General features: G+C 46.7%; 4 protein-coding genes and 1 long non-coding RNA gene across 6 annotated transcripts; 3 read left to right on the top strand and 2 right to left on the bottom strand.

Moving 5' to 3' along the window:
- Window positions 1-3,350: 3,350 nt before the first annotated feature.
- Window positions 3,351-10,656, bottom strand: LOC143299652 (uncharacterized). The gene is made up of 2 exons (XM_076612962.1): window positions 10,249-10,656; window positions 3,351-7,374 (listed from the first exon to the last, which is right to left on the bottom strand). The coding sequence occupies exon 2, from the start codon at window positions 7,362-7,364 to the stop codon at window positions 6,639-6,641; it is 726 nt and encodes a 241-aa protein (XP_076469077.1). The 5' UTR covers window positions 7,365-7,374; window positions 10,249-10,656; the 3' UTR covers window positions 3,351-6,638.
- Window positions 10,657-14,852: 4,196 nt separating this feature from the next.
- Window positions 14,853-29,625, top strand: LOC143299951 (uncharacterized). The gene is made up of 6 exons (XM_076613494.1): window positions 14,853-14,981; window positions 16,830-17,698; window positions 18,317-18,555; window positions 20,492-20,575; window positions 22,699-22,775; window positions 29,289-29,625. Exons 2-6 carry the CDS (start codon window positions 16,846-16,848, stop codon window positions 29,344-29,346), a joined length of 1,311 nt encoding a protein of 436 aa, XP_076469609.1. The 5' UTR covers window positions 14,853-14,981; window positions 16,830-16,845; the 3' UTR covers window positions 29,347-29,625.
- A 9,081-nt stretch (window positions 29,626-38,706) lies between these two features.
- On the top strand, window positions 38,707-60,249 carry LOC143299803 (uncharacterized). 2 transcript variants are annotated; one of them, XM_076613251.1, is made up of 2 exons: window positions 38,707-38,768; window positions 54,690-60,249. In XM_076613251.1, the coding sequence occupies exons 1-2, from the start codon at window positions 38,735-38,737 to the stop codon at window positions 57,128-57,130; spliced, it is 2,475 nt and encodes an 824-aa protein (XP_076469366.1). In that variant the 5' UTR covers window positions 38,707-38,734; the 3' UTR covers window positions 57,131-60,249. The 2 variants fall into 2 exon arrangements, with proteins under 2 accessions (XP_076469366.1, XP_076469365.1); XM_076613250.1 differs by lacking the exon at window positions 38,707-38,768 and adding an exon at window positions 50,545-51,041.
- A 13,885-nt stretch (window positions 60,250-74,134) lies between these two features.
- Window positions 74,135-117,415, bottom strand: LOC143299434 (threonine synthase-like 1). Its single transcript, XM_076612630.1, has 12 exons — window positions 117,248-117,415; window positions 115,342-115,482; window positions 108,854-109,195; window positions 107,482-107,945; window positions 105,814-105,884; window positions 99,747-99,851; window positions 99,139-99,241; window positions 96,140-96,305; window positions 91,247-91,498; window positions 82,956-83,046; window positions 78,600-78,952; window positions 74,135-75,092 (listed from the first exon to the last, which is right to left on the bottom strand). Exons 1-11 carry the CDS (start codon window positions 117,386-117,388, stop codon window positions 78,630-78,632), a joined length of 2,199 nt encoding a protein of 732 aa, XP_076468745.1. The 5' UTR covers window positions 117,389-117,415; the 3' UTR covers window positions 74,135-75,092; window positions 78,600-78,629.
- Window positions 117,416-129,867: 12,452 nt separating this feature from the next.
- Window positions 129,868-143,898, top strand: LOC143299787 (uncharacterized). Its single transcript, XR_013057566.1, has 3 exons — window positions 129,868-130,005; window positions 133,532-133,622; window positions 143,762-143,898. It is a non-coding gene; the product is annotated as an uncharacterized LOC143299787 (long non-coding RNA).
- Window positions 143,899-144,179: the final 281 nt, after the last annotated feature.

The raw sequence follows: 144,179 nt of genomic DNA, 5'->3' as shown, positions 1-144,179 counted from the left end.
AATACCTGAGCGGTGACAAGTGTGGTAACACGACCCTTGTCTTATCGACTCTGTGTTAATTAAGGTGTGGGCAGATGCCAGCCGGATACAACAAGAGCGTTGTAACCTCGTGCTGTCTTCCCCCTCCCTCCCTCCCTGCCCCCCACCCCCAGCCCCCCTAATGTCAATTCCACCATATGCCGCTCACAAAACATGACCAATGTTGTCAACCACCTATAACCGTACTATACCCTGTCGTGACGAGACAATCAAAGATAGAATGATTCAAGATACCGTTGTACGTAAAAAAGAAACTGTTGACATGTTTGCTGATTAAAAAGGGGGTCCAAGAATGATTTAGTATCGTAAAAGAAACACACAAACTGATATGTATTAAAAAAAATAATAATAATAAAATAAAATAAAATAAAATAACATCATGGGCACTTCGTCAACGGAAAAACGCAAGGTTTTACCGTGCAACACCATAAAATTTTCTGTAAAACACACAGATTTTTAAAGAGAAAGCTTTAGACCCTTCTTTGTTGCATTTGCCAACAGATCAGAGGGCAGACCATGGTGACAAAAGGGAAAGGGGAGCACTGTACTGTTTTTGACTTTCTTCTGAAGAGTTTTGTGACTGGCAGTCCGATGTGAACTGTGTGACGTTTTTTTTGTTTTTTGTTTTTGTTTGTTTGTTTTTTTGTTTGTTTTTTGTTTTTGTTGGTTTTTGTTGTTGTTGTTGTTTTATGTTTTTTTTATAATTAACTAAATGCACTTGTCGGTCGTTTTGGTCTTTTAGATTTGCAGTGTTTTAGTAAAGCACATCCTGTTTGAAGACGATGGTGCAAGCACTCTCGCTCTCCTCGTAAGTCAACACGTTTAAGTTCGCGATGTGGGTGCGGGTGCATTGTTCGGTGTACATTTTAGTCTTCTTGGAAATGTTTTCTTCAAGAACTGAAAGAATTTGAAGTGGACGATGTTTTGTTCAAGAACTGAAAGAATTAGAAGTGGACGATGTTTTGTTCAAGAACTGAAAGAATTTGAAGTGGACGATGTTTTGTTCAAGAACTGAAAGAATTTGAAGTGGACGATGTTTTGTTCAAGAACTGAAAGAATTAGAAGTGGACGATGTTTTGTTCAAGAACTGAAAGAATTTGAAGTGGACGATGTTTTGTTCAAGAACTGAAAGAATTTGAAGTGGACGATGTTTTCTTCAAGAACTGAAAGAATTTGAAGTGGACGATGTTTTGTTCAAGCGGTAACTTGCTTCGGTAGCATTGTGCGCAAGAGAGTGTGTGTGTGTGTGTGTGTGTGTGTGTGTGTGTGTGTGTGTGTGTGTGTGTGTGTGTATGTGTGTGTATGTGTGTGTGTGTGGAGGGGGGGGGTGCAAGTACATGGATGATGATGATATATTTTAGCGCCTGTCCTTGGTTGACCTAAGCGAGTGTGCTGTGTGTATATTCAAAAGGGGTGTATGTGTGGAGGGGGCGGGGGAGGTGGGGGGGGGGGGTGCAGAGGGCACACGCGTGTATGTCCTCGTGCTTGTATTTTGTGTTGTGTTTTTACCTACTTGCAAGGAGATGTCCATTATTTTATGAGGACATAGTAAAGTGTGAATTATTATCACAAGGAATGTGAAGGGCATAACCAAATCAATCCGTTCTTAGCGACGGCAGTTGGGTTGGAAGTTGTTGAACACTCGGGTAGTTAGGACCAGTTGGGTTGGAAGTTGTTGAACACTCGGGTAGTTAGGACCGGTTGGGTTGGAAGTGGTTGAACACTCAGGCAGTTAGGACCGGTTGGGTTGGAAGTGGTTGAACACTCGGGAAGTTAGGACCGGTTGGGTTGGAAGTGGTTGAACACTCGGGAAGTTAGGACCGGTTGGGTTGGAAGTGGTTGAACACTCAGGCAGTTAGGACCGGTTGGGTTGGAAGTGGTTGAACACTCAGGTAGGACCGGTTGGGTTGTAAGTGGTTGAAAACTCGGGTAGTTAGGACCGGTTGGGTTGTAAGTGGTTGAAAACTCGGGTAGTTAGGACCGGTTGGGTTGTAAGTGGTTGAAAACTCGGGTAGTTAGGACTGGTTGGGTTGTAAGTGGTTGAAAACTCGGGTAGTTAGGACCGGTTGGGTTGGAAGTGGTTGAAAACTCAGGTAGTTAGGACCGGTTGGGTTGTAAGTGGTTGAAAACTCGGGTAGTTAGGACTGGTTGGGTTGGAAGTGGTTGAAAACTCGGGTAGTTAGGACTGGTTGGGTTGGAAGTGGTTGAAATCGGGTAACTAGGACCGGTTGGGTTGGAAGTAGTTGAACACTCGGGTAGTTAGGACCGGTTGGGTTGGAAGTAGTTGAACACTCGGGTAACTAGGACCGGTTGGGTTGTAAGTGGTTGAACACTCGGGTAGTTAGGACCGGTTGGGTTGGAAGTAGTTGAACACTCGGGTAGTTAGGACCGGTTGGGTTGGAAGTAGTTGAACACTCGGGTAGTTAGGACCGGTTGGGTTGTAAGTGGTTGAACACTCGGGTAGTTAGGACCGGTTGGGTTGGAAGTGGTTGAACACTCAGTAGATAATTTGACAGGAGGGGAGGAGGGGGAAGAGAGTGTGGAGAGATGGACGCACAGCACGTGATATTTCGGTTTCAGTTTGAAGGTGTCAGAGCGTGCAGACTTATCCATGTACCTACACCACATGTGCTGAAAAAAAGCAGATACCTGACAATGGCATTAACCTAGTGCGCTCATCAGGCCTGGAGAACCTACCCTAGGTTTGTGGAGAAAAAACAACAACAAACAAACAAACAAACAAAAAAACCCATAAATCTGAAACAAACGAAAAAACAGAAACAAACAAAAGAACAGAAAAAAACAGCAACAACAACAATGATAGTGATAAAAACGCATGCACCCACACATGCGTGCACACTGACACCTGTGCCATGTGAATCTACACCCCCCCCCCCCCTCTCTCTCTCTCTCACACACACACTTATATATAAAGGCGAGCCCACAAATACATTACATGCTTACATATGTGCAGTTACATTCGCACATAGCTACCACACTCACACAGTTCCATTCCCTCCAAACACAAACACGCGCACACGAACACACACACACACACACACACACACACACACACACACACACACACGCATGCACGCATATGCACACACGCACACTCGTGTGCGCGCACAAGAAACAAAGCTTCTGTATGTAATACTGTCTTGTTCAGTTGGCATTCTGTGTGAACTGCTTCAGTGTTGGCACAGAAAATCAGCTTGTATAAAACCGTTCCCAAAATAGTTGAATTCATTGACATGTCCCACTTTCACGCCATCAGTAAACAGATCACACGAAAGCCAATAACCATTTCTTTAGTTTGTTTATTAGTCAGATCTAGTAAATCATTTTGCCCAGGCGGTGAATTTGTCAATCCCCTGTGGACAAACAGAGTCAGATTAAGAAAGATGTTGAAGAGCAGTGTCGACTGGGAATTTATGACAGGAACAGACTGAGTGAAGAACAGTGGCTGGCACAGAGTGTGAACAAATGAGCAGACAGAAGAGTGTCTTGAGGTGAACCAGTCAATGTTGCCCGTCAGTCAGAAACAGCCCGATTCGAACAGACTGTGACCTGTTCAAAGGGAGAAGAGTGTCTTGAGGTGAACCAGTCAATGTTGCCCGTCAGTCAGAAACAGCCCGATTCGAACAGACTGTGACCTGTTCAAAGGGAGAAGAGTGTCTTGAGGTGAACCAGTCAATGTTGCCCGTCAGTCAGAAACAGCCCGATTCGAACAGACTGTGACCTGTTCAAAGGGAGAAGAGTGTCTTGAGGTGAACCAGTCAATGTTGCCCGTCAGTCAGAAACAGCTCGATTCGAACAGACTGTGACCTGTTCAAAGGGAGAAGAGTGTCTTGAGGTGAACCAGTCAATGTTGCCCGTCAGTCAGAAACAGCCCGATTCGAACAGACTGTGACCTGTTCAAAGGGAGAAGAGTGTCTTGAGGTGAACCAGTCAATGTTGCCCGTCAGTCAGAAACAGCCCGATTCGAACAGACTGTGACCTGTTCAAAGGGCGAAGAGTGTCTTGAGGTGAACCAGTCAATGTTGCCCGTCAGTCAGAAACAGCCCGATTTGAACAGACTGTGACCTGTTCAAAGGGAGAAGAGTGTCTTGAGGTGAACCAGTCAATGTTGCCCGTCAGTCAGAAACATCCCGATTCGAACAGACTGTGACCTGTTCAAAGGGAGCTGACGATCCACAGTGAAGTTCGGACTGACAGCAAACCCTGAAAGCTCCAGAATCATCAGCTGCGCTTGAACGGTGCCAAAAGCGTGGAAAAGGTCATTAAACAGGACGCACTCACTGTGACTGATCATGAAATAAGGACCAATCAGATGTTCTCACTGTGACTGACCATGAAGTGAGGGTCACAAACTCAAAGCAGCCGCTTGAAGTTTGAAAGACTTTGACATTTAGTGATGAGACTGATTCCCAAGAACAACGTGAGATGTACATACTGAGACCATGCGATACTTCTACACCTTCCTGTACTGTCATCATCACACAAGTTAGAACAGGTTAAAGCCTATTTCAATGCACTGAAAACCATAGAACGTGGAAAATCGTGGATATGACGAGCACAAAACATCATACAGCTTTCGTGCCAGTACTGGATCTGAAACAGACCAAACAATGGGATAAATACTCCGAACACTTCAAACACTTCAGGGACAGTTATATCACCCGGTCAGTTTTGGAAGACATTGTCTGAAATGGCCAGAGAGTAGAATATTTACAGAAGTGACACTACACACGGACAAAATACAGACAAAAAAGACATTATCATAATCATATGCAGATGGTTCAGTTACCCGAGATCAGTTAGTTTAGGAGATACAGGATACCACACCATAAGCCGCAAGATTTTACTGGATAATCCATCGATACATATAATCTCTCTCTCTCTCTCTCTCTCTCTCTCTATATATATATATATATATATATAGAGAGAGAGAGAGAGAGAGAGAGAGAGAGAGATACATATGTGTGTGTGTGTGTGTGTGTGTGTGTGTGTGTGTGTGTGTGCAAAGCGGCGTTGAGCCAAGGACGATACACATGGAGGCACAACCAAATGCTAAAAGAAATTGACACGTGCTGAGCACTGTCTAAGGAGCACCAACCCCACCAGAAGTTCCAGTAGAGTTCCGCTCGGCAGAAGGCAATAAAGTCTGGCCAGGAACAGCATCCAAAGTTTCCAAAGCATGGAAACGTGGGCTGTTTGATGGTGCCGAAGATTGGGAATGCACAGTTGAACTACCAGAGAAGAAGAAACGCCTGGAAATCATCAGCAAGAGCGGCATGAGACCTGACATGGTACTCCACTCCAAGGCAACGAAACAAGCAATTCTGATTGAGCTCACTGTGCCATATGAAAGCAGAGTGGAGGAAGCCCACATCTACAAGACCGAGAAATATGCTAGTCTAGCCAGCAGCCTGAGAGAATCTGGCTTCCAAGCCAAAGTCCTTGCCACAGAGACTGGTGCAAGAGGGTTTGTGGGCGCATCTGCCTACAGCCTCAAGAAACAGCTGTCGATTTCTGGCAGAGAGAGGACATGGGCTCTCAAGGCAATGGCAGAAGCAACAGAAAAGAGTTCCAACTGGATCTGGTCGAGGAAGAATGAAAGTAAACTTCATAAGGATTAAATTTTCTCTACTCAAACTAGGCGTATGATGGCTCAGTGGTTAAAACGTCTGCCAGAAAAGGTGACTCAGTCCTGAAGTGGCGACCACCCTGGAGGAGCGGGTTCGAGCCTGCTGAGGACCAGGAAAAAAAAGATTAGGCGGCAGTACAAGGGCACCCAGGAGTCATGACCTGGGTGCGGCCCAGCCCCCATGGAGAGTACGGAGTTAAGGGCTGAAACACTTGACTGAGGGGGGCTTCTCCTCTGAAGACCTTGTACCGTCCAGCTCTCCCTGGAGTTTATCACTGTAGTCCTCAGGACAAGACCCGTTTAGTTCACTTCAAAAGATCCTTTTATCCATTTCCTGGGCAGGAAGGGATAGAGGTCTGTAGTCCTCAGTAGAATATCTGTTTATCCACCATAGAGTATCTGTTTATCCACTATATAATATCTGTTTATCCACTATAGAAGATCCGTTTATCTACAATATAATATCTGTTTATCCAATATAGAAGATCCGTTTATCCACTATATAATATCTGTTTATCCACTATAGAAGATCCGTTTATCCACTATATAATTTCTGTTTATCCACTATAGAAGATCGCTTTCCCTCCAACCGTCCTCAGTCCAGCAGAGAAGGGTTAAGGAAGAAGGCAGCAGTTCCCGTGCTGGTGACCGGCACAGCCATTCCTTCTCCACTCACTGAGGTCAGTGCACGCACACACACACACACACACACACACACACACGTACGCGCGCACACACACGCACGCACACACGCATACACACACACGTACGCGCACGCACACACGCACGCGCGCACACACACACGCATACACACACATACATGTACGAACACACACACACGCACGCGCGCGCGCGCGCACACACACGTACGCACGCGCGCGCGCGCGCACACACACACACACACACACACACACACACACCGAGGGACGGTAACAGGAGTGACGGGCGGCTAGTCATCATCATAGAGGTCCAGGGGATCCACCTTGCCCTCGTACATCTGCTGGTAGAGCACGAACATCTCGCGCCGCCTCTTGAGGGCCGAGAACACCCTTCCCGGGTCGTTGAAGGCCCGGTACGTGGCGCTGGGCACCAGGGCGATGGCGCTGACCTTCTGCCGCTGCTGCACCAGGTGCGCGTACCAGACCATGAAGTCGTCGGGCGTGAGGGCGGGGTTCCGGAGCTGGATACGGTAGGACCTGGTCAGGCGGGTCAGCCTTTGCCAGCCCACTGCCGCCTTCTTGTGGCCCTCACAGCGCTTGCACAGCGAGGGCAGCAGGCTGGAGCTGCCCTTGGACCCGAACTCCAGCAGCGACGCCAGCACCACTCCCAGCGCGCCCAGAGCGCCGGCACGTGACGCGGACGGGCAGGTGCCCGAGGAGCCGCACCACTTGACGAGGAAGGCGCCGATGCCCGACACGGAGGCGGCGCCCAGCAGAGCGGCCATCACCTCCAGGTAGTAGCAGCGGCGGCTGTAGCGGTTGGCTTCGTGGTAGTGCATCATGGCGGCCCGCTGGCTTCGGAACTCCAGCTCCTCCAGCAGGTCGTCGTAGTGCTCCATGGCGTACTTCCGGTACTGCGCACTGGCCACATGGGGGTCAGCCCCGGGGTCAGGGTCAGGGTCACCGGGATCACGCCGCACGGGCGTCAGTCGGACTGGGAGGGTGGCGGTGGTCATGGCAACGGGTCTGTAAGGGGACAGCATTCCTTCATCATCATCTGCACCCTCCTCGCCCCCCTCCCCAAACTTTTTGAAATGACCTCCCTTTGACAGACAAACCTGTGAGGCCTGTGTACTGATGGCAATGGGGATTCCGTCCTTTGTTTCATTCTCTCTCTCTATATATATATATATAGAGAGAGAGAGAGAGAGAGAGAGAGAGAGAGAGTTGACGTAAAGTATTTCTTATGGGAATGGGAGGGGGACATCATTATCAAAGTCTTCTTCAATCAAAGCTTCTTCAGATCGCAGACATGGTTTCCCAGGCTGCCCTGAGGGCAGTATCGTGACGTGCTTTTTCAGATCACAGACATGGTTTCCTGTCCTGGTGGCAGTACCGTGACGTGCTTTTTCAGATCACAGACATGGTTTCCAGTCCTGGTGGCAGTACCGTGACGTGCTTTTTCAGATCACAGACATGGTTTCCAGTCCTGGTGGCAGTACCGTGACGTGCTTTTTCAGATCACAGACATGACTTCCTGTCCTGGGAGCAGCACGTGCTTCTTCGTATCACAGACACACTATCATGTGTCCCGGACTTTTAGTGGCTGTAATTATGGTAAAATGTTGACTTGAAGAACGAAACAATAAAGACAATTCACTTTGCCAGTGTTGGATAAATAACTGCTTGATTTTAAAAGTAACTTAATTCCCTTTGATGAAACAGACGACACAGTTTGCGCCTTGTCAGAAAACATCGGAGCGCCGTGTGACCGTCTGTGGGTCATTTTCACAGATACTGCACCAATGGCGACACTCTGATCTGAATATTTACTAACTGGTAACTGCGGATGGGGTCAGAGCTGGTCAAAGAGTTACCTCTCTTACCCCCTAGCCCCTCCCCCTTCCGACCCCTGACCCCTCGTTAATATCAACTTCCATGTTTCCGTTAAGTTCAGTGTCAAGGTGTCAGAGCGTGAGTACTGATCCATATTCGCTACGCCCTTAATCACCTAAGCAGCAGATGCCTGGCTTCGCATAAACCTCTTTTCCACGACTCGTTCGTATTCAACACTGAAGCAGTTGGGCTTGTTACACGTTTTTCACCTCAGCCACCACTATAATTAAAGTGATAGTTTGCAAGCGCCTGTCAGCTAAGGTTGTGATCGACAGACCCACTGACTATGATTATTGAAGTCCGTGCCTCCCCCCCCCCCTCCCTACCCTCCACCCCCCCACCCACCCACCCCTTTCCCCCTCCAGAACTCGCTGGCTGGACATTCCTCCTCCCCCTCCCATCCAAACAACCACCACGACCCCCCCCCCCCCCCGCCCCCCCCCCCCCCCCCTCCACCCTCCCTCCAACAACGACAACTTTAAGTCTGAATAAACTTCGCGCAAAACGAGCCGCGTGCCGGGTCCAGCTGAACTGATCCGCTTCACCCGGTGTGCACACATTCCTTCGTTTGCTTCACTGTGGCCAGCTCTGTTCAACTGTTGCACACGTTACTTCACTGTGGCCAGCTCTGTTCAACTGCTGCACACATAATCACACTTGCCATATCTCTCACCTTTGAAAAAAAAAAAAAAAGGAGAAAAAAGACTGGAATTGATCAAGCTTGCTGCTGCCAATCTGTTGTGACAATAGCAGCTGCCGCTAATGTTTTATTTGTGTATATTATTGTAACACTAAACAGACAGCTGGTGAATGTTAGAGAAGAGTTGTTTTGATGTTTTTTGTTTGTTTGTTTGTTTTATGTGTTTGTTGTTTTTTTTGTTTTTGTTTTTTCAAGTTCTGCACTTGTCACTTTAAGTGCTCTGACTGATGTATGTGTGTAGGTCTGTGTTGTGTACACTGCTCTGACTGATGTATGTGTTAGGCCTGTGTTGTGTACACTGCTGTGACTGATGTATGTGTAGGCCTGTGTTGCGTACACTGCTCTCTGACTGATATATGTGTTAGGCCTGTGTTGTATACACTGCTGTGACTGATGTATGTGTTAGGTCTGTGTTGTGTACACTGCTCTGACTGATGTGTGTTAGGCCTGTGTTGTGTACACTGCTCTGACTGATATATGTGTTATCCCTGTGTTGTGTACACTGCTGTGACTGATGTATGTGTTAGGCCTGTGTTGTGTACACTGCTCTGACTGATATATGTGTTAGCCCTGTGTTGTGTACACTGCTCTGACTGATGTATGTGTTAGGCCTGTGTTGTGTACACTGCTGTGACTGATGTATGTGTTAGGTCTGTGTTGTGTACACTGCTGTGACTGATGTATGTGTTAGCCCTGTGTTGTGTACACTGCTGTGACTGATGTATGTGTTAGCCCTGTGTTGTGTACACTGCTGTGACTGATGTAAGTGTTAGGCCTGTGTTGTGTACACTGCTCTGACTGATGTATGTGTTAGGCCTGTGTTGTGTACACTGCTGTGACTGATGTATGTGTTAGGCCTGTGTTGTGTACACTGCTGTGACTGATGTATGTGTTAGACCTGTGTTGTGTACACGGCTGCTCTGATATATGTGTTAGCCCTGTGTTGTGTACACGGCTGCTCTGACTGATATATGTGTTAGGCCTGTGTTGTGTACACTGCTCTGACTGATGTATGTGTGTAGCCCTGTGTTGTGTACACTGCTCTGACTGATATATGTGTTAGGCTTGTGTTGTGTACGCATCAGGGAAATTTTTGATATTTCATTCCTTGGCTTTCTGCCGTCTGTCTGCAGAGAGACAGAGCGAACACAGGCACTGGACCCGGCGACACAGACTGACGATGCAGAGACAGGGACTGTACGATGCCGCTCAGAGACTGAATGATTAAATCCTCTTTTAAACAAGTGCGCACGCGCAAACATTCTCTCTCTCTCTCTCTCTCTCTCTCTCTCAAGCAGGCCCACCTGATGCTGTGTACAACTGATGTCGGGGCAGATCGAATGGCAACTCTACACTGAATGTAGTCAGCTGTGAACAGGGTTAAGTATTGAGGTCAATTGCTACAGCCAGCCATTCACCTGACTACACCTGTATGCCAGTGAACAGTGCAGCACTCAGCAGTCACCACGGACCAGACACGTCGCTCATATGTACCAATGCCGTCGGCTGCCGTCTGGCCCACTGATCAACAAATCTCTCCCACCTCTTCAGGGCAACACTCTGCCCACCCACTACTGTAGGTCAATGTGCACAACCCGTATGACACACCCTGAATGACACACCCCGTATGACACACCCTGAATGACACACCCCGTACAGCAACACCTTCAAACCAGCACTGCAGGTCAATGTGTAATCATGCACACCGGTCCTAACTGGCGCGAGCCAGTCTTTCTTCCCGGACCACCACTTCTTTCACTGTTTACTTGGCGGTGGGGAAAAACACAGGCACATGACCGAGACAGTTTCTTTGATAAGTGAAACCCCGTACCGGCCTGGCTGTAGTATTTTGCAGCTAAAAGCAAACGAATTGTTTCTGAAACTTGAACGGCAGAATGCCATATCATAAAGCACACAAATATGCCTCAGAATGAATAAATGTATAAACATATTAACAAACAGATCAATAAATTATCACTGAAACACACGCCCGCCGGCCGGCACACACACTGACTGACTGACTGACACACACACACACACACACACACACACACACACACAGACTGAGACTCAGATAAATTGACACAGAGGCACAGAGAGAGAGAGAGTGCTGACACAATCAATCACGCAGTCAGTTACAGACTGGATTCTTATTCATAGTGTCTATCTTCGGTCGGAGTCGAAGCTCTCTCTCTCTCTAATCTTATATATGTATATATATATATATATATATATGTGTGTGTGTGTGTGTGTGTGTGTGTGTGTGTGTGTGTGTGTGTGTGTGACTGTGGCTGTGTCTTTGGGGTTGTGTCTGTGTGTGTGTGTGTGTGTGAGAGAGAGAGAGAGAGAGAGGGAGAGAGAGAGTTTCGAACACGGCCATAAGTCATTTGCATAGAGGCTACCGACCTGGGCAGAGCCAACTGACAGCTGCCGTCGGTCATTTGCCTGAGAGCCAATGTGGATTCCGGAAAGAGCGCGGAACAACCGACATGGTGTTTGCTGCAAGGCAGCTGCAAGAGAAATATCAGGAGCAAAATGCTGATCTGTTTTCCACCTATGTCGACCTCACTAAGGCCTTCGACACCGTGAGTAGAGAGGGACTGTGGAAGATCATGGCCAAGTACGGATGCCCTCGAAAATTTATTTCCTTGGTCAGCCAATTCCATGAAGGCATGCAGGCTCGAGTCCAGGACAATGGCGAAACATCTTCTCCTTTTCCTGTCACAAATGGTGTCAAGCAAGGCTGCGTCCTGGCTCCAACACTGTTCAGCCTCATGTTCTCTGCAATGCTTACTGATGCCTTCAGAGATGGCGATGTTGGAATCGGCCTAAAGTACCGAACAGATGGCAAGCTGTTTAACCTCAGAAGGCTTCAAGCAAAAACGAAGGTCATGACAGACATCATCAGAGACTTTTTGTTTGCTGATGATTGTGCCCTCAACGCTGGATCTGAAGCTGACATGCAACTCAGCGTCGACAAGTTTGCCACTGCCAGCAGGAACTTCGGCCTTACCATCAGCACGAGGAAAACTGAAGTTCTCCATCAGCCAGCCCCAGGGAAACCCTACGTTGAGCCCAACATCACAGTCAACGGTCAGAGACTCAGTGCGGTGGAGCGGTTCACATACCTTGGCAGCACACTGTCACGAAATGCGATCATCGACGATGAAGTGAACGTCAGGATTGCAAGAGCAAGCGCAACTTTTGGTAGACTCAGTGCAAATGTCTGGAACAGAAGAGGCATTGGCCTTGAGACCAAGCTAAAGGTCTACAGAGCAGTAGTTATCCCCACACTACTGTACGCCTGCGAAACTTGGACAGTGTACCAACGACATGCCAAGAAGCTGAACCACTTCCACACAACATGCCTCAGGAAGCTACTGAACATCAAGTGGCAAGACAGGACCCCAGACACGGAGGTGCTTGCAAAAGCCACCCTTCCCAGCATCTTCACCATCCTGATGCAGTCCCAGCTTCGCTGGGCTGGACACGTGGCGCGCATGCCAGACCATCGGCTGCCCAAAAGGATCTTCTATGGCGAGCTGCAACAAGGGAAGAGATCACACGGAGGTCAGAAGAAGCGCTTCAGAGATACTCTGAAAGTCTCTCTGAAAGCGTTTGATATCAACCCTGACTCCTGGGAGAAATCTGCAGTGGACCGTGACAAATGGCGCGCTGCTGTGCACAAAGGCGCCAAGTTGTGCGAGGCCAACAGGACTGCTGCAGCTGTTCAGAAGAGGCAGGCCAGAAAGTCACGGGCAAATAAGCTCCCTGACAATGATATGCCTGTCTTTGTCTGCCCCAACTGTCAGCGAACATTTCGTGCGCAGATGGGACTATTCAGCCATCTGCGCATTCACAGATAGATTCATGAGCATCCTCCCCCCCCCCCACCCCACCACCACCCTCCCCCCATCCCCCAGCTGGATGACAACGATGGTCATCATCGATCTCGCTGGACACACACCACCACAGTATTTTTTTTTATGTATTTATCTATTTTTTTTAAATTAACTTATTTATTTTATTTTATTTTAAGTTTTTATTTTATCTTATTTTATTTTTATTATCTTTATTTATTTATTATTTTTATTTATCTTTTTTTTATTTTTGTTATTTTTGTTATTATCTTATTTTGTTTTATTATATTATTATTTTTATTATTTGTTTTTTTTCTCAAGGCCTGACTAAGCGCGTTAGGTTACGCTGCTGGTCAGGCATCTGCTTGGCAGATGTGGTGTAGCGTATATGGATTTGACAGAACGTAGAGACGCCTCCTAATGATCAGCAAGGGTCCGAAGACTTTTAAGGTTCTTGTGTGGCAGCGCTTTTTTATGATATTTTTTTCTTATGTGTGCTTCTTTTGCGCTGTTCTTTAAAAAAAAAAGATTTTTTAAACTCACAGATACGAAAATAGTAAGACACAAGATGACTTATTACACAACAATCAAGAATGTTAGTTTTGTGAAGGCACATGACTGGTTTGGAAACGTATGTTAGTTTTGTTAAGACACATGACTGGTTTGGAAACGTATGTTAGTTTTGTGAAGGCACATGACTGGTTTGGAAACGTATGTTAGTTTTGTGAAGGCACATGACTGGTTTGGAAACGTATGTTAGTTTTGTGAATAAAATGGTTGGGATTCTGTGTCATGAACTGTGCTTTGTGGGTTTGTGTTGGCTTTTCGTATTGTCTTTAGATGTAACACTTTTGTGCCAGTTAACGCGGTTGAGCATTTGTATGGTTTGACAGTCCTGATATGGCCCTGTGCAGTCAGCTGGACTATAAGCAACAAGAATAAGAATTTAGTAGAATGTCAATAATATTCAACTATTGACTGACCGTTCTGACTGAGCGTCACACTGATAAACACTGTGGGCTGACCAGGTGTTCAGTTCTGACTGAGCGTCACACTGATAAACACTGTGGGCTGACCCATATACAGCACACTGGACCTGCTGTTTTATGGTGGTGTTCAGTTCTGACTGAGCGTCACACTGATAAACACTGTGGGCTGACCCACATGATATACAGCACACTGGACCTGCTGTTTTATGGTGGTGTTCAGTTCTGACTGAGCGTCACACTGATAAACACTGTGGGCTGACCCACATGATATACAGCACACTGGACCTGCTGTTTTATGGTGGTGTTCAGTTCTGACTGAGCGTCACACTGATAAACACTGTGGGCTGACCCACATGATATACAGCACACTGGACCTGCTGTTTTATGGTGGTGTTCAATTCTGACTGAGCGTCACACTGATAAACACTGTGGGCTGACCCATATACAGCACACTGGACCTGCTGTTTTACTGATGGTGTTGTTCAGGTGTTTTTTTTAGGGAAAGGTGATGGAGGGAGAGTCAACTGAACGTCCTAGTCAGGCCTGAAGAGCCTGCAAAACTTCTGCAGAAAAGCCGGATACTGAGAAATTGGCCGGTGAGAGGGTGGGGACGGACTCGAAATAGACTGAGAAGCGGCCGAAGGAAATTGGGTATGTATAGAATTAAGACAAATTTCAGTAAGATAAATAAACCAAACAGATAACAAATGTATTAAGTACGATAGAATAAAGATTAATATAAAAGACGGGGAATGAATTAAGGTGTCTTCCAAACGAGAGGCAACCATGGTACGAACAGTGACCGTGACTACTCAGTCGGCGGCTGAAGTGGTGTGTTTTTGTTCAAGTTCCATACTATCTGTTGTGTGCGTTCATTTGTTTTTCTGCTCTTAATCTGTATGTATCACAGACTTCATCATTCGTAATTTCTTTAATTGAGATGAGATGATACAGTCATTCTGATTGGAAATCTGACCTTTCTTATCCAGGGGGATACTTTAGATGGGGGCTATAGTCTGGACTGGAAGACCGGATCACATGACCATCGTGTGAAAAGAGACGGAAGTGTGAAGCACGCATGTCCAAGTTGACTTCCTACCTAGTCAGACGACACTGTCCCGTGATGTCCAGACAATAACAAGAAGCTGATTTGAATGGCCACTTGTTCCAACAGTGAATACATGTCCGGTAAGACTCTCGTTTATTGTCGTCACATTATGGTAAAAACAGCGTTGATATTAAAACTTGTTTTTGTCAATCGATCACCAGCCAAAATTCCGCAAATATCGCCAGGGATAGTACTGGTCAGTTGTGACACAAAACCAGTTCCAGATTTTCAGAATCATGACGTCGAAAATATTTGTGTTTATCCATATATATATATATATATATATATATATATATATATATATATGAGAAGGAAGAAAAACAGCAATATGAGGGAACCATCACTTATAAGTTATTATGCAGATGCTCTGTACAACATATTTATCAAGCCTAAAGTAAATCGTGCAGATGACAAGTTTGGTTAATCAGTTATTCTTAATTAATTCTTAATTCTTAATTATTGAACATCATCCTAATCAACTTATTTATCAGTTGATAAACCCAGTAAACGACAAACCTTCAGATACCAACTTTGCCTTCTACTACTTATTACTAATAACTGTACATCTTGCGTAACTTTCGCTAATCTTATTACTAATATTAGATAACTGTACATTTTGCATAACTTTCACATAGTATTGAGGAATAAAGCACGCCACTGCACAAGCGCGCGTGCGCGCACACACACACACACACACACACACACACACACACATGCATGATTAAATGTGAAGGAGGAGGAATTTTTGTTTAATGTCCCGTCACATATCGGTGATTGAAGACATTTTGTTAAAGTATTTATGAATACATCTGAGTATTAACGGTTAGAAGGGGTGGGAGATGTGGATGAATGGAGGGTTGGGAGAAACTGGGCAAATGAGGGTAAAAATGTGGGTAAAATTTGGAAGAAAAAACAAAACAAAAAAAACTCTAAATACAGTTACAGGAAATTACTTAAAGGACTTTGTAAAAGAGAAGTCGTTAAACTGACAAGCGAAACAACTGATAATGAATGCAAAAAGTCAAAAACATCAATGTGAATCACATAAGATGATACCTCTAATATTACTGTCAAGTGTTACTGTTAAAAAAAAAAAATCACCAATGGTATTGTTTGACACCTGAATCTGTTGCTACTTCTGCTGTATTCTGGATGAAATTAAATGAAGCTGATGTGTGCGAGTACACACACGTGTGTGTGTGTGTGTGTGACATTGTGTGTGTGTGTGTGTGATTGTGTGTGTGACATTGTGTGTGTGTGTGTGTGTGTGATCAGATACTCATTTAATTAATCTTTCCATTCTGTGTGTGTGTATGTTTGTGTGTGTGACATTGTGTGTTTGTGTGTGTGTGTAACTGTAAGCCTTTGTCTTAAGATACTCCTTTAACTAATCTTATTTCACAGAAGAATGATCAAAATCAATTTATTTGAAAATAAGTAATTAAACTTTCAATTAAGAAAGATAACTGAAGTTGAATAGTTTTCATGGATGTTCATTGAACAATTTTAGCGAATGGTGAAGTTAAAAGTTTTAGTGTATGTTGAAGTTACTTGTAAACATGTATTGATTATATATTTGATATATCAAGGTACAGACCAACAAAACCAGAAATTGGCAGCCTTGGATTTAAAAGATGTTTGTTCAGATGACAGGTTACACTTACAGTTCTTGTTGGAAGACATTGACATGAAGCTAAGCACAGTAGCAGACATATATATATATATGTATATGTATATATATATATGTATATAATGATAAAATTATCACTGGTATCAGAAAGTTCTTTGAGTACTGGTGTTTTTGGTGATCACTGAGGTTTAGTCATTGTGGGGTGAAGTAGTGTGTGGCTATGAGTATGAGGTGCATTGTAAGCCATGTAAAACTGCATGAACAGGGATGGGTTCTACTGACGTCTTCCTGTTGGCAGGTGCAGCAGAAACAGCATGGACATCAAGGTGGGACCTGAGCAGTGCGGACACAGTGTAGGGGGGGACAGAGAGGGGGGCAAGGACCAGCCCCTTAAGACACAGCTGGACAGCAGTGAGGCTGTGGGTTACCACGGCAACATTGTGGACTCGGGCATTGCGGGGGACGAGAAGGGGGAGTGGGGGTGTGGGGAGAGGGGGGCGAACTGTCAGCAAGACGAGGGCCAGCTGAATGGAGACATCTTCTCTCCAGACTCGGCGGATATGGTCACCGTCATCTGTGCGTCGGAGGAGGGGCGTGTGGGGAGGGAGGAGGAGCGGGACAGGGATGGATGGGAGGGGTCAGACACTCACTCGGACTCCATCGAGACTCTGGAGGAGGAGAGTCCCCAGGACACCTCGCAGGACAGCATCGGCCACAGCGCAGTGCCCCACATGTGTCTCGCCTCAGGGGAGGGGCAGGAGATCGTGCCGCCACCCTCTTTGGGGACGGGTCAGGCTGGCGAGGATTCCCTGTCCATGGACAGCCACGAAGTCATCCCGGATGTGGCTGCCACTGTGGCCGCTACCCGGCCGGAGAGCCTGCCTTTAGCACGGCCTCTCCAGGGTCCGGAGAGGACCCGGAGCAGCAGTGAGCCCCAGCAGGGGGTGAGCCGGGCCCAGGCAGTGCGGGCAGAGGGACATCAGCGAACACGCAGCGAGGCCTTGGACATTCAGGCCGTCAGGGTGCGGGGAGATCTCAGCTACGGTGATGACATCATGTCCCGCAGTCTGCCCCATGGAACACTCACCCGCAAGGGGGCGCTGGTGGAGTTTGTGGCCGATGACCTGACAGAGAAGATCCGCAGGAGCAGTCCTATGTCTGGGGCAGGTGGGTGACTTCCCCTGAGTCATGACCTATGACCTTGTCCCAGTCTATGTTGTGTGTTGACTCCCTCTACATTTCTGGTGCAGTTCTTGTGGTTCAGTTTAGTGATTATGATAGAGATTTACAACTATTTTATATTCAGAGCCTGTGCCTCTTCCAAGAAAAAGCATACATGATTACATCTTTACATGTATGCATGTGTGTTTGACTGTTGTAAAGTATTTCCATTGATGTGTTGCTGTTGAAAAAAGAAAGTATGGTCTGATACATATGTTTGTTCGCCGCAAGAAAGTAGATGGAAGTATGAGTGTGTGTGTGTGTGTGTGTGTGTTTGTGTGCATGCTTGCATGCATGGATAGGTGTGTGTATGTGTGATGTGTGTAGTGTATTTGTTCGATGTGTATGTGGTGTGTAACAGTGTATACATGTCTGTGTGTGTATGTGTAGTGTGTGTATACATGTTTGTGTATGCATGTGTGTAGTGTGTCTGTGGAATGTATACATCTGTGTGCATCACTGTGTGTATGTTTTGTGTGTGTGTGTGTGTGGTGTGTGTATCTGGTTTGAATATGTAAGTCTGTATGTGTGTGTGTGTACACTGTGTACGTGTGTATGTCCCAGACTCAGGCAGCATGGGCAGTCGGCGGTCCAGTCAGCGCAGTCTGGCCAGCACGTCCAGCGCCACATCAGCGGCTACCTCTAGCGGTGTGTCTCGCTCCCCGAGCAGTCTTCTGACCCAGAGTCCGGACGCCGCCCCCCCCATTGACCCCGCCGCCATCATGGAACTGGAAATGGCCGCCCGCCATGTGGCCGACAATGTGGACCACATGATGGGCAACCTCAGGAACAACCTGCACAAGGTGACTGCATTATAGTGAAGAGTTCTGTTAACAACCTGCAGAGGGTGACTGTTATAGTGTAAAGTTCTGTTAACAACCTGCACAAGGTGACTGTTATAGTGTAGAGTTCTGTTAACAACCTGCACATGGTGACTTATAGTGTAGAGTTCTGTTAACAACCTGCACAAGGTGACTGTTATAGTGTAGAGTTCTGTTAACAACCTGCACAAGGTGACTGTTATAGTGTAGAGTTCTGTTAACAACCTGCACAAGGTGACTGTTATAGTGTAGAGTTCTGTTAACAACCTGCACAGGGTGACTGTTATAGTGTAGAGTTCTGTTAACAACCTGCACAAGGTGACTGTTATAGTGTAGAGTTCTGTTAACAACCTGCACAAGATGACTGCATTATAGTGTAGAGTTCTGTTAACAACCTGCACAAGGTGACTGTTATAGTGAAGAGTTCTGTAAACAACCTGCACAGGGTGACTGTTATAGTGTAGAGTTCTGTTAACAACCTGCACAGAGTGACTGTTATAGTGTAGAGTTCTGTTAACAACCTGAACATGGTGACTGTTATAGTGTAGAGTTCTGTTAACAACCTGCACAAGATGACTGCATTATAGTGTAGAGTTCTGTTAACAACCTGCACATGGTTACTGTTATAGTGTAAAGTTCTGTTAACAACCTGAACATGGTGACTGTTATAGTGTAGAGTTCTGTTAACAACCTGCACAAGGTGACTGTTATAGTGTAGAGTTCTGTTAACCTGCACAAGGTGACTGTTATAGTGTAGAGTTCTGTTAACAACCTGCACAGGGTGACTGTTATAGTGTAGAGTTCTGTTAACAACCTGCACAAGGTGACTGTTATAATGTAGAGTTCTGTTAACAACCTGAACAGGGTGACTGTTATAGTGTAGAGTTCTGTTAACAACCTGAACAGGGTGACTGTTATAGTGTAGAGTTCTGTTAACAACGTGCACAGGGTGACTGTTATACTGTAGAGTTCTGTTAACAACCTGAACATGGTGACTGTTATAGTGTAGAGTTCTGTTAACAACCTGAACATGGTGACTGTTATAGTGTAGAGTTCTGTTAACAACCTGCACAAGGTGACTGCATTACAGTGTAGAGTTCTGTTCTCTTTTATTGGCATTATCATGACAACATGATGGGCAGCTTGAGGAACACCTGCACAAGGTGACTGTCATTTCCCACCTCTTTTTCTGAGTCACTGTCATCATGCACAAGGTGCCTGTCTCTCCATCTCCTTTCTGTTCACTTGTGATTCCCTGTCATAGAATGATCACCATGGTGATGATGACAAGGTCCTGTCTCTTCCCTCTCCTTCCTTGTTCACTTGTGATTCCATCAGACCCTGTCATAGAATGATCACCATGGTGATGACAAAGTCCTGTCTCTTCATCTCTCTCCTTTCTGTTCACTTGTGATTCGCTGTCATAGAATGATCACCATGGTGATGACAAGGTCCTGTCTCTTCATCTCTCTCCTTCCTGTTCACTTGTGATTCCCTGTCATAGAATGATCACCATGGTGATGACAAGGTCCTGTCTCTTCATCTCTCTCCTTCCTGTTCACTTGTGATTCGCTGTCATAGAATGATCAGCATGGTGATGACAAGGTCCTGTCTCTTCATCTCTCTCCTTTCTGTTCACTTGTGATTCGCTGTCATAGAATGATCACCATGGTGATGACAAGGTCCTGTCTCTTCATCTCTCTCCTTCCTGTTCACTTGTGATTTGCTGCCATAGAATGATCACCATGGTGATGACAAGGTCCTGTCTCTTCCCTCTCCTTTCTGTATTTGTATCACTGTGTGTGTGTGCATGTGTGTGTGTGTGTGTGTGTGTGTGTGTGAATTGTTTTATTCTCTGTGTGTATGTGTATGTGTGACTGTGTGTGTGATTGTCTGTGACTGTGTGTGTTTGTGTTAGATGTCAGCGATCACGGTGGGGTGCTCAGAGGCGTACAAAACGTCAGTGGACATCACCTGTGAGTCAGTGGACTCCAGCATCAAGGTATGTGGCTGGGGTTGGGATCTGTCCACACACTGCTTTGTTCTGGGTTTCTTGGCTTGTCTTGGGGTTGGGGGGTGTGTCCTGTCTTGTCTTGTGTATTGGTGTATGTGTGTGTGTGTGTGTGTGTATTTGCTTTTGTCCATAGTGCCATGATGGTCTGTGTATTTACAGTTGTTGTACATACAGTCTGAATCATGTGTTGACAGTCGGTGTATTTAATGAACAGTCTCTGTGTTGACAGTTGGCGTATTTACAGTCTGAATTATGTGTTGACAGTCAGTATATTTAATTAACAGTATCTGTGTTGACAGTTGATATATTTACAGTCTGAATCATGTGTTGACAGTCAGTGTATTTAATTAACTGTATCTGTGTTGACAGTTGATGTATTTACAGTCTGTATCATGTGTTGACAGTCAGTGTATTTGATTAACAGTCTCTCTGTGTTGACAGTTGATGTATTTACAGTCTGTATCGTGTGTTGACAGTCATTGTATTTGATTAACAGTCTCTGTGTGTTGACAGTTTATGTATTTACAGTCTCTGTCATGTGTTGACAGCCATTGTATTTGATTAACAGTCTCTATGTGTTGACAGTTGATGTATTTATAGTCTGTATCATGTGTTCACAGTCATTGTATTTGATTAACAGTTAACAGTCTCTGTGTTTTGACAGTTGATGTATTTACAGTCTGTATCATGTGTTGACAGTCAGTGTATTTAATTAACAGTCTCTCTGTGTTGACAGTTGATGTATTTATAGTCTGTATCGTGTGTTGACAGTCAGTGTATTTGATTAACAGTCTCTCTGTGTTGACAGTTGATATATTTACAGTCTCTATCGTGTGTTGACAGTCAGTGCTATTAATTTACAGTGTCTATGTTGACAGTTGATGTATTTACAGTCTGTATCATGTGTTGACAGTTTATTTAATTAACAATCTCTGTGTTGACAATTGATGTATTTACAGTCTGAATCATGTGTTGACAGTCAGTGTATTTAATTAACGGTCTCTGTGTTGGCATTTGATGTATTTATAGTCTGTATCATGTGTTGACAGTCAGTGTAATTAAGTTGCAGTCTCTGTGTGTTGACCATTAAGAGCCTGTATGTGTTGATAGTGAAATTACTTTACAGTTTGTATGTAGACAGTTGACAGTTTCTATGTGTTGACAGTGTATTTACCGAGTCTCTATCATGTGTTGACAATTGATGTATAAGTTTACAATCCCTGTGTTGACAGTCAGTGTATTTACAGTCTCTATCATGTGTTTACAGTTGGTGTATACATTTACAGTCCCTACGTATTGGCAATCAGTGTATTTACAGTCTATATCATGTGTTTACAGTTGGTGTATACATTTACAGTCCCTGTGTATTGGCAGTCAGTGTATTTACAGTCTATATCATGTGTTTACAGTTGGTGTATACATTTACAGTCCCTGTGTATTGGCAGTCAGTGTATTTACAGTCTATATCATGTGTTTACAGTTGGTGTATAATTTACAGTCCCTGTGTATTGGCAGTCACTGAGTTAATGTATTTACACTCTCCATCATGTGTTTACAGTTGATATATATCTCTGTGTGTTGAACTTGACAATGTATTTATAGTCTCTATTATGTGTTTACAGTCAATGTATTCGTTGATATATATCTCTGTGTGTTGAACTTGAAAATGTATTTATAGTCTCTATTAAAAAGTATTATGTGTTTACAGTCAATGTATTCATAGCCCCTGTCATGTGTTTACAGTCGATGAATTTACAGTCTGTATGTGTTTAGTGTTGATGTATATACAGTCTCTGTCTTGTGTTTATGGTAAATGTATTTACAGACTCATTCATGTGTTTACAGTTGATGTATTTACAGTCTCTATCATATGTTTACAGTTGATGTATTTACAGTCTGTATCACATGTTTACTGTTGATGTTTTTTTGTTTTTGTTTTTCATTGATGGCTTGATGTAAAAAAGCAATTGTTGCTTATTCAGTTTACCATCATGAAATAAAATCTTGACTTGTATTGATAATTTTCTGTCATGTGTATACAGTCAAGGTATTTACAGTCCCTGTCATGTATTTACAGTTGATGTATTTACAGTCTCATCATGTGTTTACAGTCAATGTATGCCCTGATGGCCAAGTGTGAGGAGCTGAGCAAAACCATGGCCCCTGTCTACCAGATAGGGACACAGATGTATCCTTTCTTAGTGGCATTCACCTTGTCAAGATTTTAACACTTCATGTACCAGGTAGGGACACAGATGTATCCTTTCTTAGTGACATTCACTTTGTCAAGATTTTAACACTTCATGTACAGATAGGGACACAGGTGTATCCTTTGTTAGTGACATTCACTTTGTCAAGAGTTGAACACTTCATGTACAGATAGGGACACAGGTGTATCCTTTCTTAGTGACATTCACTTTGTCAAGAGTTGAACACTTCATGTACAGATAGGGACACAGGTGTATCCTTTCTTAGTGACATTCACTTTGTCAAGAGTTGAACACTTCATGTACAGATAGGGACACAGGTGTATCCTTTCTTAGTGACATTCACTTTGTCAAGAGTTGAACATTTCATGTACAGATAGGGACACAGGTGTATGCTTTCTTAGTGACATTCACTTTGTCAAGAGTTGAACACTTCATGTACAGATAGGGACACAGGTGTATCCTTTCTTAGTGGCATTCACTTTGTCAAGATTTTAACACTTCATGTACCAGATAGGGACACAGGTGTATCCTTTCTTAGTGACATTCACTTTGTCAAGAGTTGAACACTTCATGTACAGATAGGGACACAGGTGTATCCTTTGTTAGTGACATTCACTTTGTCAAGAGTTGAACACTTCATGTACAGATAGGGACACAGGTGTATCCTTTCTTAGTGGCATTCACTTTGTCAAGATTTTAACACTTCATGTACCAGATAGGGACACAGGTGTATCCTTTCTTAGTGACATTCACCTTGTCAAGATTTTAACACTTCATGTACCAGACACAGATGTATCCTTTGTTAGTGACATTGACTTTGTCAGGGTTTTAACATTCATGTTATGAATTAGTTCTTGTTCGTGAGTTCACACGCACACCTGTGAGAAAGATTGATATTTGGGACAGAAGGAGCAAATGTATGGGTTAACCAGAGAACAGTAGAATATGGAATATAGAATATAGAATATGTGTCTTTATTACCAAGTGTACCGGGGTCACAAGGAATATTGGAGGGGATAGTACATAACAAGGTATGAACATAAATTGAAAATCATACACAAACGCAGATACAGTAGAAATTAGGATACATTCAAGTGCATATCAGTATAAAAACTTGTGCAAACTCACAGATGCACGCACTGCACACACACACACACACGCACACACACACACACACACACAAATGCACGTAAACACACACACACACACACACACGCACACAAACACTAACTCACAGACACACATACACACACACACACACACACACACACACACACACACACGTTTGAACAGAAGCCGCATATTACATGTGGATGGGACTGCTGACTAGATCTTCAGGTAGATGGTTGTTGATTGCACAATTCTATTTATCATACTGGATTTGTTCGAGAGACAGGGCATTGACTGCTTTCGGGAAAAAGCTATTGGTGAAGCGATTGGTTTTCGTCATACTCCTGTACCGTTGACCACAGGGGAGCATCTCAAAAATCCCAAAAGCTGGATGTGATTCGTCCTGGCTGATTGATTTTGCTTTTTTGAGTAGCTGCTTTATAATATATGTCTTCTAGAGAAGGTGGATCAGCCCCGGTAATCTTGGTGGCAGGTTTTACGATTCAGTACAATAGACCTTATCATGCAGGAGGAAAACTCGGAAATAAGGTTCATTCAGTTTGAAGTGAATGCCTCAATATTTACTGCACACTTCAATAGAGAAGATGGAATTGCTCAAATCTTACAAACTTTATTTTGGTGTCATATGCTGTACCATGTCAAACTGATGCAAACTAGGCCTATCGGTTTGCTCTGCTTGGCCAAATTTCGCGCGGCTAACAGTGAAAAGACGCCCCTTCTTGCCCGGTCCGCTCTTAGCCAATCAAACGCCTCTAAAAGCTATAAGCGCTCCTCCTTTCCTACTGTAAATTTCATGTGATGTGTGTGTTTTAGTGTGTGTGTGCATGCGTGTGTGCATGCTTGCTTGCTTGTGTGCGTGCATGCATGTGTGTGAGCAGTGTGAAATAGTGCTTTTGAATAAGTGAAGCCAATCAGACATAACTTACAATGTTTTAACAATGCATATTGTAATGTTCTCATTTTAACATGTCTTTATGTGTGTGGTTCGTCCGTCGGGATCGACGGGGACCATCTAGTCATCCTGGGGGTGGGTGGGTTGGGCTCTGTGGGTGCGCAGATGACTGGTCAGGCCAATCCGCGCCCGGAAGGTTCTGACGCAGTGTGGACAGGGGATGGTGGCGGCTGTTGGGGACTTGCTGGCACTGCTTTTCCTGGCATGTCTAGGTTGCTCTGCTGCAGCGATTCTGTTGGCCTCACAGGATTTGGCGCCTTTGTGGACAGCTGAACGCCACTTTGGTCTGTCCATTGCATTCAGTTCCCATGTGTTTTGGCTGATGCTGAAGGCCTTCACAGAAGCTTTCAGAGTGTCTTTGAAGCGCTTCTTTTGGCCTCCATGGGAGCGCTTGCCATGTTGGAGTTCGCCGTACAGCAGTTTCTTGGGGAGCCGGTGGTCTGGCATGCGAACTACATGGCCTCCCCAGCGCAGCTGGGCCTGCATCAAGATGGTGTAGATGCTGGCAAGTTTTCATGAGTGAGCACCTCTGTGTCAGGGATCTTCTCTTGCCACTTTATGCCGAGAAGTTTTCTGAGGCTGGTGGTGTGGAAGTGGTTCAGCTTTTTGGCGTGGCGTTTGTAGACCGTCCATGATTCACATCCATAGAGCAGTGTGGTGAGAACTATGGCCTTGTATACTTTGAGCTTCGTCTCCAGGGTGATGCCTCTCCTGTTCCAAACGTTCTTATGGAGTCTGCTGAAGGCAGCGCTGGCTTTGGCAAGTCTGGCATTCACCTCGTTGTCGATGACAACTGTGCGAGAGAGCGTACTGCCCAGGTATGTGAACTTGTCCACCTCATTCAGTCATTGCCCGTTGATGAAGATCTTTGGTTCAAGGTAAGGCTTTCCTGGAGCTGGCTGGTGCATCACCTCAGTCTTCTTTGTGCTGATTGTGAGGCCAAAGTTGTCACAGGCAGCAGAGAACTTGTCGACGCTGTGTTGCATGTCGGCTTCAGAGGCAGCATTGAGAGCGCAGTCATCAGCAAACAGGAAGTCGTTGACGGTGTCTGTCCTCACCTTGGTTTTTGCTTGAAGCCTCATGAGGTTGAAGAGTGAGCCATCTGTGCGGTACCTGATGCCAATTCCTACGTCAGCATCTCTGAAGGCATCTGTCAGCATGGCTGAAAACATGAGACTGAACAGGGTGGGGGCAAGAACACACCCTTGCTTGACTCCGTTGGAGACAGGGAATGGTTCTGAAGTCTCTCCGTTGTCTTGGACTCGGGTAAGCATCCCATCATGTAGTTGCCGTATGATGGTGATGAACTTTCTGGGACATCCATACTTCGCCATGATTCTCCAAAGGCCATCTCTGCTAACAGTATCGAAGGCCTTGGTCAGATCGACATAGATGGAGTAAAGGTCGGCGTTCTGTTCCTGACACTTCTCCTGGAGCTGCCTGGCAGCAAACACCATGTCGATAGTCCCACGTTCTTTCCGGAAGCCACACTGGCTTTCTGGGAGGAGACCTTGCTCAAGGTGCGCTACGAGACGGTTGAGTAGCACTCTGGCCAGAGTCTTGCCTGCGACGGACAGCAGGGATATTCCACGATGGTTGTCACAGGCCTGACGATTTCCTTTGCGCTTGTACAAGTGTATGATGGAGGCGTCTTTAAGTCCTGTGGAACTGCCTCATGCTGCCAGATGAGCTGGAATAGCTGATGAAGCTTCTCAGTCAGCGCCATACCACCTTCTTTGTAGACCTCAGCTGGAATGGAGTCTCAGCCAGGGGCTTTGCCATTGGATAGCAGATGGATAGCTTTCTGGGTCTCCTCCAAAGTTGGAATGGCATCCAACGACTCACTGACTGGCACCTGGGGGAGTCAGTCGATGGCTTCATCTTTGATGGTGGAAGGGCGGTTCAGCATGCTGTCAAAGTGTTCAGCCCATCTCTCAAGGATCCCGTCCTTGTCAGTGATTAGGGTAGAACCATCAGCACTGAGGAGTGGAGCAGATCCGGAGGTGGTGGGACCGTAGACTTCTTTCAGGCCGTTATAGAAGTTCTACATGTCGTTCCTGTCTGCAAAGCCCTGGATCTCATCGGCTTTGTTGCTCAACCAGGAATCCTGCATCTGCCACAGCTTCAGCTGGATGGTGCTGCGTGTGCTCTTCAGTATGTCTTTCTTTGACTGTGACTTGGGATCTTCAATGTGGGCTCTGTAGGCTTGGCATTTCTCTTCCAGCAGCTGCTTGATCTCAGTGCAGTTCTCATCAAACCAGTCTTTGTGCTTCCTGGCAGAAGGCCCCAGGCACTCCATGGCAGTGTTGTACACCGTCTCATGCAGTGCGCCCCATGCTGCCTCCACATTCTGATTGTCCAGCACAGTGGACTCAAGGCGTTCCTCCAGGGTGTCAGCAAAGCTCTGCTTGATGTTGCCTACCTCCAGCTTGTTGAAATTCAGGTGTTTGGGTGCTTTCATGCCCTGAGGCCGTCTCTTGGGCTGGATGCGGAGGTTGAGTTTGGAGACGATAAGGCGGTGGTCTGTCCAGCACTCGGCGCCACACATGGCCCTCGTGACTCGTACGTTTTGCCTGTCCCTCTTCCTGACGATGACAAAGTCGATGAGATGCCAATGCCCAGACCGAGGATGCATCCATGATGTCCTGTTATGGGTAGGGAGGCAGAAGACGGTGTTTGTGATAAGAAGGTCGTGCTCAGCACATGTCTGGAGAAGTAGTTGACCATTGCTGTTACAGTTGCCAACCCCATGCTTCCCAATCACGCCTTCCCAGGAGGTGCTGTCACAGCCAACTCTTGCGTTAAAATCACCAAGAATGATGAGCTTGTCTGCGTTGGGAACAGTGATGATGACAGCATTCAGGTCCTTGTAGAACTTGTCCTTGACCTCATCTGGGTTGGTCATGGTGGGTGCGTAGCGCTGACAATGGTGGTAAAATTCTTCCCGTTGCATAGAGGGAGTTTCATCGTCGTCAGGCGATCGTTCACTCCTTTCGGGGGGCCAGCCAGCTTGCCAACGAGTGTTGTCTTCACTGCAAAGCCAACTCCAGTCTCACGTCTCTCCTCAGGTCCACGACCACTCCAAAAGAAGGTGTAGCCTGCGCCTCGCTCACAGAGTTCACCTTCTTCTGCCAGTCTGGTCTCACTTAAGGCAGCGATGTCGATGTTGTACCTGGCTAGTTCACTCGCAATGAGTGCTGTGCGTCTCTGTGGTCTGTCAGAGTCGCCTCTGTCCAGAAGCGTACGCACGTTCCATGTGGCAATGGTCAGTGGGGTGCTGCTTGTTTTCTTCTTTCTTTCCTTTGTGTGTCGACCGCTTGAGTAGGGTCCCCGTCAGCCGCGGTATGCTGACTAGGGTGGTGTGGAGCAGGCAATGTTTAGGGCACCTTTTCTAGCCCCTTCCTCATGCCATGGAGGTGAGCAGTGCTGTCCTGAAGAGGGCTGCTCAGTCGCTCTGGGGGCTGCCGATCTCCACCACTGCTCCAGTCGGTGAAAAACGACCCTATGGCCTGAGCCGCCTGTGTGCAGGTCCGCGGCTACGACTGCCAGTGTACCCACACCTGTCATTTCATCGCTCGCCTGTCGCCACAGGGCTTGGAGAAAATGATGGTATGGGATGAAGGATGACTGATGACTTGCGCGATGACTTTGTTTATAGTGAGGAGGAGTTGCGCACTGTCGACCTCACTCTCTTGTCCGAGACCGTCTGTATCCAGTGGCAAGACGAGGTCAAGACGACTGGAGATGGAAACGGATGCAGTGGATGGCCAGGATGTCCTATATGCCTCATCCTGCCCTCAGCACTCCACTGTGCTCTGCTGCAACTGCCTTCCTCTCCGTTGAACCATGAAGGTTTCTTCCGCAGAGTCCGCCGGATCCAGTCTTCACATGCTTGGGTAGACAAGCCCTAACTCACCGAGGGTTCGAGACCTGTCGGCTACCCTCACCTAGTTTAGCCAGCCTGTCAAAGCTGTTGCCCGGGGGTTGGGTGCTGCCGCATGCCAGCAGCTTCTAGGACCCATACGTGAGAGCTGGGTGCCGGTGGGGACCAACAGAGGACGAACAACTCCCGGAAGAGTGTGACAAGCCCTCCCTCTAGAGGTACTACCCCTCCCATGCACCCCCTAACCCCCTGTCTTTATGTAATGTGCTTATTTCAGCATTCTTTATTGTAATGTGCTCATTTTAACATGTTTTAGTGCAGTGTGCTATGAAGAGTTTGAGCTTTCTGGTTGTTAGCAAAAAGGTGCAATGTTGATGAAATCTACTCTTCCTTTAATCATCATCATCATTATCATGATTATAAATATCATCGTTTTGGTGCTGAATGGTGAGAGAGTAGTGTGACTCGCTGTTTCATGCTCTTCCCCATGGTGCATCACAGTTGTTTCCCTTGACCCAGGCCCAGAAAAGAAATCAAACGTCTTCTGGATCGCTTTGAGGCCCAGCTGTCAGAAAAACCCTAGGTCCTGCTGGAGGGGGTGGGGGGGAGGGGAGGGGGGAGCAGGGGGGGGGGGGGAGTGTCTGCCTTGCTGTCAGTGGACCATTGCAGTTGTTGCAGTGTCCACAGACACTGACACTGACAGAGTTGTGCCCCCTGTGAGAGCTGTGGCCGGGCACAGGACAGGATGGAGAACCATGGAGACGATGGACAAACTGTTCCTTCATGCATGGACATTGATTGACCAACCTCCTGCCTTGCTCACTGTTGCTCTGAACGCCAGGTATGCAGCTTTCTTTCCTGCAGAGACCACTTCACATACAGTGGTCACAGTGTCACCTGTTGCTGTGGTCAGTATGAAGAAGGAAATGTAGACAAGTTCAGATCTGTACAGTGTGTACTTACTTCCTCACTTTCTCTGACCCTTCTCTCTCACTTCTACTGGAACGGTGTTTTGAGGTGATGAAGTTGGTGATCTGCAGCAAGATAGGAGGCCTGGATTAGCATCATGCTGTGGGTACAAAGTGTGTCTGAAACTGTCAATTCACCATGGGCGTGGTCTTCATATGGTTCTGATGCCTGTGTGCTTGGTGTTGTAGGCTGGCTGGTTGACTGGCATTCTTGTCAAGTGACCAGTCCACATGATGTGTTGGTTGCCATGTACTGGTTTACAGGTGTAGCACCAACCATCTCTCTGTGTCATCGTTTCTGACCCGGTCCCTTCTGGTTTTGCCAGCTGCTGGATGGATGCAGTGTGTAGAGCGTGAAACAGTTGGTGTGGTCAGTGTTTGGAATCAAACCCAGACTCACGCCACTCCACATGAAGCTGCCTTCTGCCTCACACACGCTGCACGACCCAGTTTCTGTGTACTGTCTGTGTCTGTCTGTCATGTGTCTGTCTCCAGCATTGTGTTGTACATGTTGAACCAGCTCAGCAACAGACAATGTAGAAAAGTGGTGTTTGTGACGGAGACAGACAAAGTCACAGGCGCTTGTCCTAGGGTTTGGGAAAGGGGATGGGGGACTGGGGGGTGGTGGTGGAGGGGGGGACACATGATAGGGATAGAGGTCCTGCTTTGAGAGAGGGTAGATTTCAGGTGAAATTCCATTGACCCCCATAACATAAAAAATTTACCTGCCAACTTCACGCTGAAAGAAAACATCTTTGCATTGATCAACCTTTTTGTCATTGCATAAATACTCATCGACACAAATATAGCACAGACTTCATATGATCTTCGCAGCAAAACTATTCATTCAGATGAGGGAGCAAAACTTTTGACTGCACTCAGAATGTTCTGGTTTGGGGGCAGATCCCTTCTCAGCTGAGGCAGCGTTGGATGAAACCTCCCTCTGCTGGGTACAGTACTTACGCAAACACTGTTCTTGTTAGTGAGTGTTTGGTTTTTTTTTAAAGATCTCCCTTTCAAAGCAGATTGATTGTTCAGGTTGTTGTGAGTGCCCTCCTGCTGCCTGAACTTGAACACCTTGCTCACCCACATGGGGTGCTTCCTCCTGGCTTTGTTTCCTCCTCCATGGCAACAGGACTGCAGTCACACTCTTCATTTTCAGCGCTGAATGCTTGCTGTGATTGTACTGGGGCCATGATTTCAATCAAAGCAGATGGGTAATTTTCATGTCAATGGATGGACAGATCTGTTTTTCTTCACATGCGAATTTCTCATGAAGTATTTGCCTGTGAATTAACATTATTTCTAGGTTTTGTGGAAATCAGTCTTAAGAGTTATTACAGAAAGGTCACCTCACTTGCATGATGATAATGATGGCTGTGGTGTGATACAGCATGGTCCATGATGATGATGATGATGGCTGTGGTGTGATACAGCATGGTCCATAATGATGATGATGATGACGATGGCTGTGGTGTGATACAGCATGGTCCATAATGATGATGATGATGATGATGGCTGTGGTGTGATACAGCATGGTCCATAATGATGATGATGATGATGATGGCTGTGGTGTGATACAGCATGGTCCATAATGATGATGATGATGACGATGGCTGTGGTGTGATACAGAGTGGTCCATAATGATGATGATGATGGCTGTGGCGTGATACAGGATGGTCCATAATAATGATGATGATGATGGCTGTGATGTGATACAGCATGGTCCATAATGATGATGATGATGATGGCTGTGGTGTGATACAGCATGGTCCATAATGATGATGATGATGGCTGTGGTGTGATACAGCATGGTCCATGATGATGATGATGATGGCTGTGGTGTGATACAGCATGGTCCATAATGATGATGATGATGGCTGTGATGTGATACAGCATGGTCCATAATGATGATGATGATGACGATGGCTGTGGTGTGATACAGCATGGTCCATAATGATGATGATGATGATGGCTGTGGTGTGATACAGCATGGTCCATAATGATGATGATGATGATGGCTGTGGTGTGATACAGCATGGTCCATAATGATGATGATGATGATGGCTGTGGTGTGATACAGCATGGTCCATAATAATGATGATGATGATGGCTGTGGTGTGATACAGCATGGTCCATAATAATGATGATGATGATGATGGCTGTGGTGTGATACAGCATGGTCCCTAATGATGATGATGATGATGGCTGTGGTGTGATACAGCATGGTCCAGTTGCTTCAGACTGTTCTGGGATGTCAGTGATGATTGTACAGAACTCTCTGACCGATGGAAGACAGCACCTGTCTGTAAGAGAGAAGATGCTTACTTGTAAAGTCTGTGTATTAAACAGGAAATCATTCTTTGATGCAAAAGTGGTTCTTTATTTCAAGGTAACCCTAGAGCATGACTCCTGATCCTGGTGTGTGTGTGTGTGGACACCGTGTCCTTGGTGTGCTGAGGGCCACACAGACAGACAGACAATGTTAGTGATGCAGTGTGACACACAAGGTGACCTATGTGTGTGTGTGTGTCACATCACTGTCACACCACTGTTCACCAGCCTTCAGGTCACACATGACATCACACACTGCACACTGACACATTTCAACATGTGTCATTATGTGTTGTGACTCATGACATCGCACACTGCACACTGATTGGCTGGCTGACACACTTCAACCAGTGTCATTGTGTGTTGTGACACAACGTCACACACTGCACACTGACTGGCTGACACACTTCAGCCTGTGTCATTGTGTTGTGACACATGATGTCACACACTGCACACTAACTGGCTGATACACTTCAACCTGTATCATTGTGTGTTGTGACGCATAATGTCACACACTGCACACTGACTGGCTGATACACTTGAACCTGTGTCGTGTGTTGTGACTCATGATGTCACACACTGCACACTGACTGGCTGGCTGACACACTTCAACCTGTGTCATTGTGTGTTGTGACACATGTTGCACACTGGCTGACTGACACACTTCAACCTGTGTCATTGTGTGTTGTGACATGTTGCACACTGGCTGACACACTTCAGCCTGTGTCATTGTGTGTTGTGACACATGACATTGCACACTGACTGGCTGACACACTTCAACCTGTGTCATTGTGTGTTGTGACACATGACGTTGCACACTGACTGGCTGACACACTTCAACCTGTGTCATTGTGTGTTGTGACACATGACGTTGCACACTGACTGGCTGACACACTTCAACCTGTGTCATTGTGTGTTGTGACACATGACGTTGCACACTGACTGGCTGACACACTTCAACCTGTGTCATTGTGTGTTGTGACACATGACGTTGCACACTGACTGGCTGACACACTTCAGCCTGTGTCATTGTGTGTTGTGACACATGATGTTGCACACTCACTGACTGGCTGACACACTTGAACCAGTGTCATTGTGTGTTGTGACACATGACGTCACACACTGCACACTGACTGGCTGGCTGACACACTTGAACCTGTGTCATTGTGTGTTGTGACATGTGACATTGTTCACTGTGTGACTCATTTCAGTCTGCATCATGTGTCATTGTGTTGTGACACATGACACCACACACACTCCACACCGTGTGACTTACTGCAACCTATCTCATGTGTCAGTGTGTTGTGACACATGACATCACACACTGTGTGACACACTGCAACATGTGTTACTGTGTCATGACACATGACATCACACACACTTTACACTGATACACTGCAACCTACGTCATCTGTCACTGTTTTGACACATGACATGACTCACTGCACATTGACTTACAGATTGCATACATGTGTCACTGTGTCTGTGGGCGTCTGGCCTCACCATTTGATGTCACCACTTTTGTCTGTCAATGCTTTTCTGGTGTGTGGCCTCCCAGTTAACACACAAGTGTTGTAGTGTTACAGATATACACGTTACAACATGACTCCAAGCCTGAAAACTGGCATTGTATTGTATTGTATTACTTTTTGTCACAACAGATTTGTGAGTGTGAACTGTGGCTGCCCTGCTTGGGGAGAGTGCAAAGCCACAGTGCAGCACCACCTTTTGGTGAAGTGTTACGTCCTTCTTAAAATGTTGCCTGTAAGATGGGTGAACTATTGGATGTAACCCTAATTTTCTCGGGATACACAGGAAAATGGGTAATTTCTGTTCACTTGAAGTTCAGTACTAATATAACACTCAGCAGTATGGGTTTTGTTCAGTTGTAAATTTCCCACCACTAATCTGTAGATCACAGGGTGAAATTCTGGGTCACAACATGCAAAGTGCAATATCCTCAAACAGGAAAAAGCGTGTTTCTGTTTAAATTATTCATGCATGTTGCTTGTATTGCTGTGTTGCTCTTCAATGTAGATGCTTTTGCAATTTCAGATTTTGTGTCAAAGGATTCGAAGAATAAAAGATTCTATGTGCCAAGCTCATGGTTCTGTGTGAGTGTGTGTGTATGTGTGTGTGGAAGGGGGTGGGGGTGCAGAATACTGCCGACATTCTTTAGTTAAGGGTACATTGACACAGTACCCACTTCTAGCTGCACAAGTGGTATTGCTGTGGGTACACTCATACTCAAAACACCTCCCTGATATAGATATGGTATGATTGTGGGTACACTGGAACTCAGAGGAGTAGATTCACTCACACTCAAAGCACCCCACTAATATAGAACTATTATGGTTAAGGGTGTGCTGGCACTCACATAACGTACTTAAAGCCGCACAAGTGGTACGGCTGTAGGGACACTTTCAGACTTGATATTGCATTGAAATGGAATGGTTATGGGTACATTAGCAGAACGTAGCTGCACAAGTGGCATGGCTGAGAGTACACTTGCACCCAAAGCACCTGAAAAAGAGATGGTATGATTATGGATACACTCGCACCCACAGAAGTGGATTCATTCACACTCAAAGCACCCTGCTGACATGGAAATTTTATGGTTAAGGGTACACTGGCACACATGACGTATTTCAAGCCACACGAGTGGTATGGCTGTAGGTAAACTCGCATGCAAAGCACCTCCCTATAGTGTGAGGAAGGTGGCAGAATGGTTAAGACGCTCAGCTGCCAATACAGAGAGTCCGTGAGGGTGTGGGTTCGAATCCCGCTCTCGCCCTTTCTCCTAAGTTTGACTGGAAAATCAAACTGAGCGTCTAGTCTTTCGGATGAGACGATAAACCGAGGTCCCGTGTGCAGCACGCACTTGGCGCACTGAAAAAGAACCCATGGCAACGAGAGTGTTGTCCTCTGGCGAAATTACGCAAAATGAAATCCACTTTCATAGGTACACAAATATGTAAGCATGCACTCAAGGCCTGACTAAGCGCGTTGGGTTATGCTGCTGGTCAGGCATCTGCTCAACAGATGTGGTGTAGCGTGTATGGATTTGTCCGAACGCAGTGACGCCTCCTTGAGAAAGTGAAACTGAAACTATAGTGTGATTGTGTACACTGACACTCACTGAACATACTTCAAGCTGAACAATACGTATGGCTGTAGGTACACTCGCACCGAAACTTTAGGTACGCTCGCACTCCAAGCACCTTGATTTTGAAATGGTATGGGTACATTTGACAATGTAGCTGCACAAGTGGTTTGGCTGAGAGTACACTCACACCCAAAGCATCCTTGTTATACAGAATATGGTTATGGGTGCACTGGCAATCACAGCATGTACTTCAAGCTGCATAAGTGGTATGGCTATGGGTACACTCACACCCAAAGCACCTCCCTGATTTAGATATGGTATGGTTGTGGGAACACTGACACACAGCACGAATGAATTGTGGTCACTGGCACATTGCTGACAAGGGACTGTATCCAAAGGCTGTGTGGTGGCTGACGGAGGTTCTGTCCCTTGTCCCGTGCCACGGTCACAATGTTACGTCTCACCTGGGACCAACATTGCCGAGTCACGTGACCTGATAGTCTCCATTCTCATGGATGTCATTCTGATATAGACACTGCTCTTCCCAGAGTTGGTTTTTTTCAGCAATTCACACACACACACACACACACACACATACTATCAACATGGTGACAGCACCCCATCCAGTTCTCACGAGAAGTAAAGCCGGGTCCTTCCCCTGACATTTCCACTGACATATACACCCCCTCCCCCCTCCCACCCCAGAGACAGTTCTGCAGACAGTCTGCATGTGTCCCCCCCTCCCTCCCTACTCTCCCCCACCCCACCCCAATCCACACTGCTGGACCCAGTCACGTGTTCTGAGGCAATCATGTCTGTTGAATAGGTCACCGGCATAGGTCAGAAGCCAACAGTGTTGAAGATGGGTTGTGAGTGACATGGACTCACGTGTTGATAGTCGTTCTGACATCGGTGACTGCAGGGAAACTACACTGGCCAGAAACTCCATTTGTGGAGGGTATTTCCTGAGGGATCACTGCAGTGTAGTCTGGACTTTACCTCATGTTACCTGGTGAGTTTGAGTGAAATGTGTTTATTTGGTTAGTTGTTTGGTTTCTAGCAAGGGATCTGGAATGTTTTCTTTGCTTTGTGAAAGACAGGCACGTTTGAAGTGAACAGCAGTGCGTATGCATGATTGTTCTTTTTTCTCTGAAGTTGTTTGGCGGGTGTCTTTTACTTAGCTGTAGCTGTGTTCCATGAGTTTTGTCCTTGTTGATACTGGTGTTGTGGTGTAAGTAAACTAGCTGACGGGATATTAGCGCAAACAGCAAAGGTTTGCTTCTGTTGTTGTTGAAATAAAAATGTATTGGTCTTTGTGAAAATACGTCTGTGTATATTTTTGAGAGGGTGTGTCTGATAGTGACCATGTTGTGGTGTGCCATGCAGGGACCACACGACGATCACACGGAATCCATGGCGTCTGTCACACAGACGGTTTTCCCAGTGGGGAAAATGTCCATTGTTCTTCAAGATGGCGGGAAGACCGTAAACTGTACTTCAGGCCAGTCGGAAGACTGTAAACTGTTCTTCAGGCCAGTGGGAAGACTGTAAACTGCTATTCAGGCCTTAGGAAGACTGTAAACTGTTCTTCGGGCCAGTAGGAAGACTATAAACTGTTCTTCGGGCCAGAAGGAAGACTGAAACTGTTCTTTGGGCCAGTAGGAAGACTGTAAATAATTGTTCTTCGGGCCAGTAGGAAGACTAGACTGTTCTCAGACCAGTGGGAAGACATTTCTTCAGGCCAGTGGGAAGACTGTAAACTGTTCTTCAGGCCTGTTGGAAGACATTTCTTCAGGCCAGTGGGAAGACTGTAAATTGTTCTTCAGGTCTGTTAGAAGACTAAACTGTTCTTCAGGCCTGTAGGAAGACTGTAAACTGTTCTTCAGGCCTGTAGGAAGACTTAATTATTCTTCAGGCCTGTTGGAAGACTGTAAACTGTTCTTCAGGCCAGTAGGAAGACTGTAAAGTGTTCTTCAGGCATGTAGGAAGACTAAACTGTTCTTCAGGCCTGTTTGAAGACATTTCTTCAGGCCAGTGGGAAGACTGTAAATTGTTCTTCAGGTCTGTTGGACGACTGTAAAGTGTTCTTCAGGCCTGTAGGAAGACTGTAAACTGTTCTTCAGGCCTGTAGGAAGACTGTTAATTGTTCTTCAAGCCTGTAGGAAGACTGTAAACTGTTCTTCAGGCCTGTAGGAAGACATTTCTTCAGGCCAGTGGGAAGACTGTAAATTGTTCTTCAGGCCAGTGGGAAGACTGTAAATTGTTCTTCAGGTCTGTTGGAAGACTGTAAACTGTTCTTCAGGCCTATAGGAAGACTGTTAATTGTTCTTCAGGCCTTAGGAAGACTAAACTCTTCTCAGACCAGTGGGGAGGCTGCAGACTGTTGTTCTGAATCTCCAGCTAACCTGAACATATGCGTCACAAGTGGGGAAGAAGAACAGTTTTTTTTGACACGTGTGTAACCAAGGGCAGTGACTCTGGATATGGGCAATTTGTTCTCTTGCACATCAGCGCCCTCTGGGGAAGCTGTCAGTTTCCGGCAGTCAACATGGCCATCACCCAGCTCCAGGAAATCCACACCTCAGCCTTCAGCACTGGCCCCTCTCCCCCCTCCACAACACACCTCCACTCTCCCCCATCCACAACACACCTCCACTCTCCCACCTCCACAGCACACCTCCACTCCCCCCCCTCCACAACACACTCTCCCCCCTCCACAACACACCTCCACTCTCCCCCCTCCACAACACACCTCCACTCTCCCCCCTCCACAACACACGTCTCCATGTGCCACTCCTTTACCATCAGCACTGAACTCTTTCCCCCCTCCACATCACCCTTCTACTGGTACCACAGCTTTACCTTCAGAGTCTGAATCCTGCCCAGTCTCTGCCAGCCACGCCAATCCAGCTCCACCAACCTCAGCTTTCTGCACTTGTGCACCAGAGTTTCCTGAAGTGTCTCCGCCATTGATCACAACACCGAGCTTGCCCAGATCTTCACAAGACCCTCTGGTGAACGTCAGACCTTCACAAGACCCTCTGACGAATGTCAGTCCTATACAAGTCTCTCTGATGAGGGTCAGTCCTTTACAAGACCATGTGATGAAGGCTAGTCCTCTACACGACTCTCTAGTGAAGACCAAACCCAAGCAGCAGCCCGCTATGAGTTGTGTTGCCCTGGATCCGCCCCAACAGGACAGCCGGGATCGTTCGCCATTGTCCGCCCACAGAAGTTCTATCCGCCACGTTCACCCCCAGAGTTGTTCTGGGTCAGCTGTGTCCCCTCCTCCACAGGGCTGTTCTGGGTCAGCTGTGTCCCCTCCTCCACAGGGCTGTTCTGGGTCAGCGCTCATCGACGGTCCACACCACCCCATCCCTGCCTTCACCTCTCTTTTCCCGCTGGTGCCCACCTCACCACCATCACTGCACGTGCATCGGGGACCTGGCCCATGGCGGTCAGCCGTGGTGCGATGTGCTGCCTCTGTGGAGAGGGTGTGGGGGGTGAGGGGTGTGGGGGAAGACAGGGTGTGGGGTGTGGGGAGCACTCAGTGTGGGCGCAGGATGGGACAGGAGTTCGTCTGGTCTCTGTCTGCAGGTTGGTGCGTTCTCTGTCTGCCCCTCTCTCTCCTTCTGTCTGTCTGTCTCTCTCTGTCTGTATCTCTCTCCCTCTCTGTCTGTCTCGCTCTGTCTCTCTGTTTGCCCCTTTCTCTTCCTCTGTCTCTCTCTGTTTGCCTCTCTCTTTCCCTCTGTCTGTCTGTCTCAGTCTCTCTCCTCTCTGTCCGCCTCTCTCTCTCCCCTCTGTCTGCCTCTCTCTCTCTCCCTCTCCCCTCTGTCCGCCTCTCTCTCTCCCCTCTGTCTGCCTCTCTCTCTCCCTCTCCCCTCTGTCCGCCTCTCTCTCTCCCCTCTGTCTGCCTCTCTCTCTCCCTCTCCCCTCTGTCCGCCTCTCTCTCTCCCCTCTGTCTGCCTCTCTCTCTCCCTCTCCCCTCTGTCCGTCTCTCTCTCTCCCCTCTGTCTGCCTCTCTCTCTCCCTCTTCCCTCTGTCCGCCTCTCTCTCTCCCCTCTGTCTCCCTCTCTCTCTCCCTCTCCCCTCTGTCCGCCTCTCTCTCTCCCCTCTGTCCGCCTCTCTCTCTCCCTCTCCCCTCTGTCCGCCTCTCTCTCTCCCCTCTGTCTGCCTCTCTCTCTCTCCCCTCTGTCTGCCTCTCTCTCTCCCCTCTGTCCGCCTCTCTCTCTCCCTCTCCCCTCTGTCCGCCTCTCTCTCTCCCCTCTGTCTGCCTCTCTCTCTCCCCTCTGTCTGCCTCTCTCTCTCTCCCCTCTGTCCGCCTCTCTCTCTCCCCTCTGTCTGCCTCTCTCTCTCTCTCTCTCCCCTCTGTCCGCCTCTCTCTCTCCCCTCTGTCCGCCTCTCTCTCTCCCCTCTGTCTGCCTCTCTCTCTCTCTCTCCCCTCTGTCCGCCTCTCTCTCTCCCCTCTGTCTGCCTCTCTCTCTCCCCTCTGTCCGCCTCTCTCTCTCCCCTCTGTCTGCCTCTCTCTCTCCCTCTCCCCTCTGTCTGCCTCTCTCTCTCTCTCTCCCCTCTGTCCGCCTCTCTCTCTCCCCTCTGTCTGCCTCTCTCTCTCCCCTCTGTCCGCCTCTCTCTCTCCCCTCTGTCTGCCTCTCTCTCTCCCCTCTGTCCGCCTCTCTCTCTCCCCTCTGTCTGCCCCTCTCTCTCTGTGTCCTCTCTGTCTGCCTGTCTCTCTCTGTCTGCCTCTCTCTCCTGTCTGTCTGCCTCTCTCTGCTCTCTCCCCTCTGTCCGCCTCTGTCTCTCTATGTCTCTGTCTCTGTCTCTCTCTCTCTCTCTCTCTCTCTCTCTCTCTCTCTGTCGTCTCTGTCTGCCTCTCTCTCCACTCTGCCTCTCTCTCTCTCCTCTCTGTCTGCCTCTCTCTCTGTGTCGTCTCTGTCTGTCTGTCTGTCTGTCTGTCTGTCTCTCTCTCTCTCTCTCTCTCTCTCTCTCTCTCCTCTCTGTCTGCCTCTCTCTCTCTGTCTGCCTCTCTCTCTCTCTCCTCTCTGCCCGCCTCTCTCTTTCTCTCTCCTCTCTCTGTCTCCTCTCTGTCTGCCTCTCTCTCTCCTCTCTGCCTCTCTCTCTCTCCTCTCTGTCTGCCTCTCTCTCTCTCTCTCTCCTCTCTGTCTGCCTCTCTCTCTCCTCTCTGCCTCTCTCTCCTCTCTGTCTGCCTCGCTCTCTCTCCTCTCTGTCTGCCTATCTCTCTCTCTCTCTCTCCTCTCTGTCTGCCTCTCTCTCTGTGTCGTCTCTGTCTGTCTGTCTGTCTGTCTGTCTGTCTGTCTCTCTCTCTCTCTCTCTCTCTCTCTCTCTCTCCTCTCTGTCTGCCTCTCTCTCTCTGTCTGCCTCTCTCTCTCTCTCCTCTCTGTCCGCCTCTCTCTTTCTCTCTCCTCTCTCTCTCTCTCCTCTCTGTCTGCCTCTCTCTCTCTCTCCTCTCTGTCTGCCTCTCTCTCTCTCTCTCTCTCTCTCTCTCTCCTCTCTGCCTCTCTCTCTCTCCTCTCTGTCTGCCTCTCTCTCTCTCCTCTCTGTCTGCCTCTCTCTCTCTCTCTCTCCTCTGTCTGCCTCTCTCTCTCCTCTCTGCCTCTCTCTCCTCTCTGTCTGCCTCTCTCTCTCTCTCCTCTCTGTCTGCCTCTCTCTCTCCTCTCTGCCTCTCTCTCTCTCCTCTCTGTCTGCCTCTCTCTCCTCTCTGCCTCTCTCTGCTCTGTCCCCCTCTCCGCCTCTCTCTCTCTCTCTCCCCTCTGTCCGCCTCGCTCTCTCTCTCCCCTCTGTCCGCCTCTCTCTCTCTCCCCTCTGTCTGCCTCTCTCTCTCTCTCCCCTCTCTCTCTCCTCTCTGTCTGCCTCTCTCTCTCTCTATCTCTGTCCTCTCTGTCTGCCTCTCTCTCTCTGTCCCCTCTGTCTGCCTCTCTCTCTCCTCTCTCTCCTCTTTGCCTCTCTCTCTCTCTCTCTCTCTCCCCTCTGTCCGCCTCTCTCTCTCTCTCTCTCTCTCTCTCTCTCTCTCTCTGTCTGCCTCTCTCTCTCTCTCCCCTCTGTCCGCCTCTCTCTCTCTTCTATGTCCGCCTCTGTCTCTCCTCTCTGTCCGCCTCTCTTTCTCTCTCCTCTCTGTCTGCCCCCCCCCCCCTCTCTCTCTCTCTGTCCCGTCTGTCTGCCTCTCTCTCTCCTCTCTCTGTCTCCTCTCTGCCTCTCTCTCTCCTCTCTCTATCTCCTCTATGTCCGCCTCTTTCTCTCTTCTATGTCCGCCTCTCTTTCTCTCTCCTCTCTGTCTGCCCCCCCTCTCTCTCTCCCCTCTGTCTGCCCCTCTCTCTCTCCCCTCAGCCTCTCTCTCTCTCTCCTCTCTGCCTATCTCTCTCCCCTCTGTCTGCCCCCCTCTCTCTCTCTCCCCTGCCTCTCTCTCTCTCTCTCTCTCTCTCTCTCCTCTCTGTCTGCCTCTGTCTCTCTCTCTCTCTAGTAAAAATTGCTTAAAACCTCTTGAAAGTAAATACAGACGTTCCCTTAAACTCATCCTCCTTAAATCTTCTATTCAAGCAAATGAATATGTTGAACTAAATATTCTCCCCTTTCATCTTAAATGTCGCTTTAACAAGGGTGTTTTTATGTTCAAAATTATGAAGAACTTTGCACCGCCCTATCTTTATAGGAAATTAACGGAAAGAATCATTCGTAGCAAGAGTACCATTTTTACCCCTCGTCCCAGAACTAACCTTTTCATGTCCTCTCTTACTTATTCTGGTGGTAAACTGTGGAATGAAATCCCCGAGTATCTTAGAAATAGATCTGCTGTAGCATCTTTCCAAAAATCGTATCAAAAATATCTGATGCAACAAATGTAATTAGTACCAGCAAAATCAAAGCATATGATGAGATCCTAGTAAGCCAACGTACTTTGATTAATTGTTCTCAACAGTGTGTAAGCAAGGAAAATCGGCGAGTGTAAGTATGCGTGTGTATCTCTGTGTACTTGTGTGTTCGAGATTATGTGTATGATGCCTGTGTGTGCACACACGTGTGTGTTTGAAGATTTTCATGTGGCAGTGTTTTGTATGATTTTCATGTTTCCGTAATTGTAGTCTTTGATTCATCCATTTATGTAACTATTATTATCTATTTGGTTTGTTCTATGTCATTTATTATTCATACTTATTTCATTTATTACAATGTGTGTATGTGTGTGTATGCGTGTGTGAGGGCATGGTGTAAAGAAGCTTCCAGCTTATCCATTTTACCCTCAATAAAACATTTGTCATTGTCATTGTCTCTCTCTCTCCTCTCTGTCTGCCTCTCTCCTCTGCCTCTCTCTCTCTCCCCTCTGTCTGCCTCTCTCTCTCTGTCCGCCTCTCTTTCTCTCTCTCCTCTCTGTCTGCCTCTCTCCTCTGCCTCTCTCTCTCTCTCCCCTCTGTCTGCCTCTCTCTCTCTCTCTCTCTCTCTCTCTCTCTCTCTCTCTGTCCGCCTCTCTTTCTCCTGTCTGCCTCTCTCTCTCTCTCCCCTCTGTCTGCCCCCCCCCCTCTCTCTCTCCTCTGTCTGCCTCTCTCTCTCTCTCCTCTGTCTGCCTCTCTCTCTCTCCTCTCTGCCCCTCTCTCTCTCCCCACTGTCTCCCCCCCCTCTCTCTCCCCTCTGCCTCTCCTCTCCGTCTGCCTCTCTCTTTCTGTCTGCCACTCTGTCTCTCTCTCCCCTCTGCCTCTCTCTCTCCTCTCAGTCTGCCTCTCTCCTCTCTGTCTGCCTCTCTCTCTCTCTCTCTCTCTCTCTCTCTCTCTCTTCCTCTGCCTCTCTCTCTCCTCTATGTCTACTTTTCTCTCTCTCTCTCCCTCTCGCTGCCCCCCACAACATCGTTGTTAAATTCTTATGGTTCCATTCCCAGCATGCTAATGGCTTTGCCGTTTCCAGTGTATATACATGTTACTGTCTATCGTTTCCATGGGAACAGTGTCTATAGATGTTGCTGCACTTGAGTCACAGAGGGCCACTTGACATCACAACGACACACTCACGTGTACAGCCAACAAGTAGGTCTGCTTGGCACCACTGCCAAGGGCAATGGTGGTCTCGCGACTGTGGTCAATACATTCTTTTCGCCTTTCTTTCTTTCTTTCCATAATCTCGAGGGTGCGAGTAGGGGGGAGTGCGGGGGGGAGGGGGGGGGGGGGGGGGGGAGGGGGAGGGGGGCACCCGAGGGGGGGGCGGGGGAGGGTAGGGGAGATGACGGGAGGGGTCAGTAGAGATCATGAACAGACACGGATCATGAACAGATCATGAACAGACGGACACAGATCATGAACGGAAGACATGGCCCTGAAGACATGGCCATGATTGCCTTGAAGACATGGCCATGATTGCCCTGAAGACATGGCCCTGAAAACACGGCCCTGAATGGTCCTGAATACATGGCACTGATTGCCCTGAAAACATGGCCCTGAAGACATGGCACTGATTGCTCTGAAAACATGGCCCTGAAGACATGGCACTGATTGCTCTGAAAACATGGCCCTGAAGACATGGCACTGATTGCTCTGAAGACATGGCCCTGAAGACATAGCCATGATTGCCTTGAAGACATGGCCATGATTGCCCTGAAGACATGGCCATGATTGCCCTGAAGACATGGCCTTGAAGACATGGCCATGATTGCCCTGAAGACATGGCCCTCAAGGCACGGCCCTGATTGTCCCTGAATACATGGCCCTGAAGACATGGCACTAATTCCCCTGAACACATGGCCATGATTGCCCTGAACACATGGCCCTGATTGCCATGAATACATGGCCCTGAACACATGGCACTGATTGCCCTGAAGACATGGCACTAATTGCCCTGAACACATGGCCATGATTGCCCTGAATACATCGCCCTGATTGTCCTGAAGACATGGCCCTGATTGCCCTGAATACATGGCCCTGAAGACATGGCCATGATTGCCCTGACTACATGGCCCTGAAGACATGGCCATGATTGCCCTGAAGACATGGCACTAATTGCCCTGAATACATGGCCCTGATTGCCCTGAAGACATGGCCCTGAAGACATGGCCATGATTGCCCTGACTACATAGCCATGATTGCCCTGAAGACATGGCCCTGATTGCCCTGAAGACATAGCACTGCTTGGCCCTGAAGACATGGCCCTGATTGCCCTGAAGACATGGCCCTGATTGTCCCTGAAGACATGGCCCTAATTGCCCTGAAGACATAGCACTGATTGGCCGTGAAGACATGGCCCTGATTGCCCTGAAGACATGGCACTGATTGCCCTGAAGACATGGCACTGATTGGCCCTGAAGACATGGCACTGATTGCCCTAAAGACATGGCCCTAAAGACATGGCACTGAATACATGGCACTGATTGGCCCTGAATACACGGCACTGATTGGCCCTGAAGACATGGCACTGATTGGCCCTGAATACACGGCACTGATTGGCCCTGAAGACATGGCACTGATTGGCCCTGAAGACATGGCACTGATTGCCCTAAAGACATGGCCCTAAAGACATGGCACTGAATACATGGCACTGATTGGCCCTGAATACACGGCACTGATTGGCCCTGAAGACATGGCACTTATTGGCCCTGAATACACGGCACTGATTGGCCCTGAATACATGGCACTGATTGGCCCTGAATACATGGCCCTGATTGCCTTGAATACATGGCACTGATGGCCCTGAATACATGGTCCTGACTGGCCATGATTGGCCCTGAAAACATGGCCCTGAAAACATGGTCCTGAAGACATGGTCCTGAAGACACGGTCCTGAAGACATGAAATGGCCCTAAAGACATGGCCCTGAAGACATGGTCCTGAAGACATGAAATGGCCCTGAAGACATGGCCATGAAGACATGGTCCTGAAGACACGGTCCTGAAGACATGAAATGGCCCTGAAGACATGGTCCTGAAGACACGGTCCTGAAGACATGAAATGGCCCTGAGGACATGGCCCTGAAGACATGGTCCTGAAGACACGGTCCTGAAGACATGAAATGGCCCTGAAGACATGAAATGGCCCTGAAGACACGGCCCTGAAGACATGACACGGCCCTGAAGACATGACATGGCCCTGAAGACATGACACGGCCCTGAAGACATGACATGGCCCTGAAGACATGACATGGCCCTGAAGACATGACACGGCCCTGAAGACATGGTCCTGAAGGCATGACACGGTCCTGAAGACATGGTCCTGAAGACATGACACGGTCCTGAAGACATGACACGGCCCTGAAGACATGGTCCTGAAGACATGACACGGCCCTGAAGACATGACACGGCCCTGAAGACATGACATGGCCCTGAAGACACGGCCCTGAAGACGTGACATGGCCCTGAAGACATGGTCATGAAGACACGACATGGCCCTGAAGACATGACACGGCCCTGAAGACATGACACGGCCCTGAAGACATGACATGGCCCTGAAGACATGACATGGCCCTGAAGAAACGGCCCTGGAGACATGACATGGCCCTGAAGACATGACATGGCCCTGAAGACATGACATGGTCCTGAAGACATGACATGGCCCTGAAGACATGGTGCTGAAGACATGACATGGCCCTGAAGACATGGCGCTGAAGACATGACATGGCCCTGAAGACATGACACGGCCCTGAAGACATGACACGGCCCTGAAGACATGACACGGCCCTGAAGACACGGCCCTGAAGACATGACATGGTCCTGAAGACATGACACGGCCCTGAAGACGTGACATGGCCCTGAAGACATGGCGCTGAAGACATGACACGGCCCTGAAGACATGACACGGCCCTGAAGACATGACATGGTCCTGAAGACATGACATGGCCCTGAAGACATGGTCATGAAGACATGATATGGCCCTGAAGACACGGCCCTGAAGACATGGTCATGAAGACATGATATGGCCCTGAAGACATGGCGCTGAAGACATGACATGGCCCTGAAGACGTGACATGGCCCTGAAGACATGGCGCTGAAGACATGACACGGCCCTGAAGACATGACATGGTCCTGAAGACATGGTCCTGAAGACATGACATGGCCCTGAAGACACGGCCCTGAAGACACGGCCCTGAAGACGTGACATGGCCCTGAAGACATGGCGCTGAAGACATGACACGGCCCTGAAGACATGGTCCTGAAGACATGGTCATGAAGACATGATATGGCCCTGAAGACACGGCCCTGAAGACATGGTCATGAAGACATGATATGGCCCTGAAGACATGACATGGCCCTGAAGACATGGTCCTGAAGACATGATATGGCCCTGAAGACATGACACGGCCCTGAAGACATGGTCATGAAGACATGATATGGTCCTGAAGACATGACATGGCCCTGAAGACATGGTCATGAAGACATGATATGGCCCTGAAGACACGGCCCTGAAGACATGATATGACCCTGAAGACACGGCCCTGAAGACATGACATGGCCCTGAAGACATGACACGGCCCTGAAGACATGACATGGCCCTGAAGACATGGTCCTGAAGACATGACATGGCCCTGAAGACATGGTCATGAAGACATGATATGGCCCTGAAGACACGGCCCTGAAGACACGGCCCTGAAGACGTGACATGGCCCTGAAGACATGGCGCTGAAGACATGACACGGCCCTGAAGACATGGTCCTGAAGACATGGTCATGAAGACATGATATGGCCCTGAAGACACGGCCCTGAAGACATGGTCATGAAGACATGATATGGCCCTGAAGACATGACATGGCCCTGAAGACATGGTCCTGAAGACATGATATGGCCCTGAAGACATGACACGGCCCTGAAGACATGGTCCTGAAGACATGATATGGCCCTGAAGACATGACACGGCCCTGAAGACATGGTCATGAAGACATGATATGGTCCTGAAGACATGACATGGCCCTGAAGACATGGTCATGAAGACATGATATGGCCCTGAAGACACGGCCCTGAAGACATGATATGACCCTGAAGACACGGCCCTGAAGACATGACATGGCCCTGAAGACATGACACGGCCCTGAAGACATGACATGGCCCTGAAGACACGGCCCTGAAGACATGACATGGCCCTGAAGACATGGTCCTGAAGACATGACATGGCCCTGAAGACACGGCCCTGAAGACATGACATGGCCCTGAAGACATGACATGGTCCTGAAGACATGACACGGCCCTGAAGACACGGCCCCGACTGGCCCTGAAGACATGACATGGCCCTGAAGACACGGCCCTGAAGACACGGCCCCGACTGGCCAGGCTAATGGCCCTGACGGGCTATTGGACCTCACAGGCCTGGTGGCGGGAAGGGTCGGCTGTGGGAAAGGTCAAGTGTCACAGGCCTCTGTGTGTGTGTGTGTGTGTGTGTGTGTGTGTGTGTGTGTGTGTGTGTGATGCTTTTGCCCAACGCTCTTTGCAGTACTCAGTTCTCTAAACGTTTTAGCTAATGGCGAAAGCAGCCATTCAACTTGACAACGCTACAGGAACAAGTGTTCGGCAATTGGTTTCCGGATGAGCTTGTAGGTGCATTTTGTGATTTGGGGACTGGATTGAATATCTCTCTCTCTCTCTCTCTCTCTCTCTCTCTCTCTCTCTCTCTCTCTCTCTCTCTCTCACCACACATGCAAAGACATACAGGTACACAGAGAGATGAATACAGACACAGACGCACACACACCGACGCTGAATACAATGGCATGTGCTTCTGTGATCATAGAGCTGAGCTGACGACTCGTGCTGCAAGTGAGGCTGCAGAGACATACAGAGAGAGAGGGAGAGAGAGAGAGAGATCCAATCCAGTCCCATACATAGGAAGACAGAGAGAGAGAGGCAGGCAGACACACACAGAGCTGCACTGCACAGCCCCCGAGTTGAGGCCCTTCATTGGTGCTTTGTACAGTGACGTCATGTCTTTTGCCGGAGTGCCAAGTGTCGCTCTTGAAAGACATTACTCAGACCCCCCCCCTCCCCTCTGTCACACCCTCCCTTCCCTCCCTCCATATCTCTGTCACACCCTCCCCTCCCTCCCTCCATATCTCTGTCACACCCTCCCTCCCTCTGTCACACCCTCCCCTCCCTCTGTCACACCCTGCCCTCCCTCTCGCCCTCTGTCACACCCTCCCTCTGTCACCCCCCTCCCTCTGTCACACCCTCCCTCTGTCACACCCTCCCTCTGTCACACTCCTCGCCCTCTGTCACACCCTCCCTTTGTCACACCCTGCCCTCCCTCTCGCCCTCTGTCACACCCTTCCTCTGTCACACTCTCCCTCCCTCTGTCACACCCTCCCTCCCTCCCTTTGTCACACCCTGCCCCCCTCTGTCACACCCTGCCCTCCTCTGTCACACCCTCCCCCCCCCCTGTCACACCCTGCCCCCCCCCCCCCTGTCACACCCTCCCTTTGTCACACCCTCCCCCTCTGTCACACCCTCCCCCCTCTGTCACACCCTCCCCCCTCTGTCACACCCTGCCCTCCTCTGTCACACCCTCCCCCCCCTCTGTCACACCCTCCCCCCCCCCTCTGTCACACCCTCCCTTTGTCACACCCTCCCCCCTCTGTCACACCCCCCCTCTGTCACACCCTCCCCCCTCTGTCACACCCTGCCCCCCTCTGTCACACCCTCCTCGCCCTCTGTCACACCCTCCCTTTGTCACACCCTCCCTCCCTCTGTCACACCCTCCCTTTGTCACACCCTCCCCCCCTCTGTCACACCCTCCCCCCTCTGTCACACCTGCCCCCCCTCTGTCACACCCTCCCTTTGTCACACCCTCCCTCCCTCTGTCACACCCTCCCTTTGTCACGCCCTGCCCTCCCTCTCGCCCTCTGTCACACCCTCCCTCTGTCACACCCTCCCTCTGTCACACCCTCCGTCCCTCCCTCTGTCACACCCTCCCTCCCTCCCTTTGTCACACCCTGCCCTCCTCTGTCACACCCTCCCTCCCCTGTCACACCCTGCCCCCCCCCCTCTGTCACACCCTGCCCCCCCTCTGTCACACCCTCCCTTTGTCACACCCTGCCCCCCCTCTGTCACACCCTCCCTTTGTCACACCTTGCCCTCCCTCTCGCCCTCTGTCACACCCTCCTCGCCCTCTGTCACACCCTCCCTTTGTCACACCCTGCCCTCCCTCTCGCCCTCTGTCACACCCTCCCCTACCTTTGTCACACACTCCCCTCCCTCTCTCCCTCCGTCACACACTCCCCTCCCTTTGTCACACACTCCCCTCCCTCCCTCTGTCACACCCTCCCTCCCTCCCCTCCCTCCCTCTCTCCGTCACACCCTCCCCTGCCACCCTTCCTCCGTCACACCCTCCCCTCCATCCCTCTGTCACACCCTCCCCTCCATCCCTCCCTCCCTCTGTCACACCCTCCCTCCCTCCCTCTGTCACACCCATCCCTCCCTCCCTCTGTCACACCCTCCCCTCCCTCTCTCCCTCCTTCACACCCTCCCCTCCCTCTCTCCCTTCTTCACATCCTCCCCTCCCTCTCTCCCTTCTTCACACCCTCCCCTCCCTCTCTCCTTCACACCCTCCCCTCCCTCCCTCTCACACCCTCCCCTCCCTCTCTCCCTCCTTCACCCCCTCCCCTCCATCCCTCTCTCCGTCACACCCTCCCCTGCCACCCTTCCTCCGTCACACCCTCCCCTCCATCCCTCCCTCCCTCTGTCACACCCTCCCCTCCATCCATCCCTACGCCCGTCTGTCACACCCTCCTCTCCCTCCGTCACACCCTCCCCTCCCTCCCTCCCTCCCTCTGTCACACCCTCCCCTCCCTACCCCCGTCTGTCACACCCTCCCCTCCCTCTCTCCCTCTGTCACACCCTCCCCTCCATCCCTCCATCCCCCCGTCTGTCACACCCTCCCCTCCCTCCCTCTGCCACACCCTCCCCTCCCTCCCTCTGTCACACCCTCCCTCCCTCCCCTCTCTCCACTCCCTCTTCCACAACTGTTGGAGTCCTCACTCTCTCACAACATGTATGGGTCACTTTCATGAAATATGTATATGTGTATGTAAATCTCTCTCTCTCTCTCTCTCTCTCTCTCTCTCTCTCTCTCTCTCTCTCTCTCTCTCTCATTGTTACGTTTCGAATGCTGTAAGTGGCTGTTCTCTCCAGCTCTTCGCTCTATCTTCCCCCTCTCTTTTTTTCATCCCTCTGTGTGGTTGTATGTGTGCCTTCATGCTTACTTGCGAGGATGTGTGTGTGTGTGTGTGTGTGTGTGTGTGTGTGTGTGTGTACGATACGTATGGAGACCGTTTCGTATCAACCTTTGCGGTTCCCGTGGCTGTGTCAAGTGTCGTTGCGTGACCTTGACCTGATCAGGGGGCGTGGCCAAGGGGAAGGAGTGACAGGTGTTGTGTCAACTTGTGTTTTGTGGCCACGCGCCGTGTGCTCAGTGCCAGGCTTCCTGCCACAGAGACTGTCAGAACACACAGCACGCCGCCAGACACTGTCAGGACACGGTAGTGCTCAGCCTTCCCTGTCTGTCATCACCCACACTACCTGGTCCATTCTGCCTGGTGTGTCAACAGTCACTCTGGTCCATTCTGCCTGGTGTGTCAACAGTTACTCTGGTCCATTCTGCCTGGTGTGTCAACAGTCACCCTGGTCCATTCTGCCTGGTGTGTCAACAGTCACCCTGGTCCATTCAAAGTGTGTGACGTTAGACAGACCGGCAGTGTGTGTGACGTCAGAAACAGACCAGCATTGTGACGTCAGACTGACCGGCAGTGTGTGTGACGTCAGACAGACCATCAGTGTGTGTGTGTGACGTCAGACAGACCGGCAGTGTGTGTGACGTCAGAAACAGAACAGCAGTGTGTGTGTGTGTGACGTCAGACATCGTGCCACAAACATGGAGCCCAGGGGAAGGAATTCGTCAGCTGCAGGTAGACATTTCTGCCCCCCACCCCTCCACCTCACTCCGTCAGTCTGTCGCCTTTTTTTCATTACCTTTATTCTTGATAATATACTTTGTTGCTCATGTCTTCGTTCACTTAAACCGTGACGTTGTTGGAGCGAACTGACTCGTCATATGAGCATAAGCATGGTGACACATCTGTCTGATTAACACCCTGTAACCTTTCGTTGTTTGGTTGGTTGGTTATGAATAGTATCTATCTATCTGGACAATGCAGGAGACATTGATAAGACCCTAGATTCTGCATCTACACACACACACACACACACACACACACACACACACAGAGTTTTCTTTCTCTTTTCATTTCCAGAAGAACATTCAATATGTTCAACCTGTTCTGTTCTTTTAGGCCGGCAAAGTGCATGCTGCACACAGGACCTCGGTTTATCGTCTGTGAAGACTGGCACCCAGTCAAAGTGTAGTGAAGGAAGGATTACAATCCAGGTCCACCCAGACCATCAGTCAAAGTGTAGTGAAGGAAGGATTACAATCCAGGTCCATATGGGATTCAAACCCATGAACACTCGGTTCCTAATGAGGTGCATTGCTGCTATGCCACCACTTCACCAGTTCCTAATGAGGTGCATTGCCGCTATGCCACCACTTCACCAGTTCCTAATGAGGTGCATTGCCGCTATGCCACCACTTGACCGGTTCCTAATGAGGTGCATTGCTGCTATGCCACCACTTGACCGGTTCCTAATGATGTGCATTGCCGCTATGCCACCACTTCACCAGTTCCTAATGAGGTGCATTGCCGCTATGCCACCACTTGACCGGTTCCTAATGAGGTGCATTGCCGCTATGCCACCACTTCACCGCAAGCAGAAGATGAACAAGTGACTTATTTCTCTTTGTTTTTCTACCAAGATGAACATGTAACTGCTTCTCTTTATTTTTCTGTCAAGTTGAATATGTGACCTATTTCTCTTTATTTTTCTACCAAAATGCCCACGTGACCTATTTCTCTTTATTTTTCTACCAAAATGACCACGTGACCTATTTCTCTTTATTTTTCTACCAAAATGAACACGTGACCTATTTCTCTTTTTTTTTTCTACCAAAATGAACACGGGACCTTTATCTTTCTGTCAAGTTGAACATGTGACCTATTTCTCTTTATTTTTCTACCAAAACGAACACGTGACCTATTTCTCTTTATTTTCTGTCAAGTTGAACATGTGACCTATTTCTCTTTATTTTTCTACCAAGGGCATGTTTCTCTTTATTTTACACAATTTCTTACATTGTATGAATTATGAAATATGTAACACACAGACACACACACAGACGCACACACACTTTCACTTACTCGCATGCGTACACAGTAATGCCCCCCTCCCCCTCCACCCACCCGATTTTTTTCCTACCCTCGTCTAATATCACTTAAAGTCAAAAGACGTTAAACTAAAGAACGAACGAAGAAGAAGGAGGACAAGAAAGCCAGCAACAAGCCCCACAGGAAACATCACTCAGCACACACACACAAGTACAACAGGAACTGACTGTACACACACGGCAGATTGTATCAAAAACAACTCGACGATACTGTGTGTGTGTGTGTGTGTGTGGTGTGTGTGTGTGTGTATGTATGTGTGTGCGTGTGAGTGTGTATGTGTGTGTGTGTGTGTGTGTGTGTGTGTGTGTGTGTGATAGCTGGAGAATGTGAGAGAATGTGTGTGTGTGCGTGTGTGTGATAGAGAATTTGTGTGTCAGTGTGTGTGTGTGAGGCAGAGAGAGAGAGAGAGAGAGAGAGAGAATGTGTGTGAGAGAGAGAGGCAGAGTGAGAGAATGAGAGAGAGAGGCAGAGTGAGAGAATGTGAGAGAGAGAGAGGCAGAGAGAAAGAGAGAGAGACTCAAGATGGTATCGGGTTGGCAGGGTGTAAGTGTGTCAGTTTTGTTCAGTCTGTGCTGGTGTAACTCTGATCTTCCGATCTGTTAGACATTCGTTGTTACTTCCCCTGACAAGCTGGTGAAAATCTGATCTTCCGATCTGTTAGACATTCGTTGTTACTTCCCCTGCCAACTACCCCTGTCACTAAGTTTCAGTTACTTTGACATTATCTGAAACAATTGACAAATGGTCTTGAATTAAAGAATAGAACCGAAATCAGTTAAGCAATCATCAGTGTTTAACTCAACATTCGAACATTAGTAATTACTCTTATTTTTTCTTTCCACAAAAACAAAACAAAAACTTACTGCTCATAAAAAAAAGTACTGAGTGTGTCAGTCTTTTCTAACTTGGAATGTCCGCAAAAGAACAATAATTATTTCTGCAAACAACTGAAAGCGTCATTTTTGTCTTTTTAGCTTTTCTTTCGTTTTCTTTTTCTCTCTCTTCCTTCACTGAAAATGTTAAATGTCTGCGCTCAACTCTGAAAAAAGAAGAAGCTGAAATGAAGTAAAACTTTGTTATGAAACAACCGTCGTTCTGCCAAGGATGCACTGTGAATGACGAAGTCACGTGAACACACTCAGACCTGTTCAGTGTATGTGGAGGGTTTTCCGACAACATCAGGTTCGTGGACCACTGTGGGAGGAGCCTGGAACGGGCAGTACTTGCTGGACTCTGGAGAGGTGTGTCCTGTCATTGTCGTCAGCAAGACTCACTTCAGGTTCCTGCAGCATGTCTGGAAGTTCCAGATGTTTACGATTGTGTCTGATGACACCGTGAGGTAAATCTAGAAAGGACCTGTCACTGGAATCAGCAGGACCCAGAACTTGTCCATAGTCCGTCTCTTGTCGTCAGTACTGGTTTTGATGCGGACTGCGTCATTTGGGAGCGGTGCTGGCGACACGCTGCACCCTGTCTGACGTCACAAAACCCCTTGTTGCTCTGTTTCCGTTACGGTCAGCAATGTCAATGTCTCTGTCCTGTGTGCCAATGCCTGTGCCCTAGTGTGCCAATATCTCTGCCCTGTGTGGCAGTGTCTCTACCTTGTGTGCCAATATCTCTGCCCTGTGTGCCAATGTCCCTGCCTTGTGTGCAATGTCCCTGCCTTGTGTGGCAGTGTCTCTACCTTGTGCCAATGTCTCTGCCTTTTGTAGCAGTGTCTCTACCTTGTGCCAATGTCTCTGTCCTGTGTGCCAATGCATCTGTCCTGTGTGCCAATGTCTCTGCCCTGTGTGCCAATGTCCCTGCCTTGTGTGGCAGTGTCTCTACCTTGTGCCAATGTCTCTGTCCTGTGTGCCAATGCCTCTGCCCTGTGTGCCATTGTCCCTGCCTTGTGTGTCCCTATGTCTCTGTGATTGTGTGGCAGTGTCTCTGTGATTGTGTGGCAGTGTCTCTACCTTGTTCTAGTGTCTCCGTCCGGTGTGCCAATGTCTCTGCCATTGTGTGTCATTGCTTGTTACTTCACTTAGATGGTTGATTCCCTCAATCCTTGGCCCCACGTGAAGGGGAATGTGAACATGGTATAACCAGCAATAAATAGTCATGAAGAGTATCGAAGAACACACAGCAGTAAACATTACGGGATAGCCATCAGATTAAATTATGAAAGAGAGAGACAGACAGACAGACAGACAGACAGACAAAGAAAGACTGACATCTCTATGATGCATTTGAGTCTGTAAACCTGTGCCCCCCCCTCCCCCCTTTGCACTGCAGACAATGTGGACGGCCCCCGCAGGTCGTCGTGGAAGTTCTGGCGGAAGCTGTCCACCCGCCGTCCCGACAGGAAGAGCCGCTGGTCCGCCAAGAGCGGTGCCCACGTCACAGCTGACATCACCCGCCCTCGTGACCTTGATCTCCGTCCGGCCGGTGAGGGTGAGGGGGACGGAGGGGGAGGGGCGACGAGTGGCAGTCTGCCGGACGTGGTGGACAAGGCCGTGCTGACCAGGACCACCAGCCTCAAGGCCCCGCCCCCCAAGCCGCCCCGCCTCTTCCTCTGCAGGTCCTCCTCACTCAACCTGCCCCCAGGCCCCCACCTGCCCCCCACACCGTTCCCACTGCCCCCCACACCGTTCCCACTGCCCCCCACCCCCACCCCGTTCCCACTGCCTCCCACACCGTTCCCCCTGCCCCCCACCTCACTCCCCCTCCAGCAGGTGGCGCGGAGAGGAAGGGGGGAGGAGGAGGAGGAGCCCATCTACGTCAACTCAGCCTTTGGGGCGGCCCTCAAGTCAGGGCTGTCAGGTAACGACAGGATCATCCCGCCCCCCATCACCCCCACCCACCACCACCAAGTCAGCGGCGGCCATGACCTTCAGACAAGGGGACAAAACCGCGCGGACTCCACATCCACGGTGACGGCCCCTGACAGGAGAGAGAGGTCAGGGGAGGTCAGAGGGAGAGGGGGTGAGGGGGGAGAGGGGCCACGTCAGCACGCGGCGAGTCCCACCGACACCTTGCCCCGCCCGCCTCGCCCCTCCTCCACCCTCACGCTGTCTTCCATCTACTACAGCCTGCCTCACCGGCCCAAGGCCCGCGGCCTGCCGGCACACCCCCCCAAGGCCAGGCCCCGAGGGTCCGGTCGGGAGGCGGAGCGCCGCCACCAGGTGATGCTGCACAGCGTGGTGGACGTGCTGTGTCAGCGCTGGGACCCCTTCCCCCTCCTCCTCCCCCTGCACCACGCCGGAGTCCTGTCCGCCCTGGACCTGCAGGCCTTCAGCGGCCACCCAGACCGACAGCTGATCGTGGAGAACGTGCTGAACGTTGTGGGTAACGGGGACTTGGCCCTCTTCACCGCCTTCCTGGCCGTGCTGCGGGAGGAGGGGGGGCCGGTGGAGGTGGTGGGGGTGCTGGAGGCCATGCGGGACGTGGACAGCGTCATCCACGACCTGCCCGGCCCTGAGAGTCAGGAGGAGGGGGGCGAGGGGGAGGAGGGGGGGCAGGTGCTGGCGGAGGAGAAGATCCTGTCTTTCGAGGTGGGGTTCCGTGCGGCAGACGGCGTCAGCCTGAGGCCCGTGGTGGAGCTGGACCGGGCCCGGAGGACGTCGCCCTCAGCGCCTCCCGGCGCCACGGACCCCGGCGGTCAGCCTTGGGGGGCAGCGGAGGTGGCGGGGCCGGTGATGGTCAACGTGTGTGTGACGGGGCACGCTCTGAGCGGCCCCCGGGCTCTGGCCCTGGCCCAGGTCCTCCGGCAGCACGACTCCATCCAGGAGCTGAGGATCGGGAAGACCCAGCTGGGCAGCGCTGACGTGGCCGCTCTGTGCGGCGCCCTACGTCACAACAGCTCTCTGACGTCACTGGACCTCCGTCTGAACTGGGTCAAGGGGGTGGGGGCCTCAGCCGTGGCCAGTGTGCTGACTCACGGCCACAGCCTACAGTCCCTCAACCTGTCCTCCACCGGCATGGAGGCGGAGGGGTTCCGCGAGGTACTGACGGCCCTCACCTCCAACAGGACTCTGACCCACCTGGACCTCAGCTTCCTCAACGTGGGCGACGTGGTGTGTGAAGTGGTCCGCGACATGCTCAGAGCCAACTCCACGCTGCGTAGGCTGAGGCTGCGAAGCAGCAACTTCTCCGCGAAGGGCGTAGCCGTGCTGGCGGAAGGGCTTAGCCGGAACCGTACCCTGCAGGAGCTGGACCTCAGCAGGAACAGCCTGGGGGACGCGGGGATCGGGGCGCTGGCCCGTCACATCCCGGAGTCCGCCCTTTGTGACGTCAGCCTGGAGAACTGCCACGTGACGGCTGGGGCCTGTGGGGCGCTGTGCCAGATGGTGGCGGGCAGCAGAGGGCTGCGGAGCGTGGACCTGAGCGTCAACCCCCTGGGGGACGAGGGCGTGCAGGGCATGGCTGCCGCCTTGGAGAGGAGCTCCGTGCTGCAGTGCCTGGCGCTCAACATGTGTGGCGTTACCAACACGGGACTGGCCACGCTGCTGGACGTGCTGGAGAAGAACACCAGCATCAGACTCCTCAAGCTCTGCTACAACCACCTGGGCCAGGAACACCCCCACTCAGCACCCTCCTCTGACGACCTCCGGTACCGGCTGCGGATCGTGACGTCTTCCCAGCCCACGCTGAAGATCCTGCTGTGGGGAAACTCATTCAGTCAGCTGGAGGCACAGGGGGCGGGGGGCACACGGAGGTTCTCTTCTCTCCGCTGACTGTCGGCACTCCAGGACACAGTGTCCCGGTACTCCAGGGCACAGTGTCCCGGTACTCCAGGGCACAGTGTCACGGCACAGTGTCACGGTACTCCAGGGCACAGTGTCACGGTACTCCAGGGCAGTGTCCCGGCACAGTGTCACGGTACTCCAGGGCAGTGTCCCGGCACAGTGCTTGTGGAGAAAAACGGTCAGTCAGCAAGTCCTGTGGGGGGTGGGGGGTGGGTGTCAGAACCACGTGACGTCACGCCTCACACGGAATGACAATACTCTGGTTTCAGCCAAAGACACGAGCAGTGATAACAACGCTACACGCCAACAGCTGCTGGCAGCAGTGTTATCACTTGACGGACAAAGGCTGCCAACCACTTTCAGTTTCTCAAGGAGGAGTCACTGTGTTCGGGCAAATCCATATACGCTACACCACATCTGCTAGGCAGATGCCTAACAGCAGTTTTACCCAGTGCGCTCGTCAGGCCTTGAGTGAATACTTAAATTTTTTTGTTTCTATCAGAGTGGATTTCTTTTACAGAATTTTGCCACGGGACGACCCTTCTGTTGCCATGGATTATTTTTCCATGCGCCAAGTTAGAAGTACGTGCACTGTAATTGTTTATTGTTATGTTAGCACCCCCATCACTGTAAATGTTGTAATGTTACCACCCCCTTCACTGTGATTGTTGTAATGTTACCACCCCCTTCACTGTGATTGTTGTAATGTTACCACCACCTTCACTGTGATTGTTGTAATGTTACCACCACCTTCACTGTGATTGTTGTAATGTTACCACCCCCTTCACTGTATTGTTGTAATGTTACCATTCCCTTCACTGTAATTGTTGTAATGTTACCATCCCTTTACTGTCATTGTTGTAATGTTATCATCCCCTTCACTGTAATTGTTGTAATGTTACCACCCCCATCACTGTATTTGTTGTAATGTTACCATCCCTTTACTGTCATTGTTGTAATGTTACCATTACCTTCACTGTAATTGCTGTAATGTTACCATCCCCATCACTGTAACTGTTGTAATGTTAACACCCTTTCATTGTCTTTGCTGTAATGTTACCACCCCCTTCACTGTAATTGTTGTAATGTTCCCACCCCCTTCACTTAATTGTTGTAATGTGCCCACCCCCTTCACTTAATTGTTGTAATGTGCCCACCCCCTTCACTGTAATTGTAATGGTATCACCCCTTTACTGTCCACATTGTTGAAATGTTACAACCCCCTTCACTGTAATTGTAGTAATTTTGCCACCTCTTCACTGTAATTGTAGTAATTTTACCACCCCTTCACACTAATTGTTGTAATGTTACCACCTCTTCACTGTAATTGATGTGAAATTACCATCTTCATTAATGTAATTGCAATGTTACTGCCCTTTCACTGTAATTGTTGTAATGTTACCACCCCATTACTGTAATTGTTTTTTGTAATGTTACAACCCCCTTCACTGTAATTGTTATGTTACCTCCCCTTAACTTTGTTGGAATGTTAAACCCCCTTCACTGTAATTGTAATGTTACCACCCCCTTCACTGTAGTTACTGTAATCTTACCCCTCCCCTTAATTGTAATGATACCACCCCCTAAACTGTAAATGTTGTAATGTTACCACCCCCTTCACTGTAATTGTAACGATACCAACCCATCACTGTAATTGTTTGTTGTAATATTACCACCCCTTCACTGTAATTGTTATAACGTTACCCTCCCCTTCAGTGTAATTCTTTATTGTAATGTTACCACTCCCATCACTGTGATTGTTGTAATGTTACCATCCCCATCACTGTAATTGTTGTAAGGTTACCCTCCCTTTAACTGTAATTGTTTGTTGTAATGTTACCACCCCGTCACTGTAATTGTTGTAATGATAACACCCCTTTTACTGTATTTTTTTATTGTAATGTTACCACCCCTTCACTGTAATTGTTTGTTGTAATGTTACTATCCCCTTCACTGTAATTGTTTGTTGTAATGTTACTATCCCCTTCACTGTAATTATTGTAATGTTACCATCCCCTTCACTGTAATTGTTGTAATGTTACCATCCCTTCACAGTAATTGTTTGTTGTTACCATCCTCTTCACAGTAATTGTTTGTTGTTACCATCCCCTTCACTGTAATTGTTGTAATGTTACCATCCCCTTCACTGTAATTGTAATGTTACCATCCCCTTCACAGTAATTGTTTGTTGTTACCATCCTCTTCACAGTAATTGTTTGTTGTTACCATCCCCTTCACTGTAATTGTTGTAATGTTACCATCCCCTTCGCTGTAATTGTTGTAATGTTACCATCCCCTTCACTGTAATTATTGTAATGTTACCATCCCTTCACAGTAATTGTTTGTTGTTACCATCCCCTTCACTGTAATTGTTGTAATGTTACCATCCCCTTCGCTGTAATTGTTGTAATGTTACCATCCCCTTCACTGTAATTGTTATAATGTTACCATCCCCTTCACTGTAATTGTTTGTTGTAATGTTACCATCCCCTTCGCTGTAATTGTTGTAATGTTACCATCCCCTTCACTGTAATTGTTATAATGTTACCATCCCCTTCACTGTAATTGTTTGTTGTAATGTTACCATCCCCTTCACTGTAATTGTTTGTTGTAATGTTACCACCGCCTTCACTGTAATTGTTGTAATGTTACCATTCCCTTCACTGTAATTGTTATAATGTTACCATCCCCTTCACTGTAATTGTTTGTTGTAATGTTACCACCACCTTCACTGTAATTGTTGTAATGTTACCATCCCCTTCACTGTAATTGTTTGTTGTAATGTTACCATCCCCTTCACTGTAATTGTTTGTTGTAATGTTACCATCACCTTCACTGTAATTGTTGTAATGTTACCACCACCTTCACTGTAATTGTTGTAATGTTACCATCACTTTCACTGTAATTGTTTGTTGTAATGTTACCATCCCCTTCACTGTAATTGTTTGTTGAAATGTTACCATCCCCTTCACTGTAATTGTTTGTTGAAATGTTATCATCCCCTTCGCTGTAATTGTTTGTTGAAATGTTATCATCCCAGTTTGTTGAAATGTCACCACCCCTTCACTGTTACAGTCATTCAATGGAAATTAAACACCACCAAAACCTAACTAGTGGGGTAGTGTGTTTGGTAAACACTAGTTCAAATCAGCCTGTTGGTTTTCATTTTCTAATTAATATTTGAGTGTCATTTCATTCCACCACTCTCTTTCTTCTCTTTCTCTCTCCTCTGAAGAAAAACAAACTTGGTTATGAAAAATGACTTTTATATAATTATTATACTTTTGTTCTTAAACATACATCACTGTTTTTTCCCTGATGCCAATATAATGATCACCTGGTTATTTATTACATGAATAGTTATGACTGTGCCTCTAAAATGCAAATAATAACATTATAAAATATATATATCATGACATAACCTTTGACCAGATTTCTATTCTCACAAGAATCAGCAGCAAGGTCAAACTCAAGCTAACAAGGTCATGTGCCCATGACATAAGCAGTGTGAAGACCGCCCGGACTCAGCTTGTACCAACGCCGCATGCTGATTGGTCCAATGGCATCACCACAAGGGCCAGCACTCTGCACACACTGCTCTCTGTACAGTGTCAATGTCAGGACACACAACCACCTGTACAAACATTACAGCAAACAATTCTCTTTACCCCTATCATTTACCCTGCCCCCTACCTTTTACCCTTCACCCCTACCTTTCACCCTCCCCCCTATCATCCCCCCTACCATTCACCCTCCTCCCTACCTTTCACCCTTCAGCCCTATCATTCACCCTTCACCCCTACCTTTCACCCTCCCCCCTATCATCCTCCCCTATCATTCACCCTTCAGCCCTACCATCCACCCCTACCTTTCACCCTCCCCCCTATCATCCTCCCCTATCATTCACCCTTCAGCCCTATCATTCACCCTTCACCCCTACCATCCACCCCTACCTTTCACCCTCCCCCCTATCATCCTCCCCTATCATTCACCCTTCAGCCCTATCATTCACCCTTCACCCCTACCATCCACCCCTACCTTTCACCCTCCCCCCTATCATCCTCCCCTATCATTCACCCTTCAGCCCTACCATCCACCCCTACCTTTCACCCTCCCCCCTATCATCCTCCCCAACCATTCACCCTTCACCCCTATCATTCACCCTTCACCCCTACCATCCCCCCCTACCTTTCACCCTTCAGCCCTATCATTCACCCTCCCCCCTATCATCCTCCCCTACCATTCACCCTCCTCCCTACCTTTCACCCTTCAGCCCTATCATTCACCCTTCACCCCTTTCACCCTTCACCCCTACCTTTCACCCTTCACCCCTTTCACCCTTCACCCCTTTCACCCTTCACCCCTACCTTTCACCCTTCAGCCCTATCATTCACCCTTCACCCCTATCATTCACCCTTCAGCCCTACCTTTCACCCTTCAGCCCTATCATTCACCCTTCACCCCTACCTTTCACCCTTCACCCCTACCTTTCACCCTTCACCCCTATCATTCACCCTTCACCCCTACCTTTCACCCTTCACCCCTATCATTCACCCTTCACCCCTACCTTTCACCCTTCACCCCTATCTTTCACCCTTCACCCCTATCATTCACCCTTCACCCCTACCTTTCACCCTTCACCCCTATCTTTCACCCTCATCATTCCCCTTTCCTTTCAAAGCAAGGCAAGGCAAAGAGTCTATGTCTTGTGCGCCCTGGGGGCAGTGAAACATTACATACATGCATCATTTACACATACCATGCATCGTTTACACATGCATCTTTTACACATACCATGCAAACAAAATGTGTGATGTTAAAAGAACAAAAAGAAAACAAAAATCCCATTCGCACAAACGCAGAAATACACATGGTTATTTTTCAATAGCCATAAATAACATTCTTGTCTGACATGACTTTATCGAAAAGAACTACAAATAGAAGAAACAAGTGATTAAAGTCTTCATATTTTTTTGTGTTTTTTAATAGAAAAATAAGTGGATTCAATGGAGTTTGGACGGCTTCTATAATATCTAGATAAACAGTTTAATCTGACACTTTGAAAAAAAAAAAGGACACACAAACAGTGAACGTCACCAGCAATGCTGTTTGTACAACATTTATCAAAGATCTTTCAGTACTGGTTACATTGGTGAAGGTCTCTCCATTAAGAGGCAAAGATTCTTTCAGTACTGGTTACATTGTTGAAGGTCTCTCTATTAAGAGGCAAAGATTCTTTCATTACTGGTTACATTGTTGGAGGTCTCTCTATTAAGAGGCAAAGATTCTTTCATTACTGGTTACATTGTTGAAGGTCTCTCTATTAAGAGGCAAAGATTCTTTCATTACTGGTTACACTGTTGGAGGTCTCTCTATTAAGAGGCAAAGATTCTTTCATTACTGGTTACATTGTTGGAGGTCTCTCTATTAAGAGGCAAAGATTCTTTCATGACTGGTTACACTGTTGGAGGTCTCTCTATTAAGAGGCAAAGATTCTTTCATTACTGGTTACACTGTTGGAGGTCTCTCTATTAAGAGGCAATGGTTCTTTCATTACTGGTTACATTGTTGGAGGTCTCTCTATTAAGAGGCAATGATTCTTTCATGACTGGTTACACTGTTGGAGGTCTCTCTATTAAGAGGCAAAGATTCTTTCATTACTGGTTACATTGTTGGAGGTCTCTCTATTAAGAGGCAAAGATTCTTTCATGACTGGTTACACTGTTGGAGGTCTCTCTATTAAGAGGCAAAGATTCTTTCATTACTGGTTACATTGTTGGAGGTCTCTCTATTAAGAGGCAAAGATTCTTTCATGACTGGTTACACTGTTGGAGGTCTCTCTATTAAGAGGCAAAGATTCTTTCATTACTGGTTACATTGTTGGAGGTCTCTCTATTAAGAGGCAAAGATTCTTTCATTACTGGTTGCACTGTTGGAGGTCTCTCTATTAAGAGGCAAAGATTCTTTCATTACTGGTTACATTGTTGGAGGTCTCTCTATTAAGAGGCAAAGATTCTTTCATTACTGGTTGCACTGTTGGAGGTCTCTCTATTAAGAGGCAAAGCATTACTGCTTATTCTAAACTTAACAAACAGGATTACACAGTTCTTTGGTATCACAGTAAAATAAGCATCTTGACCTCAGTTTGGCTGAAACATCCTGTTCTTAATATACCTAGTATCATTATCAATATATATTTATATATACCAATCCTGCAAAAACTAATGTTATAAACTCTTAACTTCTCTTTGAACCAAGTGGGATGTACTTCAAGACACTGCTGGTTTAATCAGAACCTACTCAATCTAATTTCATTCAAGATATTGTGAATACCCCAACACTTAATCCAATTTCATTCAAGATATTGTGAATACCCCAACTTTATCCTTCAACCCCTTTCACACTGCCACCTATCTTCCACCTTCTATTTTTCACCTTCATACTTCTACCTTTCAACCTTCAACCCATATCTTTCACCCTTATTCTTCACACATGTCCTTACCCTTACCTCTCACCCTTAACCTCTACCTCTCACCCTTAACCTCTACCCTTAACCTCTACCTTTCACCCTTAACCTCTACCTCTCACCCTTAACCTCTACCCTTAACCTCTACCTTTCACCCTTAACCTCTACCTCTCACCCTTAACCTCTACCTCTCACCCTTCAACCCTATGTTTCACTTCTCTCTTTCACCCCTACCTTTCAACTATCTGTCACTATTCACCCAGTCTTTCTCTATTCACCCCAGTCTTTCTCTATTCACCCCAGTCTTTTATCTTTCACCCCTATCTTTCATTCTTCACCATCAGGCAGAGCTGGGAAAATACACTGTTGTTGTTGTGTTGTTGTTCATCCTCACCATCAGGCAGAGCTAGGAAAAGACACTGTTGTTGTTGTTCATCCTCACCATCAGGCAGAGCTGGGAAAAGACACTGTTGTTGTTGTTGTTGTTCATCCTCACCATCTGGCAGCGCAGGAAAAGGAACACTGTTGTTGTTGTTCATCCTAACCATTCAGGCAAGAGCTAAGGAAAAGTCTTGTTGTGGTTGTTCACCTAACCATCAGGCAGAGCTGGGAAAAGAAACTGTTGTTATTGTTCATCCTAACCATAGGCAGAGCTAGGAAAAGACCACAGTTGTGTTGTTCATCCTATCACATCAGGCAGAGTAGGAAAAGACACTGTTGATGTTGTTCATTCCTCACCATCAGCAGAGTGGGAAAGACACTGTTGTTGTTGGTATCTCACCATCTGGCAGAGTAGGAAAAGACACTGTTGTTGTTGTTGTTCATCCTAACCATCAGGCAGAGCTGGGAAAAGACACTGTTGTTATTGTTCATCCTAACCATCAGGCAGAGCTAGGAAAAGACACTGTTGTTGTTGTTGTTGTTCATCCTCACCATCAGGCAGAGCTAGGAAAAGACACTGTTGTTGTTCATCCTAACCATCTGGCAGAGCTGGGAAAAGACACTGTTGTTGTTGTTGTTGTTCATCCTCACCATCAGGCAGAGCTAGGAAAAGACACTGTTGTTGTTCATCCTAACCATCAGGCAGAGCTAGGAAAAGACACTGTTGTTGTTGTTCATCCTCACCATCAGGCAGAGCTAGGAAAAGACACTGTTGTTGTTGTTCATCCTAACCATCAGGCAGAGCTAGGAAAAGACACTGTTGTTGTTGTTCATCCTCACCATCAGGCAGAGCTAGGAAAAGACACTGTTGTTGTTGTTCATCCTCACCATCAGGCAGAGCTAGGAAAAGACACTGTTGTTGTTCATCCTCACCATCAGGCAGAGCTAGGAAAAGACACTGTTGTTGTTGTTGTTCATCCTAACCATCAGGCAGAGCTGGGAAAAGACACTGTTGTTATTGTTCATCCTAACCATCAGGCAGAGCTAGGAAAAGACACTGTTGTTGTTGTTGTTGTTCATCCTAACCATCAGGCAGAGCTAGGAAAAGACACTGTTGTTGTTGTTCATCCTCACCATCAGGCAGAGCTGGGAAAAGACACTGTTGTTGTTGTTCATCCTAACCATCAGGCAGAGCTAGGAAAAGACACTGTTGTTGTTGTTCATCCTCACCATCAGGCAGAGCTAGGAAAAGACACTGTTGTTGTTGTTGTTCATCCTCACCATCAGGCAGAGCTAGGAAAAGACACTGTTGTTGTTGTTCATCCTCACCATCAGGCAGAGCTAGGAAAAGACACTGTTGTTGTTGTTGTTCATCCTCACCATCAGGCAGAGCTAGGAAAAGACACTGTTGTTGTTGTTCATCCTAACCATCAGGCAGAGCTAGGAAAAGACACTGTTGTTGTTCATCCTAACCATCAGGCAGAGCTAGGAAAAGACACTGTTGTTGTTGTTCATCCTCACCATCAGGCAGAGCTAGGAAAAGACACTGTTGTTGTTGTTCATCCTCACCATCAGGCAGAGCTAGGAAAAGACACTGTTGTTGTTGTTGTTGTTCATCCTCACCATCAGGCAGAGCTAGGAAAAGACACTGTTGTTGTTGTTCATCCTCACCATCAGGCAGAGCTAGGAAAAGACACTGTTGTTGTTGTTCATCCTCACCATCACACAGAACAGGACAGACATTCTTCAAGCCCACAGTTCCATCACTGTCAAAACAAACCAAGACACTCCCCATATACCTCAACAAACCAAAACACTCCTCCAAGTATCTCAATAAGCCAAAACATTCCTTCAAGTACCTCAAGCCAAACACTCCTCCGAGAGCCCCAACAAACCAAAACACTCCACTCCCCAAGTACCTCAACAAACCAAATCACTCCTCAAAGTAACTCAACAAAGCAAAACACTCCCCTAAGTACCTCAACAAACTAAAGCACACCCAATACATGTGAAAAAAAAAACCCACTTCCATATGTACCTCAGCAAACCAAAACACTCTCCTAAGTACCCCAACAAACTAAAATACTCCCCTAAGTACCTAACTCTCCTAAGTACCTCAACAAACTAAAACACTCTCCTAAGTACCTCAATAAACCAAAACACTCTCCTAAGTACCTCAACAAACCAAAACACTCTCCTAAGTACCTCAACAAACTAAAACACTCTCCTAAGTACCTCAACAAACTAAAACTCTCCTATGTACCTCAACAAACCAAAATACTCTCCAAAGTACCTCAACAAACTAAAGCACACCCAAAACATGTGAACAAACCAAAACAATTCCATATGTACATACCTCAACAAACTAAAACACTCCCTGAAGTACCTCAACAAACTAAAACACACCCAAAAACATGTGAAAAAACCAAAACACTTCCATAAGTACCTCAACATACTAAAACACTCTCCTAAGTACCTCACAAACTAAAACAATCCCCCAAACATGTGAACAAACCAAAACCACTCTCACACATCACACAGGGTGGTCTCCCTTTCCCACAGGGAGGAGGTAAGGCACTGTCACACATCACACAGGGTGGTCTCCCTTCCCCACAGGGAGGAGGTAAGGCACTGTCACACATCACACAGGGTGGTCTCCCTTTCCCACAGGGAGGTAAGGCACTGTCACACATCACACTGGCTGGTCTCCCTTTTCCCTTTCATACAGGAACACAGAGTGCACGGCAAAACAACAGACATCACTGCCCCCAACTCACACAACAAACCATGGCACCAACACACAAACCAAACACTTCTTAAAACATCTGATGAACTGTACTGCTCAACCACCCATACCATTGTGACTATATGTTCCCCTTCATGGTCTGTGCTGAGTGGGTCAACTGTCAGTTTCCCTGCAGTAACAAACCAGTCAACAACACAGATCTGCTTTTCTTTGGTCAAGTGCACCATCAAACAGATGTGGAGGCTAAATAACTTCTCACAGCAGCAACATAAACATGCAAACAAATGACCAAAATAAGGTCACACTGATCAGATCCAATACGTTGACCATTCACAGCACAGGGCCCACAACACGTGGCCATTCACAGCACAGGGCCCACAGCACAGGGCCATTGACAGCACAAGGCCACTCACAGCACATGGCCATTCACAGCACAGGGCCCACAGCACGTGGCCATTCACAGCACAGGGCCCACAACACATGGCCATTCACAGCACAGGGCCCACAGCACATGGCCATTCACAGCACAGGGCCCACAGCACGTGGCCATTCACAGCACAGGGCCCACAACACATGGCCATTCACAGCACAGGGCCATTCACAGCACAGGGCCATTCACAGCACATGGCCATTCACAGACCAGGGCCATTCACAGACCAGGGCCCACAGCACATGGCCATTCACAGCACTTGGCCATTCACAGCACAGGGCCATTCACAGCACAGGGCCCACAGCACAGGGCTCACAGCACATGGCCATTCACAGCACAAGGCCATTCACAGACCAGGGCCATTCACAGCACAGGGCCATTCACAGCACAGGGCCATTCACAGCACAGGGCTCACAGCACATGGCCATTCACAGCACAAGGCCATTCACAGACCAGGGCCATTCACAGACCAGGGCCATTCACAGACCAGGCCCACAGCACATGGCCATTCACAGCACAAGGCCATTCACAGACCAGGGCTCACAGCACAAGGCCATTCACAGACCAGGCCCACAGCACAGGGCCATTCACAGCACAAGGCCATTCACAGACCAGGGCCATTCACAGCACAAGGCCATTCACAGACCAGGGCTCACAGTACAGGGCCATTCACAGACCAGGGCCCCACAGACCAGGGCCATTCACAGCACAGGGCCATTCACAGCACATGGCCATTCACAGACCAGGGCCATTCACAGACCAGGGCCCACAGCACATGGCCATTCACAGCACATGGACATTCACAGCACATGGCCATTCACAGACCAGGGCCATTCACAGCACATGGCCATTCACAGACCAGGGCCATTCACAGCACATGGACATTCACAGCACAGGGCCATTCACAGCACAGGGACATTCACAGCACAAGGCCATTCACAGCACATGGACATTCACAGCACATGGACATTCACAGACCAGGGCCCACAGCACAGGGCCATTCACAGCACATGGACATTCACAGCACAGGGCCCACAGCACAGGGCCATTCACAGCACAGGGCCATTCACAGCACAGGGCCATTCACAGACCAGGGCCATTCACAGCACAGGGCCATTCACAGCACAGGGCCATTCACAGACCAGGGCCATTCACAGACCAGGGACATTCACAGCACAGGGCCATTCACAGACCAGGGCCATTCACAGCACAGGGCCATTCACAGACCAGGGCCCACAGCACAGGGCCATTCACAGACCAGGGCCATTCACAGCACAGGGCCATTCACAGACCAGGGCCATTCACAGCACAGGGCCATTCACAGACCAGGGCCATTCACAGCACATGGCCATTCACAGCACAGGGCCCACAGCACAGGGCCATTCACAGACCAGGGCCCACAGCACAGGGCCATTCACAGCACAAGGCCATTCACAGCACATGGCCATTCACAGCACAGGGCCCACAGCACAGGGCCATTCACAGACCAGGGCCCACAGCACAGGGCCATTCACAGCACAGGGCCATTCACAGCACAAGGCCATTCACAGCACAAGGCCATTCACAGACCAGGGCCCACAGCTGACAAGACGCCTGACCCCAGCAACAATCAGAATGACTGAGCAAAATGAATGCTGAGATCCTTTTGGTGTGCACTTCATGAAAAGGAGACAGTATCTACTGCAAAAACAAGGAAAAAAACACAACACCCCCCACCCCTTTTAAAAAAAATCATTTGAAACTCACATCTGTCCCCTTCAACATTGTACAAAAATCTATCTCAACCCCAATGCCATTCTAAAATGAACTGCAATTATTGGTATAAAAGCATTGGAATCAGAATGGTAGGAAAAATGGTATAAAAATCATAGGGATAAAAAATACAAACGCCACCATTATTCAAACTGATAACTGAAAATCATTTTTTTAAAAGGTGTAAAAATCATAGGGATAAAAAATACAAACGCCACCACTATTCAAACTGATAATTAAAAATCATTTTTAAAAAAAGGTGTAAAAATCATAGGGATGAAAAACAAAACAAAAATAACACCATTATTCAAACTGATAACTGAAAATCATTTCTTGATCAGTAACAACTGTTGATCAATCCTTATCAGGCTTATCACATTTTACTGGTTTTTTTGTGCTCGTTTCTTTGTGCTGCTACATCATCTGCATAATTTCAGTGGCATTATTCCCACACCACTTATCCCCCCCTGACCCCCACATCTACACCACGGGTGTTCAGTGCTGGCACTTTAGTTGGCCCTGCGAAAGTTCGTGAACCCAGGAAGTAGGGCATGGATATAAATAAACGCGGCTGACAAACAGGCCGCGCCAGCAGCACTTGCTGTACGCTTGTTCGGTGGTAAATCTGCTTTGTTTCTTTCGCGCATCATCTCCTCGGATGGATCGGAAATAACGACTAAAGAAGTGGTTTTCTAAAAAGAACACAAAATAAGCTTTCCATTGACTCCAAACACAATATGTTTTCTTACATAGCGGTTGTTGCGGCAACGGTTGAAACATAAATGAAGAAAGAGAAGAGAAGGATAAGCAGAAACATGATCGCAAAAATCATTAAGTTTAAATCCCTCTCTAAGAAAACAGGCGTTTAGCACAATAACATCGTAAATACACACAGAACATATAGCATGCCTGCATGCAGATTAGCTTACCTTTTGAGTTGTGCGATTTTTCTTGGCAGCATAACAAACGTTTAAATGAACACACTGTAGCATGGTGAGAGTGAGCAGCAGGGGGATGGAGAGCGGGGTGAGTGTCTGTCGGCTTATGGCACTGCTGTGCCCTTCATTCCACGAGAAAGACGAAGATTTTTAAGGTAAAAAAAAAAAAAAATGAAACGATGATGTTGATAAAATAATGAAATTGTGTAAATCAAATCAAACTGCACTCCAATAATACAACCAGGAATAGCAATAATTCAACTTTCTGTAATCGCTGCAGGAAATGTGTGGATGCTGTGAAAAGGTGGGAAAAGTGGGGCGGGGGCTGCGGGGCCGAGTGAAACAAAGAAGGCAGTGTCCCAGTTTGGCGCGCGGGGCCAGAAATACCGCGGCGAATGTGCCGGTCAGTACAGAGTGTGGTGGGAAAGTCTGGCATTAAAAAATTTTTACCCAAGACGCTAGACGCTGCTCGGCCAACTAAAGAGCTGGATTTTGTGCTCGGCTGAGCAGCCGTGACACCTGGGTTTATCCACCAGTCTCCTAACTCTGTCCTCATGGCTGAATGATCAGACAACACTGAAAACACCCCAGCTAATCAATCATATGGAGTTGGTCTTTTTCAGTGACATGTTATAACAGCCAGGCATCCAAACGCATTTATCCCAATACTGTAAACACATCAATGCTGTAAAATCAATACTGTAAACACATCAATAATGTAAACATATCAAAATGTAATAACCATCCATCACTTCAATAAGTAAGATCAAATCAGCCCTCTGCAAGCTGTAGTATTACCTGCATTGTTGCTTGCCATAGTACTATCAAAGTAATACCAACATCATTGCTTGCTGTAGCAATACCAACATCGTTACTTGCTGTATTACTATCAAAGTAATACCAATATTGTTGCTTGCTGTAGTAATACCAACATTGTTGCTTGCTGTAGTACTACTATTACCAAAGTAATGCCAACATTGTTGCTTGCCAACTTCATTACTTGCTGTAGTACTATCAAAGTAATACCAACATTGTTGCTTGCTCTAGTAATACCAACAACGTTGCTTGCTGTAGCAATGCCTACATCATTACTTGCTGTATGACTATCAAAGTAATACCAAGATTACTGCTTGCTGTAGTAATACCTACATTGTTACTTGCTGTAGTAATACCAACATTACTGCTTGCTGTAGTAATGCCTACATAGTTACTTGCTGTAGTAATGTCAACATTACTGCTTGCTGTAGTAATGCCTACATCATTACTTGCTGTAGTAATACCAACATTACTGCTTGCTGTAGTAATACCTATATCATTACTTGCTGTAGTACTATCAAAGTAATACCAACATTACTGCTTGCTGTAGTAATACCTACACCGTTACTTGCTGTAGCATTATCAAAGTAATACCAACATTACTGCTTGCTGTAGTAATACCAAAAATCATTACTTGCTGTAGTAATACCAACATTACTGCTTGCTGTAGTAATACCAAAAATCATTACTTGCTGTAGTACTATCAAAGTAATACCAACATTACTGCTTGCTGTAGTAAATTCCTACATAGTTACTTGCTGTAGTAATTCCTACACAGTTACTTGCTGCAGTAATGCTACACTGTTACTGGCTGCAGTGATGCTACACTGTTACTGACTGTAGTAATGCTACACTGTTACTGGCTGCAGTGATGCTATACTGTTATTGACTGTAGTAATGCTAAACTGTTACTGGCTGTAGTGATGCTACCTTGTTACTGGCTGTAGTAATGCTACACTGTTACTGGCTGTAACAATGCTACATTGTTACTGGCTAAAGTGATGCTACACTGTTACTGGCTGTAGCAATGCTACATACCGGGTAAACTGAAGAAAGAACACAGAGAAATGATATCACCAAATGTCAGCAGTTATCAGATTGTGACAACTACTGAACGCATCACACATCCTGATGTTTGTGGATCAAGACAACACATTTTTTAAACACATCAATACAGCACATGTCCTGATGTTTACAGATCAAAACACCACATATCATGAACACATCAACACAGCACACATCCTGATGTTTGTGGATCAAAACAACAAATATGAACACATCACAGCACACATCCTGATGTTTATGGATAAAAACAACACATGAACACAACACTGCAAATGTCCAGATGTTTGTGGATCAAAACAACACATATCAAGAACACATCAACACAGCACACATTCTGTTGTTTGTGGATCAAAACAACACATATCAAGAACACATCAACACAGCACACATTCTGTTGTTTGTGGATCAAAGCAACACATATCAAGAACACAACACAGCACACATTCTGTTGTTTGTGGATCAAAACAAAACATATCAAGAACACAACACAGCACACACCCTGATATTTGTGGGTCAAAACAATACATATTATGAACACATCACACGGCACATGTCCTGTTTGTGGATCAAAACAACACATATTATGAACACAACACAGCACACATCCTGATGTTTGTAGATCAAAACAACACATTTATCAGTCAGACATGTCAGTCCTGCTACTGTCAAATGCGACGCATCAGTGCCGTCCGGAAATATCTGTCCACTGACGCAACATCTAGACTTGTCGTTTTTCTCATTCTCTCTCGCCTTGACTACTGTAACTCTCTATTGTCTGGTATGCCTGCTTCATCCATTCAGTCCCTTCAGCGCATACAAAACTCTGCTGCCCGACTCGTCCTCAGAAAGAAAAGATCTGAGCACATCACTCCTCTTTTGCAACATCTCCACTGGCTCCCTGTCTCACACTGAATAAAGTACAAGATCAGCACTCTATGTTATAGATGCATTCACAAAACTGTCCCTTCCTATCTCTGTGGCTGCCTTCACCTCTACACTCCATCTCGCTCACTATGATCGGCCTCGATCCACTCTGTTTACGCATACCCAGATTCAAACTCTCGACTGTTGGCCGCCATTCTTTCTCTGTTTCTGGACCTTGCGATTGGAATGAACTTCCTTTTTCGCTTCGTCAAGTCTCCACACTCAGCTCTTTCAAGTCTGGCCTTAAAACCCACCTCTTCCCAAAATAGCCTCCCTTGCCTGCCCTTCCTTGTCTTTAGTTTCTACAGTATTAAAGTTATGCATGCGTGTGAATGACTGGTGCGAAAGCGCTTTGATTTGTCTCTGCACAAGATCCAGCGCTATATAAATACCATTATTATTATTATTATATTATGAACACAACACAGCACACAACCTGTTGTTTGTGGATCAAAACAACACATGAACACAACACAGCACATATCCTAATGTTTATGAATCCGAACAACATATATCATGAATACATCAACACAGCACACATCCTGATGTTGTTGATCAAAACAACACACATTATGAACACATTAACACAACACATGTCCAGATATTTATGAATCAAAACAACACATATTATGAACACAGCACACATCCCGATGTTTGTGGATCAAAACAACACGTATCATGAACACATCAACAAAGCACATGTCCAGATGTTTTTGAATCAAAACAACACATTATGAACACATCAACACAGCACAAGTCCTGATGTTTATGACACATCCCCCACAAAGACAAACAATCAAAAATGCAGAACTATATAAGTGATTTGGGTTCTTCCTGAAGACACATCACTGTTCTAGTTGTTATTTGGGTTCTTCCTGAAGACACATCACTGTTCTAGTTGTTATTTGGGTTCTTCCTGAAGACACATCACTGTTCTAGTTGTTACTGGACAGAAAAGGTAAAGACCAGCAGATGACTCAATCCTGACTTCTCTAACTGGCTGACTCACTCTGGCAACTCAAGTCAGCAACGAGTGGCCAGGGTGACAACAGCAGACTCAAGAGCCAGGGTGGGGATGGGATGAGGGGGTGAGGTGGGGTTCCATTTGTTTGGTCCTCATGGGCGTCCAGTTCAGTGCAGGGCTGTCTGCTGTCCACAGGCTCTGCAAGGTGTCATCTTCGTCCAGCCCTCCACAGGTCTCCAGCAACACGACGTCACTCTTGTCCCAGCCATCCTCAGGTTCCCTGTATGATCTATCCCATGTTCCCTGTATGATCTACTTCCCATGTTCCCTGTATGATCTATCCCATGTTCCCTGTATGATCTACTTCCCATGTTCCCTGTATGATCTATCCCATGTTCCCTGTATAATCTATCCCATGTTCCCTGTATGATCTATCCCATGTTCCCTGTATAATCTACTTCCCATGTTCCCTGTATGATCTACTTCCCATGTTCCCTGTATGATCTATCCCATGTTCCCTGTATGATCTACTTCCCATGTTCCCTGTATGATCTATCCCATGTTCCCTGTATGATCTATCCCATGACCCTGTATGATCTACTTCCCATGTTCCCTGTATAATCTACTTCCCATGTTCCCTGTATGATCTATCCCATGTTCCCTGTATAATCTACTTCCCATGTTCCCTGTATGATCTATCCCATGTTCCCTGTATAATCTATCCCATGTTCCCTGTATGATCTACGTCCCTCTGTGCAGTCTGTCCTCATGTTCCCAGTATGATCTACGTCCCTCTATGCAGTCTGTCCTCATGTTCCCTGTATGATCTACGTCCCTCTATGCAGTCTGTCCTCATGTTCACAGTATGATCTACGTCCCTCTATGCAGTCTGTCCTCATGTTCCCTGTATGATCTACGTCCCTCTATGCAGTCTGTCCTCATGTTCCCAGTATGATCTACGTCCCTCTATGCAGTCTGTCCTCATGTTCCCAGTATGATCTACGTCCCTCTGTGCAGTCTGTCCTCATGTTCCCTGTATGATCTACGTCCCTCTATGCAGTCTGTCCTCATGTTCGCAGTATGATCTACGTCCCTCTGTGCAGTCTGTCCTCATGTTCCCAGTATGATCTACGTCCCTCTGTGCAGTCTGTCCTCATGTTCCCTGTATGATCTACGTCCCTCTATGCAGTCTGTCCTCATGTTCGCAGTATGATCTACGTCCCTCTGTGCAGTCTGTCCTCATGTTCCCTGTATGATCTACGTCCCTCTATGCAGTCTGTCCTCATGTTCCCAGTATGATCTACGTCCCTCTATGCAGTCTGTCCTCATGTTCCCAGTATGATCTACGTCCCTCCATGCAGTCTATCCTCATGTTCGCAGTATGATCTACGTCCCTCTATGCAGTCAGGTCATCTGCATACCACTGTTCCTGCAGGCCTCACCACCACCTGACCATCAGAAAGGTATGCTGAAATGACAAGGTAAATACATGTCTCACAGAAAGGTGAAGCTCAAAGTGTTAACTACATGTAAATCAGAGAAACTGAAATAAGGCCAATCAATGTATTATGTCCACAGAGGTGCTATCTCAAAATATTAGAACAAAGGAATAATAATCACATATTCGTGAAATTCCTGATAACAAGGAGTTAAGAGAAATAACTTTTCTAAGGGTACTCATACTTCCTATCAATGTGTCCTACAGTGATCACATGTACAGTAACTAAGTAGAGTTATCACACTCCTACAGACATCACATGTACAGTAACTAAGTAGAGTTATCACACTCCTACAGACATCACAAGTACAGTAACTAAGTAGAGTTTTCACACTCCTACAGACATCATATGTACAGTAACTGAGTTATCACACTCCTACAGACATCATATGTACAGTAACTGAGTTATCACACTCCTACAGACATCATATGTACAGTAACTAAGTAGAGTTATCACACTCCTACAGACATCATATGCACAGTAACTGAGTTATCACACTCCTACAGACATCATATGTACAGTAACTAAGTAGAGTTATCACACTCCTACAGACATCATATGTACAGTAACTGAGTTATCACACTCCTACAGACATCATATGTAAAGTAACTAAGTAGAGTTATCACACTCCTACAGACATCATATGTACAGTAACTGAGTTATCACACTCCTACAGACATCATATGTACAGTAACTGAGTTATCACACTACTACAGACATCATATGTACAGTAACTAAGTAGAGTTATCACACTCCTACAGACATCATATGTACAGTAACTAGGAAGAGTTATCACACTCCTACAGACATCACATGTACAGTAACTAAGTAGAGTTATCACACTCCTACAGACATCATATGTACAGTAACTAAGTAGAGTTATCACACTCCTACAGACATCATATGTACAGTAACTAAGTAGAGTTATCACACTCCTACAGACATCATATGTACAGTAACTGAGTTATCACACTCCTACAGACATCACATGTACAGTAACTAAGTAGAGTTATCACACTCCTACAGACATCATATGTACAGTAACTGAGTTATCACACTCCTACAGACATCATATGTACAGTAACTAGGAAAAGTTATCACACTCCTACAGACATCACATATGCAGTAACTAAGTAGAGTTATCACACTCCTACAGATATCACATGTACAGTAACTAAGTAGAGTTATCACACTCCTACAGACATCATATGTACAGTAACTGAGTTATCACACTCCTACAGACATCATATGTACAGTAACTAAGTAGAGTTATCACACTCCTACAGACATCACATGTACAGTAACTAAGTAGAGTTATCACACTCCTACAGACATCATATGTACAGTAACTAAGTAGAGTTATCACACTCCTACAGACATCACATGTACAGTAACTAAGTAGAGTTATCACACTCCTACAGACATCATATGTACAGTAACTAAGTAGAGTTATCACACTCCTACAGACATCATATGTACAGTAACTATGTAGAGTTATCACACTGCTACAGTGACCATATGTACAGTAACTATGCACAGTTATCACACTGCTACAGTGACCATATGTACAGTAACTATGTACAGTTATCACACTGCTACAGTGACCATATGTACTGTAACTATGTACACTTATCACACTGCTACAGTGACCATATGTACAGTAACTATGCACAGTTATCACACTACTACCGTGACCATATGTACAGTAACTATGCACAGTTATCACACACCTACAGTCATCATATGTACTGTGACTAAGTAGAGTTATCACACTGCTACAGTGACCATATGTACAGTAACTATGTACAGTTATCACACTGCTACAGTGACACTATGTACAGTTATCACGCTGCTACAGTGACCATATGTACTGTAACTGAGTAGAGTTATCACACTGCTGTGTGGTCATAGTGGAACATCAGTGTGTTTACGATGTAGTTACTACCCTTTACGTCACCTTTACCTCATTACGTCATTACCTTTACCTGACATCTGTACCAGTCATTACCTTTACCTGACAAATGTACCATTCATTACCTGACAACTGTACCATTCATTACCTGACAACTGTACCAGTCATTACCTTTACCTGACAACTGTGCCAGTTATTACCTGACAACTGTATCATTCATTACCTGACAACTGTACCATTCATTACCTGACAACTGTACCAGTCATTACCTGACAACTGTACCAGTCATTACCTTTACCTGACAACTGTGCCAGTTATTACCTGACAACTGTATCATTCATTACCTGACAACTGTACCATTCATTACCTGACAACTGTACCAGTCATTACCTTTACCTGACAACTGTGCCAGTTATTACCTGACAACTGTATCATTCATTACCTTTACCTGACATCTGTACCAGTCATTACCTGACAACTGTACCATTCATTACCTTTACCTGAGATCTGTACCAGTCATTACTTGACAACTGTACCAGTCATTACCTTTACCTGAGATCTGTACCAGTCATTACCTGACAACTGTACCAGTCATTACCTTTACCTGAGATCTGTACCAGTCATTACCTGACATCTGTACCAGTCATTACCTGACAACTGTACCATTCATTACCTGACAACTGTACCATTCATTACCTTTACCTGAAATCTGTACCAGTCATTACCTGAAAACTGTACCAGTCATTACCTGACAACTGTACCAGTCATTACCTTTACCTGACAACTGTACCATTCATTACCTTTACCTGAAATCTGTACCAGTCATTACCTGAAAACTGTACCAGTCATTACCTGACAACTGTACCAGTCATTACCTTTACCTGACAACTGTGCCAGTTATTATCCTTACCTGACAACTGTACCAGTCATTACCTTTACCTGACAACTGTACCAGTCATTACCTGACAACTGTACCAGTCATTACCTTTACCTGAAATCTGTACCAGTCATTACCTGACAACTGTGCCAGTCATTACCTGACAACTGTACCATTCATTACCTTTACCTGACAACTGTACCAGTCATTACCTGACAACTGTACCAGTCATTACCTTTACCTGACAACTGTACCAGTCATTACTTGACAACTGTACCAGTCATTACCTGACAACTGTACCAGTCATTACCTTTACCTGACAACTGTACCAGTCATTACCTTTACCTGACAACTGTGCCAGTCATTACCTGTGTACCAGTCATTACCTGACAACTGTGCCAGTCATTACCTGACAACTGTACCAGTCATTACCTTTACCTGACAACTGTGCCAGTCATTACCTGACAAGTGTACCAGTCATTACCTTTACCTGACAACTGTACCAGTCATTACCTTTACCTGACAACTGTACCAGTCATTACCTTTACCTGACAACTGTGCCAGTCATTACCTTTACCTGACAACTGTGCCAGTCATTACCTGACAACTGTGCCAGTTATTACCTTTACCTGACAACTGTACCAGTCATTACCTTTACCTGACAACTGTGCCAGTTATTATCCTTACCTGACCACTGTACCAGTCCTGACCTTGACCTCACAGGTGAGCAGCAAAGTCAGTGATGGCGGTGGTGATGTGGGGGTAGGAGGCGGGGAGGTGGTGGTGGTGGAGGGGGGGTTTGCTGGCCATGGCGGCCAGCTGGGGGTGCATGCTGGGAAGGCGGGCCAGACTCTCGGCCTGCTCCATCAGGTCGACCACATTCTGGCCGTCGGCTGCGGCCCCCCGGCGGAAGAAGGGGAGGATCTTGTCAATGAACTTGGCGAAGTGAGCAGTGCCGGAGATGACGGTGGGAACGTGGGGGTGTCCAACGTGGCAGGCAGCGGCACGACCCACTGCTGTGTGTGGGTCTAGCATGTAGCCTGGGGACACACACCTGCCGCGTCATCCTCTGTCACCTCACCGCTTGTCACTATCAGTAACAGTATCAGTAACAGTATCTCAAGGATGCGTCACTGCGTTCAGACAAATCCATACACGCTACACCACATCTACCAAGCAGATGCCTGACCAGCAGTGTAACCCAACGTGCTTAGTCAGGCCTTGAGAAAGAAAAGAAAAAAAAAAGAAGATAATAATAATAATGATAATAATAATAAAATAGTAAGATATAAAAATTAAATAAAAATACAATAATGATGACAAATAAGCAAATAAATGTAAAACATGCAGACACACATACACGCACACACACAATGCATAACAGATATGCAACAAACATGCTGTTTCACAGATATGAAAGCACAAACAAATACAAGTTAAACGTACACGAGCCGTGTGATCAAGTAAAAGAAGTGGTACAACGTTAAACATTCTATAGGAAATACAATGACAGTGCAGTGTATCTCACAGATACACCCTGTGTTAAATGGGGGTTTTAACTGTACTGATGGCAGTCATGTAAAACCATTATGCTCATTTCTCTTAACAACTCAAATCAAATCAAATCAAAAATACTTTATTAACAACACACGGGAATTCATTTGCACAACGACCACAGCACCAAAATGGCAAATAGAACAGTTACATTGCCGAACTTTTTTTTTTTTTTTTTTTTTTTTTTGTCACAGGGCTCAACAGTGACCTTTCTTCCCCCTTGCCCAGTCAGGAAAGTCACTGGAAAATTGGCCCTGCTTTCAGAAACTTATGTAAGAGAACGCATGAACACACACACAGAGAAAGAAGCAGTCAAGCCCTTTTCTATAACTGATGTTTGATTTATTGTGTTTCACAAAAAATGAATGTTACTCTCTCACATGATAAAGCACTGCCTTTGGCGTGTTTTCACAGTTGACTGTCATTCACAGAAATTCTTTCAGCCATTTCAGCTGAAAACTATTCTTTCTCCTCTTCATAGACCATCTTCTGCTTTTTATCCACTCATCAATTGTCTCACAGAAACTTTTTTTGTTGTTGTTTTTAAAGTGGAACGACATTTGAGTCTGTTGCGTTGTGATTTTGAGCGTTGTGATGCATGGCTGCATCAAGTGTCAGTGTGGTGTGCTAGGCTGCATCAAGTGTCAGTGTGGTGTGCTAGGCTGTATGTGGTGTGCTAGGCTGTATCAAGTGTCAGTATGGTGTGCTAGGCTGCATCAAGTGTCAGTGTGGTGTGCTAGGCTGTATGTGGTGTGCTAGGCTGCATCAAGTGTCAGTGTGGTGTGCTAGGCTGCATCAAGTGTCAGTTACCTGTAGTAATACCTGTATTGTTACCTGACCTCTCACCTGTAGTAATACCTGTACTGTTACCTGACCTCACAATGTAGTAATACCTGTACTGTTACCTGACCTCTCAATGTAGTAATACCAGTACTGTTACCTGACCTCTCACCTGTAGTAATACCTGTACTGTTACCTGACCTCTCAATGTAGTAATACCTGTACTGTTACCTGACCTCTCAATGTAGTAATACCTGTACTGTTACCTGACCTCTCAATGTAGTAATACCTGTACTGTTACCTGACCTCTCAATGTAGTAATACCTGTACTGTTACCTAACCTCTCAATGTAGTAATACCTGTACTGTTACCTAACCTCTCAATGCAGTAATACCTGTACTGTTACCTGACCTCTCAATGTAGTAATACCAGTACTGTTATCTGACCTCTCAATGTAGTAATACCTGTACTGCTACCTAACCTCTCAATGCAGTAATACCTGTACTGTTATCTGACCTCTCAATGCAGTAATACCTGTATGGTTACCTGACCTCTCAATGTAGTAATACCTGTACTGTTACCTGACCTCTCAATGTAGTAATACCTGTACTGTTACCTGACCTCTCAATGTAGTAATACCTGTACTGTTATCTGACCTCTCAATGTAGTACTACCTGTACTGTTACCTGACCTCTCAATGTAGTAATACCTGTACTGTTACCTGACCTCTCAATGTAGTAATACCTGTACTGTTACCTGGCCTCTCAATGTAGTAATACCTGTACTGTTACCTGACCTCTCAATGCAGTAATACCTGTACTGTTACCTGACCTCTCAATGTAGTAATACCTTTACTGTTACCTGGCCTCTCAATGTAGTAATACCTGTACTGTTACCTGACATCTCACCTGTAGTAATACCTGTACTGTTACCTAACCTCTCAATGTAGTAATACCTGTACTGTTACCTGACCTCTCACCTGTAGTAATACCTGTACTGTTACCTAACCTCTCAATGTAGTAATACCTGTACTGTTACCTAACCTCTCAATGTAGTAATACCTGTATTGTTACCTAACCTCTCAATGTAGTAATACCTGTGCTGTTACCTGACCTCTCAATGTAGTAATACCTGTACTGTTACCTGACCTCTCAATGTAGTAATACCTGTACTGTTACCTGACCTTTCACCTGTAGTAATACCTGTACTGTTACCTGACCTCTCACCTGTAGTAATACCTGTACTGTTACTGACCTCTCAATGTGGTAATACCTGTACTGTTACCTGACCTCTCACCTGTAGTAATACCTGTACTGTTACTGACCTCTCAATGTAGTAATACCTGTGCTGTTACCTGACCTCTCAATGTAGTAATACCTGTATTGTTATCTGACCTCTCAATGTAGTAATACCTGTACTGTTACCTAACCTCTCAATGCAGTAATACCTGTATGGTTACCTGACCTCTCACCTGTAGTAATACCTGTACTGTTACTGACCTCTCGATGTAGTAATACCTGTACTGTTACCTGACCTCTCACCTGTAGTAATACCTGTACTGTTACCTGACCTCTCAATGTAGTAATACCTGTACTGTTACCTAACCTCTCAATGCAGTAATACCTGTATGGTTACCTGACCTCTCAATGTAGTAATACCTGTACTGTTACCTGACCTCTCAATGTAGTAATACCTGTACTGTTACCTAACCTCTCAATGTAGTAATACCTGTACTGTTACCTAACCTCTCAATGTAGTAATACCTGTACTGCTACCTAACCTCTCAATGTAGTAATGCCTGTACTGTTACCTAACCTCTCAATGTAGTAATACCTGTACTGTTACCTAACCTCTCAATGTAGTAATACCTGTACTGTTACCTAACCTCTCAATGTAGTAATACCTGTAATGTTACCTAACCTCTCAATGTAGTAATACCTGTACTGTTATCTGACCTCTCAATGTAGTAATACCTGTACTGTTACCTGACCTCTCAATGTAGTAATACCTGTAATGTTACCTGACCTCTCAATGTAGTAATACCTGTACTGCTACCTAACCTCTCAATGTAGTAATACCTGTACTGTTACCTAACCTCTCAGTGTAGTAATACCTGTACTGTTACCTGACCTCTCAATGTAGTAATACCTGTAATGTTACCTAACCTCTCAATGTAGTAATACCTGTACTGTTACCTGACCTCTCACCTGTAGTAATACCTGTACTGTTACCTGACCTCTCAATGTAGTAATACCTGTACTGTTACCTGACCTCTCAATGTAGTAATACCTGTACTGTTACCCGACCTCTCAATGTAGTAATACCTGTACTGTTACCTAACCTCTCAATGTAGTAATACCTGTACTGTTACCTGACCTCTCAATGTAGTAATACCTGTAATGTTACCTGACCTCTCAATGTAGTAATACCTGTACTGTTACTGACCTCTCAATGTAGTAATACCTGTACCTGTACTGTTACCTAACCTCTCAATGTAGTAATACCTGTACTGTTACCTAAGCTCTCAATGTAGTAATACCTGTACTGTTACCTAACCTCTCAATGTAGTAATACCTGTACTGTTACCTGACCTCTCAATGTAGTAATACCTGTATTGTTACCTAACCTCTCAATGTAGTAATACCTGTACCTGTACTGTTACCTAACCTCTCAATGTAGTAATACCTGTACTGTTACCTGACCCCTCACCTGTAGCTCTGAAGGTGCTCAGCATCACGTCCTCACACTCTGCTTCTGTAGCAAAGGCTGCCAGGAACTGTTCCTGGATCTGTTCCCACACCTGTCACACACACACACACACACATGAACACACGCACGCATGCACACACGTGCACTACATCAGTATACAAAAAAACACACCTATACATGCTAAGAAAAATGATTCTTCTCCCAGTCTACAGTGTTACCAACAAAAAGCAATACAATACAATACAATATAATGCAACACAATGCAATTCAATAGAATACAATAAAATAGAATAGAATACAATGCATGCTGATAAAGAGATTTCCATACATATCTTTCAAATGTCACACTGGCAGAATTGTAAAGCTAAGTCAGTGAGTACAATAGTTGAGTGGTCAGAATGTTGGACTTTCAATCTGACAGTCCTGGGTTCAATCCCTCTCCTGTATAGTGGTTACGGGAAGTTTCCCATCTCCCAGGTCAACAGATGTGCAGACGTGCCAGTGCCTGAACCCTGTGTTACTGTGCATACTTAATACAAAGAACATCAAATTCACAATGAAAAAATCCTCATGTAATTCATATCTCTCTTCAGTGGACTTTGGAAACAAGAACATAGTCTGCACACTCCTGAAATTAGAAAATGGCTGGGTATATAGCAGGAATAAAAAAGATGGTCATCAGTGTGAAAGCTCATTCACAGTATATAGCAGGTTAAAATGGTCATCGCCCACTCACAGTATATAGCAGGTTAAAATGGTCATCACCCACTCACAGTATATAGCAGGTTAAACTGGTCATCACCCACTCACAGTATATAGCAGGTTAAAATGGTCATCACCCACTCACAGTATATAGCAGGTTAAACTGGTCATCACCCACTCACAGTATATAGCAGGTTAAAATGGTCATCGCCCTCTCACAGTATATAGCAGGTTAAAATGGTCATCACCCACTGACAGTATATAGCAGGTTAAAATGGTCATCACCCACTCACAGTATATAGCAGGTTAAAATGGTCATCGCCCTCTCACAGTATATAGCAGGTTAAAATGGTCATCACCCACTCACAGTATATAGCAGGTTAAAATTGTCATCACCCCTTCACAGTATACAGCAGGTTAAAATGGTCATTAACATAAAGCCCACTCGCAGTATATACAGGCTAAAATGGTCATCACCCACTCACAGTGATAAGAAACTCTAGAGAGAGCTGGACAGTACAAGGTCTTCAGAGAAGAAGCCCCCCTCAGTCAAGTGTTTTGGCTCTTAACTCCTTACACTCTGAGGGTGCCGGGCCACACCCAGGTCATGACTCCTGGATGCCCTTGTACTGCCGCCTTTTCTTTTTTTTTCCTGGTCCTCAGCAGGTTCGAACCCACGCCTCCAGGGTGGTCGCCAGTTAAGGACTGAGTCACATTTTCTGGCAGACGTTTTAACCACTGAGCCATCATACACCTAGTTTGTGTAAGGAAATTTCATCCTTATGAAGTTTACTTTCATTCCTCCTCGACCAGATCCAGCTGGAACTCTTTTCTGCTGCTTCTGCCACTGCCTTGAGAGCCCTTGTCCTCTCTCTGCCAGAAATCGACAGCTGTTTCTTGAGGCTGTAGGCAGATGCGCCCACAAACCTTCTTGCACCTATCTCTATGGCGAGGACTTTGGCTTGGAAGCCAGATTCTCTCAGGCTGCTGGCTAGACTAGCATACTTCTCCATCTTGTAGATGTGGGCTTCCTCCACTCTGCTTTCATATGGCACAGTGAGCTCAATCAGAATTGCTTGTTTCGTTGCCTTGGAGTGGAGTACCATGTCAGGTCTCATGCCGCTCTTGCTGATGATTTCCAGGTGTTTCTTCCTCTCTGGTAGTTCAACTGTGCGTTCCCGATCTTCGGCACCATGAAGCAGCCCACGTTTCCATGCTTTGGAAACTTTGGATGCTGTTCCTGGCCAGACTTTATTGCCTTCTGCCGAGCGGAACTCTACTGGAACTTCTGGTGGGGTTGGTGCTCCTTGGACAGTGCTCACCACATGTATAATTTCTTTTAGCACTTGGTTGTGTGCCTCCATGTGTACTGTCCTTAGCTCAATGCCACTTTGCATGAGCTGAGGACATGTTCCACTGTTTGTTGGCCGTGGCAGATTGGGCACACAGGGTCATCTGCTTTCCCCCATTTCACCAAGTTTGTATTCGAGGGAAGGAGGTTGTACACAGATCTTAGGATGAAGCTGATCCTCAGAGGGGCCATTTTCCACATATCACTCCAGCTGAGGCTCCTTTGGAGTGCATTTTCCCATGTTGTCCAGAGCCCCTACTGGCCTTGATGGGTTGCCTTCTGGACTCTTTTATCATCCTCTTCCTTCTTGGTCTCCCGTATAATCATGTCTCTTTTTGTTTCACTCCTTGCCTTGGACCACCATTCCATCTTTGTCGATCCCAGGCCTTGTCTGTTGGTTTGGGTGTGTCTTGTTATTTCCTTTGTCTTAAGGCTTTCTTTCGCTACACTGCCTCCGTGACTTTCCATTTTCTGCCAGTCTTCAGCTTGGGTTGGTTGCATCTCACAATACTGCCTCCTAAGTCTTTGAACATGCTGAGAAGTCTTGCCTTCCCTACCTTGTATTTTCAACAAGGGATTTCAGAGGTAGTCTCAGCTTTGCTTGGTGACAGTAGAGTGCCATGTCAGTGAGACCAGGTGGGACACCAAGCCATTTGCATGTGTACTTGTTGATCTTTGCCTCAATCGACTCGACTGTGCTACAGTTGATATCATATATCAGGAGAGGCCACAGGAGCTTTGGTATCAGCATGGACTGTAGGCACCACACTTTGTATTTGCCAGGAAGGCCACACTGGTCAATGATATGCAGGCCTTCTTCTGCTGTCTGTTTTGTTTCCTTTCCTCTTTTTGTGTCTTTCAGGGACTCGTCATACCATCTTCCAAGGCTCTTGACTGGTTCATCTGACACCGTTGGAATAACTTGGCTGGCTACAGTGAATGTGACCGTTTCAGTTACCTTTCCTTTACGCAGTGAGAGGCTCCGTGATTTCTTTGGTTTGAAGTTCATCCTGGCTGAGGCAACTAGCTCATTCAGCCGCTTCAATATTTCATGGGTGTCATCCTCTTTTGTTGAAAGGACTGTTGTGTCATCCATGAAGGCTTTCAAAGGAAGCATCTGGTATCTGTTACCGAGGTCGGCTTGATTCGTTCCCTTCACTGAGGCCTTCAAGATCACTTCCAAATCACTTCCATCACCAGCACAAACAGGACTGGAGAAATTGCACAGCCCATGGCTATGCCCATTCCAGATTGATCCAATCTGTCATGTATTCCTTGGTGGTGAATCGCACTGAGAAGCCATGGAAGTACTTCTTCAGCATTTCCTTGATGTTCGTTGGTACATCGTGCATCTCGACAGCCAGTTGAATCATCTCATGAGGAACTGATCCGTACGCATTTGCCAGATCCAGCCATACCACGTCAAGGTTCTTTTTCTCTGCCTTTGCTCTTTGGATTGCATCCCAATTCATTGTGGCATGTTCTACACAGCCAGGAACTCCTGTGATGCCACCTTTCTGGACTGACACATCCAGGTATTCATTTTCTATGAGGTATTTTGTCAGTCTTGCAGCCATGACAGAGAAGAAGATTTTTCCTTCAACATTCAGGAGCGATATTGGTCTGAACTGGATGATGGTACTTGAATTCTGCTCTTTCAGGATGTACACACCATCAGCTATCATCACAGTATATAGGAGGTTAAAATGGTCATCACCCACTCTCGGTATATGGCAGGTTAAAATGGTCATCACCCTCTCACAGTATATAGCAGGTTAAAATGGTCATCACTCTCTCACAGTATATAGCAGGTTAAACTGGTCATTAACATAAAGCCCACTAACAGTATATACAGGTTAAAATGGTCATCATCCACTCACAGTAAATGGCAGGTTAAAATGGTTATCACCCACTCACAGTATATAACAGGTCAAACTGGTCATTAACATAAAGCCCACTAACAGTATATACAGGTTAAAATGGTCATCACCCACTCACAGTAAACAGCAGGTTAAAATGGTCATCACCCACTCACAGTATATGGCAGGTTAAAATGGTCATCACCCCTCTCACAGTATATAGCAGGTTAAAATGGTCATCACCCACTCACAGTATATAACAGGTTAAACTGGTCATCACCCACTCACAGTATATAGCAGGTTAAAATGGTCATCACCCACTCACAGTATATAGCAGGTTAAAATGGTCATCACCCACTCACAGTATATAGCAGGTTAAAATGGTCATCACCCACTCACAGTATATAGCAGGTTAAAATGGTCATCACCCACTCACAGTATATAGCAGGTTAAAATGGTCATCACCCACTCACAGTATATAGCAGGTTAAAATGGTCATCACCCACTCACAGTATATAACAGGTTAAACTGGTCATCACCCACTCACAGTATATAGCAGGTTAAAATGGTCATCACCCACTCACAGTATATAGCAGGTTAAACTGGTCATCACCCACTCACAGTATATAGCAGGTTAAAATGGCCATCACCCACTCACAGTATATAGCAGGTTAAAATGGCCATCACCCACTCACAGTATAGCAGGTTAAAAAGGTCATCACCCACTCACAGTATATAGCAGGTTAAAATGGTCATCACCCACTCACAGTATAGCAGGTTAAAATGGTCATCACCCACTCACAGTAAATAGCAGGTTAAAATGGCCATCACCCACTCACAGTATATAGCAGGTTAAAATGGCCATCACCCACTCACAGTATATAGCAGGTTAAAATGGTCATCACCCACTCACAGTATATAGCAGGTTAAAATGGTCATCACCCACTCACAGTATATAGCAGGTTAAAATGGTCATCACCCACTCACAGTATATAGCAGGTTAAAATGGCCATCACCCACTCACAGTATATAGCAGGTTAAAATGGCCATCACCCACTCACAGTATATAGCAGGTTAAAATGGTCATCACCCACTCACAGTATATAGCAGGTTAAAATGGCCATCACCCACTCACAGTATATAGCAGGTTAAAATGGTCATCACCCACTCACAGTATATAGCAGGTTAAAATGGCCATCACCCACTCACAGTATATAGCAGGTTAAAATGGTCATCACCCACTCACAGTATATAGCAGGTTAAAATGGTCATCACCCACTCACAGTATATAGCAGGTTAAAATGGTCATCATGCCATTGGGTGAGCTGGAATCTGTGCTTCTGAAGCAGCGTATTTTATATCTCTTTTGTCTGATCAGTAAACTGCAAGTATTATATACTGGCAGAATTGTCGCAATTTGTCTTTAAATCTATTGCATTTGTGTTTGCCTACGTTAAACTGATTTAACACAGTTTGTAATTTTCAGCAACGAGCTCGCTAAAACTGACCCTTTTCAGGCGACTTAAATTAAGATTATAAATTTATCTTAAATAATCAACACTTAATTTTATACTCATTAGAAAGTAGGTCTTGAGCTATTTATTTTGCGACTTATCCGACGTAAATTGGTTCAGGAATCATTTAGAAATCTATCATGAACACCTTGAAACAAACCCAATTCTAATCCGATTTAGCCTGACTGGGGATGTTTTGTTTCACGGGCCACACGAGCGCCTTTACAGTTCACTTTACTTGCATAAGTAGACAGAGTGGGTGATCACTGGTCACTTTTTCACCTGGCCAGTCACTGGCTAGAGCCTGCTCGCTCTCTCTCTCTCTCTCTCTCTCTCTCTCGTGCTGTGTTGTACACAGTGTGTGTGGTGTGTGTTCCGGCAAAGGCTGGTGTCATCGCCATATCGCTGCACTGTTCCTCTTCTTCTCATCTTTGTTTTCTCTATTCTCTTCATTTTCTCTTTATCTTCTCACAACTAGTGTAAATAAAACTATAGAAAAACCCCTTTGTGACTGGCCTGCTATATGTTTCTGGCCTGCGCGGGGATTCTTTCCTATCCTTTAATACAGTGAATCATTCCGTTAGTTCTTTTGTACCGTCCCCTTCTTCAATAATACCACTCGGGACCAGGGCTACACAAGAATGTAGCGATATTGCCATAGCCTCAGGCATACTGCAACATGTAACTGTTTCGTCTAGATCTGCAGACTGGTGTATATAAGAGTTAGACCTACAGAAACTGAGAGGTGGCGTCGATTCAATTTGTTTTTAACATTCATTCTAATCAGTTCAGTATCCACTTTTAATTATTCATATGCAGTTAACATGTTGATGGTGTAGTTAGTGTCATTATATGTATTCTGTCCAGAATGTGTATTTCTTTCAAATGTGAACAAGAAATATGTTCCGGCAACTGGGAAGAGCCCAGTTATGAATTTCTGGATCTGGATCTCAACGAAATAAACTATTATCTACCCAGAAATACAGCTTAATCTGGAAGACTTACAAGCTATTATTGGTAATAAAGATTTGTTTCCACAATGACTAATCCATATTAGGTATTGGCAGACACAGTATTTCCAGAGAAAATGAATCATTAAAGTTTACCACAGACACACTTGCATACACACACACAGACAACCAAACATCAGGTAATAACACAGACTCACTTTGTTTACACAAGTGAGTCAAAAAAAGAAAGAAAGGAAGACAGACAAAGAAACAACAGAAGAATGAGAGAAAGAAAGTAAGGAAGACAGACAAAGAAACAATAGAAGAATGAGAGAAAGAAAGTAAGGAAGACAGACAAAGAAACAACAGAAGAATGAGAGAAAGAAAGTAAGGAAGACAGACAAAGAAACAACAGAAGAATGAGAGAAAGAAAGTAAGGAAGACAGACAAAGAAACAACAGAAGAAAGAAAGAAAGAAAGACAGACAAAGAAACAACAGAAGAATGAGAGACAGAAAGGAAGACAAAGAAACAACAGAAGAATGAGAGAGAAAGAAAGGAAGACAAAGAAACAACAGAAGAAAGAGAGAAAGAAAGGAAGACAAAGAAACAACAGTAGAAAGAGAGAAAGAAAGAAAGACAAAGAAACAACAGAAGAAAGAGAGAAAGAAAGGAAGAGACAGAAACAACAGAAGAAAGAGAGAAAGAAAGGAAGACAAAGAAACAACAGAAGAATGAGAGACAGAAAGGAAGACAAAGAAACAACAGAAGAATGAGAGAAAGAAAGACAGGCATAAACAGAAGAAAGAGAGAAAGAAAGGAAGAGACAGAAACAACAGAGGAAAGAAAGGAAGAGACAGAAACAACAGAGGAAAGAAAGAAAAAGAAAGAAAGGAAGACAAAGAAACAACAGAGGAAAGAAAGGAAGAGACAGAAACAACAGAGGAAAGAAAGGAAGAGACAGAAACAACAGAGGAAAGAGAGAGAAAGAAAGAAAGGAAGAGACAGAAACAACAGAGGAAAGAAAGGAAGAGACAGAAACAACAGAGGAAAGAAAGAGAAAGAAAGAAAGGAAGACAAAGAAACAACAGAGGAAAGAAAGGAAGAGACAGAAACAACAGAGGAAAGAAAGACAAAGAAACAACAGAGGAAAGAAAGAGAGAAAGGAAGAGACAGAAACAACAGAGGAAAGAGAGAAAGGAAGAGACAGAAACAGCAGAAGAGAGAAAGGAAGAGACAGAAACAGCAGAAGAGAGAAAGGAAGAGACAGAAACAACAGAGGAAAGAGAGAAAGGAAGAGACAGAAACAACAGAAGAAAGAAAGGAAGAGACAGAAACAGCAGAAGAGAGAAAGGAAGAGACAGAAACAACAGAGGAAAGAGAGAAAGGAAGAGACAGAAACAACAGAAGAAAGAAAGGAAGAGACAGAAACAGCAAAAGAGAGAAAGGAAGAGACAGAAACAGCAGAGGAAAGAGAGAAAGGAAGAGACAGAAACAACAGAAGAAAGAAAGGAAGAGACAGAAACAGCAGAAGAGAGAAAGGAAGAGACAGAAACAACAGAGGAAAGAGAGAAAGGAAGAGACAGAAACAACAGAAGAAAGAAAGGAAGAGACAAAAAGGAAGAGACAGAAACAACAGAGGAAAGAGAGAAAGGAAGAGACAGAAACAACAGAGGAAAGAGAGAAAGGAAGAGACAGAAACAACAGAGGAAAGAGAGAAAGGAAGAGACAGAAACAACAGAAGAAAGAAAGGAAGAGACAAAAAGGAAGAGACAGAAACAGCAGAAGAGAGAAAGGAAGAGACAGAAACAACAGAGGAAAGAGAGAAAGGAAGAGACAGAAACAGCAGAAGAGAGAAAGGAAGAGACAGAAACAACAGAGGAAAGAAAGAAAGAGAGAAAGCAGCATTGACTGACGTGTGTGGGTGCAGCAGCCACACCCTCCCGGTGCAGGGTGGAGTAGAAGGTTCGCACCGTGGAAGGGTCCTCCGCAGACAGGTGGAAGAGGAGTCGCTCCAGATTGGAAGAGCGGAGGATGTCGATGGAGGGGGAGGCTGTACGCTGCACAGTTTTGCCCGACAGCACGTAGACCCCCTTGGTGATGAAGTCAGTCAGCACGTTGTTGGTGTTGGAGGCACAGATCAGGCGACGTACAGGGATGCCCATTTCCTGTGGACAGTCAGGACAAGGGGCTAGGTTCTCCTCTCAAAGGGCATGTTTGGCCACAGCCTGTCTTATATCACACCTGATTTATCCTGGTCTTTGTTTACAGTGCGTACAGCCTGTCTTATATCACACCTGATTTATCCTGGTCTTTGTTTACAGTGCGTACAGCCTGTCTTATATCACACCTGATTTATCCTGGTCTTTGTTTACAGTGCGTAAAGCCTGTCTTATATCACACCTGATTTATCCTTGTCTTTGTTTACAGTGCGTACAGCCTGTCTTATATCACACCTGATTTATCCTGGTCTTTGTTTACGGTGCATACAGCCTGTCTTATATCACACCTGATTTATCCTGGTCTTTGTTTACGGTGCATACAGCCTGTCTTATATCACACCTGATTTATCCTTGTCTTTGTTTACAGTGCGTACAGCCTGTCTTATATCACACCTGATTTATCCTTGTCTTTGTTTACAGTGCGTACAGCCTGTCTTCCACCTGTCCTGGTTTACAGTGTGTGTACACATGAACCGTTCAAAGCAGCATGAACCAACGTACAGCAAAAGGGAAAATGGAGTGAGTCAGCCACAACCGTCAGAAACCCATAAGAATAATGTTACAATGGTGCCCTAGTTAAAGCTGACCTTTGTACAGCAGAGACCAGGGATGTCACTTCAATCTTGCTGTTGTTAAAGCTAACCATTACATAGACAGTGGTAACCAATTTGTTACAACCTTGCCATTGTTAACTGATAAATGCCATGCATGTTGGGTTATGCTGCTGGTCAGGCATCTGCTTAGTGGATGTGGTGTAGTGCATATGGATTTGTCCAAACGCAGTGATGCCTCCTTGAGTAACTGAACTGAACTGAACATTGTTAAAGCTGATCTCTGCATAGTAGGCACTATGGATGTTGCCACAATGTTCCATTGGTTAAGTTTACCTTTACATAGTAGGCTTTTAGGATGATGCCATTGTTAAAGTTTACCTTAACATAGTAGGCACTAAGGATATTGCCACTGTTTACCTTTACATATTGGCACAAGTTGCCATTGTTAAAGTTTACTTTTACACAGTAGGCACTAAAGATGTCACAATGTTGCTGTTGTAACTGTTTACCTTTGCATAGTAAGCAGTAATAATGTTGTGACAGTGCTGCCATTGTTAAATTTTCCTTTGCATAGTATGCACTGAGGATTTAATGACAATGTTGCCATTGTTAGGTTTATCTTTACATAGTATGCACTGAGGATTTAACCTCTTGACTGCGCTGTTGACGTACGGCGTACGTCATGAAATGTCGCTCAGCAATGCTGTATTGACGTGCGCCGTACGTCATGTTACAACGTTCTATGTTTCGAGTCCCGCATTATAGAAAATACTGTCTGCTAACCATTAAATTAGCTCCCCTGATAGCTCTTTATCTCCTGAGTTCCATAAGCTAAAATTATTCATTGGATTGTCATATTTATGGCGAAAGTTTTGCAAGTTTGTACGAAGCTCAAGTTGTGTTTGCAAAGCCATGGCTGAACGCAGACAAACCCCAACACTTGCACTTGTATTGAAAGAATTCTTTCGTGATGCAAACAGTAGAGATGAAGATTGTGGACTGAATGAGACAGAACTGCGTGAAGTTGATGCCGAAGACGCTGATTTTGACAGTGCAGGGGGGTGGGAGGTGGAGTTATTGACGAAACTGAAGACAGACAAGCTCAGCTGATTCAAGATGCAGGTGGGTGTTTTCGAGGTTTGTCAGTTTATTGTTTGCTTTCTGTTTGTTGTAACAATGAATATGACTGCATTGTGTGTGTGTTGAATGTGTTAGCTGTGGTAAGTGGCTTCGTCAGTCACTGATCAGTGAATGTGAGTGAGAGTCAGTCAGTCACGTGGGTACTGTGACCATCACAGCCCAGGGGGGCGTGGCTTGCTGGCTGGCTCATTGTTGATGACAGCGTGTGTCGCTCGCCTGCAGCTTTCTGTGTGTTCGTTCCTGAGTGTGTATTGGTTTGTTGTTGTTGTTGTTATTGTTGTTGTTGTTGTTGTGTGTGTGTGGTGTGTGTGTGAGTGAGAGAGAGAGAGGGGGGGGGAGATGATGTTTATAAAACTGAAATCAGAGAATGATATACAGAACTGTATGCCTAAATTACTTTGTAAATGCAACACTTGTAGAAGTGTGTGTGTGTGTGTGTGTGTGTGTGTGTGTTGTCATTTTGTTTTGTATGAGAAAGAGAGAATGAAGGGGGTGTGGCATACCATGAACCAGTTTCAGTGTGTGTGTGTTTTGGGGGTTTGGGGTGGGGGGTGGGGTAGGTATGTGTGTGTTTGTATTTCAGCTTCTGAAAACAATGCTTCTGAAAACAATCAGAAATAAAATGGTACCATTTCATGATCTTTTTATATGTAAAAACCAAAAACCAAACCCAAAACCCAACAAACTTAGTCTTTTATGCAATGTGTTTCAGGTATGCAGCATGGTGATGATCATGATGTTCATCCTGGATCATCTGGAGTTGACAACTTGCCACAACCCTACAGCTGAAGACCAGCAGCAGCAAGACCAAAGGGCAGTAAACAAGCCTCCAGCAATTCTGGATTACAACAAAAACATGGGTGCCATGGACCATCATGACCAACAACTGCATCCCTACAATGTCACAAGGAAAACCCTGAAGTGGTACAAATAGCTGTGTGTGCATTTTCTACAAATTGCCATGCTGAATGCACACATCCTCTACAAAAAAGCAGGCAACAACAGTACACTCCTGGACTTCAGAAGGATGTAATTAGTGCCATGATTTTTGGTGACCAAGACACTGCTAAAGATGACCACGCTGTTTGTCTTGTGTGGACGACACTTCATCCCACCTACCCCACAGAAGGCCTGGCCACAAAGGAGGTGCAGAGTCTGCTGGAAGAAAGGACAAAGAAAGGATGTGGGGTTCTACTGCCCAGACTGCCCCAGCAAACCAGCACTGTGTCTTGAAGACTGTTTCCGCAAGTACCACACACTGGGTTTTTACTGGCGATAGATCCTGGGTGAGTACACCCTTTTCATTCTTTGTGTGGACTGTTTTGGTGTCTTATGCACCTGGACACTGTTGCTCAGCCTTGACAGTGTGTGTGGTTGATCACAACAGTCACAAGAAAGACAGATTGAGAACCTGGTTGATATTGTAGCACCTACATGGTGGAATGACAGTCCCAATTTTTTTTATTAATGCATTTTATGGAATTTTTCTGTTAGATTGACTCATTATTTGAACATGTGAGTATCAAAAACAAAATCTTGGTTCATTTTCCTTTCATTTGATATATACTTTTATGCACTTATCTTCAGTACTTTTTGAAATATAAGCAAATTAAAATCATTGGCGTGTTTTTCTTGTTTTTCTGAAAATTTTCTCAGCATACGCCATAGCAAAACGTACTAGCAGTGAAGGGGTTAATGACAATGTTGCCATTGTTAGGTTTATCTTTACATAGTATGTACTAAGGATTTAACTACAATACTATCAGTGTTAGGTTTATCTTTACATAGTAGGCACTAATGATGTTGTGACAATACTAACAGTGTTAGGTTTATCTTTACATAGTAGGCACTAATGATGTTGTGACAATACTAACAGTGTTAGGTTTATCTTTACATAGTAGGCACTAATGATGTTGTGACAATACTAACAGTGTTAGGTTTATCTTTACATAGTAGGCACTAATGATGTTGTGACAATACTAACAGTGTTAGGTTTATCTTTACATAGTAGGCACTAATGATGTTGTGACAATACTAACAGTGTTAGGTTTATCTTTACATAGTAGGCACTAATGATGTTGTGACAATACTGCCAGTGTTAGATTTATCTTTACATAGTAGGCACTGATGATGTTGTGACAATACTGCCAGTGTTAGATTTATCTTTACATAGTAGGCACTAATGATGTTGTGACAATACTGCCATTGTTAGGTTTATCTTTATGTAGTATGCACTAAGGATTTACCATTGTGAAAGTTTACCTTTGTATAGTAGGCACTTTGTTTCCACTGTTAAAATTTATACATAAGGCACTAGGGATGTTGCCATTGTTCAAGTTTACTTTTACATAGCTGACACCAAGGATGCTGCCATTGTTCAAGTTTACTTTTACATAGCTGACACCAAGGATGCTGCCATTGTTCAAGTTTACTTTTACATAGCTGACACCCAGGATGTTGCCATTGTTCAAGTTTACTTTTACATAGCAGACACCAAGGATGTTGCCATTGTTAAAGTTTACTTGTACATAGCAGACACCAAGGATGTTGCCATTGTTAAAGTTTACTTTTACATAGCAGACACCAAGGATGTTGCCATTGTTAAAGTTTACTTTTACATAGCAGACACCAAGGATGCTGCCATTGTTCAAGTTTACTTTTACATAGCTGACACCAAGGATGCTGCCATTGTTCAAGTTTACTTTTACATAGCTGACACCCAGGATGTTGCCATTGTTCAAGTTTACTTTTACATAGCAGACACCAAGGATGTTGCCATTGTTAAAGTTTACTTGTACATAGCAGACACCAAGGATGTTGCCATTGTTAAAGTTTACTTTTACATAGCAGACACCAAGGATGTTACCACACTATTGCTGTTGTAAAAGGTTACCTTTGCATAGTAGGCACTGAGGATGTTGCCAAAGTTGCCGGTGGGCACACACCAGTCGACCTGGTCACCCAGTGAGATGTGTCCCATGCGGACCATGTCCAGGTAACCAGACAGGTGGTACAGCACCTGAGGCAGCAGGCGGCCCCAGTTGATGGAGTTGGCAGCGCTGCAACACCACCAGCACTGTCAGCCAGCAAGTGTGTCCCTGCACTGTGTGCCCTGTGCTGTGTCACACCACAGCGTCCTTCAACACTGACAGCTACATGTCTGTCCCTGTGCTGTGTACTGTGTCACACCACAGCGTCCTTCAACACTGACAGCTACATGTCTGTCCCTGTGCTGTGTACTGTGTCACACCACAGCGTCCTTCAACACTGACAGCTACATGTCTGTCCCTGTGCTGTGTCACACCACAGCGTCCTTCAACACTGACAGCTACATGTCTGTCCCTGTGCTGTGTCACACCACAGCGTCCTTCAACACTGACAGCTACATGTCTGTCCCTGTGCTGTGTCACACCACAGCGTCCTTCAACACTGACAGCTACATGTCTGTCCCTGTGCTGTGTCACACCACAGCGTCCTTCAACACTGACAGCTACATGTCTGTCCCTGTGCTGTGTGCTGTGTCACACCACAGCGTCCTTCAACACTGACAGCTACATGTCTGTCCCTGTGCTGTGTGCTGTGTCACACCACAGCGTCCTTCAACACTGACAGCTACATGTCTGTCCCTGTGCTGTGTCACACCACAGCGTCCTTCAACACTGACAGCTACATGTCTGTCCCTGTGCTGTGTGCTGTGTCACACCACAGCGTCCTTCAACACTGACAGCTACATGTCTGTCCCTGTGCTGTGTCACACCACAGCGTCCTTCAACTCTGACAGCTACATGTCTGTCCCTGTGCTGTGTCACACCACAGCGTCCTTCAACACTGACAGCTACATGTCTGTCCCTGTGCTGTGTGCTGTGTCACACCACAGCGTCCTTCAACACTGACAGCTACATGTCTGTCCCTGTGCTGTGTGCTGTGTCACACCACAGCGTCCTTCAACACTGACAGCTACATGTCTGTCCCTGTGCTGTGTGCTGTGTCACACCACAGCGTCCTTCAACACTGACAGCTACATGTCTGTCCCTGTGCTGTGTCACACCACAGCGTCCTTCAACACTGATAGCTACATGTCTGTCCCTGTGCTGTGTGCTGTGTCACACCACAGCGTCCTTCAACACTGACAGCTACATGTCTGTCCCTGTGCTGTGTCACACCACAGCGTCCTTCAACTCTGACAGCTACATGTCTGTCCCTGTGCTGTGTCACACCACAGCGTCCTTCAACACTGACAGCTACATGTCTGTCCCTGTGCTGTGTGCTGTGTCACACCACAGCGTCCTTCAACACTGACAGCTACATGTCTGTCCCTGTGCTGTGTGCTGTGTCACACCACAGCGTCCTTCAACACTGACAGCTACATGTCTGTCCCTGTGCTGTGTGCTGTGTCACACCACAGCGTCCTTCAACACTGACAGCTACATGTCTGTCCCTGTGCTGTGTCACACCACAGCGTCCTTCAACACTGACAGCTACATGTCTGTCCCTGTGCTGTGTGCTGTGTCACACCACAGCGTCCTTCAACTCTGACAGCTACATGTCTGTCCCTGTGCTGTGTCACACCACAGCGTCCTTCAACACTGACAGCTACATGTCTGTCCCTGTGCTGTGTCACACCACAGCGTCCTTCAACACTGACAGCTACATGTCTGTCCCTGTGCTGTGTGCTGTGTTACACCACAGCGTCCTTCAACACTGACAGCTACATGTCTGTCCCTGTGTTGTGTGCTGTGTCACACCACAGCGTCCTTCAACACTGACAGCTACATGTCTGTCCCTGTGTTGTGTGCTGTGTTACACCACAGCGTCCTTCAACACTGACAGCTACATGTCTGTCCCTGTGCTGTGTGCTGTGTTACACCACAGCGTCCTTCAACACTGACAGCTACATGTCTGTCCCTGTGCTGTGTGCTGTGTCACACCACAGCGTCCTTCAACACTGACAGCTACATGTCTGTCCCTGTGCTGTGTCACACCACAGCGTCCTTCAACACTGACAGCTACATGTCTGTCCCTGTGCTGTGTCACACCACAGCGTCCTTCAACACTGACAGCTACATGTCTGTCCCTGTGCTGTGTCACACCACAGCGTCCTTCAACACTGATAGCTACATGTCTGTCCCTGTGCTGTGTCACACCACAGCGTCCTTCAACACTGACAGCTACATGTCTGTCCCTGTGCTGTGTCACACCACAGCGTCCTTCAACACTGACAGCTACATGTCTGTCCCTGTGCTGTGTGCTGTGTTACACCACAGCGTCCTTCAACACTGACAGCTACATGTCTGTCCCTGTGCTGTGTCACACCACAGCGTCCTTCAACACTGACAGCTACATGTCTGTCCCTGTGCTGTGTGCTGTGTCACACCACAGCGTCCTTCAACTCTGACAGCCCTGCCGTAGTCTTCATCTGACAACTATCCAGTTTCACTGCTACCTGTGCCAGTGTGCACTGTGTGCATAAAGGACAGTCAACAGAGAAGAAGAAAGATACATGAAACTCAATTACCTCCTCTCCCACATGCATTCAACCCAAACAATGCTCATGCTATAAGTGCAGCCTAAGAATGTTTATTCACACACATATAAAACTACTCAGTGTTTGTACTCCATTTTCCCGTTCATATTGTTGTCTTTTCTTCTTCTTTCACTTGCTTCCTTTCTCTGGCACTTGTTCTGTGTCTTCATTTTTCAGCTCCAGTCACACAATGTGCAACTGCACTAACCAGTTTTTCTCACACAGACACACAGTACTCAAAACATTTATTGTCTCTTTCTTCTACATGGATACATGCACACTTTCATTACATAGTGTGTGTGTGTGTGTGTGTGTGTGTGTGTGTGTGTGTGAGAGAGAGAGAGAGAGAGAGAGAGAGAGAGACTGACCTCAGCCTGCAGTTGAGTTGTTCTTTCATCCAGGTGGCCAGTTCAGCATCACTGAACACCTGTTTGATCATCGACTGGCAAAAGTCAAAGTCCCCGTCCACACCTGTACTCTCTCACACACACACACACATACACATAACACACACTTTAATGTTTATTATTATTTTGAGCATCAGTGTACACTATACTCACCATCAATGTCCTAATTATCATCATTATTATCAACATTATCAGTATATACTACCCATCAATGTCCTAATTATCATCATTATTATCAACATTATCAGTATATACTAACCATCAATGTCCTAATTATCATCATTATTATCAACATTATCAGTATATACTACCCATCAATGTCCTAATTATCATCATTATTATCAACATTATCAGTATATACTACCCATCAATGTCATAATTATCATCATTATTATCAACATTATCAGTATATACTAACCATCAATGTCATAATTATCATCATTATTATCAACATTATCAGTATATACTACCCATCAATGTCATAATTATCATCATTATTATCAACATTATCAGTATCAATCTATCCCTATCACAAGGACAGAGGCACACAGAAAGACTCAGTCACTGACCGATGACCTTGATGTTACGTCCAGCCATGGTGGTCATCTGGTGATGCTGGATCCTGCTGATGCCCTGACGCGGGTACAACACCACCACCCCCACCCGGGACCCCTCTGCACACACACACACACACACACACACACACACACATACAGACATGCACACACACACACACAAACGCATGCATACACACAGACACACACACACACACACACACACACCACCAACATGACATGACCGCCAACATGACACAGCCACAATGACAACCAACATGACATGACCGCCAACATGACATGGCCGCCAACATGACATTACATGGCCGCCAACATGACACAGCCACAATGACAACCAACATGACATGGCCGCCAACATGACATGGCTGCCAACATGACACAGCCACAATGACAACCAACATGACATGACCGCCAACATGACATGACCACCAACATGACACAACCACAATGACAACCAACACGACATGGCCGCCCACATGACATGACCACCAACAGGACAGGACATGAGCACCAACATGACATGACCACCCAGACAGACATGATCACCAACACGTCATGAGAACAAAGACAGATATGACAACCAACATGGCATGACCACCATGACCGACATGACAATCAACACGACATGACCACCAAGACAGACATGACAACCAATATGACATGACCACCAAGACAGACATGACAACCAACACGACATGACCACCAAGACAGACATGACAATCAACACGACATGACCACCAAGACAGATATGACAACCAACATGACATGACCACCAAGACAGACATGACCACCAAGACAGACATGACAACCAACACGACATGACCACCAAGACAGACATGACAACCAATATGACATGACCACCAAGACAGACATGACAACCAACACGACATGACCACCAAGACAGACATGACAATCAACACGACATGACCACCAAGACAGATATGACAACCAACATGACATGACCACCATGACAGACATGACCACCAAGACAGACATGACAATCAACACGACATGACCACCAAGACAGACATGACCATGTCACTCAGAGAGATGGGGCTATGAGGAGACGGACAGGAGAGGCAAAGAAGTTGAGGATTGGGAGATTGACACACATCTTCATCTCATCAACCAAGAAGATGATGAACCCACCTTCTAGACGCTGGATGACCACATCAACACCAGATCTAGCGTTCATCACCAACGACCTGTTGGAGGAAGTGACCACAAGCCCGTAAAACTCTCTATCAACCTCAACATGCAGGCTCCTCAAGCAAAGTGTTTTCCCCGCTGGAATTACAGAAAGGCGGACTGGACTCTCTTTGAGACCCTCACAGATAATACACAAAGCCAATCAACATCAGGCAGAAGGACTCAAACAAGATGGTTCAAGACTTCACAAAGGCCGTCTTGAAAGCTGCTATAGAATCCATCCCAAGAGGAGCACGCAAAGACTACAAGCCCTACTGGACGAAGGAACTCTAGAATCTGGAAGATGCTGTTATGGAAGCCAGGGACCGAGCAGAAAAGCAGCCATCACTGGAGAACAACATAGCGCTGAAGGAAGTAACGGCCAGATACAAGCTGTCCTGCGCACAAGCTGCAAGAAAAAGCTGGCAAGAGAAAACTGAAAGCCTAAATCTCGACAGGGATGGCAGCAAGCTGTGGAAACTGGCTAGAACCCTCAGCAACGAAACAACAAGTCACACCACAATAACAATACAAGAGAATGGAAATTACCTCTCTGGAAAGAAAGCAGCAGACCACTTCATAGGCGTCTATGAAAACACCAGCAATCTGGAAGTCCCTCCTGAACACAGAGCTGCAGTGCACAGGGCCCAAGGTGAACCTCATCAGAAAGAGCCCCAAGAGGAAGTCATGACCTCAGCTTTCACAGAGAAAGAGCTGGAGGAAGCGTTGCAGAGCCTCAACCTGAAGAAGTCACCTGGACCAGACGGAATCACAAATGAAATGATTCTGCATCTTGGGATGAAAAGCAAGGCAGTCCTTTTAACAATCTTTAACTCCAGCTGGAAGATAGGATCAGTCCCACAGTGTTGGAGGGAAGCAGACATGATCCCCATTCACAAAAAGGGAAAGGACAAGTCGAAGGCTGACAGCTACAGACCCATCAGCCTTACAAGCTGCTTAGGAAAGCTGATGGAGAGACTTGTCAACACTAGGCTTGTCTGGCACCTTGAGGAGTATCAGCTGCTGAGCCCTGAACAGTCAGGCTTCCGCCAACACAGATCAACAGAAGACCAGATCACATTCGTCGCTCAAAGCATTGAGGACACATTCCAAGAAAAGAAGAACACACCTGCTGTCTGGATTGACATGGAGAAGGCGTTCGACAAAGTCTGGAAGGACGGACTCAAACTACGGCGATGTGGTGTGTCTGGGAGGATGTACACCTGGATCAGCCAGTACCTACACAACCGCCAAGCCCGAGTCAAGATTCAGGGCCAGAAGAGCAAGAAGAAGGTGCTGAGACAGGGAGTACCACAAGGAGGAGTCCTTTCGCCAACGCTGTTCCTCATCTTCATAGATGACATTGTTAGAGAACTCCCAAGAGGGGTCAGAGGAGCGATCTACGCAGATGACCTGGAACTCTGGTGCTCTGAAGAGTACATCACTACAGCACAGGTACGCCTCCAGACTGAGCTCAACATCAGCAACTGGACCAAGGAATGGCTTGTCTCTGTCAACTCAAGCAAAACAACCTACACAGTCTTCAGCCTATCCAGCAAGAAGCAAGAAGCGAAACTGACACTGAACAAGCCAAGGCTTGCAGAGGAACCCACACCTACCTACCTGGGAGTGACCTTTGGCCGCAGGCTCACTTGGAAACAGCAGATCACCAGATGCTGTAGCAGGGCCAAGCTGAGACTGGCGATCATGAAGAAACTTGCAGGGACGGACTGGGAGGCTGATGAACGTATCCTAAAGAGACTCTATACGGGAAGAGTCCAACCTGTAGTTGAGTATGGGACATCAGCATGGGCATCAGCTGCAAAGTCTAACCTCGACCATCTCAACAAGATACAGAACCAAGCTGAGCATGTCATAATTGGCACCATGAGATCCACCCCAATCCTGAAGATGGAGGAGACTACTGGGCTACAGTCATTGGAGGACAGAAGGGACACAAAGATCCTCATCCAGGCAGCAAAATTCAAACGCCTTGAAAACCATCCAGTGAACAACAGAATGAGCAGACCCACCAAGAGCCGGCTGAAAAGAGGCAGCTTCCTGCACCAGTCAAGACGCCTTGAAAGACAAACCCCAGTCTTGATGGAACACGAAGCAAAGCCTATCCCGGCCAATGTCACCCACCCATCTCGGAAGAGGTGGGTGTTCCCAACAGTCATCACCAGCATTCCCGGAGTGGAGAAGAGAGGAACACAGTCAGACACCCAAGCCCCCAAGAACTCCCGCTGCAAAGAACAGAACCATCTCACTTCAGCCCTTGTTGCACTGAGTGCCAGAGTGGAGAAAGTGGTGATACAATGGGTACCAGCACACTGTGGCACCAGAGGCAACGAAAAAGCGGACATTCTGGCAAAAGACGGTGCACAGAAGGAGCAGGCCAACAAACTGGTGTCATACGATGAAATCAAGACAATCATCAAGGCACAGCAAGGAATAAAGTGGCGCCTCCTGCACCCCAGATATAACCCAGAAGACAGATACCGTTTGCTGGAACGACGGGAACAGGTCAAGATCTTCCGCCTGAGGACTGGACACAACCGCCTGCTCCACCACATGCACACAAAATTTGGCATTGGACAGAATGGAGAGTGCCCTTGTAGTGAGGGACCAATGACAACCGACCACATCCTTCAAGACTGTACAACGCATGCAGCATCCAGGAGGAAGTACTGGCCAACACCGACAGCAGTGGAAGCCAAGCTGTACAGCACCCTGGAGGAGCTGCGACGGACGACAGCTTCATCGAGGACACCAGGCTGCTCATCTGATGGGAGGTGAATGAGGAAGAAGAAGACATGACCATCATTACACACATGACAACCAACACGTCATGAAAACACAGACAGACATGACCACCAAGACAGACATGACATGACCACAAATATGACATGACCACCAAGACAGATATGACCATCATTACAGACATGACAACCAACACGTCATGAAAACAAAGACAGACATGACCACCATGACAGACATGACAACCAACATGACATGACCACCAAGACAGACATGACCACCAAGACAGGCATGACCACCATGACAGACAAACATGACAACCAACATGATGTGACAACCAACATGACATGACAACCAACATGACTTGACCACCTAGACAGACATGACATGACCTAAACATGACCACCAACATGACATGACCATCAAGACAGACATGACCACCAACGTGACATGACTATCAAGACAAACATGACCACCAACGTGACATTACCATCAAGACAGACATGACAACCAACGTGACATTACCATCAAGACAGACATGACAACCAACGTGACATTACCATCAAGACAGACATGACAACGGACATGACCACCAAGACAGACATGACATGACCACCAAGACAGACATGACCACTGACATGACACCATGACAGACATGACCACAAAGACAGACATGACCACTGACATGACACCAAGACAGACATGACCACTGACATGACACCAAGACAGACATGACATGACCACCAAGACAGACATGACCACTGACATAACACCATGACAGACATGACCACCAAGACAGACATTACCACTGACATGACACCATGACATACATGACCACCAAGGCAGACAAGACATGACACCATGACAGACATGACCACAAAGACAGACATGACATGACCACCAAGACAGACATGACATGACCACCAAGACAGACATGACCACTGACATGATACCATGACAGACATGACCACAAAGACAGACATGATAACACACATGACCACAAAGACAGACATGACAACCAACATGACAAGTGGAGAGATCGGTGTACAGTGAATATTGACATCCAGGTCCCTGCTTCCTTTCTCTCCACCCCCTCCCTTCACCCCCACCCCCACCACCCCCCTCTGCAGGATCACTGTCTGTATGAACACTGACCTGCATGACAACTGAATCCATCCAGCACCCCACCCCCACCCCCACCCCCCCTCACGACTGTGTGAACACTGACCTGCATGACGACTGAATCCATCCAGCACCCCCTCACCCCCCCCCCCCCCCACCCCTCACCCCCCACATGACTGTGTGAACACTGACCTGCATGACGACTGAATCCATCCAGCACCCCCCTCACCCCCCCTCACCCCTCACCCCCCACATGACTGTGTGAACACTGACCTGCATGACGACTGAATCCATCCAGCACCCCCTTCACCCCCTCCCCCCTCCCTCACCCCCACATGACTGTGTGAACACTGACCTGCATGACGACTGAATCCATCCAGCACCCCCTCACCCCCCCTCACCCCCCACATGACTGTGTGAACACTGACCTGCATGACGACTGAATCCATCCAGCACCCCCCTCACCCCCCCCTCACCCCTCACCCCCCACATGACTGTGTGAACACTGACCTGCATGACGACTGAATCCATCCAGCACCCCCCTCACCCCCCCTCACCCCTCACCCCCCACATGACTGTGTGAACACTGACCTGCATGACGACTGAATCCATCCAGCACCCCCTTCACCCCCTCCCCCCTCCCTCACCCCCACATGACTGTGTGAACACTGACCTGCATGACGACTGAATCCATCCAGCACCCCCTCACCCCCCCTCACCCCCCACATGACTGTGTGAACACTGACCTGCATGACGACTGAATCCATCCAGCACCCCCTTCACCCCCCCCCCCCCTCCCTCACCCCCACATGACTGTGTGAACACTGACCTGCATGACAACTGAATCCATCCAGCACCCCCTTCACCCCCCCCCCCCTCCCTCACCCCCACATGACTGTGTGAACACTGACCTGCATGACGACTGAATCCATCCACCACCACCCCCTCACCCCCCCTCCCTCACCCCCCACCTGACTGTGTGAACACTGACCTGCATGACGACTGAATCCATCCAGCACTGCCCCCCCTGTATCACCGGACGTGGCCACCACAATCACATACCTGCACAGGGAGGACAGGTACATATCAACCAGATATGGAACACCACAATGAGGTACTGGCACAGGTATGACATATGACACAATGAGATACCTGCACAGGTATGACATGATAAGATAGATATACAATGCAATGAGATACCTTCACAGGTACAACACAATGAGATAACGACACTGGTACAATGCAATGAGATAACAACACATCACAACAAGATACCTGCACAGGTACAATGCAATAAGATACCTTCACAAGTACAACACAATGAAATACCTTCACAGGTACAACACAATGAGATAATGGCACAGGTACAACACAATGAGATACCTTTACTGGGACAACACAATGAGATACCTTCTCAGGTACAACACAATGAGATACCTTCTCAGGTACAACACAATGAGATACACAATACCTTCACAGGTACAACACAATGAGATACCTTCTCAGTTACAACACAATGAGATACCTTCTCAGGTACAACACAATGAGATACACAATACCTTCACAGGTACAACACAATGAGATACCTTCTCAGTTACAACACAATGAGATACCTTCTCAGGTACAACACAATGAGATACACAATACCTTCACAGGTACAACACAATGAGATACCTTCTCAGTTACAACACAATGAGATACCTTCTCAGGTACAACACAATGAGATACACAATACCTTCACAGGTACCACACAATGAGATACCTTCTCAGGTACAACACAATGAGATACACAATACCTGCACAGGTACAACACAATAAGATACCTTCTCAGGTACAACACAATGAGATACACAATACCTTCCCAGGTACAACACAATGAGATACCTTCACAGGTACAACAACTCAATGAGATACCTTCACAGGTAGAACACAATGAAATACCTTCACAGGTACAACACAATGAGATACACAATACTGGCACAGGTACAACACAATGAGATACCTTCACAGGTACAACACAATGAGATACCTTCACAGGTACAACACAATGAGATACACAATACTGGCACAGGTACAACACAATGAGATACACAATACTGGCACAGGTACAACACAATGAGATACCTTCACACGTACAACACAATGAGATACACAATACTGGCACAGGCACAACACAAAAAGATACCTTCACATGGCACAGGCACAACACAATGAGGTACCTTCACAGGCACAACACAATGAGATACCTTCACAGGCACAACACAATGAGGTACCTTCAGAGGTACCTTCACAGGCACAACACAATGAGGTACCTTCACATGGCACAGGCACAACACAATGAGATACCTTCACATGGCACAGGCACAACACAATGAGATACCTTCACAGGCACAACACAATGAGATACCTTCACAGGCACAACACAGTGAGATACCTTCACAGGCACAACACAATGAGATACCTTCAGAGGTACAGCACAGTGAGATACCGTCACAGGTACAACACAATGAGATACCTTCACAGGCACAACACAATGACAAAACGGCACACCTGCACAAGCAGTCTCACACAGTACGTAAGCCTTTAAGTGTCCGTCCCTTCACTGAGAGATGGATGGAAAGTGTAAACAACATTAACCCAGACGACTGTGAAAGCTTACTTGGAGACATCACTGCAGGTGTCCATGGCTTTGACAAAGAAGTGGGGCATCAGCTGAAGTGCAGCGTCTTTAAAGGAGGCGGTTGGGCCGTGGAACAGTTCCAGGGTGTAGTGATTGTCCACCAACTTCCTGACGGGAGCCACCTGTGGCGCCGTGAACACGTTGGCTTTGTACGACTTGTACAGCATTCTCTCAATCTCCTGAGGCCTAAGATCAAGGGGGTGTATCCATTTCTCCAGCACCCGGAGTGACCTTTCCTTGAAGTCCAAGTCCTGCAGGCGTCGCAGCTGACCCAGGGTGAAGGTCGGCTGGTGTCTGCTCTTGACGTACAGGCCTCCATCTGGTGCCAGACCCTGCAGCACTGCCTGCAGAAAGGACACGTAACTCCGTGGAATGTCGTCGGCGCCACCACGTGTTGACACGAACCCTTCATCGTGAATGAAACCGTCTACAGCTTCTGAAACCTGAAAAGATATAACATGGGTCACAAAAATAACGTTGCTCATCAAGATCATAGTGACAACTTTCAGTAAAAAGCATGGTGGATGAGAGAAACACTGATTATCAAGTCTTCAAAAAAAGAACAAAAAGAAAGCAGCAAAATGTTTGAAGAAACAAGTTTGTTCTGCAATATACTGTCAAATCCACATTGCTAAGCATGATACAGAAAGAAATTCCAAGTGAGTGTGTGGGTGTATGTGCGTGTATGTGTGCATATGTGTGTGCATGCATGGGTGCATGCGTGCATGCGTGTTCAAGCTTACCAGATTGCAGCACAACAGTCAGTGAGAATGACGTAGTGACAAACAGCGGTCCCCACCTGTCCACTTCACAACACACATCGACCCTCACCTTGTCAGCGATGCTGTCTGGCGTCTTGCTGTCCTCAACGATGACCCTGAGGTCATACCAGTCACCCCACCTGTCCACTTCACAACACACACGTCGACCCTCACCTTGTCAGCGATGCTGTCCGGTGTCTCGTCGTCTTCAACGATGACCCTGAGGTCATACCAGTCACCCCACCTGCCCACTTCACAACACACACGTCGACCCTCACCTTGTCAGCGATGCTGTCCGGTGTCTCGTCGTCTTCAACGATGACCCTGAGGTCATACCAGTCACCCCACCTGCCCACTTCACAACACACACGTCGACCCTCACCTTGTCAGCGATGCTGTCCGGTGTCTCGTCGTCTTCAACGATGACCCTGAGGTCATACCAGTCACCCCACCTGTCCACTTCAAAACACACACGTCGACCCTCACCTTGTCAGCGATGCTGTCCGGTGTCTCGTCGTCTTCAACGATGACCCTGAGGTCATACCAGTCACCCCACCTGCCCACTTCACAACACACACGTCGACCCTCACCTTGTCAGCGATGCTGTCCGGTGTCTCGTCGTCTTCAACGATGACCCTGAGGTCGTACCAGCGCTGGTAGAAGTGCTGCCTGTAGGCCAGCAGCTGAGCCATACTGGCCCCTGAGGTCTGCCCCACAATGCGGTCCACCTTCATGGCATTCAGCCGCCGAATGATGGCGCCCTCGCTGACATCCAGGTACACCACCACACCACTCGGCGTCACCTTCAGCATTGACCTGGCATGCAGGGGGTTCGAGCCTGTCAGTGCGATGACAGCGCCCTCTGGCAGAGTCAGGTTGAGCACAGCCTTTCCCTCCTCCTCAATGAAGGCCTTGTCACCCACCTCCCGCAGCTGAAACATCAACACACCTGTCTGATTCAGGGACAGAGTTAGAAAAACTACAACCTGTGTATGTGGCACTGATCAACAGTGGCATCAATGTATGCTGGACTCAAAAATGTACAAATAAAAACCTGGAAAATATACAAAATAATACAAGCATGCACAGAACACAATCATACAGGCCACTCGCCAGAGCTGGGTACCAAATGTGTGAAATAGTGCCTCACATGAAATAATAACAAAGGCTTCAAAATTGCTTGATAATGTTTCTTAACATGTGTTTAAGGCTTCTCAAGACAGTTCATGAAAAAAAACTGCTCTTGTAACAGCAGATGGAATAGCCTTGTAATATGGGGACCACAGGAGACGGAAAAGTAAAAACAACATTTCACTCTGAATTCCAGTCGATTTCTCAATGATTCTATTGTCCAGGCAAGCAATATGTGTACATCTAACTGTTATACACTGCAATCTGAATATTACAGAAAATATTGTCCTCAAACATGAATGCCAGGATTTGGAGGAGCAAAATCCATTGTTTCTTGGTGAACTGAAAACTAGATATAAATCATCTCATTACAAACAGTAATGCATTCTGTTTGTGTTTGTTTTTTCTTCTTTTAATTCAACATCTTTTGACTTTAGTTTGAGTAAAATTGGACATGTACTGTGAGTTTGTGCATGTGTTAATATACATTACTGTCCATATATGCAGAGTAGAAAGATGAAAAAACCCATAAAGGTGGGGGGAAGAGGGGGCGAGAGGTGGGAGAGAGGGAGAGCAAGGATGAAAGAAAGGAACAAACAAGAGTGGAGTGGAGAAAGAGAGGGACTGACTGGTATTGATACTGTGAAAGACAATCACTGTAGTGGAGAAAGAGAGGGACTGACTGGTGCTGATACTGTGAAAGACAATCACTGTAGTGGAGAAAGAGAGGGACTGACTGGTGCTGATACTGTGAAAGACAATCACTGTAGTGGAGAAAGAGAGGGACTGACTGGTGCTGATACTGTGAAAGACAATCACTGTAGTGGAGAAAGAGAGGGACTGACTGGTGCTGATACTGTGAAAGACAATCACTGTAGTGGAGAGAGGGACTGACTGGTGGTGGTGTGTCCATCGAGATCGATGATGACCATCGTTGTCATCCAGATGGGGGATGGGGGGAGGGTGGTGGTGGGGTGGGGGGAAGGATGCTCATGAGTCTATCTGTGAGTGCGCAGATGGCTGAATAGTCCAATCTGCGCACGAAATGTTCGCTGACAGTTGGGGCAGACAAAGACAGGCATATCATTGTCAGGGAGCTTGTTTGCCCGTGACTTTCTGGCCTGCCTCTTCTGAACAGCTGCAGCAGTCCTGTTGGCCTCGCACAACTTGGCGCCTTTGTGCACAGCAGCGCGCCATTTGTTACGGTCCACTGCAGATTCCTCCCAGGAGTCCGGGTTGATATCAAACGCTTTCAGAGAGACTTTCAGAGTATCTCTGAAGCGCTTCTTCTGACCTCCGTGTGATCTCTTCCCTTGTTGCAGCTCGCCATAGAAGAGCCTTTTGGGCAGCCGATGGTCTGGCATGCGCGCCACGTGTCCAGCCCAGCGAAGCTGGGACTGCATCAGGATGGTGAAGATGCTGGGAAGGGTGGCTTTTGCGAGCACCTCTGTGTCTGGGGTCCTGTCTTGCCACTTGATGTTCAGTAGCTTCCTGAGGCATGTTGTGTGGAAGTGGTTCAGCTTCTTGGCATGTCGTTGGTACACTGTCCAAGTTTCGCAGCCGTACAGTAGTGTGGGGAGAACTACTGCTCTGTAGACCTTTAGCTTGGTCTCAAGACTAATGCCTCTTCTGTTCCAGACATTTGCACTGAGTCTACCAAAAGTTGCACTTGCTCTTGCAATCCTGACATTCACTTCATCGTCGATGGTCGCATTTCGTGACAGTGTGCTGCCAAGGTATGTGAACCGCTCCACCGCACTGAGTCTCTGACCGTTGACTGTGATGTTGGGCTCAACGTAGGGTTTCCCTGGGGCTGGCTGATGGAGAACTTCAGTTTTCCTCGTGCTGATGGTAAGGCCGAAGTTCCTGCTGGCAGTGGCAAACTTGTCGACGCTGAGTTGCATGTCAGCTTCAGATCCAGCGTTGAGGGCACAGTCATCAGCAAACAAAAAGTCTCTGATGATGTCTGTCATGACCGTTTTTGCTTGAAGCCTTCTGAGGTTAAACAGCTTGCCATCTGTTCGGTACTTTAGGCCGATTCCAACATCGCCATCTCTGAAGGCATCAGTAAGCATTGCAGAGAACATGAGGCTGAACAGCGTTGGAGCCAGGACGCAGCCTTGCTTGACACCATTTGTGACAGCAAAAGGAGCAGATGTTTCGCCATTGTCCTGGACTCGAGCCTGCATGCCTTCATGGAATTGGCTGACCAAGGAAATAAATTTCCGAGGGCATCCGTACTTGGCCATGATCTTCCACAGTCCCTCTCTACTCACGGTGTCAAAGGCCTTAGTGAGGTCGACATAGGTGGAGAACAGATCAGCATTTTGCTCCTGACATTTCTCTTGCAGCTGCCTTGCAGCAAACACCATGTCGGTGGTTCCGCGCTCTTTCCGGAATCCACATTGGCTCTCAGGCAAATGACCTTGGTCAAGGTGTGCTGTGAGGCGGTTTAGAAGGATCCTGGCAAGTATCTTGCCTGCGATGGAGAGCAAGGAAATGCCCCGATGGTTATCACAGGCTTGCCGGTTCCCCTTTCGCTTGTACAAGTGAATGATAGATGCATCTTTGAAATCCTGGGGGATCGTCTCTTCTTTCCACATGAGTGAGTACAGCTGATGAAGCTTCTCAGTCAGCACAGTGCCTCCATCCTTGTAGACCTCTGCTGGTATGGAGTCTGAGCCAGGTGCTTTGCCACTGGATAGCAGACGGATTGCTTTCTGGGTCTCAAGAAGTGTTGGCGGATCGTCCAGTGCTTCGTTGGTGGGGACTTGTGGGAGACGGTCTATGGCTTCATCATTTATGGAGGAAGGGCGATTTAAGACACTGTTGAAGTGCTCAGCCCATCGTTCGAGAATGTTCTCCTTCTCGGTGATCAAGGTATTCCCATCTGCACTGAGGAGGGGGGATGATCCTGAGGATGTGGGGCCGTGGACTTCTTTTAAGGCATCATAGAACCTCTTCATATCGTGCCTGTCAGCATATCCCTGGATCTCATCAGCTTTGTCACTCAGCCACTTATCCTGCATCTGGCGTAACTTTTGCTGAACAGTCCTGCGGATGGCATTGTACGCATCCTTTTTTGATGTAGACTTTGGGTTGCTCAGGTGGGCTTGATGCAGACGGCGTTTCTCATCCAGAAGCTGCTTGATTTCATCACAGTTTTCATCAAACCAGTCTTTGTGCTTTCTGATCATGGGTCCCAGGGTCTCTGAAGCTGTACTATAGATCAGCTCACACAGGGTCCTCCAGTCAGACTCCACATTCTGGTTGTTCAGAGAGGCGGATTCCAGACGATCTTCCAGCAGCTCCACAAAGGACTGTTTGATGGTGATGTTTTTCAGCTTAGCGATGTTGAGCCGTTTTGGAGCCTTCTGGCCTTGGGGGCGTCTCTTGGGCTGGATTCGAATATTCAGCTTCGAGACTACAAGGCGATGGTCTGTCCAACACTCGGCGCCGCACATGGTCTTTGTTACACGTACATCTTGCCTATCCCTTTTCTGACGATGACATAATCGATGAGATGCCAATGCTTTGAGCGAGGGTGCATCCATGACGTCCTGTTACGGGTAGGGAGGCAGAAAAACTGTGTTGGTTATCAGCAGTTCGTGCTCTGCACATGTCTGAAGCAAAAGCAATCCATTTGGGTTGCAGTGGCCCACACCGTGCTTTCCAATCACTCCATCCCAGGAGATGTAGTCAGAGCCAACTCTAGCATTGAAGTCCCCAAGAATGATGAGCTTGTCTGCTTTAGGGATGGCAGCAATGACAGAGTGAAGGTCCTCGTAGAACTTCGCCTTCACTTCATCCGGGTTGGTCATGGTTGGGGCGTAGGCACTGACAATGGTGAGGTGCTTCTGGCCAGATGCCAGTGGGAGTTTCATGGTCATAAGCCCTATCGTTGACTCCCTTTGGGATTCCAGCTAGCTTGCTGACAAGTGCTGTTTTTACTGGCAAAACCAACACCAGCCTCACGTCGCTCTTCGCTTCTCGTCCACTCCAGAAGAGGTGTAACCAGATCCCCGTTCACAGAGCTCGCCTTCGCCTGCAAGCCGAGTCTCACTCAAGGCTGCGATGTCGATATTGTATCTGGCGAGTTCGGATGCAACTAGTGCTGTTCTCCTTTGGGGTCTGTCCGCGTTATCTCTGTCCAGGAGAGTCCTTATGTTCCAAGCACCAATGGTGAGAGGAACGATCCTTGCTTTTTTCTTTTCTTTCTCTTTGTTTCGACCGTGATGTAGGGTCCCGCCAGCCGCGGTATGCTGGCCAGGGTGATATGGAGCAGGCAATTTTTAGGGCACCTTTTCTAGCCCCTTCCTCATGCCAGGGAGGTGAGCAGTGCATTCCTAAAGAGGGCTGCTCAGACGCTCAGACGGCTGCCGAGCTCCCATCGCTGCTCCTGTCGACGAAGAACGACCCTATGGCCTGAGCCGCCTGCGTGCAGGTCTGCGGCTGCGACTGCCAGTGTACCCACACCTGTCGTTTCGTCCGCTCGCTGTCGCCCACAGGACTTGGGGGTGATGAAATGATGAAGGATGAAAGGTCATTTGGATGACTGATGACTTGCGCGATGAGTTTGTTTAAAGTGAAGAGGAGTTGTGCAACGTCGACCTCACTCTCTCGTCCGGGTCCATCAATTTCCAGTGGCAAGACTAAGTCGAGACGACTGGAGGATGAGCACGGATGCAGTGGAATGACCAAGATATCCTTTCGGTGTCTCATCTTGCTCTCTGCACTCCACAGTGTGCGTTGCTGTAACCGCCTTCCTCTCCGTTGAACCGATAGGTTTCTTCCGCAGATTCTGCCGGATCCAGACTTCGCAATGCATGGGTAGACACACCCCGGGGGCCAACTGCAGTGTGGCATGCACACAGCCCGGTGGAGCTAGATGGCCGTCGGTGGCTCTCCTGAGCCGACGCCCTTTTATGGATCTCCATAAGGGTGTCTAGCCACCCGCCTCACCAGTCCCAGAAGGGAGTGGTGGGAGTGCCGGTTTAGTCGTCGGCAACCCGACCCTGAACAGGTTGTACTGGATTACAGGTTACCAGTAGCAGATCTAATGACCTGACCTGACAGTGCTGATACTGTGAAAGACAATCACTGTAGTGGAGAAAGAGAGGGACTGACTGGTGCTGATACTGTGAAAGACAATCACTGTAGTGGAGAAAGAGAGGGACTGACTGGTACTGATACTGTGAAAGACAATCACTGTAGTGGAGAGAGGGACTGACTGGTACTGATACTGTGAAAGACAATCACTGTAGTGGAGAAAGAGAGGGACTGACTGGTGCTGATACTGTGAAAGACAATCACAGAGAGAGAGAGAGAGAGAGAGAGAGAGAGAGAGGAGAGAGAGAGAGAGAGAATGACAATGACAAATGATTTAATGAACAAGGCCACTGCACATAATTCATAGGGAGTGCAAAATCTGTGTTAACAACAAACACAAAATGTGGATAATTATACATCATGACCATTACATAGAGTCACATTTTATGAATGTTAATGCTCTAATCAGAGAGAGACAGAGACAGGCTGAGACAAAGAATGACAGAGTGAGAGACAGAGAGAGGGAGAGAAAGAGGCAAGAACACATCATCCACAACATTTCATAGACAATAAATATACACAGGAAGACATAGCACATACGCATATTTTCATTGGACATGCACAATACCAGTTACCTCTGAATCTAAAATTAGAAACAAAATCTGAAAGAGAGAGAGTAGGCTATGTCCTGTAACTGAGACAGACAGGTATGTGATATTTGACAGAGAAAGGGAAAGAGACAGGCAGAGAGACAGACAGACACAGACAGGCAGAGAGACAGACAGACAGGCAGAGAGACAGACAGGCAGAGAGACAGACAGACAGACAGGCAGGGAGACAGACATACAGACAGAGAGACAGGCAGAGAGACAGACAGACAGACAGAGACCCCAGGGACCTTGCTGGCAACGGAGGTTCCCCAGTAGGGCTCCAGGTGATGGTCATCCATGTCCAGGCACTGTCTGCCCAGCCTGTGACTCAGGATCCTGGAGATGGTCGTCTTCCCACACCCTGGACTGCCCATCAGGATGATGTTGGCCTGAAACACACACACACATGTATGTCAACACACACATGTAAACACATACACATGTATATAATATAAACACACACATGTAAACACACACACATGTATATAATATAAACACACACATGTAGACACACACACATGTATATAAACACACACGTGTAAACACACACACATGTATATAAACGCACACATGTAAACACACACACACATATATATATATATATAAACACACACATGTAAACACACACACATGTATATAAACACACACATGTTTACACACATATGTGTATATATCATATATATACATGTATGTATACATGTACGTATCATTGTTTGTATGTATATATACCGATACACTTACATGTACACACACACACACACACACACACACACACACACACACGCACGCACACAAAGCATGTGCACAAATACATAGTCTCATAGACACCCAGGCCAACCACATACATACTGAGGCTCAATCAGTCACACACATACATACATGTACACACACACACTATTATGTACCCCCCACCCCTCCCAAACACACACACACACATACACTAACACTATTATCTAAACCCCTCACACACATATATGCACTAACATACATTATAATGTAAACACCCCCATAGACATATATGCACTATCAGACACTATTATGTAAACCCCCCCAACCCCAACCCCCAACCCCACCCCACACACACACATAATGCACCTTCATTATGCTTTTACACTTACACCCAGCTCCCCCATTTACAGAGATTGAGACATGTCAGAGATATACAGAGAGAGAGACAGAGACAGAGAGAGAGAGACTGTGAGGAGGGACTATATAATATTATTATTTATATAAATTTCAGTTATACTATTTCCTGATTTCGATCCCCATCACATCTGGGTGGATTAAGGGTTACAGATTTTTATTATCTCCCATATCACCACATGTGTAGACCTGCTGGTGATTTTTATTACCTCCCATATCACTGTATGTGTAGACCTGCTAGTGATTTTTATTACCTCCCATATCACCATATGTGTAGACCTGCTGGTGCCTGAATCCCCTTCATGTGTACACACACGCAGAAGATCAAATGTGCATGTTAAAGATCCTTTAACCCATATCAGTTGTTGGTTTTGGAAACAAGAATGTACCCAGCACTCACAGTCACACTCCTGAAAATGAAGTATGGCTGCCTACGTAAATAAACAAAACGGTCATTCACATAAAATGTAACATGTCTATGTGAGTGTGTATGTTTGTGCTGCACTGAAACATGATGATGATTGATTGACAAAATAATGGGAGGCCAACGGCAACTGTCAGTTGAGTCTACCCTGACAGGCAGTCTTTGTGCAAATGACTTGTGTTTGTACAGTGTTTAGAGCTTGGTCTCCGACCAAGGACAGAAGCTACATAATATCTATTTCGTCATCTTAATCATCATCATCAAATATATAAATTTCTGTACAGACATTGTACATTCTGTACAGACACTGGTCGTCTGCCTGTGTCTTTATCATTCAAACAGTTGTGTAACTTAAACTGAAGCATGCATAACGACATGTCATGAAGTGTAAACTGTTGAAAGTTACATTCTGAGCATCAAAGTGCGATTTTATTAACTTGTTTGTAGTTTCGACGACCATATTCTCGCACAAAAAGTATGCACGTCACACAAACGCACGGGTTTGGAAGTGGTGTATGGGGGACAATACGACCTTGACCCCAGGTTGGCCCCTACAGATGTTCACACATGTCCCCGCCTCCACAAACCTTGCATCCCAAAGCTCTCCAGTCCTGCCATGTCTTGTGGCCCTCACTGGTCAGAGTCCGAACACTGCTGCACACCACTTCATGGCCTGTCCGCCGTACAGCCCGCAGCCATGATAGTCGTCTGGTCAGGAGTCTCATCATGGAGCGGTGACGGGGTCAGCCCGATACTCCCCCGTGTCGATACTCCCTCTCGCAAAGATCCAAAAACAGTCAAATACAGATGTATGTATATATTTGTGACTGATAATGCTTTCTGCTTTATCAAATATGTGTTGTGGAAGGATGAATGTGTTATGTGTTCTCTTCAAACAAGCCGTCCGCCTTCTGAGTTGAACAGCGACTTAGTAGGCCCTATGTGTTGGGCCCGCTGTTGTGTGGGCTCGCTTTTTTGTAGTTACACGGGCCGTGTTACACGGACTTTCGACTTTTCCATCACGACTCAGTGTATCTGCGAGGAAACGCTCTCTCTCTCTCTCTCTCTCTCTCTCTCTCTCTCTCTCTTCGTCTCTCATTTTCTGTTTCTCTGTCTCTCCCCCTCTCTGCCACTCTCTCTCTGTCTCCGCTGTCTCTCAGTCTCTCTCTCTCTCTCTCACTCACTCTCCGTCTCTCATTTTCTGTTTCTCTGTCTCTCCCCATCTCTGTCACTCTCTTTCTCTCTCTTTTTCTCTATCCCTCTGTCAGTTTCTCTCTCTCTCTCTTTCACACACACACACTCTCTCTCTCTCTCTCTCTCTCTCTCTCTCTCTTTCACACGCACACGCACGCACACACACACACACACACACACACACACACACCGTGACACACACACACTCTGGCACAAACACACACACTCTCTCTCTCTCTCTCTCTGTGTCTCTCATTCTATCAGTCTCTTCTCTCCGTCAGTCTCTCTCTCTCTCTCTCTCTCTCTCTCTCTCTCTCTTTCTGTCTCTCTCTTTCTGTCAGTCATCAGTTCTTATGCTGATGACACTCAACTCCAGAAGAGTGATACCCCCGAAAGACTGTCGTCGCTCTTGCAAGAAACATCCAACTGCTTCCTGGATATTCAAAATTGGACTGTGACTCTAATTAAGTTACAATTGAACGCGGACAAAACTGAAGCAATGATCATAGGAACTAAACAAAAACTCTCTTCCATCACAATTGACACAATCATCAAACTTGGCAGTACATCCATCCCTCTTTCCAGTTCAGTCAGGAACCCGTCGGCGTTGTCCTTGACAACACACTGTCCATGCAAAAATTTATCAGTCAGACATGTCAATCCTGCTGCTGTCAACTGCGGCGCATCAGTTCCATCCGGAAATATCTGTCCACTGCCGCAACATCAAGACTTGTCGTTTCTCTCATTCTCTCTCACCTTGACTACTGTAACTCTCTATTGTCTGGTTTGCCTGCTTCATCCATTCAGTCCCTTCAGCGCATACAAAACTGACTCTGCTGCCCGACTCGTCCTCAGAAAGAAAAGATCTGAGCACATCACTCCTCTTTTGCAACATCTCCACAGTGGCTCCCTGTCTCACACCGAATAAAGTACAAGATCACTCGGCACTCTATGCTACAAATGTATTCACAAATCAGCCCCTTCCTATCTCTGTGACTGCCTTCACCTCTACACTCCATCTCGATCACTACGATCAGCTTCGGATCCACTCTATTTACGCATACCCAGATTCAAACTCTCGACTGTTGGCCGTCATTCTTTCTCTGTCTCTGGACCTTGCAATTGGAATCATCGGAGCTTCCTTTTTCGCTTCAAGTCTCCACACTCAGCTCTTTCAGGTCTAGCCTTAAAACCCACCTCTTCCCAAAATAGCCACCCTTCCCTGCCTCTTCCTTGTCTTCAGTTTCTCCAGTTTTAGAGTTATGCGTGCGTGAGAATGACTGGTGCGAAAGCGCTTTGATTTGTCCATGCACAAGATTCAGCGCTATATAAATACCATTATTATTATTATGTCTCCCCCTCTCTGCCTCTATCTCTGTCTCTCTCTGTGTCTCCCCCTCTCTGCCTCTCTCTCTCTCTCTCTCTCTCTCTGTGTCTCTCTGTCTCCCCCCTCTCTGCCACTCCCTCTCTCTCTCTGTCTCCGACTCTCTGCCACTCTCTATCTCTCTCTGTCTCTCTCTCTGTCTCCGCCTCTCTGCCACTCTCTCTCTGTCTGTCTGTCTCTCTCTCTCTCTCTGTCTCCCCCTCTCTGCCACTCTCTCTCTGTCTCTCTCTCTCTGTCTCTGTCTCTGTCTCTCTCTCTCTGTATCTCTCTTTCTGTCTCCCCCTCTCTGCCCCTCTCACTCTCTCTCTCTGTCTCACTCTCTCTGTCTGTCTCTCTCTGTGTGTCTCCCCATCTCTGCCACTCTCTCTCCCCTCTCTGCCACTCTCTGTCTGTCTCTCTCTCTCTGTCTCCTCCTCTCTGCCACACACACACACTCTCTCTGTCTCTCTCCCTCTCTCTGTCTCTCCATCTCTGCCTCTCTCTCTGTATCTCTAATTCTCTCTCTTCCCTCTGTTAGTCTCTCTCTCTCTCTCTCTCTCTCTCTCTCTCTCTCTCTCTCTCTCTCTCTCTCTCTCTCTGTGTGTCTCTCTCCGTCTCTCATTTTCTGTTTCTTTATCTCCCCCCCTCTCTGCCACTATCTCTCATTCTCTCTCTTATTCTCTCTCTGTGTCAGTCTCTGTCTCTATCTCTGTCTCTCTCTCTCTCTCTCTGCCCGCATACACACACTTATACACAATCATATACGTTGTGTGCATCCCGCTGACGCACAGTAAATACATTATTCGGTGAACACCACACACACACACACACACACACACACACACACACATTCATACTGTTTCGCCGCGATATGAGATTCAGTACTGATGATGGTTTTAAAGTTAATCAGTGTAATTTGTCACAATTTACAAAGAAAACCAAGAAGGACTTTGTGGAATAAGTTCTATCTGGAAAGAAAAATGCTACTGAAAAGAAATAGGTCAGTAACAGAATGCCTGTAACGCTGGGGTACATTTTAGCTCTGGTCATTCTTGATTGTAAAAGACTGAGTGATATAATACGAAGCTCTACAAACCTAATCTTAGTCAAATAGGACACTTCATTAATAACAACATACCATTTTTGTTGATCACACACTTTCTCGACAATATAAAAACAGTGTCTTTTTTTAATCATACCGTGGTATATTCATACCGTAATTCGTTTTTGGCAGACAAGTATATTTGGATGGCAAATTGATAAAACTTTCGGGAAATCATTATGAACCCCCCCTCCCGCCTGGGTAAGGGGTGTGTGTGTTTGTGTGTGTGCGTGTGTGTGCGTGTGTGTGTTTGTGTGTGTGTGGAGGGGTTATGGTCACTTGAAGGTCTGCCACCAATGACCATTGTTGACCACTGACCGTCGCTAACCACCAGACCACCACTGGTCACCGACGGATGAGTAGGCAGGCAGGCTTATCTGTCGGTGTGTGTCCTCATATGGGAGAAGAGGCCGATTCTGGATGCACAGCACTTCCCACAGGTGTTGCACGGGAAAACGTCTCCAGAAGTTGAGCCCCGCTTCCTTCGCTCACGCTTCTCCTTAATGGCCAGCGTTTTCTTATTTTCAAACGTCTTTATGACACTAGAGCACAGCATCCCCCAGCGAGAGCGGTCAAGGGCATCAGTTTCCCAGGAAGCGATGTCTATGTCACAGGCTTTGAGCTCTGTTTTCAAGGTGTCCTTGAAGCGTTTGCAGGGTCTTCCAAGTTCACGGTGGCCTTCCTTCAGCAGGCCATACAGTAGCATCTTCGGGATCCTGCTGTCTGTCATGCGGACAACGTGTCCTGTCCAGCGTAGCTGGCACTGGATCAGCAGGCTTTCGATGCTGGGCAGGCCGCTCCTCTCTAGGACCTGGAGGTTGGAGACCCTGTCTTGCCACTTTATGCCGAGGATCCTTCGTAGGCATCTCTGGTGAAACTGCTCAAGTTGTTGAATGTGAAGGCGATACGTCGTCCATGGTTCACAACGGTACAGCAAGGTGGTCAGCACAACAGCTCTGTAGGTTTTGATTTTGGTGCTGAGCCTGATGCCTTTGTTGTTCCAAAGCCTGTTGTTGAGTCTGCCAAAGGCGGAGCTGGCCTTGGCGATGCGCAGCGTCACTTCTGCATCAAGGGCTCCATTGCTGCATAGGGTGCTGCCCAGGCAGAAAAAAACTTGCAGAAAAAAACTTGTCGGCTGACTTGATCTCTGTGTCACTGATCTTGATTGCAGGTGGGGGGAAGGCACTGGCGTTCTGTGAGCTAGCTGGTTGATACATGGACTCGGTCTTGCTGAGGCTGATGGTGAGTCCAAAGCAACTGCAGGAGGCTAAGAACCTGCATGTCGTCATGGGTGCGTGCAACAAGCGCGCAGTCATCAGCGAAGAGGATCTCTCTCAACATTGCCTCAAACACCCTGGACCTAGCGTGGAGTCGCCGCAAGTTGAAAAGTTTGCCATCTGTGCGAAACTGAATGTAGATTCCCCGGTCACAGTCTTGGAAGGCATCAATCAGCATGGCAGAGAAGAGAATGGAGAACAGCGTGGGTGCCAGGACGCAGCCCTGCTTCACTCCATTTACCACAGGGAACGGATCTGACATGTCAGTATTTTCCTGTACTCTCGCCTGCATGCCATCGTGGAATGACGCAATCAGCTGTATTAGGCTCTCTGGGCAGCCGAACTTTAGGAGGATCTTCCACAGACCACGGCGGTTCACCGTGTCGAAGGCCTTAGTCAGGTCTACAAAGACCATGTGTAGCTCCTTGTTCTGCTCACGGCACTTCTCTTGCATCTGGCATATGGCAAACACCATGTCACATGTTCCCCTGCCTGAGCGGAAGCCGCACTGTGCTTCAAGGATGACAGTGTTGGAGACATGGTCAACCAGTCTGTTCAGTATGATGCGGGCGAAGATCTTGCCAGCGATGCAGAGGAGAGAGATTCCACGGTGGTTATCGCAGGATGTTTTGTCTCCCTTCCGTTTGTAAATGTGGACAATTGAAGCATCTTGAAATCCTGGGGAACCTCCCCTCTCTCCCAGATAGACTGGAACAGGGCGGTCAGCTTGTCTGTCAGCACCTCGCCTCCATACTTGTAGATGTCGGCCTGGATTCCATCCGCTCCTGGTGCTTTTCCTGACGTTGTCAGCTTCAGGGCCTTCCGGGTCTCGGCCTTGGTGGGAGGGGCAGCTAACGAGTCATCGACTGGTAGCTGTGGGAGGGCTGCAATTACCTCGTCAGATACGGACGAGTCCCTTTTGAGGAAGTGTTCTGCCCAGCGGGCAAGGATGTCTTTCTTGTCTGTCAGGAGGGTGGTCTGGTCCAAGGCTCGGACAGGGGTTGATCCTGTGACTCTCGGCCCATACACAGCTCGGAGACCATCATGGAAGGTCTTCGTGTCGTGAGCATCAGCAGCGGACTGAAGCTCTTCGGACTTTCTCTCCCACCAGGTGTTCTTCATCTCACACAGCCTCTTCTGTACGAGTTGCTTGGTTTGCAAGTACTGGTTATTCTTCCTCTGGCAGTCTTTATCAGGAATGTGATCCTGATGCCATGTATGCAGTGTGTTCAGGAGCTTGGAGATTCCAGAGTCGTTCTCGTCAGACCAGTCTTTGTGGCTCCTCTGTACAAAGCTGAGTGTGTCAGCTGCTGATGTGTACACAGCATCTCTAAAGGTGCTCCATACCTCTTCTACATCAGTCGATGCAGGAATTTGTTGGAGAGCTGCTTGGATTTGCTGCTGCAGCACATCCTTGGTGATGGGGAGACGGTGGATGTTCAGCTTCCTTGGGGGTTTCTGCCTAGCTGGTTGGAGCTTGCGTGCAAGTCTGATGCTACTGCATACAAGGTGATCGTCCGACCAACAGACTGCTCCTCTCATGCAGCGTGTAATGGAAACATCACCTCTGTCCCTCTGCCGGACAATCACATAGTCCAGCATGTGCCACTGCTTGGAGCGGGGGTGCATCCATATTTTCTTGTACTTGTCCGCTTGCTGGAAGAGGGTGTTGGTGATGGTCAGTCCATGCTGCGTGCAGAGCGAGAGCAAAAGCAGTCCGTTGGAGTTGCACTTGTCAGTGCCATGCTGTCCTAGGACTTTTGGCCACGAGGAGAAGTCCACGCCGAAGCGGGCATTGAAATCCCCAAGGATGATTAGCCTGTCCTTCTGTCTACCGCTGAAATGGTGCGGCTGAGCTCCTCGTAGAAGGCTTCTTTGATGTCATCAGGGTTGGTCATCGTCGGGGCATAGCAGCTGGTGACTGTGGCGAAGCGATCCTCGGACAGCTTCAGACGCAGAGTCATCAGCCTGTCGTTTATCCCACGTGGAAGGCTGTCAAGCTGTCGTGCAAGTTTGGTTTGTATGGCAAAGCCCACGCCTGAGGTTCTTTGGGTGCCATCTGGCTTCCCAATGCAGTAGAAGGTGTAGCCCCGTCAAACTTCCTCCAGATGGGTTTCACCGGCAGACCTGGTTTCGCTCAGGGCTGCTATGTCCACCTGGCAGCGATCAAGTATTCTAGCAATGAGTGCTGTGTGCCTTTCTGGTCTGTCAGGTCGTCTCTGTCCCAAAGGGTGCGAACATTTCAGGCACCCAGAGTCAGGGCATGACTCTTGGTTCTTTTCTTCTGTTGTTTTCGACCGCTAGTGTTGGATGTCCAAGTAGGTGCGGTTTCCTACTAGGTACTAGGTGAGGCAGGCTTTGTTTAGGGATCCTTTTATCTCCCCTTCCCCATGTGGGGAGAGCAGTGCTGTCCCTAAAAAGGCCTGCTCTGACGCTGTGGGAGGATACTGGCACCGCATGTGCCCAAGTCTACAGCGGACAACCATCACCCCACAGCCGCCTGCGTGCAGTCGTGACTAGGATCCTCTGCCTGTCCCCGTCACCACTTCTCCATCGCCGTAGGGCTTGGGAAATCTGGGTTTTGAAGGGCTAGCTCGTCGTTCCGACATTAGCCTGGTTGCCTGACCAGCACAGGTGACTTTTTTTTAGTGAAGAGTTGTGCAGTCCCTTCCCCACTCTCTCGCACGCACACACACACACACACACACACACACACACACACACACACACACTGCGTGAACGGTTACTTTTCCCTCACCAGTAGCCGTCTTTTTCCTCTATGTTTGTCAAATAATAGTAGGCCTCCTTCTGTCATGGCTGACCATGGATAGAGTATATTCGACCTAATGTCTAATTGGGCTGTCTGCTTGGACCAAGCAGCGTTGCCTGTGACTGTAGAGACCGATGCGAGAGAGACAGTCTCTGTCGCAGCGATCACATGTGTAAGTTGATGCTGGTCTGTTGGCTGCCGTCCCCTTTCTGCGAGCTCGCTTTTCTGCTGCAGCAGCTGACAGTTTGTCCTCACCAATCCGTAGCTGATTATTGAGAGTGCTTCTCCAGCTGTTGTGGTCATCTGCAAGGTCCTCCCAGGACTCAGTGTTGATCTCAAGTACCTTCATGTCACGTTTGCAAACGTTTTTGTATCACAGCTGTGGGCGGCCAATGCTTCTCTGCCCCATGGCAAGCTCTCCATAAAGGATGTCTTTTGGGATGCGACCATCTTCCATGCGGGGAAAGTGGCCCAGCCAGCGCAGCCGACACTGTCTCAGCATGGTATACATGGTCGGGAGGCCAGCGCGAGTCAGGACTTCGGTGTTTGTCACCTTGCCTTGCCAGGAGATGCCGAGTATGCGCCGTAGGCTTCTCAGGTGGAAGGTATTGAGCCTTTTCTCCTGACGAGCATGTGTGGTCCACGCCTCAATGCCATACAGCAAGGTGCTGAGGACGCAGGCGTTGTATGCAGCCATCCTTGTCTTCGTGGTCAGCTTGGGATTTGTCCACACTCTTTGTGTGAGGCGGGCTAGCGTTGTGGCTCCTTCCCGATCCTCTTGTCGATCTCGGTGTCAAGGGAGAGGTTGTCGGTGATGGTGGACCCAAGGTAAGTGAATTGATGGATGGCTTCAAGCTCGTAGTCATCAATGGTGATGGCTGGTGGAGATGGCGTGTCTTGGCCTAGGACATTTGTCTTCTTGAGACTGATGGTCAGACCGAAATCTTTGCAGGCCTGGGAGAAGCGGTCCATTAGTGACTGCAAGTCCCGCTGGGTGTGGGTCACAACTGCGGCATCGTCAGCAAAGAGCATGTCTCTGATGAGGGCTTCGCGAACTTTTGTCCTTGCTCTGAGGCGGGCGAGATCGAAGAGCCTGCCACTTGGACTGGTCAGCAGGTAGATCCCTTCTTGTGCTGTGCTGAACGCATGTCTCAGGAGAAGAGCAAAGAAGATTCCAAATAGGGTGGGGGCGAGGACATAGGCTTGTTTGACACCGCTGCGTACGTCGAAGGGCTTGGCGAGGTTACCATTAAACTGCACCGTCCCTTTCATGTTGGAGTGGAAGGACTCAATCAAGCTGTGCAGTTTGGGGGAGGGTGGGGGGGGGGCAGCCGATCTTTCGAAGAGCCCTGAAAAGGCCGTCTCGGCTGACTAGGTCAAAAGCCTTGGTGAGGTCAATGAATGCAACATACAGGGGCATCCTCTGCACTTCTCCTGGATTTGGCGAAGGGAGAAGATCATGTCTACTGTGGATCTCTCTGCTCGAAAACCGCACTGTGATTCCGGGTAAACGCGTTCGGCCAGTTTCTGCAGGCGATTTAGGAGGACCCGAGCATAGACTTTGCCTACAATGCTGAGAAGTGAGATGCCTCTATAGTTGTTGCAGTCGCTCCTTTCACCCTTGTTTTTGTACAGGGTGATAATCTTGGCGTCCCTCATGTCCTGCGGTACAGCTCCGTCATTCCAGCACTGACAGAGGACTGTGTGCAGAGGATGCAGAAGAGTAGTCTTGCAGTGTTTAATGAGGTCTGGGGGAATTCCGTCACTGCCAGGTGCCTTGCCTGATGTCAGGCTGTTAATGGCCTTGCTGAGTTCGTCCTCAGTTGGCTCTGCGTCAAGTTCTTCCATGACCGGCATGCACTTGATGGCATCGAGGGCTGAGTTGGACACCATGTTTTCTGTGGAGTAGAGGTCGGAGTAGTGTTCTGCCCATCTCTCCATCTGCTGGCGAGGATCGTTGATTACTTCCCCCGTGGAGGATTTGAGGGGGGCAGTCTTGCTCTGTGCTGGTCCCAGTGCCTTCTTGATGCCATCATACATCCCTCGGATGTTGCCTCTTTCAGCAGCATTCTGTATCTCATCACTGAGCTCTGTCCAGTGCTCATTTGCACATCGCCTGGCGTTAAGCTGAACCTTACTCCTGGCGGCCCTGAGGATTTGCAGGTTCTCACTGGGTGACCGTTTGTACTCAGTGAGTGCAGCGCGCTTGGCCTCAATACTGGGAGTCATCTCTGATGATATGGCCTCAAACCAGTCGTGGGACTTCGCGGTTTTCTTCCCAAAGGTGGCCATAGCAATGCGGTGCATGGTGTCTCGTAGCGTTTCCCATCTTTCTGGGCTGCAATGCATCGAATTCTCTCTCAAAGGCCTCTGCGAACTGTTCTACAAGGTCTGGCTGAGACATCTTGCTGACGTCAATGCGAGAGTTCCCTTGTTTCTTTGAGCAGTGGAACTTCTTTGGTTGCAGTCTGATCTTGCAGCATACCAGAGAGTGGTCCGTGTCGCAGTCTGCGCTGTGGTAAGAGCGAGTGTGGAGAAGGTTTTTGATGGCAGCTTGTCTTACTGGGATCAGATCCAGTTGGTGCCAATGTTTTGAGCGCGGGTGCCTCCAGGAGACTTTGTGTTGGGGCTTCGTCTTGAAGAAGGAGTTGGAGATGCACAGTTCATGGCAGGTACAAAACAAGTAGTTGCTGTCCATTCTCATTCATTTTCCCCACTCCAAAGGAACCGAGACAGTTTGTCAAATAACACTTATGGTTAAAAGACGCTAAACTGAAGAAGAAGAAGAAGAAGAAGAAGATGATGATGATGATGACAACTGCAGCAGCAACAACGCACACACACACACACACACACACACACAAGGGGGAGTATTGACACGGGGATGTATCGACACGCTCCCGTGACTAATTCCACAGATGACGAGGGTAGTTATTCTGGTCTAATGCCCATAACCCCCCCCCCCCCCCCCCCCCCCCCCGACCCCCCCCAGTTACTTGGAGGAGTGAATCTGGCCTAATGCAGCCACATACAACCCCTATAATAATAATAATGGTATTTATATAGCGCTGAATCTAGTACAGAGACAAATCAAAGCGCTTTCGCACCAGTCATTCACATGCATGCATAACTCTAAAACTGTAGAAACAAAAGACAAGGAAGGGCAGGCAAGGGAGGCTATTTTGGGAAGAGGTGGGTTTTAAGGCCAGACTTGAAAGAGCTGAGTGTGGAGACTTGATGAAGCGAAAGAGGAAGTTCATTCCAATCGCAGGGTCCAGAGACAGAGAAAGAACGGCGAATCCCGAATCATTTTGATATTTGTAGAAGGGGGCGTGGGATACCTCGGGCCTTTTTCCATATATCATAGAAGAGGAAAAAAAGAAGCCCTGGCCCTATGCCCATAATATACATACTATTCGCATTGCTAGTCTCCATCTCAAGTTCACATAAGGGTGGGAGGTGGTGGGGGTGATTCTGGCCCAATGTCCGTATAGACCCTCCTCTCTATTTTTTCCATCACCAGGATCAGAGACGAGCAGTAGAGTAACTCTGGCCTTATGCCTATATTATACACCACCCTCCCTAAATCAAGCTCAAATAAAGGGAGGGGGAGTGATTCTGGCCCTATGTCCGATTACCTCCCCCCCCTCACACCCCCCCACCTCGCCCCCCCTAAGGTTCGTTTGGTACAAAATTCATAGAAGGGGAGGGAAGCAATTCTGTCCTTATGTCCACATACACTCCTCCCACTGTTAGGCTCACACATAGACACTAGTGTCTATGACTCACATAAGGAGGGGACTGAGGTTCACGAGGTGTGGCAGGGAGCATGACATATCCCCCGAAGTGTGACAGGGAGCGTGACATATCCCCCGAAGTGTGGCAGGGAGCATGACATATCCCCCGAAGTGTGGCAGGGAGCATGACATATCCCTGAAGTGTGGCAGGGAGCATGACATATCCCCCGAAGTGTGGCAGAGAGCATGGCATATCCCGGAAGTGTGGCAGGGAGCATGACATATTCCTGCGGTGCAGAAGGGAACTTGACACGTCCCTGCGGTGTAGCGGGGAACATGACATATCCCTGAAGTGTGGCGGGGAGCATGACATATCCCCGAAGTGAGGCAGGGAACATAACATGTCCCTGTTGTGTGGCGGGGGGGACGTAACATATCCCTGAAGTGTGGCGGGGGAGCCTGACATATCCCTGAAGTGTGGCGGGGAACATGACATATCCCTGAAGTGTGGCGGGGAGCGTGACATATCCCTGAAGTGTGGCAGGGAACACGACGTATCTCTGCGTGTGGCGGGGAACATGACATATCCCTGAAGTGTGGCAGAGAGCATGACATATCCCTGAAGTGCGGCGGGGAGCGGGGATATCCCTGAAGTGTGGCAGGGAACATGACATATCCATGAAGTGTGGCGAGGAACATGACATATCCCTGAAGTGCGGCGGGGGAGCATGACATTTCCCTGAAGTGTGGCGGGGAGCGTGACATATCCCTGAAGTGTGGCGGGGAGCGTGACATATCCCTGAAGCGTGGCGGGGAACATGACATATCCCTGAAGTGCGGCGGGGGAGCATGACATTTCCCTGAAGTGTGGCGGGGAGCATGACATTTCCCTGAAGTGTGGCGGGGAGCGTGACATATCCCTGAAGCGTGGCAGGGAAAATGACATATCCCTGAAGTGTGGCGGAAACATGACATATCCCCGAGGTGTGGCGGGTAACAGACAGGCCAGGACAGGACTGCCAGACTGACAGGATAAAGGGAAGGAAGGGGGATGTTGGGGAAAGGGGCGGGGGTGAGATGTGGATAACACAGCCCAGAGCCCATGCTCTGAAAGCCCCCAACCCCCACTCCCCACCCCTTCCTGTGCGGGAGACGATCGATGAAGGGCCAGCAGACAGCGTGACGTCACTCCCGTCCCCTTCTCCACGTCGGCTGTGAAGAAAATGTGTAGGAGGGGCTGGGGAAGGTGGGGAGGAGGAAGGAGTGATGCTAAACCTTGAAAGAAAGGGAAAAGCTTCAGTGAGAAGGGGGGGGGGGGTGAAGGATTTTTTTTTTCTGAGGAAACGGGGTGGAGCTGGAGGCGGCGGGGTGACGGGGGTGAGGGGGGGGGGGGGTTAGAACGATGTGTAAGTGATGGGCAAGAAGCGATGTTGGTGAAGGTGTAAAGATCTGTGTGTGTGTGTGTGGTGTGTGTGTGTGTGTGTGTGTGTGTGTGTGTGTGTGTGTGTGTGACGTCAGGAGCGGACAGTGCAGTACAGATTTCAATGACAACTGCCCACAGCGCTGTGTCAGCGCGGAAATGGAAGAGGGGGTGACGGTGTGCGTGAAGAGCCAGAGCCATCCTGTTGACCACACACATCACTGCTGTCAGTGGGGGGGAGGGGCCTGGGGGGGGGAGTTAGGTTTGTGTGTGGGAGGGGGGGCAGGGGGAGGGGGATTGGGGAGGGTAGTGGTTGCAGCAGACAGGACGTGTTGAACTTGTGCCAGAAGTTCCCGGCATCTTTCCATGGGCACTGACAGCGCTGCTCGGTTGACGCCCACTGCACTGCTGACACTGCCACGAACTGAGCTTCTGCCGCCCTGGTATACGTGAAGAACGTCACTGTTCCGTGTCAGTGCTAGGTCAGCCTCTGTGTGTGTGTGTGTGTGTGTGTGTGTGTTGATCCTCGACTGTCTGTTGTGTCAGGTCTAAGTCAGCATGTGTGGGTGTGGGTAGGTGTGGGTAGGTATGAGTGTGGGTGTGGGTAGGTATGAGTGTGAGTGTGGGTAGGTATGGGTGTGAGTGTGGGTAGGTATGAGTGTGAGTGTGGGTAGGTATGAGTGTGGGTGTGGGTAGGTATGAGTGTGGGTGTGGGTAGGTATGAGTGTGAGTGTGGGTAGGTATGAGTGTGGGTGTGGGTAGGTATGAGTGTGGGTGTGGGTAGGTTTGGGTGTGGGTAGGTATGAGTGTGGGTGTGGGTAGGTTTGGGTGTGGGTAGGTATGGGTGTGGGTAGGTATGAGTGTGGGTGTGGGTAGGTTTGTGTGTGGGTAGGTATGGGTGTGGGTAGGTATGAGTGTGGGTGTGGGTAGGTTTGGGTGTGGGTAGGTATGAGTGTGAGTGTGGGTAGGTATGAGTGCAGGTAGGACAGTGTGTCTGTTGGTCCTCTGGACTGTCTCCCATTTCTGAGCATGGTCAGCTGTCTGTTTTGTGACGTGTCTGTCAGCTGTCTGTTTTGTGACGTGTCTGTGCTGTCTGTGCTGTTTGTTGTGTCTGTCAGTTGTCTGCTGTTCTGTTGTGTCTGTGCTGTCTGTGCTGTCTGTTCTGTTGTGTCTGTCAGCTGTCTGTGCTGTCTGTTCTGTTGTGTCTGTCAGATGTCTGTGCTGTCTGTTCTGTTGTGTCTGTCAGCTGTCTGTGCTGTCTGTTCTGTTGTGTCTGAGCTGTCTGTGCTGTCTGTTCTGTTGTGTCTGTCAGCTGTCTGTGCTGTCTGTTCTGTTGTGTCTGTCAGCTGTCTGTGCTGTCTGTTCTGTTTGTTGTGTCTGTCAGCTGTCTGTGCTGTCTGTTCTGTTGTGTCTGTCAGCTGTCTGTGCTGTCTGTTCTGTTGTGTCTGTCAGCTGTCTGTGCTGTCCTGTTGTGTCTGTGCTGTCTGTTCTGTTGTGTCTGTGCTGTCTGTTCTGTTTGTTGTGTCTGTCAGCTGTCTGTGCTGTCTGTTCTGTTGTGTCTGTCAGCTGTCTGTGCTGTCTGTTCTGTTTGTTGTGTCTGTCAGCTGTCTGTGCTGTCTGTTCTGTTTGTTGTGTCTGTCAGCTGTCTGTGCTGTCTGTTCTGTTGTGTCTGTCAGCTGTCTGTGCTGTCTGTTCTGTTTGTTGTGTCTGTCAGCTGTCTGTGCTGTCTGTTCTGTTTGTTGTGTCTGTCAGCTGTCTGTGCTGTCTGTTCTGTTGTGTCTGTCAGCTGTCTGTGCTGTCTGTTCTGTTCTGTTGTGTCTGTCAGCTGTCTGTGCTGTCTGTTCTGTTTGTTGTGTCTGTCAGCTGTCTGTGCTGTCTGTTCTGTTTGTTGTGTCTGTCAGCTGTCTGTGCTGTCTGTTCTGTTTGTTGTGTCTGTCAGCTGTCTGTGCTGTCTGTCCTGTTTGTTGTGTCTGTCAGCTGTCTGTGCTGTTTGTTGTGTCTGTCAGCTGTCTGCTATCTCTGCACTCTCAACACAGACCCACAGCTTCTGTGTGTGTGTGTGTGTGTGTGTGTGTGTGACAGCAAGTCAAGTCAAGTCAAGTCAAGATTTTATTTCATGATGGTAAATTGAATAAGCAACAATTGCTTTTTTACATCAAGCCATTAATGAAAATAATAATAATAATAATAATAATAATAATAATAATTAAAGAGAAGGGGGAAAAAGAGAAAAAAAAATTGAAGAAAAAATTTAGGAGAGAGAGAGAGACAAGCAGAAGAAGAGCAACAACAACAACAAAATGCATATATATATATATATATATATATACAAGAATACTGTGATAAAGAAATACAAAATTGCATTTCCATTTCGCACACACACACACACACACACACACCACTGAATACAAATTCTCGGACACAATTACACCATGCCCATCCCACCCACATGCACATGTTCCCCCATTTAGTGCAAAATCCTTGCCAACACAAGCATATACAAAACATTTCACAATTAATAGGAATATTAGACTAACAGGTCAAAATTTGTATTACTGTTAATTATTTTCAATGAGGTGATTCTTCAGATTTTTATTAAACACGTTTTTATTTACGATACTTTTCAGAGTGAGTGGGAGATCATTCCATAATTTTCCACCAGAATACAGAAAGCTGGATTTGTAAAGGTTGTTTCTTGGTCTGGGTATGCAGAGCATGTGGTTGTGTCTGTGTTCATTAGTTTTAAATGTGTCTGCAATCTTTTTTGGAGCATTTCCATACATAACATTATGCATGCAAACAGCTTTGTTGAAGTACAGCCTGTTGTGAAAGGATAATATATTAAGTTGTTTATAGTCCATTGGGGTCAGAGAGTTCGGTTTCAACAATACTATTTTCAGTGCTCTTTTATACATACGGTGAATAAACTTCAAGTTTGTGAGGCTACAGCTGTCCGATAAAGTTGATGCATAATTGATTACTGGCAGAATATGTGCACAGAAAAAGAGCTTTCGTGAATGAACATTAAGGATCTTTTTTATTTTTGTTAGTTGAAGTATTCTATTTGAGAGACGTTTACTTAAGCACTTCGTATGATCAGTCCAAGATAGATCTTTATCAATAATGACACCCAGAATTTTATGTGAATCTACCTCTTCAATTTTATTGACGCCTAGGAATAGTGGTTTGAAGTTATGTTTCATTTTTTGTCTTTTTTGTCGTGCACATACATACATGCACTTCGTTTTCTGAGCATTCAAGGACATGTGATTCAAGTGTGTCCAGTCATTAAGTTTCTGAATATCATCTTGGAGTTCATTAGTTAGTTTACTGGCGTCTGAATTGCTTGAATGTAAGGATGTGTCATCTGCAAACATTTCACATTTAGATTTCATATAACAAGGTAAGTCATTAACGTAAGTGGAGAATAAATTGGTCCTAAGATGGGTCCCTGTGGTACTCCATGATTAATAGATGTAAAATTTGAGGTTTGATTATTTATTGCTATTAACTGCTTCCTATCAGAAAGAAAAGATTGTATAAGGTGAATATACTCTGGTGGTAATTTATAAGCTTCTAATTTACGTAGTAACAAGGAGTGATTGATTACATCAAAAGCTTTTTCAAAATCTATGAAAAGGAGACCTGTGAATTTATTTTCATTTATGTTATGTAGAAGACTGTCAGTGAGTTGTATGAGGGCTGTATGACAAGAATGATTTTTACGGAAACCAGACTGGTCTTCATGGATTAAGTCGTTGTCAAAGAGAATATAAACATTTTTGCAAATGTTTTTCAATGGGTTTAGACAGAGCAGACAAGACAGGAATTGGCCTATAGTTAGATGGATCAGAAGAATCACCTGATTTGTACAGTGGAATGACTCTAGCCTGCTTGAATTTAGAAGGAAAACATTTCTTATCGATACACAAATTATAAAGATATGTCAGAGTATCTACAATAACAGGGGAAGAAAGCTTTAATATCTGTCCATCTAACCCGTCCAAGGAGAAGACAGAGGGACAGACGGAAACAGACATTGATCAGGAGAGAACACTGAGCGACATGCAGAACTACACACTACAGGCCAGGCTGCGGGGTATGTCACGTCTGTTCTGTCACGTCTGTACTGTCACGTCTGTTCTGTCACGTCTGTTCTGTCGCATTTCTACTGTCACATTTCTGTCACATTCTGTCACGTCTGTTCTGTCACGTCTGTACTGTCACATCTGGCCTGTTCTGTCACGTCTGTACTGTCACATCTGTTCTGTCATGTCTATTCTGTCACATCTGTTCTGTCACGTCTGTTCTGTCACGTCTGTACTGTCACATCTGTTCTGTCACGTCTGTTCTGAAGCATTTCTGCTGTCACATTTCTGTCACATTCTGTCATGTCTGTTCTGTCACGTCTGTACTGTCACATCTGTTCTGTCACGTCTGTACTGTCACATCTGTTCTGTCACGTCTGTTCTGAAGCATTTCTGCTGTCACATTTCTGTCACATTCTGTCATGTCTGTTCTGTCACATTTTCACTGTCACATTTCTGTCACATTCTATCATGTCTGTTCTGTCACATTTGCACTGTCACATTTCTGTCACATTCTATCATGTCTGTTCTGTCACATTTGCACTGTCACATTTCTGTCACATTCTATCATGTCTGTTCTGTCACATTTGCACTGTCACATTTCTGTCACATTCTATCATGTCTGTTCTGTCACATTTGCACTGTCACATTTCTGTCACATTCTATCATGTCTGTTCTGTCACATTTGCACTGTCACATTTCGGTCATTTACACTGTCACATTTCGGTCACATTGCTGTCACAACTGTTCTGTCACATTTGAACTGTCACATCTGTTCTTTCAAATTTGATCTGTCATATTTCTGTCACATCTGTTCTCTCACATTTGTACTGTCACATTCCTGTCACATCTGTTCTGTCACATGTATGTCACATCTGTTCTGTGACATTAGTACTGTCACATCTGTTCTGCCACACTTGAACTGTCACATTTGTCACATCTGTTCTGTCACATTTGAACTGTCACATTTGTTAATCTGTTCTGTCACATTTATACTGTCACATTTATACTGTCACATTTCTGTCGCATCTGTTCTGTCACATTTGAACTGTCACATTTGTTAATCTGTTCTGTCACATTTATACTGTCACATTTCTGTCGCATCTGTTCTGTCTCTCATTTGTTCTGTCACATTTGAACTGTCACATTATTACAATTGTACTTTATATCTGTACTGTCATATTTCACATTTTTACTGTTACATCTGTACTGTCATATTTGTACTGTTACATTTTTGTCACATCTGTTCTGTCACATTTGTACTTTTATATCTGCACTGTCACATTTGTACTGCTACATCTGTACTGTCACATCTTTCTGTTAATCTCTTCTGTCACATCTGTTCTGTCACATTTCTGTCACATCTCTTCTGTCACATTTCTGTCACATTTGTACTGTCACATTTCTGTCACATCTGTTCTGTCACATTTCTGTCACATCTGTTCTATCACATTTCTGTCACATTTGTACTGTCACATTTCTGTCACATCTGTTCTGTCACATTTGTACTGTCACATTTCTGTCACATTTGTACTGTCACATTTCTGTCACATCTGTTCTGTCACATTTGTACTGTCACATTTATACTGTCTCATTTCTGTCACATCTCTTCTGTCACATTTCTGTCACATTTGTACTGTCACATTTCTGTCACATCTGTTCTGTCACATTTCTGTCACATTTGTACTGTCACATTTCTGTCACATCTCTTCTGTCACATTTCTGTCACATTTGTACTGTCACATTTCTGTCACATCTGTTCTGTCACATTTCTGTCACATTTGTACTGTCACATTTCTGTCACATCTGTTCTGTCACATTTCTGTCACATCTGTTCTGTCACATTTGTACTGTCACATTTCTGTCACATCTGTTCTGTCACATTTCTGTCACATCTGTTCTGTCACATTTGTACTGTCACATTTCTGTCACATCTCTTCTGTCACATTTCTGTCACATCTGTTCTGTCACATTTATACTGTCACATTTCTGTCACATCTGTTCTGTCACATTTCTGTCACATCTGTTCTGTCACATTTATACTGTCACATTTCTGTCACATCTGTTCTGTCACATTTCTGTCACATCTGTTCTGTCACATTTATACTGTCACATTTCTGTCACATCTGTTCTGTCACATTTCTGTCACATCTGTTCTGTCACATTTATACTGTCACATTTCTGTCACATCTCTTCTGTCACATTTCTGTCACATCTGTTCTGTCACATTTCTGTCACATCTGTTCTGTCACATTTCTGTCACATCTCTTCTGTCACATTTCTGTCACATCTGTTCTGTCACATTTCTGTCATATCTGTTCTGTCACATTTATACTGTCACATTTATACTGTCTCATTTCTGTCACATCTCTTCTGTCACATTTCTGTCACATTTGTACTGTCACATTTATACTGTCACATTTATACTGTCTCATTTCTGTCACATCTCTTCTGTCACATTTCTGTCACATCTGTTCTGTCACATTTGTACTGTCACATTTCTGTCACATCTCTTCTGTCACATTTCTGTCACATCTGTTCTGTCACATTTGTACTGTCACATTTCTGTCACATCTGTTCTGTCACATTTGTACTGTCACATTTCTGTCACATCTGTTCTGTCACATTTGTACTGTCACATTTATACTGTCACATTTCTGTCACATTTGTACTGTCACATTTGTACTGTCACATTTGTACTGTCACATTTCTGTCACATCTGTTCTGTCACATTTGTACTGTCACATTTATACTGTCACATTTCTGTCACATTTGTACTGTCACATTTGTACTGTCACATTTCTGTCACATCTCTTCTGTCACATTTCTGTCACATTTCTGTCACATCTGTTCTGTCACATTTCTGTCACATTTGTACTGTCACATTTCTGTCACATCTGTTCTGTCACATTTGTACTGTCACATTTCTGTCACATCTCTTCTGTCACATCTGTTCTGTCACATTTCTGTCACATCTGTTCTGTCACATTTATACTGTCACATTTCTGTCACATCTGTTCTGTCACATTTGTACTGTCACATTTATACTGTCACATTTCTGTCACATTTGTACTGTCACATTTCTGTCACATCTCTTCTGTCACATTTGTACTGTTACATCTGTACTGTCACATTTCTGTCACATTTGTACTGTTACATCTGTACTGTCACATTTCTGTCACATTTGTACTGTCACATTTCTGTCACATCTCTTCTGTCACATTTGTACTGTTACATCTGCACTGTCACATTTCTGTCACATTTGTACTGTTAAATCTGTACTGTCACATTTCTGTCACATTTGTACTGTCACATTTCTGTTACATTTGTACTGTTACATCTGCACTGTCACATTTCTGTCACATTTGTACTGTTACATCTGCACTGTCACATTTCTGTCACATTTGTACTGTTACATCTGCACTGTCACATTTCTGTCACATTTGTACTGTTACATCTGTATTGTCACATTTCTGCCACATTTGTACTGTTACATCTGCACTGTCACATTTCTGTCACATTTGTACCGTTACATCTGTATTGTCACATTTCTGCCACATTTGTACTGTTACATTTGTCACATTTGTGCTGTTACATCTGTACTGTCACATCTGTACTGTCACATCTGTACTGTTACATCTGTATTGTCACATTTCTCCCACATTTGTACTGTTACATTTGTCACATCAGTACTGTCACATCTGTACTGTCACATATGTAGTTACATTTGTACTGTTACATCTTTTCTGTCACATTTGTACTGTTACATCAGTACTGTCACATTAGTACTGTCACATCAGTACTTTCACATCTGTACTGTCACATATGTAGTTACATTTGTACTGTTACATCTGTACTGTCACATTAGTACTGTCACATCTGTACTGTCACATATGTAGTTACATTTGTACTGTTACATCAGTACTGTCACATTAGTACTGTCACATTAGTACTGTCACATCTGTACTGTCACATATGTAGTTACATTTGTACTGTTACATCTGTACTGTCACATCTGTACTGTTACATCAGTACTGTCACATCTGTACTGTCACATCTGTACTGTTACATCAGTACTGTCACATTAGTACTGTCACATCTGTACTGTCACATTTCTGTCACATTTCTGTTTACCTCCACTGTCTTATATGTCACATTTGTACTGACATCTGTACCGTTACATGTCTGTTACATCTGGTCTGTGTTATCTGTGTTATCAGGGTACTGTCACATCTGCTCTGTGACATATGTACTGTTGCATCTGTACTGTGACATTTCTATCACATTTCTTTTTATGTCTACTGTCTTATATACATGTCACATTTGTACTTGAAACATCGATACCTGTACTATCACATCTGTACTTTTGTACTTGAAACATCGATATCTGTACTATCACATCTGTACTTTTGTACTTGAAACATCGATATCTGTACTATCACATCTGTACCTATATATGTCTGATGATGGTGGTGGTGGTGGTTACAGGTGGTTGGCATTGTCTCACACCTGTAGGAGTAGGAGGGGGAAGAGGATTGTGATGATGATGATGATGGTTACAGGTGGTGGGTACTGTGTCACACCTGTGGGATAATGATGATGAGGATGATGATGATGGTTACAGGTGGTGGGTATTGTGTCACACCTGTGGGATAATGATGATGAGGATGATGATGATGGTTACAGGTGGTGGGTACTGTGTCACACCTGTGGGATAATGATGATGATGATGATGATGATGGTTACAGGTGGTGGGTATTGTGTCACACCTGTAGAATGATGATGATGATGATGATGATAACAGTTACAGGTGGTGGGTACTGTGTCCCACCTGTGGGATAATGATGATGAGGATGATGATGATGATGATAACAGTTACAGGTGGTGGGTACTGTGTCACACCTGTAGGATAATGATGATGATGATGATGATGATGATGATAACAGTTACAGGTGGTGGGTATTGTGTCACACCTGTAGGATAATGATGATGATGATGATGATGATGATAACAGTTACAGGTGGTGGGTATTGTGTCACACCTGTAGGATAATGATGATGATGATGATGATGATAACAGTTACAGGTGGTGGGCATTGTGTCACACCTGTAGGATAATGATGATGATGATGATGATGATGATAACAGTTACAGGTGGTGGGCATTGTGTCACACCTGTAGGATAATGATGATGATGATGATGATGATGATAACAGTTACAGGTGGTGGGTATTGTGTCACACCTGTAGGATAATGATGATGAAGATGATGATGATAACAGTTACAGGTGGTGGGTACTGTGTCACACCTGTGGGATAATGATGATGATGATGTTGATGATGATGATGATGGTTACAGGTGGTGGGTATTGTGTCACACCTGTAGAATGATGATGATGATGATGATGATAACAGTTACAGGTGGTGGGCATTGTGTCACACCTGTAGGATAATGATGATGATGATGATGATAACAGTTACAGGTGGTGGGTACTGTGTCACACCTGTAGGATAATGATGATGATGATGATGATGATAACAGTTACAGGTGGTGGGTACTGTGTCACACCTGTAGGATAATGATGATGATGATGATAACAGTTACAGGTGGTGGGCATTGTGTCACACCTGTAGGATAATGATGATGATGATGATGATGATGATAACAGTTACAGGTGTGGGCATTGTGTCACACCTGTAGGATAATGATGATGATGATGATGATGATAACAGTTACAGGTGGTGGGCATTGTGTCACACCTGTAGGATAATGATGATGATGATGATGATGATGATGATGATAACAGTTACAGGTGGTGGGTACTGTGTCACACCTGTAGGATAATGATGATGATGATGATGATAACAGTTACAGGTGGTGGGTACTGTGTCACACCTGTAGGATAATGATGATGATGATGATGATAACAGTTACAGGTGGTGGGCATTGTGTCACACCTGTAGGATAATGATGATGATGATGATGATAATGGTGACAGGTGGTGGGTACTGTGTCACACCTGTAGGACAATGATGATGATAATGATGATGATGATGATGATGATAACAGTTATAGGTGGTGGTTACTGTGTCACACCTGTGGGATAATGATGATGATGATGATGATGATGATGATGATAACAGTTACAGGTGGTGGGTACTGTGTCACACCTGTTGGATAATGATGATGATGATGATAACAGTTACAGGTGGTGGGTATTGTGTCACACCTGTGGGATAATGATGATGATGATGATAATGGTGACAGGTGGTGGGTACTGTGTCACACCTGTGGGATAATGATGATGATGATGATGATAGTTACAGGTGGTAGGTACTGTGTCACACCTGTTGGATAATGCCAAGATGGCGCCGACCGATGGTGACACAGGGATAGCTGTCTTGTTTATTTTGTGTCTAATTCTATTTATGTGTGAGGGAAACAGCTGTGACCTTACAATATGATGGTGACACGCTGCTGCGGGTTAGGGAACAGGTAGGTGAGTCCAGTGTTTTGAGATCTCACTTCAACTCACTCCATCATGATTTACAACCGTCAACAATGAACACCAATAAGTCAGCACGCAAGGCTCAGTCTGGGAGGAAACGCGGAAAGCGAGGTGGGGCCCTTTCAAGGTTACGGCAACGAAGTTTTCGCCCACCTCTACCCAGTGTGTTCCTGTCCAACGTTAGATCTCAACCCAATGAAATTGACGAACTCACATGTAATATACAGACGAGGAGAGACTACAAAGAGTGCTCTGTGTTTTGATTCACTGAAACATGGCTTAACCCGGACATCCCTGACAGCGCCGTTCAACCACCAGGCTTCACTGTACACAGAGCTGACCGCACTGCTGACTCAGGCAAACAAAGGGGTGGCGGTGTGTGTTTCTTCGTCAACACACGCTGATGCTCCGATGTCAAAGTGCTATCACGTGCCTGCTTCCCTGACGTGGAGTTCCTAACCACCCAGTGCCAACCCTTCTACTTCCCACGCACGCTGATTGCTGTGTACACCCATCCCACAGCGAACCTCTCCGCTGCACTTGGTCTGCTAGCAGACAAAATTAGCAAGTGCGAGAACAGTTGGCCCGACTCCACCGTCATCGTTGCTGGTGATTTCAACAAAGCCAGCCTCAAGAAAGAAATGCCGAAGCTGTACCAGCAAGTGGACTGTCCAACAAGTGGTGACAAGACCCTCGACCACTGCTACACCTCCATTAAGAAGGTGTGCCACTCGATCCGCCGTGCGCCTTTGGGACAGTCCGACCACAGCATAACAAACAAAAACTGAAAGCTAAAAAACCAGTCGTGAAAACTGTGAAACAATGGTCGGCCCCTGCCTTAGAGATCTTGCAGGACTGTTTCAAACGTACAGACTGGAATGTTTTTAAAGACTACCGGGGACTTAAATGAATATACCGACACAGTGTGTGATTATATTTCATTCTGTGGAAGTGTGTGCATTCCATCAAAAAATATCAAAATATTTTCAAATGACAAAATATGGTGTAACGGGGCTGTTAGGCAAAAACTAAAGGAAAAAGAGAGAGCTTTTCGCGAAACTGATGATAGAATAGTCCACAATAAGGCAAAAAGAAGTGTTGAAAGATGCATTCAAAAGGTAAAGTTTTTACAGCAGAAAAAAATAGAAGAAAACCTGTCAGAAAACAACTCTAGGAATGTATGGACCGGACTGCAGAACATCACTGATTATAAAATGACCCACCAGACAGTCGACAGCACTGACAGAACTCTTCCAGACAAACCCAACACATTCTACTCCAGATTCAACAAACCATTGTCTACTTCTGACATGGCTGCACCCAAAATCACCCCCACTCCCCCTTTCATTGTCCAAGAGAACGAAGTAGACGCCACTTCAGTCGTCTGAAAATGAGAAAAGCCGCTGGCCCTGACAACATCTCACCTGGCCTTTTGAGGAAGTGTGCAGTCCAACTATCTAGTGTCTTCACTGACATATTTAACATGTCCCTTCAGTCTTGTGTGGTGCCACACTGCTTTAAGAAATCTACAATCATTCCTGTTCCAAAGAAAGCACAGCCTAGTTGTCTTAATGATTATCAGCCCGTATCCTTAACATCAGTCATAATGAAAACATTTGAACGCTTGATTGTGCAGTTCCTAAAAACCTGCATTCCTCCATCTTTTGATCCCTTTCAGTTCGCCTATAAAGCTAACAGATCAGTTGAAGATGCCATTAGCATTGGTCTCAACCACGTCCTCAGACATCTCAGAAATCCTAACAGCCATGCCAGGATCCTTTTCATTGACTACAGCTCTGCATTCAGCACAATAATACCATCAAACTATATTTTAAACTGAAAGACCTCTTGCTGCCTGAATCAATTTGTGCATGGATCCTAAATTTTCTAAGATGCAGACCGCAAGTTGTTAAAGTTGGTGACCTCACCTCCTCCACATGCATTCTCAACATAGGCACCCCACAGGGATGTGTTCTATCCCCACTGTTGTACTCACTATTCACACATGACTGTGCAACTCAAATTGAATGTGACACCATGGTCAAGTTTGCCGACGATACTACTTTAGAAGGGCTGATTACGAACAGTGATGAGTCAAAATATAGGGAAGAAGTACTGGAACTTGTCAGCTGGTGTGATCAAAACATCTTAGAACTCAATGTATCAAAAACCAAAGAATTAATTCTAGATTTCAGAAGATCAGATCTGGCCCCTTACCACTTGTCATTAAAGACAAGCAAGTAGAGATCATCAGCGACTTTAAATTTCTCGGACTGATCATTTCCAACGATTTGAAATGGGAGAAAAATATGGAAAAAATTGTTAAGAAAGCACAACAGCGCCTGTACTCTCTTCAGCGCCTCAAAAAGTTCGGAATGAAAAAAGAATTCATGGTTGATTTCTACCAAGCAGTCTTTGAAAGTGTGCTAACCTTCACTATTACTGTTTGGTACGGAAACATTTACAAGGCAGAAGTTGCTGCCCTGAACAGAATCGTAAAAACTGCCACCAAGATTACCGGGGCTGATCTACCTTCTCTAGAAGACATATATTATAAGCGGCTACTCAAAAAAGCAAAATCAATCAGCTAGGACGAATCACATTCAGCTTTTGGGATTTTCGAGATGCTCCCCTCTGGTCGACGGTACAGAAGTATAAGGACAAAAACCAATTGCTTCGCCAATAGCTTTTCCCCCAAAGCAGTCAATGCCTTGTCTCTCGAACAATTCCAGTATGATAAATAGAATTGTGCAACCAACAACCATCTACCTGAAGATCTAGTCATCAGCCCCATCCACATGTAATATGCGGCTTCTGTTCAAACGCGCATGTGCGTGTGTGTGTGTGTGAGAGAGAGAGAGAGAGAGAGAGAGAGAGTTTGTGTGTGTGTGTGTGTGTGTGTGTGTGTGTGTGTGTGTGTGTGTGTGTGCACGTTTTTATATTGATATGCACTTGTATATTCCTAATTTCTACTGTATCTGTGTTTGTGTATGATTTCCGATTTATGTTCGCATCTTGTTATGTACTATCCTCTCCAATATTCCTTGTGACCCCAGTACACTTGGTAATAAAGTCTAGTCTAGTCTTGTCTAGTCTAGTCTAATGATGATGGTGATGATGATGATAACAGTTACAGGTGGTGGGTACTGTGTCACACCTGTGGGATAATGATGATGATGATGATGATAACAGTTACAGGTGGTGGGTACTGTGTTACACCTGTGGGATAATGATGATGATGATGATGATGATGGTGATGATAACAGTTACAGGTGGTGGGTACTGTGTTACACCTATGGGATAATGATGATGATGGTAATTATGATGATGATGATGATGATGATGATGGTTACTGGTGATGGGCACTGTCACACCTGTTGAATGATGATGGTGGTGATGATGATGGTGGTGGTGATGATGATGATGATGGTGATGATGATGATGGTTACTGGTGATGGGCACTGTGTCATACCTGTAGGATGATGATGGTGATGATGATGACAATGATATGGTGATGATGATGACTATGATGATGGTGATGATGATGACTACGATGATGGTGATGATGATAACGATGATGACAATGATGATGATGCTGACGTGACAATGATAACGATGCTGACAATGATGATGATGATTACAGGTGGTGGGCACACTCAACACCACGAACCACTGCCAGAAGCAGACAACTTGGATGACTATGACGATGACTTCCCCCCACCCCCCTCCCCCCTCCCCCTGCCGTCAATGCCAGACTGGCACACCACTGACGCCAACAACAACAACAACAGGGCCACCCTCCACCCACCCCTCCACACCCCGCACTGTCACCTTCCGGGCAGCAGGGAGGGGCGGGGAGAGGCAGGGGAGAGAATTCACCCCTGGAGAGTGCTGCCCCCTGGCGCCATATCCAAGGAGAGAGAAGCAGTGCACAGAGAGCTTCTGAGGAACCAAAAAACGTGCGTCGGTATTGTGTGTGTGTGGGTGTGGGTGTATGATGTGTGTGGTGTGTGTGGTGTGTGTGTGGGTGTGGGTGTGTGTGTGTTTGGTGTGGTGTGTGT

Source organism: Babylonia areolata, chromosome 25, assembly GCF_041734735.1.
Source record: "Babylonia areolata isolate BAREFJ2019XMU chromosome 25, ASM4173473v1, whole genome shotgun sequence".
Lineage (NCBI taxonomy): Eukaryota > Metazoa > Mollusca > Gastropoda > Neogastropoda > Buccinidae > Babylonia > Babylonia areolata.
This window is presented reverse-complemented; position numbering and strand designations above follow the sequence as displayed.

Excerpts from the sequence above, each read along its gene's own strand:
- LOC143299652 (XM_076612962.1), bottom strand. The coding sequence starts at position 7,364 with ATGACCACCGCCACCCTCCCAGTCCGACTGACGCCCGTGCGGCGTGAT.
- LOC143299434 (XM_076612630.1), bottom strand. The coding sequence starts at position 117,388 with ATGATGAGACTCCTGACCAGACGACTATCATGGCTGCGGGCTGTACGG. Across the intron at positions 105,885-107,481 it reads ACCTGCAGTGATGTCTCCAA|GTATGTGATTGTGGTGGCCA; the intron begins GTAAGCTTTCAC and ends CTCCCTGTGCAG. Across the intron at positions 91,499-96,139 it reads TCAGTGCCTACTATGCAAAG|GAAATGGGCATCCCTGTACG; the intron begins GTAACCTTTTAC and ends GACTGTCCACAG.
- LOC143299803 (XM_076613251.1), top strand. The coding sequence starts at position 38,735 with ATGGGACAGGAGTTCGTCTGGTCTCTGTCTGCAG. Across the intron at positions 38,769-54,689 it reads CGTCTGGTCTCTGTCTGCAG|ACAATGTGGACGGCCCCCGC; the intron begins GTTGGTGCGTTC and ends TTTGCACTGCAG.
- LOC143299951 (XM_076613494.1), top strand. The coding sequence starts at position 16,846 with ATGGACATCAAGGTGGGACCTGAGCAGTGCGGACACAGTGTAGGGGGG. Across the intron at positions 17,699-18,316 it reads CAGTCCTATGTCTGGGGCAG|ACTCAGGCAGCATGGGCAGT; the intron begins GTGGGTGACTTC and ends TGTATGTCCCAG. Across the intron at positions 20,576-22,698 it reads CAGTGGACTCCAGCATCAAG|TCAATGTATGCCCTGATGGC; the intron begins GTATGTGGCTGG and ends ATGTGTTTACAG.